At 41.9% G+C, this 127,405-nt stretch overlaps 3 protein-coding genes, 2 long non-coding RNA genes, 4 pseudogenes and 1 gene segment (V, D, J or C); 7 read left to right on the top strand and 3 right to left on the bottom strand.

Annotated features, from left to right (window-relative positions):
• Nucleotides 1–5,714: 5,714 nt before the first annotated feature.
• LOC112430287 (immunoglobulin kappa light chain-like) lies at nucleotides 5,715–16,736 on the bottom strand. Its single transcript, XM_076879608.1, has 4 exons — nucleotides 16,673–16,736; nucleotides 14,207–14,525; nucleotides 12,674–12,741; nucleotides 5,715–6,278 (listed from the first exon to the last, which is right to left on the bottom strand). The coding sequence occupies exons 1-4, from the start codon at nucleotides 16,734–16,736 to the stop codon at nucleotides 5,926–5,928; spliced, it is 804 nt and encodes a 267-aa protein (XP_076735723.1). The 3' UTR covers nucleotides 5,715–5,925.
• On the bottom strand, nucleotides 8,382–9,284 carry LOC112430288 (uncharacterized). The gene is made up of 3 exons (XR_003021993.2): nucleotides 9,188–9,284; nucleotides 9,053–9,109; nucleotides 8,382–8,618 (listed from the first exon to the last, which is right to left on the bottom strand). It is a non-coding gene; the product is annotated as an uncharacterized LOC112430288 (long non-coding RNA).
• On the top strand, nucleotides 11,331–12,242 carry LOC143414794 (uncharacterized). The gene is made up of 3 exons (XR_013095471.1): nucleotides 11,331–11,475; nucleotides 11,574–11,856; nucleotides 11,989–12,242. It is a non-coding gene; the product is annotated as an uncharacterized LOC143414794 (long non-coding RNA).
• Nucleotides 16,737–19,795: 3,059 nt separating the features above from the next.
• Nucleotides 19,796–31,992, top strand: LOC143414776 (immunoglobulin lambda-like polypeptide 5). The gene is made up of 4 exons (XM_076879607.1): nucleotides 19,796–19,887; nucleotides 20,364–20,574; nucleotides 30,699–30,780; nucleotides 31,511–31,992. Exons 1-4 carry the CDS (start codon nucleotides 19,796–19,798, stop codon nucleotides 31,837–31,839), a joined length of 714 nt encoding a protein of 237 aa, XP_076735722.1. The 3' UTR covers nucleotides 31,840–31,992.
• Nucleotides 31,993–46,358: 14,366 nt separating this feature from the next.
• Nucleotides 46,359–104,322, top strand: LOC106676901 (Ig kappa-b4 chain C region pseudogene; annotated as a pseudogene). The gene is made up of 2 exons (XR_013095470.1): nucleotides 46,359–46,435; nucleotides 103,731–104,322. The product of XR_013095470.1 is annotated as an Ig kappa-b4 chain C region pseudogene (transcript).
• On the top strand, nucleotides 47,037–47,586 carry LOC143414775 (Ig kappa-b4 chain C region pseudogene; annotated as a pseudogene).
• Nucleotides 48,959–54,717, bottom strand: LOC143414792 (uncharacterized). Its single transcript, XM_076879691.1, has 2 exons — nucleotides 49,170–54,717; nucleotides 48,959–49,069 (listed from the first exon to the last, which is right to left on the bottom strand). Exon 1 carries the CDS (start codon nucleotides 54,552–54,554, stop codon nucleotides 49,617–49,619), a length of 4,938 nt encoding a protein of 1,645 aa, XP_076735806.1. The 5' UTR covers nucleotides 54,555–54,717; the 3' UTR covers nucleotides 48,959–49,069; nucleotides 49,170–49,616.
• Nucleotides 80,885–84,759, top strand: LOC143414774 (Ig kappa-b4 chain C region pseudogene; annotated as a pseudogene).
• On the top strand, nucleotides 91,121–92,488 carry LOC143414793 (Ig kappa-b4 chain C region-like). The segment is given in 2 exon segments: nucleotides 91,121–91,291; nucleotides 92,007–92,488. Coding segments are annotated over 2 exon segments (465 nt in total).
• A 7,476-nt stretch (nucleotides 104,323–111,798) lies between the features above and the next one.
• Nucleotides 111,799–112,930, top strand: LOC112430286 (Ig kappa-b4 chain C region pseudogene; annotated as a pseudogene). Its single transcript, XR_013095468.1, has 2 exons — nucleotides 111,799–111,816; nucleotides 112,505–112,930. The product of XR_013095468.1 is annotated as an Ig kappa-b4 chain C region pseudogene (transcript).
• Nucleotides 112,931–127,405: the final 14,475 nt, after the last annotated feature.

Raw genomic sequence — 127,405 nt, 5'->3', positions numbered from 1 at the left:
GTGTTTGAGATTTAGATCCTACCACATTTCTTTGCCATGTTTATGTCTCTTCAGGTTGAATCCTTTCCCCCCTATTGCTATTTTCTATCAATGATTGCAACTTCTTCTGTTTAACAGTCATATATATAAATCATATCCTCCAATGAGTGCGGCCTGTGTGCCAAAATAAATACTATGCTTTTCAGTTCTTCAACGGGGCTTAACACTTTTACCACGTTTGGCTGGACTCCAAATGTGAATTTAAAGTAAAAGATGGGAGTGATCTGTTTACTGTTCATGTTCTGTCATATATGGCAACAAACATCCACGGATACATCAGTAAGATGGCCCCAACCGACCCCGTGCTCAGCAGTGAATACCTCAGGCAGCAGAAACCCAAGAAAGAAGACGAAGAGGAGGCACCATCATGGAAGGACATATATATATGCAGATCCCGGGAACAACATCGGAGATCTCTGTCCAGAAGAGCGCAGTCCTGGGAACAGCTAAGATACTGCGCAGGACCCTCAAGCTCCCAGGCCTCTGGTAGAGGACCCGAGCTTGAAGGATAAACCGGCCGCAGGGGCGTGCTGGGTGTTATATATATATATATATATATATATATATATATATATATATATATGTATGTATATGTATATATGTATGTATATGTATATATGTATGTATATGTATATATATATGTATATATATTAGGGGTGAAACGATACTCCTATCGATATTGAACCTGTCGATACAGTGCTTTCGGTTCGGTACGCATATGTATCGAACAATACAACATTTGTAATTTATTTTATCAACTTTCCTTCTGACGATGCTGTCTGTGTTGAGCGCTCAGTGAATCTGCGTTTGACTACTCCGCCTAGGCTGCACTGTCGAGAGCAGATCCACTGAGCGCTCAACACAGACAGCATCGTCAGAAGGAAGAGCGCAGGGCAAGCTAGCGAGACAGAAGTTAAGCTCTCCTTGCAACATGGACCTCCCCGACCCTCATTCAGATCTGGCGTTTGGAATTATTTTGGTTTTCATGTGACATATGACCCTGAAGGTAAGCGCGTCATGGACTAAAGTAAAACAGTATGTTGGATGTGCCATGCAATGCTCAATTACATGGGTGGGAACTAGTGTGTTAGCGCAGTTAGCTCGTTAACGTGTTGGCCGTCTAGCCCCATGCACGGGGCGATCGGCGGTAGCTCGTTAACGGAGATTTGCCGTGTTGTGGCGTTAAGGTTATTTCAACGAGATTAACCTGAAAGCACTAGTGGGAACACGACGAATATGACTGCACATTTACGCCGACATCATCCTAGTGCAAAGACAAGTGGAAGCAGAAAAAAAACAAGCAAGCATGCTACTAACTTTAGCCGAGTCATTTAGACAGCTGTTTAATATGCTGCTGAGAATATAGCCCAGAAGAAGCCTATAGTATACCTTTTATTTTGGAAAGAGCCATTTCTCTGTAATAAACTCTCTTTTCCAAAGATGAGTGATTCCTCAATCAGATACAGGGCTTGCAATATCGCTAGCCCGACGTCCCGGAGCTAGCGATTTTTTCAGTCGGGCTACCAAAATCTATCTCTGCCCTGCCCGTCGGGCTATTGTAGGAAGGAAAAATATATGTCAATGCTTTTGCATTCTTTCAGAAATGTAGCTGGGTAATTATGGCATGGGCATCGGTGAGCCACTGTCAATATGTGACATATTGAAGTCGCGTTTGAATTTGCGCTTGTTTTTTTGCTTTCACTTTGCAATCGCGCGAACTGTGTATAGAGAGCGACAGCACTGATCTGTGAGTGATGATAATTTGTGCACCAATTCCTCTGACATCGTCTTATTAATCGTTAGCTTACTATGCAAACATGACAAGTGAAATCTCCCGCAGCTTAAACATGTGAGAGGTTGATCGCGCAGAGAATCGCTGAGCTTATGTGAGTGCGTGTGTAAAAGCAGCAGGATTTATATTTGACTACGATGACCTTCACAGACAGATATATATTTTAGTTCTGCTGAGCCAAATAAGACAGGTCAGGGTGAAGAAGTGACAGCCAAAGAAAAGCTTACCACAAAACGGAGAAGTTATGACAAATCAGGCAAAAAGAAAGTGCAGCTTTATGGTTTCATGGACAAAAGAATTTCTGTGGCTGCAATATGACGAGCTAAATAACCAGGGCTGCACATAAGTGGTCCGCAGGTGAGCATTCGCTGTCAAAATAAAAAACACGCACAAGGGTTAGGGTTAAATTTAAAAACTGTACTTTTGAGTTAAAATATATATTTATAATTTTAATAAATGACAAATTAAAAAGGCATGAACATTTTTTTGTATCGAAAAAATATCGAACCGTGACACCAAAGTATCGAACCGAACCGAACCGTGAATTTTGTGTATCGTTGCACCCCTAATATATATGTATATATTGTACTATTCTTAGCTAGCGTATTGTCTGTCATGTTAATGTTGGTTTATAATGGAGCATTGTAAGCAAAAATAATTTCCCCAGGGATCAATAAAGTATTCTGATTCTCTCTCTCACCTGCTTGGGAATTAAAAAGTGTTGGCTACTGCTCATCGTGTCTGCAGACTTTGTTAATTAAATTTCCATGACATTATTCTGCAGTGACAAAGTGAGATATGTCAAAACAAAGGAGCAAAAACTGAAAAAGTGTCTTTTTACATTGTTGATTCAACATTGAATATAAAAGCTTCAGTGCTCTTCGGCACTGCTTCTCCAGTTTTTTAACTATTATGATATGATTAGGATTATGTCCCCTCATTCGGTATCAATGATGGTGATGGTACAGCAGGATAAAGGTGAGCTCTAACACATGTGTTCAAATTCACCCAACTTTCACATCCCCTCACTGAAGGGGTCAAGATTTTGTTAATTTGTTACCTGTCTATAAATTCTACAGGGTTCATGTGTGTCACATGCCAAATATGCTGTAAAAGCTCTTTTTAAACAACTCCTGTTGGAGTCAGATCATTTCCATAGAGAGGCACTTTGCATCAGCAGCACCATGCTCCAGTGCTCTGGGAGAGTTTATAGTCCTGAGAGTTGAACACTGGATGACTGACAGCTGTCCTTCATCACAACAGAAGCCACAGAAATCCTCCTCATCAAAAACATGACTTTGATCTGCGTCCTCATCTGGACTCTCCTCTGCTGCTGCTTCACAGGTAAAGTCCAGAGAATCAAACTCCTCTCCTCTATCAACATCTGTCCCTCTGAAATGAAGCCCACAAAACCATGAAGCTGCTTTATGTTTTTGTCTCTGTGTCCTCAGAGTCCAGAGGACAGATCACAGTGACTCAGCCTGGAGCAGTGAGCTCTGCTGTGGGAGGATCTGTGAGCATCAAGTGTAGGACCAGTCAGAATGTTTATGTTTGGAGCATCTATCATTATTTAGCCTGGTACCAACAGAAAGATGGAGACGTTCCCAAACTGCTCATTAAGCTTGCTCATGAGAGAATATCAGGGATTCCAGCTCGTTTTACAGGCAGTGGATCAAACTCTGACTTCACTCTGACCATCAGTGGAGTCCAGGCTGAAGATGCAGCAGTTTATTACTGTCAGAGTTATCACTATATCAACAGTCAGCGGGTGTTCACACAGTGAAAAACAGTCGTACAAAAACCTCCCTCAGTCAGACTGAACAGAAACTGAAGTGACTGCTGCAGCTGGAAGATACTGCAGAGACTGATACAGTTCACTGAGGACACACACACACACACACACACACACACACACACACACGCACACACACACACATTTGCTTCCAATCTAAAAATCGTTTCTTTTTCTCTTTTCCCTAAAAATTAAGTAAAAATCAGTCAACATGTTCAACAAGTCGAATAGTTATAGAGAAAACTCATCGTGACCTTTGACCTCCATTCCATACTAGAACCACCATAATATCATCTATGATTTGTTAAATTTTAACAGTTATCAGTAAAATAAGACCTTTATGTTAAAATATATGAAAATAAACTCAATAAATATCATACAGCTCGACATTAAAAATAAAGTTTAATTTAAATAATCTAAACATAAATTTGAGGCTCAAAAACAAACACTCTGTTTACACAGTGAAAAACTGTCGTACAAAAACCTCTCAGCTGAAGAGGAACTGATCTGAAGCAACAGCTGCAGAACAAACTAAAAGACTGGGAGGAACGATTACTTTAATATTTACTGTGGAATTTCATTTGTGTGCACTCACAGTTTAACATTCATAAAGTTATTGAATACGTTGTTAGTAACATGAAAAAAAAACTGAACACTGGCTCCAGATGTTCAACACATTAACATTATTTTTAGATGACTGATGTTCTCTGCAGCCCATCAGTCTGACTCATTCTTAGTTTCTACATTTATAACAATAAGTTCAGATGAAAAGACGTAGCTGGAAGGTCCACAAAGAAAAAAAATGTTGTTTTTGCTCATTAAAGATTTTTATATTAATCCAAGTTGTAAAATATAACAAGCTGTCATTAAAAATACAAATGCTGTTGTCAGTGTTTCTGCACTGATGAGCAGCTCTTTTCTATTTGTAAGCTGTTAAATATTAAACTGATCCTTCTGTGGAGCTCAGCTGCAGTCCTTCATCACACAAATCCAGAAAATCATTGTAGTCACATCACAACTAGTGTCTATAATATTCTAATATTCTGCTGATTAACAAATCAAGCAGGCTGTTATAACAGTGTTTGTAGGGGATGTGTTCAGTGAAGATTTAGCCTCATTTGGATATTTCCAGCACAAACGAATCACTGTTACTGTTGTAAAAACTTAAAGTTATTTAGTCAGTTTCCAAAGTATTAATGTAGACAGAACAAAGAACTAAAAAGTTTCTCTTTAAAATAATATCTTACTAATGCTTAAAAGTGTGACATTAATATAAAGTCCTACCTAAATCTGAAACCAATGAAAATAAGATGTGATCATCATCCTGACAGACCGTGGTCTTTGTCTTGTGTTAAGAGGTTTAGTGAAGTGAGTTTCTCTCATTTTGCTGTGAACACTAGAAGAGATTAACTTCTATATAAGCTGATTAAAGCAGACCTGTAGTCTCTCATCTGCCTGCATTCCTGTGTTTGTTCTGTTAGTCTGTTCTTAACATCATGTCCACTTCAAGCTCAATTCTGTCGTCATTATTTGAGTCCAGTTATTGTCTCGCCGCCTTCTGTGAGTTACTCAGCCTCTGTTTTGTGTGCTTTAACTCTCAGACTCCTGATCTCATCCTGACAATTAGAGATCCTCAGCTAAGTCTCCACCTGCTTCCTCTCTGCCACCACCAGCTTCTAGACTCTTCTCTGCTTTGTTGCCTCGTCAGAGTTTCACTGCCAAATAGTTCATTAATCAAACTTCAGTAAATCTTCACTTGAACTTGATTTAAATGATCTCTGTTTAATCATACAGATGACACCCTGCTCTTTAATTTTACTTATTAGGTTTTAGATCAGATTAAAATGTAGATCATGAAACAGCTTTGAGACTAGAAATTATGAAGAGCACACAGATAATCTATGGTTGACATGACCTCAACATCTTATAGAGAAATATTTAATATGTGGATTAAAAAATATATTTAACCATTTTCACTGCACATTACACTTGATGTGTCTGTTTACATTTTTATTTTGGTCTGGTTTAATAAATATTACAAAATCTTAATTTTTTAATGTGCATTTATTAAACTCACAGAGTCAAAGAACATGTTTTCTCGGTACGTTTTTATTCTTTTAAGAGTTTGAAATATCAGCTTTACAACAGACACAAAAGGATGAAACTAGAGGAGATTGTTGCTCTGATTGTTGTCATTATGAGATGAAAACATGACTGTTTGATGAGTTTATTTTTTAAATCTGCAAACGCAAAGAAACAAAGAGACAGAAGAAAATCAACATCAAAGACTCAGTGATTGACATCAGGACTGGGAACACTGGTCTCTCCTCAGTATCTCTGAGACCAGAGACTGGGAGCCCTGGGTGGCCTCACAGGTCACAGAGCCCACCTTCCCCCACTGGTCTGCAGTGAGCGTCAGGGTGCTGCTCCAGCTGTAGAGGCCGTCATTCTGCAGCACTCCAGGAGTCCTGCTCTCCTCCCCTCTGATGCTGCTGCTGCCACTGCTGTCGCTCGTCTTCCAGGACAGACTCCAGTCTGAGGGGAAGCCCTTGTTGGCCACACACATGAGCGTGGCCTTCCCCTGCTCCAGCTCCTTGTTGGAGGGACCCAGCACCTTCAGGGCGGGGCGGGTATCACCTAGGAAACACCAATCAGCTTAGAGGACAGGAACCACAATTTGAATTTCTCCGTTAAGAAGTTTCTGTCAGGTGTTTTTTCTGCTCCACCAGTCATTCACTCACACATTGTTTCACTTCCCTTTAAGAAACCTCTCATGCATATCAGCACAGAGAGAATCATCACACAGTTTGAGCTGAAATATGTTCAAACTACACTGGAAATAAAAGAAGCAGATGTGGAAACATTTACAGCAGAAGTTTGTCTTTAAAATGATTAGAAGTCTAAATCATGGATGACTGAAGAAATGAGTGGACACAAGCACAGAGCAGCTACTCATTCATATAGATTTGAAATGTTATTGAACAGCTCACATGATTTCAAACTAAATCTGAAACATCTGACACAATAAAAACATCAGAAAGCAAACTTTAACTCATCCAAACAGCAGCTGATGTGGTGGAAATTTACAAACTAATCATAAGAGGATGAAGTTTACTCTTGTCTACATATATTTTACTGTCCAAATCTGTCCAGGTTAAGTTAAGTTCAACCCCAAACCATTCTTCAAAAAATACTTATATTCAATAACATGTGAGCTGATAGATCCAAGTCCCTGTGTGAGTCAGTCAGATGATTTCCATAGAGAGGCACTTTGCATCAGCAGCACCATGCTCCAGTGCTCTGGGAGAGTTTATAGTCCTGAGAGTTGAACACTGGATGACTGACAGCTGTCCTTCATCACAACAGAAGCCACAGAAATCCTCCTCATCAAAAACATGACTTTGATCTGCGTCCTCATCTGGACTCTCCTCTGCTGCTGCTTCACAGGTAAAGTCCAGAGAATCAAACTCCTCTCCTCTATCAACATCTGTCCCTCTGAAATGAAGCCCACAAAACCATGAAGCTGCTTTATGTTTTTGTCTCTGTGTCCTCAGAGTCCAGAGGACAGATCACAGTGACTCAGCCTGGAGCAGTGAGCTCTGCTGTGGGAGGAACTGTGAGCATCAAGTGTCGGACCAGTCAGAATGTTCATTATTATTCCACCGTATCCAGCCGCCACCACTATTTAGCCTGGTACCAACAGAAAGATGGAGGAGTTCCTAAACGTCTCATTTACCTTGCTAGCAGTCGAGAATCAGGGGTTCCAGCTCGTTTTACAGGCAGTGGATCAAACTCTGACTTCACTCTGACCATCAGTGGAGTCCAGGCTGAAGATGCAGCAGTTTATTACTGTCAGAGTTTTCACTGGCTGAACAGTCAAGGTGTGTTGACACAGTGAAAAACAGTCGTACAAAAACCTCCCTCAGTCAGACTGAACAGAAAATGAACTGAGTGCTGCAGCTGGAAGATACTGCAGAGACTGATACAGTTCACTGAGGACACACACACACACACACACACACACAGGTCTATATGGTATGGAGGGACTATACTACGTCAATCCGCCCGGTGGTGGTTTAAGTGGACTACCCTTTTCAAAGGACTTAGAGCCAAGGGAGCGAGGTTAAAGTGTTCGAAAAAATCTGAAAAAAGTTTGGGTCACTTCAGACCTCATACACTCCCTATAGTAGTCTAGATACACTGATACACACCAACCAGACTCTATTGTGTTTTCTGGAGACATTGTCCACTTGACAACGATGTGTTTTATGAGGTCCAAAAAAAACAATATTGGGTCTTTAAAGGGACAATGATGTAATATTTAAATAGCTCATCATTACCATGAATACACATCTGACAGGACACAGGATTACTGGAACATCATTTTATTAGTGTTCTTGGATCTGAACATTAATTTTAACCATAAATAAAAAAGAAATCTATGGACAAAAATGCCCACGCTTCCCACAGAAATATAAAAATATAGAAAACAGAAAAATTAAAAACATTTAAAATGAACTTTAATAGTTTAAAGGTAAATATTAAGGGGAGAAAATATGCATTTATAATTTTTTATTCTAAATATAACCCGTCAAACAAAAACCTAAATAAATTAAATGTAAAAATTATGAAATACAAACTACTTCTGTATTTAACATGAACTTTTTTCTTTAAACAGAACATCAGTGTTAACAACAATTGGCAATCTGACCAAGATGTAAAACCACATCTGGCTAAACAGTTATTTTAGTTCATTTTTTTCCTGCCTTTTTGCAGTTAATCCTCTGTTTCTTACAAAATCTCTTATGTTTTGAACTGTTCTTCCTGCCAACACCGGATCTTCTACCAATTTGCAATGACTGCATTCATTTTTGGTGGCTAGTTTCCCTTCGTTTATGTGGTCTTTAAAATGCCTCATCACTGCAGCAACCTCAGCCTTGGACCACATGTTTTTGGGAGCTCTTCGGGAATTGTGGGATTGAGCAGCATTTTTCTCTGGAAGATATATAAAGTAGTAGTAGTTAAAACAAACAAAAAACCAAACAAAAAAAAAACAAAAAACATTTGCTTGCTAAAAGAATGGATGCTACCCTGTACTAACTTCTGAAATGTGTTGCTACCATCAATATCAAAACGAGCTAAAATTCTCTTTGAAAATTTATCAAATTTCTAAAATGAGACAACATTTAGTGTTCCGCTGTGAATAAAAGACTGAATAAAAAGTTGAATAAAAGTCTCTTGATGCATGCTCAATCATCCAGGTAAGTAAATCCCAAAACGTTGATTCTGTTAATCTGGACGTAGCGTTTTCAGTGGGAGAAACATTTTGTCACTCATCCAAGTGACTTTTTGCCACCACTCTGCAGTTTGCCATATGTTGCAAAGTGATGAAACAATAATAAGCTTAGAGAACCAACTGCACCCCTTACCTTCAGAGGGAGCAGCAGTCTCACTTGCTGCAGGCATTGTGAGTGGTCCTTCATCTGCTGATTACACAAATTGATTAAGTTTTAATATTTGTAACAAACATTTTATCCACAGAAACCAAGCTAGTGGTAACTTACCACAATCTACAGTGTCTTGGAGCTGCGCTGTGTTTGTGGAATCAGCTACTGCATGTACAGGCTCACTGGTGCCACACGCCGACATTGTGAGTGCTGTGTCATCATCATCTGATTCACTCTCACTGTCCTTTGTTTCAGCATCACTTAATGCAATTTCATCTGAGAAATTGTAGGGGAAAAAAACAAACACAAACACAACCCGCCCAAAAAACTCACATTAACAACGAGATATGACAAAAAACAGAGCAAATACTGGAAATTATAGTACATAGTTTTACTATTTAAGGCCTGCTGCTGGGTTGTTGCCCTCCTATGGCCTACTCCACATCCAGGTAGCACCTCCATGCTCTGGACACTACACTAACAGACACAGCAAACCTTCTTGCCACAGCTCACATTGATGTGCTACGCTAGATGAGCTGCACTACCTGAGCCACTTGTGTGGGTTGTAGACTGTCTCATGCTACCACTAAAATGAAATCACCGCCAGCATTCAAAAGTGACCATAACATCAGCCAGAATGAATAAGTGCTGAGAAGTGGTCTGTGGTCACCACCTGCAGAACCAGTCCTTTATTATGGTGAATTGACTATAATTTCCACTTGTTGTCTACTCTATTTGCAAAACAGCATGTGAAACTGGTTGTCAGTGTTACTTCCTAAGTGAACAGTTTGATATAACAGAAGTGTGACTGACTTGGAGTAACATCGCATTGTTTAAGTGTTCCCTTTATTATTTTGAGCAGTTTATGTTATGGAATGGGGAATTGAGGACAATCCCAAGTATACCATTTTTACAAGGTCCTGCACCAATGAGGTAATACTACATTTCTTTAATTAGACGTGACCACCCACTGATTAAAAAGGGAGCAGTGTTCATTTCAGCTAGTCTTAACTTGTTGAACTCCATTAATGCTTTTTACTATACACTGTACCTATTCACTAAATGTCTCACCTTTGCACTTATAGCCAAGCCACTTGAGGGAGGAAACCAGTCCCACACACTAAATGCACTTGTCCAAAGATGATATTGTTGTGCACACCAGACGATGATTGTGACACTGTTAGCAAAATATTGCAATATTTATTTGTTTTGGACAGTTGGAAAGGTGAGGTGTTTTCAATTCAGTTGCAGATATCAACTAATAAACTTCGTCCATGTAAATCACATCACACCCAGGTGACTGCCAAACACACACACACACACACACACACACACACACACACACACACACACACACACACACACACACACACACACACACACACACACACAGCATCCATAAAGAATGATGATAGATTAAATTATTAGTTCATTAAGTGGTACACTGGATTATATTTACCCTTTCAGGCTCTGGATGTTTCAGGTCCAGATCATTGTTTGGAAAGCTGTTTGGTTGCGGCTTTAGGCAGCTCACAGTCTTCTGAATCTGGCTGGTCTCAGTCTTCGTGTGTAACAGATAGAAAATGAAAATACAGTGCATTTTTGAAGCCGCTTTTGAAACATTACAGTTTTTTTCAGTCGCTAACAAGCGTTTGTCCAAACAGTTGTCACATTTGCAAAACTCTAAACACAATTAGCACAGCATCGGTCTGTTGTGGCCATACCATTCACACATTTCATGTCGTGTTCACCCAATATGCAGTCAGTGAACACATTTCCACAATGCTTACATTTTCTGAACAGACAAGCTATACCTCCCAACAAAACCATGGACTGTTTTTGTAGTATCTACGAATGTTAACACACAACATCCCACAATAGCAAAAACAATATTCCAAACCTTAGATACAGTATAAAAACCTCTGCTTCTGCAATGATATCAGTACAAAAACAATATCAATATCAAAAATATATCTCAGCTGATAATAAACAAACAATTGAATAATTGACACACAGCTGATTTATGTTGGGTAAATTGGGCCAACCACAGCTTCTTCCATTCTGGCTTAGACTCAGTGGGGTTTATAAGGCAAGACCTTGAGGAGTGATGTTTTTGGAAACAAACAAAAGACAAACACTGTAATGTCTGGTTGAGGAAGAGTAGGAGCAAGGGGCCCAGGGAGAAGAGAAGGCCCAAGGAGAGGGCAAGATAGAGGTGTAAGAATGCGTGGTGGTGGCATTCCAAAGGCTGCAAGAACAGTAGTCAGTGATGAAATTCGTGCCACTATCATTGACCATGTAATCAACCATGGTCTTTCACTAAGAGAGGCTGGTGAAAGAGTGCAGCCCAATTTGAGGCGGTCAACGGTTGCCTCCATTATACGCATCTTTCAACAAACCAACAGGTAAGTATTGCATTTTACACGGATTGTTTCTATTCTCACTTGACATGTCAATATGGTCATACAGTAATGCATATGTTGAATTTTTTGTCTTTCTAAAGAATGCAACGTCTTCCACCCTCTGGGGGAAGAGGAAAGCTCCTCAGTAATGATCAGGAGCTTGCCATTGTAGAAATGGTTACTGCAAATAATGCAATAAAACTGCGTGAAATTCAAACTAGAATTGTGGCGGACCATGAGATATTTGACAATATCGATAGAATCAGCCTCACAACCATTACGCGGACATTGTCCAAACACAGAGTGCGGATGAAGCAGCTCTACACTGTTCCCTTTGAGAGGAACAGTGAGAGGGTCAAGGAGCTACGACGACAATATGTCCAGGTATAGTGTATATTCAATCCAATGTCCAGTTCTATAAGCTTTGCACTTTGCAAGTAGGTAACCTACACAATACTAGGTTACAGTACAGTATGGTATACAGTACTAACACGACTTACATAAACTTTGTTTCAGAGAGTTATGGAATTGGAGGCCAACCAGGCCCCTCATGAATTCATATACATCGATGAGGCAGGATTCAATCTGGCCAAAAGGCGTCGACATGGACGAAATGTAATTGGAAAAAGGGCCACAGTTGATGTGCCAGGACAGAGAGGGGCAAACATTACCATGTGTGCAGCAATTGCAAATGCAGGATTACTCCTTCACAGATGTCAGGTTGGACCCTATAATACAGAGCGCTTGCTTGCCTTTCTCAATGATCTCCACCAGCGCCTGGTTCCATAGCAGGGTCAGGAGGGTGAAAACATGAGGACCTTTGTAATTACCTGGGACAATGTGGCTTTCCATCACTCGCAAGCAATACAGTTTTTTACAGTCGCTAACAAGCGTTTGTCCAAACAGTTGTCACATTTGCAAAACTCTAAACACAATTAGCACAGCATCGGTCTGTTGTGGCCATACCATTCACACATTTAGTGTCGTGTTCACCCAATATGCAGTCAGTGAACACATTTCCACAATGCTTACATTTTCTTAACAGACAAGCTATACCTCCCAGCAAAATCATGAACTGTTTTTGTAGTATCTACGAATGTTAACACACAACATCCCACAATAGCAAAAACAATATTCCAAACCTTAGATACAGTATAAAAACCTCTGCCCCTGCAATGATATGTCGGTGGATCCGACATACCAGGCGATTTCATCCCAGGTGCATCGACTTGGATAACATCAGATGTGATGTTGATGAAAACATGTGGCCTAACCCTGAAGATCGCAGAGATTAGATGCAAATTTTTTGCCTTTTTTTAGCCCACCTCCCCCTCCCCCCCCTTTTTATCTTGGCTTTTTGCTGTTGTTTTTTTGTTCAGAATGCTCTTGTGTGTTTCATGGATATTTTGTTCACTGTAAGCAATACTGTAAAACTTTCTCTGTCCTATCATACTGTGTTTCTACTGTACCTCCTGTGGTAAACAGTAAAGAAACAAAAACTTGTTTGCTTTTTACTGGAATGCTTTTGAATGTGAACATTACTGTACATGTGGACATACAGTTACCAACCAAGACATTTCTGGTGTCAAAATGGTGGATTGCATGTTTCGCATGCAAATACCTGTAAAACTGAAACATAAAAGTCCATGCAGTTTTTGTAATGTCAATAATAGCCAGTATTTTGAAACCTGGTGTACTTTGATTGACTGCATGTACCTTGTGAAGTGAAAACCAGTGTTATTCTTTGACAGACTTATTTCATTTTGAGTCAGATTTATAGTGTTTTTGTACAGTTAGTGTGTGCAGAGAAAGATGTGTTCTATTTTGAAATGAAGAGTTAGTATATATTTAACAAAATGTATTTTTGAGAAGGAAATTATCCATTTGGCCAATTGTGTTTTGTAGGTGTGAGTCTGTGTTAAGAGTTTAGAAAAAGTATCTGAAGTATGGGTAGGCGCTTGTTAGCGATTGAAAAAAACTGTAAATAGTTTCACAGTCTTTTGTAGATGCATAATTTTCCATCATGTTGGACTTTGTGCTGAAATTTAATGTTGGGTGTTGAAGAAGTAGAAAACATGGTGACAGATTATTGTAACCTGCATGTGACCCATGATGAGACCCGTCCTGGTTTTCTTCAAAGTCAGAATTGATAAAATAACCCAAAGAAAAACAAAACTTTCTTTATCAACATAGGAGACACTAAAAATGTCTCTTTCAGAACATCAGTGCAGTTTAAAAAGTGTAAATGTCAGAATAACTTATGTCACAACGATGAAGTTAAAGACTTGATGAACTAAACGTTAAATCTTCAGATCAAATCATGTGAAATATTTCTGTGACCAAGAATGTAGCTGAGCAATCTACATACATACATATATCAGTACTGCAGTTTACTAAAATATTCTCATTTAATAACTACTTCCCAGTTTGAATATTTACAGGAGAGTTTCTTCATCACAGATCTGACTCACAGTATCAACTGTTTTGTGTTTCACATGTTCTTCTGTGCGAGCTCGTCAGGATGGACACAAGTCTGATGTTTTGAGTCAAACCCACATTAACATTTAGGGTTAGACTGTGTGTGTGTGTGTGTGTGTGTGTGTGTGTGTGTGTGTGTGTGTGTGTGTGTGCGTGCGTGAACTGTATCAGTCTCTGCAGTATCTTCCAGCTGCAGCAGTCACTTCAGTTTCTGTTCAGTCTGACTGAGGGAGGTTTTTGTACGACTGTTTTTCACTGTGTGAACACAGCTTGACTGTTGATCTCATGATAACTCTGACAGTAATAAACTGCTGCATCTTCAGCCTGGACTCCACTGATGGTCAGAGTGAAGTCAGAGTTTGATCCACTGCCTGTAAAACGAGCTGGAATCCCTGATTGTCGATTGATAGCAGAGTAAATGAGCAGTTTAGGAACTCCTCCATCTTTCTGTTGGTACCAGGCTAAAGCGATGGAAAGAAAAACATCCTGACTGGTTGTACACTTGATGCTCACAGTTCCTCCCACAGCAGAGCTCACTGCTCCAGGCTGAGTCACTGTGATCTGTCCTCTGGACTCTGAGGACACAGAGACAAAAACATAAAGCAGCTTCATGGTTTTGTGGGCTTCATTTCAGAGGGACAGATGTTGATAGAGGAGAGGAGTTTGATTCTCTGGACTTTACCTGTGAAGCAGCAGCAGAGGAGAGTCCAGATGAGGACGCAGATCAAAGTCATGTTTTTGATGAGGAGGATTTCTGTGGCTTCTGTTGTGATGAAGGACAGCTGTCAGTCATCCAGTGTTCAACTCTCAGGACTATAAACTCTCCCAGAGCACTGGAGCATGGTGCTGCTGATGCAAAGTGCCTCTCTATGGAAATGACTGCAACAGGGAGTGGGATCGATCTGATGATGCTGTTGATGATGTTCACTGTAAATTATTTCAAAAAGAACATTTCTTCCTCCTTCTATGAAAAATTCAATTCTTTTTATCTTGATCTGGTGGTGAATCAACTGATTTTATTATTAGTTAGAAAGATATTTCAGATTTTGTATAATTATATTTTTGAGTGAATGTATGATTGTAACCTCGTGTCTTAGGTTACAATCATACATAGGTATGTTTTTAAATAGGACATTTTCTGCAATCCTCTTAAAAAAACATCTCAGCTGAAGGAGAAGACAAGAAAATATTTCAAGAGCAAACCTGAGCCCTACATTGTAATATAATACTAAGTGTTGACCAGTCTGGACTGTGCAGGGTGCCAGTTCAAGCTCAGTGGGTGCACAGACGACCACATGCCCCATGGGATTAGGGTATCGCTGTCATGGTACTGGGTCTGAGACCCAGTGTTTTGTGTATTTTAGTGCTATTTCGTTGTTTATTGTATTTTTTGGCCGTTTTCTCTGTTTTATTTTTGTTTTATTTTAATTTTGAGTCTTGTGTTCTTTGTTCGTTGTATTAGGTTCACTTCTCCTGTCCCGTCATTATGTTAATGTCAGTCAGCTGTTTCCCCATTTGTTCCCACTTCCCCATATCACCTCCTGTATACAATACAATGCAATACAATTTTATTTATATAGCACATTTAAAAAAACACAGGTATGCCAAAGTGCTTCACAGAACGAGTTAGAGCAATAATAAATACAAAACACAAAATACAAAATACAAATAAAATATACTAACAGGCGGGTGACATAACTAACCAATAATACACCAGGCGTAGTAGGCACAACCTGAAAGGCTGAAGGTTAAAACATTATAAATATTAATAAAGCGAAAAAGATAACTTACAGTACACCAAAAATGCAGGTTCTAGGAGGCGGGGAAAGCAAAGCTAAACAAATAAGTTTTTAATCGAGATTCAAAAGATTGAATTGAATCAGACGCCCGAATAGCTAGAGGGAGGTTATTCCAGAGGTAGGGTGCGTCAGCAGCGAATGCGCGGTCACCTCTGGTCTTGAGCCGAGATCTAGGTCGCACCAGGAGCATTTGGCCTGCTGATCTAAGCGCTCTCCCAGGGGTATAAAAGCTGAGAAGATTCCTAAGATAGCTGAGCGCAGTGTTACTTACGATTTTAAAAGTGAGCAATAAGATTTTAAAATCAATACAAAATTTAATAGGGAGCAAGTGCAGGTCGGAAAGAACTGGAGTAATAGAGTCAAACCTGCCAGTTCCAGTTAAAAGACGCGCAGCCGCATTTTGAACGAGCTGTAGTTTGTGAACAAGGGCAGAATGGAGACCAGTGTAAAGGGAATTACAGTAATCTAATCTTGATGTAACAAAGGCATGGATAAGTTTCTCCAGGTCTTTATGTGGTAAGTAGGGCTTGGCCTTAGAGATTAGACGTAGTTGATTGAAACTCGATTTAACTACAGAGGACACATGTTTGTCCAACTTGAAGGAACTGTCCAAGACAACACCCAGGTTCCTCACAGTGTCATAAAGGGAGTCAGCAAAGGGCCCAAAAATACCAATTAGTTCAGCCCGAGAGAAGGGAGCATCAAAGATTACAGTTTCTGTCTTCTTATCATTTAGAATGAGGGAATTGCTCAGTAGCCAGATTTTAACTTCATTCATACAATCGGAGAAATGTTGCAACGACAACATGACATCCTCAGCTAGTTCAAAATAGATTTGAATGTCATCCGCATAAAAGTGGAAATATTGTATTTATCAAAGATTCGGCCCAAGGGTAACAAGTATAAAGAGAACAGCATGGGACCCAGCACAGACCCCTGGGGGACACCAGAGGTAACAGGGGCAATGGAGGAGGCGTAGGTACTCATGGTGACAGAAAAGGACCTGTGTGTATTTGATTGATTAATGAAAACATTCTTGGCAAATGCTTTCGCTTTCGTCCGCCGTATGTATTTAAGTCGGTGTGTTTTCTGTATGTCTGTCATGGTCCTGAGTCTGACGACTCTGTGTTTTGTGTGTATTTATATGATTCTATGTTCTTTGTTTATTCTGTTATATCTTTTGTTAAGGTTTACCATTTGTTAGGGTTTTGTTCTGTGCCTGCCTGCTCCCACTTCTCCGTGTTGGTTAGCGCTTCAGGTTTGTTTTCTTAGTTTTTTCCAGTTTAGGTTTTCTTTAGTTTCCTCCACTCCTCTGCCGTTTCTGTTTGTACCTCCACCTTCTCTATAAAAACTCCCCTGCATCTCAGCTGCCTGCATCTTGGGTCCTCATTAAATTCCACACGGCTCATCCCACGAGCCCTGACAATGTCATTGTCTGTTATACCCACCACAATTGTCACCGTTGTCACAGTTCTCATAGTTTTTTCATAGTTTTCATTTTTGGTTCAGCCCTCAACCCAAATAAAGGCTCGTTTTTTTTGCTGAAACCTGCAACTCCTCTGTCATCATCTGCTTTTGGGTCCTGTATCAAAAAAGCACAGGCACACCCTGCCGTGACAGAACGATCTGACGCAAGATGGACCCAGTGGATGCTGTTCGTGAGGAGGGTGTCACCGTCTCTGGAACCTGTGAGCATACATTTCTGGCACCTCGGATGTGTGGACAAAGCTGGTGGGAGTAAACACCATGGAGGTGATTCTTCACGGCAATCCCGAACTGCTGGAGATCCCGTCGGCTTCGCCGCTGATCTGCTATCTGGTCCGAGCCAAGGAGACGATCCAAGCCCGGGAGTTGCTGGATTACTCTGCCCACTGCGGCTGCAGCTGCCAGTGGACTGCACGCCTGCCGTTTCTGCTTCGTCCCCACCAGCAGTCCCCGCGCTTGCTGGTTCGGCTTCGTCTCAGTTACGAATCCGTCACCAGCAGCTCCACTATTCGTGGCTCTCATGCTGCCGTGACATTCAGCGTGCCTGACGCCTGCCAAGCCAATGCTATGCAGCTGCGCAGAGTGTGTGTAGCCAAGCCACTGGGGGCTTTTCTGCCATGGCCTCACCAACGACGTCACCGCTTTGTATGCAGTTCGCCACCACAGGCCTCCCCACAACTATTTGATCATGGGCTATTGTGTTGCCGACCTCCGGGTCGTCCTCTGGAGCTTCATTGAAACTTCATTGATTATCATTCTTTTGATTTTTGGGCCATGTGCTTTTTGTATTGGATTGTCTTGGACTAAAGTGCTGTTAACATGTAAGCAGCACAGAATAAATAGTAAAGTCTGTTTTCCAAAAGACGCCTGCACATGTAAACAGGGCCTCAAAAGTGAAGGACATTTAAAAAATATTCAGAGGAAAGGTTCAATTTGTAAAACTTACTTTAGATTTTTAGAAAACTCACTCAGTTAAACACACTTTCAGTGATTCACAATGATGTACAATGCTGACCACAGGATGCAAAAGTTAAACCTGACCACAGCTCAGAATCATTCATCTCTGTTTTAACTTCACATTTGTATATGTTTTGTAGAATAACAGGACAACCTGTGACACTGGACAGACTTGAGTTTCATGCCCTGAACAGGTTTTGTGATGTAGTGTGTAATAACTGCTCCTTATCGTTTTTAACCTGTGTTTGGGAGTACACACAAAATAGTTTTTGATGCAGTTTGAAGTTTAGTGAATGTAGGTTAAAAGTACATTTTAATGTTTAGAGTAGTGCTGTTAGCGTTAATTTTGTTAAAATGACGTTGAAGCCACAACTGCATTAACACTACAAATCTCTCTTAGCGAGTTAACGCAGATCGCCCCGTGCGTTGGCTGCACGGCGTCAACGCATTAGCGCAGTTAGATCGTTAACGTGTTAGTGGCGTGCAGCCCCATGGACAGAGAAGGGCTGCAGCCACTGGGGAGCGCCATATTGCGACCTCCACAGTAACAGGAAGCACGTGACCTCCATGCTAACCGGAAACACGTGATCTCTACAGTAGGTGGAAATGCGTTCCTGCATGGATCATCGTCTGTGGAAACCTTGCAAGTGGATTGTAAAGGTTGGGACAGAGTCTGTCATGTATAAATTTGCCGTTAATAATTATATAATTCTAGGAATCATCTAGTTTGCTTACACTGATTATGTTGGCACTTTGTTAGCGTACAACAACGGTCAGACCCCCGAGGTATCTAAACTTGCAATGTGTGTACTTTTGACACCTCTGGTTAGCTTTTAGTGGTCAGTTTCAAACGTATTAGATTTTTGCTTGTTATTAAACAAATTCACTTCACTACTTTTCTCTATCTGACATCAGTGCACATTGTTCCCTTTACTGCATATTGCACTTTATTTATGTCTCTCATTCCACCTGCATCAACATTGTAACGTTTGTCACAAAGACAAACTTACATTCTGCTCTGTTTTTTATTGCCCAGATGTTAGTTAACCCTAACCCTAACCCTAACCCATAATGACAACAATCAGAGCAACAATCTCCTCTAGTTTCATCCTTTTGTGTCTGTTGTAAAGCTGATATTTCAAACTCTTAAAAGAATAAAAATGCAACGAGGAAACATGTTCTTTGACTCTGTGAGTTTGATCGATGCACATTTAAAAAAGAGAGATTTTGTAACATTTATTAAACCAGACCAAAATAAAAATGTCTACAGACACACCAAGTGTAATGTGTAGTCAACATGGTTAAATATATTCTTATACACACATTTAGTGTTTTCTATAAGATGTTGAGGTCCAACCATAGATTGTCTGTGTGCTCTTCATATTTTCTAGTCTCAAAGCTGTTTCTTGACCTGCATTTTATTCGGACAATATAGATAAAAAATATCCTAATAATTGAAATTAAAGAGCAGGCTGTCATCTGTATGTTTAAACAGAGTCTATTTAAATGAAGATTTACTGAAGTTTGATTAATGAACTATATGTCAGTGAAACTCTGATGAAGCAACAGAGCAGAGAAGAGTCTAGAAGCTGGTGGTGGCAGAGATGAAGCAGGTGGAGACTTACTTGAGGATAATTGTCCAGGATGAGGTGGAGATCAGGAGTCTGAGAGTTAAAGCACTCCTGTCCAGAAACAGGTGTGAACAAAGTACGTGTTCAGGATTATCAATTAATCTAGTGATGTTTTCTAAGTGCTATGTATTGTATTTGGTCGTCTCTTAATTTGTAGCAATATACTCAATGTATATGCTTGTGTGTGTGTCCTCAGTGAACTGTATCAGTCTCTGCAGTAGCTGCATTTGAGTCCTTTCCTGCCTGCTCAGCAGTTTCATGACACCATTTGTTCTTTGACATAAATCATATAAAGTGTCCTTCAAGTCCTTCAGACTTTAAGACAGTTGAACATCTGTGCGTGAATTTGGATCGATGTGTTAGAGTTGAAAGAGTCAAAATTTGGTAAATAAAGCTTGAGAGAAACAACGACACTGTCATATTAGACTCTGTCATTATTTATTCACCAAGGGCTAATGGACTTACAACTCTTCAGTTTAATTTGAAACACGGCATGGAATAATTTACTTGATAGAAATGTGAAATTTTTGACCCATAACAGAGACACCATTAGTGAGGAGCTGCAGCAGGGGAAGGCTACAGTCATGTGTGTGGCCAACAGGGGCTTCCCCTCAGACTGGAGGCTGTCCTGGAAGGTGGATGGAAGTGGCAGCATCAGCTGGGAGGAGAGCAGGAGCCCCGGGGCGCTGCAGAATGACGGCCACTACAGCTGGAGCAGCACCCTGAGGCTCCCTGCAGACCAGTGTTGGGGAGTAACAGAATACATGTACCGCCGTTACGTATCTAAAATACAAAATATGAGTAACTGTATTCCGTTACAGTTACCGTTTAAAAGGTGACATTCAGAATACAGTTACTTTGTTGGAATAAAGGGTTTACACGTCGGTCTTTTCCTGTTTCATATGTTAGGCTGTGCCCTCTCTATTTTTGGTGATTCCAGGCGGGTGGAAACACAAACAAAACACACATCAAGAGGCTGTAATTTCTGTGTCTCAATCTCACGGCCCATTTCACCTCTACTTGTGGCCCGCATAATGACGTGAAGAAATATTTATAAAAAAGACGATTACATGGTAATCATAAATATTTGTGTTTCTGTAGAACTTACAGCAGGATGAATAAGTCATTGGTCTTTTGGGTTTGAGAAAATTGATTCGAGCTTTCATAATCCAAAGATAAAATATTTAATTGATTGCTTTCAATCGTTGCTCGTATCGATATTCTCTGTTTTACAGATAATTAATTGTAGCAATAAAATTCTATTTATAGGATAAATAACTTCTTGCTTAAAAATAAAAATAATAAAAACATTCACAAAATGATGATATTAACATTTATAACATGTATTTATAAAAAAAATATGAAACTATTTTATACAGATAAAATAATGTATGTTTCTGAGCAGCTGTCAGTTCAGATGATCTTTTTTCTCAGTTCCTCTCCAGCTGTGTGAGGTTTTTGTACGGCGTTGTATCACTGTGTGAACGGCCTGAACAAGGAGCCCCAGGGTGGCCAGCAGTAGAGTCAGTGACATCATCATTGTGCTGCTGGTGTGTGAGTGGCTCTGAAAGGCCTGGACAGCCACTGATCAACACTGGCCTCTTAACAGCTGTGAGCAGAGAGGCAGGACACATATGCAAACACACAGAGTCAGTCAGCTGCAGCTGTCATCAACATAAAAGGCTGATTTACTCTTAGTGAGCAGTGAATAATTAAATAATTTATGATATCGAGTGGAGAGAAACAAGTCTGATTTTAAAAAGGGATGACGATTAAAACTGTGTAGTTATTATAAAGTATTGTGTGATTGTTATAGGATAGTACAGTAGCACTTAAGCTGGTACAGTAGGAACTGTTGTGAAACGATGACAAGCAAGAGCAGTGACTATTGTGCTACATTTTTACCTTTTATGAGTCCGTTTACATTTTTTTGCTAAGACCAAAGCTCGTTGATTTTACATTGAGACCTCAAAGGATGACGATGACTTTTAGTCAGATATTTAAAGTGACGTCTTTTTATTTGTGTGTTCTTCAAGTCAGTCTAAGTTGTATGTGTGCTCTATCATAGTTTATTAATGAAGAATGTAAATGATTCATGCAGGCGGTAGGTATTTTCTGTCCTGCAGTTTGCCTCTAGTGGTTGTTTTTGTGTATTTTTACTCTGTAAGATTTAATTAGCCAGAGGCAGTTTCACCTCTGTTAATCTGTTGACATCCATGCCATCACAAGTTGATAAACGGCATCATCTGTAAGTAATATTCTTTGTTATCACTGAGACGACTTGTGTGCATTATTATTTGTTGTGAAGGTGTGATATAGTTTGTAGTTTGAATTTAATTTGAATGCATGTATAACCTAAGCTAGTAAGGTTAAGCTAGCTCATATGCCATGTGGTTTCTTTAACATTTTGATCATGAGCGTGATTTCATTTGATGTTTTATTCGGGCACTCACTAAGCAGATAAATATTGTGCTCATATTTTTGAATATGTGACTTACTGGTGTGTTTGTTATATTGTATATTGATGCAACATCTTTATTGGTTTATTTCTGGTTTTGTCAACAGTTTCACACTTTTTCCTTATTAAATCATCCAACTCAACACATCGGCCTGTTCCTTGGATTTTGATTAAGAGAGTGTTTTTCTGTCTGTATAGCTGAGTCTACTTTCACGAGGTGTGTGTGTGTCTGTGTCTGTGTGTGTGTGTGTGTGTGTGTGTGTGTCCTCAGTGAACTGTATCAGTCTCTGCAGTATCTTCCAGCTGCAGCAGTCACTTCAGTTTCTGTTCAGTCTGACTGAGGGAGGTTTTTGTACGACTGTTTTTCACTGTGTGAACGAATACTGACTGTTAACATTGAATTCACCCAGACAGTAATAAACTGCTGCATCTTCAGCCTGGACTCCACTGATGGTCAGAGTGAAGTCAGAGTTTGATCCACTGCTTGTGAAACGGTCTGGAATCCCTGAGACTTTGTGATTTCCATAGCTAGTGAGCAGTTTAGGACGTTCTCCATCTCTGTGTTGGTACCAGAATTGATCTTCTCCATCATCTACCCTTTGACTCGTTTTGCAGTTGATGCTCACAGTTCCTCCCACAGCAGAGCTCACTGCTCCAGGCTGAGTCACTGTGATCTGTCCTCTGGACTCTGAGGACACAGAGACAAAAACATAAAGCAGCTTCATGGTTTTGTGGGCTTCATTTCAGAGGGACAGATGTTGATAGAGGAGAGGAGTTTGATTCTCTGGACTTTACCTGTGAAGCAGCAGCAGAGGAGAGTCCAGATGAGGACGCAGATCAAAGTCATGTTTTTGATGAGGAGGATTTCTGTGGCTTCTGTTGTGATGAAGGACAGCTGTCAGTCATCCAGTGTTCAACTCTCAGGACTATAAACTCTCCCAGAGCACTGGAGCATGGTGCTGCTGATGCAAAGTGCCTCTCTATGGAAATGAACTGACTTTAACAGGGACTTGCTTCAATCAGCTCGCATGTTTTTTTAATATATTTATCTTAAAGAATGGTTTTCACAATTAAATCCTCTGTCTGGACTCTTGGGGTAACTCTCGACTCTGCATACATTTAGGATTCTAATGCAAACCTCCAGTTTTCTATCTTGTTATTCATTTCTATTCATTTATTTCTTCATTGTAATTCATTGCACACTTTTGTAAGCATTATGAGCAAGCACCAGCTTGTCTTGAAAGGTGCTACATAAATAAAATTTCACTTACTTTTGTCATGTTGTTGAATGATGGATCAGCTAGTTTGTCACAATACTCCACGTGTAACATGTTATATAGATAGCTTTGAAATGAGTAAGCAATATAGAAAAATTACAATAAAGGTTGTGTCATTTTACTAAAGAATGCTTCATATCAGCTGCCAGAATTACACAGGGAACACATTGAATGTTGGAAGTAAGTTTTTACCCTTTAAAATGATAAAAATAATATGTTATATTTGCTTCAGTTGTTGGCTGTTGGGTGAGATTAAAAAGCATCCAAACTTTATTTTGTTGTTTTTCCTGATATCACAGGGAGGCTGACAGAAATTTATGTCTAAATTTGTTTTTGAACTTTTTACCTACTTGCTGTTGATAAACCAGTTCCTTCAATGATTTTTCTTTATATGATCTTCACAGTAAGTTGTGGAAAAACTAAATTTTACATGAATAAAAATTTTTCTGCATCATCTTCCTTGGTTTCAGATTAAGGTTAATTGTATAGTAAATATCTCTGTTTATGCAGAAAATTGTTTTAGTGAGTTGTGTTTGTAAACGAATTCTGGCCAACAAGGGCTTCCCCTCAGACTGGAGTCTGTCCTGGATCGTTGACGGCCGCAGATGCAGCAGCATTGATTGTGAAGTGAGCAGGAGCCCCGGGGTGCAGCAGACAGTCATGAGCTGATTCACTGGGGACATGACGTTGTGTTGTTGTTGTTGTTGTTGTTTAAACTTTGCTACAGCTCTCAGTCTGCAGACTTTTTCAATCTCAGTCTGTTTATTCTTCATCTGTTTGTTGCCTGTTTTATGAACTTGTCTCAAGATTTTACAACAGTAAAGATTTTTCAACAGAACATGTCCTGTTATTTCTACTGTTTGTTATATATGTTTATAAATACATTAACATGGATTTCAAAATAAAAAAAACATTTAACACATTTTATTAAACAACAGTTTTGATCTGGTTACAAACATACTGATTCATTGAAATAAATAAATCAGTTAAAAAAAAAGAAAAAAAGACGTATAATGGATAAATCAACAGGCTAATTAGATTTACTGTGTTAACACAGTAAATCGTGTTTGTTTGTAAATAACTTGTATTCCTATGTATTATCTTGATAACAATGATAATGTTTGTAAAGAAAAATATTATATTTATTAATCATTAATTTTCTCCCTTGATTTTTCACAGCTTATTAAAACTGATTATTTCAACATTTTAATGAATGAAGCAAATATTTTGTGTTGTCAAAAAGGTCGTACCAGTATTGAGATACAACTAATAAACAGCATCAAAGTAAACAATGAAGTAATGTTGCAATTTGTACATTTTCAGACTCAATACAAACTATTTTCTGCCTTTAATGAATATTTTTGATATCAGTATTAGCATTATTGCTATTTGATTGGGGATCAGCCATCTGAAAAGTGTTTGGAGACGCATTGTTTTTACAAGACTTTAAATATTTTTGACTTCATCAAAAATAAAAAAATAAAAACACTAATATTTATTTATTAGAAAACAAAAAGTCCTGGTTTAAATTGATATGATTATGAGATTTGGATATCATTGCATTTTGTGAAAGTTGCCTGAAAAGCTGTGTGTGTGTGTGTGTGTGTGTGTGTGTGTGTGTGTGTGTGTGTGTGTGTGTGTGTCTGTGTGTGTGTGTGTGTGTGTGTGTGTGTCCTCAGTGAACTGTATCAGTCTCTGCAGTATCTTCCAGCTGCAGCAGTCACTTCAGTTTCTGTTCAGTCTGACTGAGGGAGGTTTTTGTACGACTGTTTTTCACTGTGTGAACACCCACTGACTGTTAATGTAGTGAAAACTCTGACAGTAATAAACTGCTGCATCTTCAGCCTGGACTCCACTGATGGTCAGAGTGAAGTCAGAGTTTGATCCACTGCCTGTAAAACGAGCTGGAATCCCTGATTGTCGAGTGCTAGCATAGTAAATGAGCAGTTTAGGAACTCCTCCATCTTTCTGTTGGTACCAGGCTAAACGGTTGGAGCTATAAACATTCTGACTGGTCCTACACTTGATGCTCACAGTTGCTCCCACAGCAGAGCTCACTGCTCCAGGCTGAGTCACTGTGATCTGTCCTCTGGACTCTGAGGACACAGAGACAAAAACATAAAGCAGCTTCATGGTTTTGTGGGCTTCATTTCAGAGGGACAGATGTTGATAGAGGAGAGGAGTTTGATTCTCTGGACTTTACCTGTGAAGCAGCAGCAGAGGAGAGTCCAGATGAGGACGCAGATCAAAGTCATGTTTTTGATGAGGAGGATTTCTGTGGCTTCTGTTGTGATGAAGGACAGCTGTCAGTCATCCAGTGTTCAACTCTCAGGACTATAAACTCTCCCAGAGCACTGGAGCATGGTGCTGCTGATGCAAAGTGCCTCTCTATGGAAATCATCTGACTGACTCACACAGGGACTTGGATCAGTCTGATGATTTCTATCAGTGGATCAATCACTTCATGATAATATTGACCAACAGTGTCCAATTAGACGCATTTGTGTTGAAATTGTTCCTTTGTGAATGTCTGTTATTTAAACCCACTTAATTTTTCTACAACATTATGGTTTTCATACCACTTTAAAGCGCCTTAAAGAAGTTAAACATTTTCCACTTTATAGTTTTACAAAATGACAGAGAAAACTGAAGAAAACTATTTTCAGGAAAATGGATAAAATCAGTACTGTCACTATTATTAAATGAGATCATTTAATTTATGATCATTAGATCATTGAGGGTCACGCGATTATTTTTAAATTCATGATTCACTGTCTTCCTTAGATTTGATTGAACACAAGTTTGACATTTTATCGATTTCAGAGTCAGAGAGCTGATCAGTGAGTTTGTATCACTGTGGTGGACTTTTGGTGGAGCAACAGGCTGGAAGTGAACTGTTAGTAGATTTGAGTCACTCAAAGAACTAAATTCTGTACTTTTATTGATTCATTTTAAAACCCTGATGCTGCTGCTACATTTTGTTGAACTTTACTAATTATATATTCTGACTCTTGGATTTGTTACATTTTGTCTTCAGACAGAGTAATATCTTCTTCACTTCTTCTTTTGTCTCCCTGAAAATGTTTCAGTAGAACTTTTGTCTCTAAAGCAAATATTGTTTGAAGTTTTTAAATTTCAGAGATAATATATTTTACATTTTGTTCACCCTTTGTCAAAGGTTTACTTTTGCATAGCAGAAATAAAAGCACTTAATCAGCATGTTGTCCGAGTTTAACTAATTTAATGAGTTTTCTTTTTTTTTAAATTTAATATCTGTCATTGACGAGAGGCCCTCCAAGAACATAAATCTCCACCAAGGCAGCTCATTCTACTGGCAGTATTTACTTTGAAGGAAATAGTTTTGTATTTTTTTCTTTCTATATTTTGTTTTCTTGGTTTTTAAAATAAATACATTTTAAGAAGTTTGGAGTGCTGTAGAAGTCAGATAAGGGTAGAATGATGGATTTTTACACAAACATTGTATTATTCCTTTATATAGGAGCAGATTGTCAGGGGCATGGGAGAGTCTCGCCATGTTTGGTCATGACACTGCTCCCAGGCGGGGTCCTCTCCAGTTTTCCTTACAGCCGCACCTTTTCACAGTCAGAGGCATTTCATAGAGTGACAAGTTTTCTCGTCATATTTACATCAGGGACATGAGCTCCATGTCAGGAACCAGTCACACGCAGATGACAGGGACAGAGAAGAATTTGATGTTTCAGACATGATCACCTGCACAAAGCCTGCACAACCTGATCCTAAGGCTACGTCCACACTAGCCCGGATAGATTTGAAAACGGCCTTTTCTTCTGAAAATGCTCCGCGTCCACACTAGCGTTTTCAGTCGTTTTCACAGAGTTGTGCGTCCACATTGAAAACGTTCCAGTCCTGCGCAAAAGCGAGTGAGAATTAAAGAATTTGAAGAAAAGCTATCTGGAGCATGTACAAACTGATATTAATCTTTTTTTAGTGCTGTCAAAATTGAGAGCAATCAAAACAAGTGCTGTATAATGCCCTCTGCTATCTTTGTTTAATTGGTCACATGACTGCATCACATGACTAAAATGCGTCATCGTTTTAGAAAGTCGACGTTTTAGAGTGTCCACACTGCGACGGGACAGCTCCGTTTTGAAATGTATGCGTTTTCGAGAGCGTTCTCAAAACTCTCAAAGCCGACGTTTATAGTAGTGCAGAAGCGAGCTGAATGTGTGTTGTCGTTTCAACAATAACGGTTCACAACTTTTCCTTGGTTGCATAACAGTGTACAAGGGGGGCTTATTTTCCACTGTGCCAAAGTTTATTCAAATCAGTCAACAAGTGTGACCCAGCCTTTGTCCGTGTAGGCTTTAGAAATTTAGGGAAAAGGCTATCTTCAGGTTCTCAGGACATGCAAAAAGTCAGTTACATATCCATGCCATTAACATCTTTGTTCAAAAAGAGAATACTGTTGTCACAAACAAGGATGCAGTGGACTCGAGAGCAGACTCAATTGCTCGAACTATGTACAATTTATTTGAAGGAAAAAGGTACTTAATAAACAAGGCTGGGTCTAACAGAAACTATTCGCAGGAACTGAAGGAGACCAGAGGACGGGAAAACAGACGTGGAACACAAAGAGAACACGGGCGGGAACTTCTGCAAACACAGGAAAGAGGTTTTACTGATCTGGTAAACAATTAAAGGGCTGAGGTGAGTGGTACTAGTGGAGAGTCTTGTGCTTACTTGAAAACACCGACTATTAGGCAGAGGAGGGGTTGCCGTGGGAGCATCCCAGGGATGGCTGAGAATGTGGGGAAGCTGGTCCAGGTTCCAGGGTGTCCAGGGGAGAGGGATCCACCGTTGAAGTACGGGCTGGAGGGCAGGCTGAGGAGAAGGTGAGTGTGTAGTCCTAGGGTTCTAGGCAGACTGGAGAACGGAGTGGAAACAGAGCACGACGGGTGATGTATCTGGAGAACACAGGAGAACACATTTACCCACGGTCCAGACAAACAGAGTCCAAACACAGTGGAGGCTAGTTTACCACTAGTGGTAGCAGGACGAACTGGCGAGGAGTGGCAGGCAGCGCTGGCTTGAAAACCCTCCAGATGGAGGCCCAGGAATTGGAAGCAGGTGATGAGCTGGCCAACTCCACCCCAGGGGACGGGCAACAGGAACCTGGACCACACCCGACCAGACACTCCCACGGCATATGACAACTGTAGCTTCACAGCTTTCTTCAGCTGTTGCCAGATAAAAGGAGGAAGCAAGTTATGGATTATTGAAGACTGTAGGCTCCATCAAATACTTAGCTTGGCAAGGTTTAGCTCTACGACTCAAGACTCAAGAAGTTTATTGTCATTTCGTATGGTGTTACCCGGGCTGAAACAAAATACTGTTTCTCACCAGCCTCTACAGTGCAATAAACAATACAGTTTAAAAAGAATACGTTTAAAAAAGAGCAGCAATAAATAATAAAAAAGGCAGTAATAAACTGCAACAATATAGATAGGGATAAATAACATAAAATCTAAATTCTAAAACAAACTCATTCAGGTAGGTAGCAGCAGTCCTTTCACAGAAGGTCATGTAGGTGTAGTTGTTGGTATAGTTTATTGGTGTCAATACATTGATATAAATGATTGAATAGAAAAAACAAATACGCAGAGTTGCCATGTGGAATTTCTTCCATCTGGCAATAATTTCCTTTGGCATTAATAAAGTATTCTGATTCTGATTCTGAATACAGCAGTGGAGAGCCGACAGGCAAACATTCCGGTGGGCCTCTGGCATTTAAAACAAACCTATTTATTTATTTAGAGAAAAAGAAGAAGAAGGTTGAACTTTTTTGATGTCAATAAAAAAAGTTGATAAAGGCCGGCACATGGATGTGGAGAGAAATGCAGATTCAATCACAGGAAGTCAGGATAAAGTTCACTCAGAAGCTTTATTATGCAACACAATAATAAACAATGGCACTGGAGATGATTTCTTAGTGTGGGGATCACAAAAGTGAAGGTTTTGGCAGGTGGAGTGGGGGTCGCTCCAGTGGGAGTGATGTTGGCTGAGTGAGCTGGATGGATGAGTGTACTGAGCTCAACATGATTAATCCAGTGATGAAGAACAGTTGAAGGCAGGAGAGCAGACAGGTGATGAAACATGAGCCTGAGAACATGAAGCAGCGTGAGCATGACCTGCGTACAGGTCGGTATGCAAACTGCTGATAATGTGACTGGTGGATCTGAGAAGCTCCTGAGAGCACAAGGAGAACAAGGAAAGGTAAACACAGCACGAGACGTAAAGGCAGCCTGTTACTAACATGTTTTGAGCAGACGGACCAGCAAAGAAGAGATGCTGATGCTGGTCTTAAACACTGCCGCTTGTCCTGGATCACAATCAGGTGAGCATGGCAGGTGTGCTGACGAGGGCTCCGCCCAGAGGTGGAAGCACAGAGACATCATGGAAAAACACAGCCAGCTCCCCCTGACCATGACACTTTTAATGCCCATTTATAGAAAGTCATTTCTTGAACTGCTGGATCAGTGTTTTATTTATAAATACCTGCTCCAAAACCACGGAGGTCAGGCAGAGAGACACTCTGAAAATGAAGGACAAAAACATTATTATCCATCCTGAACGTGTTTTGTCATCTGAGTTCAGGAAGTTGTTCTCAGGTCACCGTTACCTTGAACCTCAGTGTAGAACAAACAGAAACTTCAAATCCTTCATTCCCTCAGCTGTTAGATTCCTGAACGCTGACAGGAGTCGTTTAGATGAATGTTTCTGTGATTCTTCATTTTCAGACATTTACCCTTCATATTCTGTTTATTTATTTTGAACATTTTTGTTCATTTTGATGTATTTATTTACTTTTTCCTTGACCTCATTGCTTGTTTATCTCTGCCTTGACGTGCAACAGTGCTTGTGATTATTGTTTAAAGAGTGTAGGCTGTGTGAGTTTGACCGTGTGAGCAGGTAGTGTGGGAAAGCTGCAAACAAACTTTGGAATTAATAAAATTATCTGAACTGTGAATCTAATTTTAAAAATGCAATTTATAAAAGCATGTTGCACTGTTTGTTTTTTATTTTTATAACATTATGCAAACAGTGAATGATTTTGTTGAGTTTGTTTGTCTCAGAGTCAGAGAGCCGTGTCTCTCTACAGTCAGAGGTTTTTGTACGGCGCCTCAATGAGTTTGTATCACTGTGGTACACGTTCGGTGGAGGAACCAGACTGGATGTTAACTGTAAGTACATTTCACTCATTTATGAAGCTCAAACTTGTATCATTAAGGTTCATTTCATTTCCTTCTACATAAATACTTCATGTTTCTCATAAATATAAAATCTAATATCAGTGTAAATTTTGAATTCAGACTAAAATCGTCTTGTGCATTTATTTTTACTGGAAATTAAACTTTCAAAAGTTTTTTTTTTCTTGAAGGAAAGTAGAAAACGTTTATATATTTTACATTTCCATAAAAGTTTTGTCTTCAACCTTTTGCTGCAAATAATGTGACATCCATCTAAAATTAATAGTTCTTAAATATTTAACATTATTAACGACACATTAACAGTTTGATGTCTGAGGTTTGCTGATTTTATGGATTTTAATGTGTGAGTAAGTACAGTTATCTTTATTGTTCCAAATAGAGCAAAAAAAGGTCTATGCTTTTTTCTGTTTTACATACAATTGTTTATGACAAGTTTATGAGAAAAATCTGACATGTTAATTTCTTTTTTTTTTTTCTAATTATAAAACTAATAAATAATACAAACATAACGCACATGAGTACATCAGAAGTCAAAGAAACGCTTTAATATTTTTATCTTTGGTACTGAAACTCGTCTGTTGCCATGGTTCAGCAGTGAAGCCTGTCTGTTACCATGGGTACCAATCTCAGATAGAGAAGTGAAACAGCTGAAGAGCAGTTTCAACTCCCAGTTTCTCTAACATCTCTCTCTCTCTCTCTGCAGTGGGTCGAGTCCCCCCCTCCCTGACCGTGCTGGCGCCCTCTAGTGAGGAGCTGCAGCAGGGGAAGGCTACAGTCATGTGTGTGGCCAACAAGGGCTTCCCCTCAGACTGGAGGCTGTCCTGGAAGGTGGATGGAAGAAGCAGCATCAGCTGGGAGGAGAGCAGGAGCCCCGGGGCGCTGCAGAATGACGGCCACTACAGCTGGAGCAGCACCCTGAGGCTCCCTGCAGACCAGTGGGAGAAGGTGGGCTCTGTGACCTGTGAGGCCACCCAGGGCTCCCACACTCCACTCTCAGAGACTCTGATGACAGACCAGTGTTCCCAGTCCTGAGCTGACTCACTGGGACTCTGATACTGGCTTTAGTCTGCAGCTTCTCTCAGTCTGCTCCCTCTGTGTCTGTATTGCTTTGATAGTTTTCATGTTTTCATGCTTGTGGCACTGTTGATGGTTTTAATACTTCAAATAAAAACTGAGGTCTTCAAATAGTGGTTTTCATGTGTTTCCATTCAGCTGCTCTTCTGTCTGATAATCATCCTTCAGGTTCAGCAGTGATGCTTCCATACACTGAAAATCTCTGCTTCAGTAACTTTGACTGAGAGAATCACATGTGCTGTATCACATCAGAGTGTAAATGTAAAAAAATGAAAACAACTAAAAAAAAGAAAACAAAAAGCAATAAGTTAAAAATAGAATCACAGCCAACAGCTGCTCCCTGTTATAAATAGTTTTAAAGTCTTTTGCAGCTGCATTATTTTCCATCATGTTGGATTTTGTGATGATCTTTGCTGTTGGGTGTAGAAGAAGTAGAAAACATGGTGACAGATTATTGTAACCTGCATGTGACCCATGATGAGACCCGTCCTGGTTTTCTTCAAAGTCAGAATTGATAAAATAACCCAAAGAAAAACTAAACTTTCTTTATCAACATAGGAGACACTAAAAATGTCTCTTTCAGAACATCAGTGCAGGTTAAAAAGTGTAAATGTCAGAATAATTTATGTCACAAAGATGAAGTTAAAGACTTGATGAACTAAACTTTAAATCTTCAGATCAAATCATGTGAAATATTTCTGTGACCAAGAATGTAGCTGAGCAATCTACATACATACATATATCAGTACTGCAGTTTACTAAAATATTCTCATTTAATAACTACTTCCTAGTTTGAATATTTACAGGAGAGTTTCTTCATCACAGATCTGACTCACAGTATCAACTGTTTTGTGTTTCACATGTTCTTCTGTGCGAGCTCGTCAGGATGGACACAAGTCTGATGTTTTGAGTCAAACCCACATAAACATTACTGTGTGTGTGTGTGTGTGTGTGTGTGTGTGTGTGTGTATGTGTGTGTGTGTGTGTGTGTGTGTGTGTGTGTGTGTGTGTGTGTCCTCAGTGCAGCAGTCACTTCAGTTTCTGTTCAGTCTGACTGAGGGAGGTTTTTGTACGACTGTTTTTCACTGTGTGAACACATACTGACTGTTAGGAAAGTGAAAACTCTGACAGTAATAAACTGCTGCATCTTCAGCCTGGACTCCACTGATGGTCAGAGTGAAGTCAGAGTTTGATCCACTGCCTGTAAAACGAGCTGGAATCCCTGATTGTCGATTGCTAGCAACATAAATGAGCAGTTTAGGAACTCCTCCATCTTTCTGTTGGTACCAGTGTAAATAGTATTTGCTATAAACATCCTGACTGGTCCGACACTTGATGCTCACAGTTCCTCCCACAGCAGAGCTCACTGCTCCAGGCTGAGTCACTGTGATCTGTCCTCTGGACTCTGAGGACACAGAGACAAAAACATAAAGCAGCTTCATGGTTTTGTGGGCTTCATTTCAGAGGGACAGATGTTGATAGAGGAGAGGAGTTTGATTCTCTGGACTTTACCTGTGAAGCAGCAGCAGAGGAGAGTCCAGATGAGGACGCAGATCAAAGTCATGTTTTTGATGAGGAGGATTTCTGTGGCTTCTGTTGTGATGAAGGACAGCTGTCAGTCATCCAGTGTTCAACTCTCAGGACTATAAACTCTCCCAGAGCACTGGAGCATGGTGCTGCTGATGCAAAGTGCCTCTCTATGGAAATGAACTGACTGACACACACATTGAATGACTTTGTCTGTTTTTTTGTTTTATAATGTTGTTTTTCTTTGCATTTCATGTTTATTATTGTGTGCATGAGAAACACAAATCAGCAGTTAATGTCAAATTACTGATCCCTGAGCTTTCTGAAGCTGATCAGTGTCTTCATCTGTATGCTAGTTTATATTATATTAGGTGGAGGTAATTATGGTGAACAAAGCTGAGGTACAGTGTTAATGTCCAATGATTTTCTCATTTTCTTTAACAACTCTCGATCTTGATATTTTTGGTCAGATAAAGATGTGGGGAACATAATAGCATATAGATCTGTCTCTCTTATTATTGTTTTCTTTTATTATTTTCATACGGTAAACCTTCGTTCTATGAATAGATTCTGATTCCATCGGTCAGCTCTCTGACAGCACTTCCATTCTCCAGATCCTTCCTCAGGTTCATTTGTACAGCAGGATGCTCTTCCTTACTGCAGCGAAATCATGAAGGACAGCTGTCTTCAACATAACATCGTATTTTCCTCTCACTGATTCCTGATTAAATAAATCATTCATGGCATCTTCATAAAGAACACAAGTTTTAAAAACATTTTAGACACATTTTTAACAAAGATGGTTTTAACTGTGTGTCTTTTAGACCTGAAGAAGCTTCTTGGATGAGAGGTGAAACATCTTCAAGAAACTTAAAGAAGTCCAGTTTGTTTCTTTCTAAGCTCCTTACACGACCATGATCTGGATGACTGAGGACCTGCACAGACTGTTTTTCTGAGTTTCTCCATCATAGCAGAACATCATTGTGGTGAACCTGGCTGCATGCTGAAGCAAAGTTTCCACAGAGAGTCTCACCCTGAACAAGGAGCCCCGGCGTGTCCAGCAGTAGAGTCAGTGACTCTTCACTTTTACTAAGTGACGATATTTTAAAACACAGCAGAAGATTTATTTTGAATTCATGTTGGTGAAACTCCATCTGCTGAAGAAAATCACAAGTTTTGACTGAAGTCTTCACACCTCCACAGTGTTTTGTCAACTTCTGTTTACAAGGTCAAACTGAAACAATTATTGTTGTTGCATTTGTTCAATGATTTTCTTTACTGTTCAGAGAGTGTGATCACTTATGATTTAGTAGTTTACAATAATAACAATATCCCTATAATAACATAATAATTATGTGAATATCTAAGGTTTAATATAGGCCCAAATGTGTGTTATCTTTTAATTACCATAGCATTGGGTTTTCTTCCATCATGACAGTTTTTACATTTGCAGTAATATTTTAGATTAGGTTTGTGTAAATGTTTATCATGCAGATATGTTGATTTTTATTATTTAGTCCAGCTGAGAGACTGTATAACAAATACAAAGATGTCTGTTATTGTCTGTTTCAGTGCAAAGATGAAGTCAGACACACAGAAACTGTGACACACTGGGTTGTTTGACTTGTTGACCAATCAGACAGGATGGTCAGTGTCAGGGTCGTTACTAAAAAGAGTACAACATAAGCCTGAGGCTACAGCCCCACGCACTGACGTGAATCCCTGTTCTGATAAAGACGTACATATGATCTTTCTTTTAATATTAAGATAACATGATTTGTTCTGAGTGATCACTAATGTCATTAAACAATTCAGTCTTGAGCTGAGTGATCTCTTCCAGGATGACAAGAAGCACTAGAGACCAATGAATATTTGAATGAGAATAAAAATGATGTGATTCTCGTGTTTTCTACAGTCCCCTGAGCTCGACACAGTTGAACATCTCTGGAAGATTTTGGAGCAATGTGTTCGATAGAGGTCTCTACATGTTTTTAGACAATGGCTATGGGCTGAAATTGTGGTCATAAATATTTTGTACTTGTAAATAAAGTGCGTAGTTGTGAACTGAGTTTTGTAACCTTGTAAACCAAAATATGTGAAACTTTTATGTTTGTGCATCTACAGATACACCCTGGTTGCCGCCTCTAAAACTGCCTTACAAACAAAAAAATTTAACTCATCCTCCCCCACATTCATATCAATCCTTTGCATTTCTTCATCACTAACTATTCTAAATGTATCCCAATCAGCATCACTAAAACACCACTTCTTCACCCCCCTTATTTCCTGTTTCTCTATACTCAACTCAATCGCTGTCATTATACAGGGGGTGCAGAATTATTGGGCAAATGAGTGTTTTGTCCACATCATCCTCTTCATGCATGTTGTCTTACTCCAAGCTGTATAGGCTCGAAAGCCTACTACCAATTAAGCATATTAGGTGATGTGCATCTCTGTAATGAGAAGGGGTGTGGTCTAATGACATCAACACCCTATATCAGGTGTGCATAATTATTAGGCAACTTCCTTTCCTTTGGCAAAATGGGTCAAAAGAAGGACTTGACAGGCTCAGAAAAGTCAAAAATAGTGAGATATCTTGCAGAGGGATGCAGCAGTCTCAAAATTGAAAAGCTTCTGAAGCGTGATCATCGAACAATCAAGCGTTTCATTCAAAATAGTCAACAGGGTCGCAAGAAGCGTGTGGAAAAACCAAGGCGCACAATAACTGCCCATGAACTGAGAAAAGTCAAGCGTGCAGCTGCCAAGATGCCACTTGCCACCAGTTTGGCCATATTTCAGAGCTGCAACATCACTGGAGTGCCCAAAAGCACAAGGTGTGCAATACTCAGAGACATGGCCAAGGTAAGAAAGGCTGAAAGACGACCACCACTGAACAAGACACACAAGCTGAAACGTCAAGACTGGGCCAAGAAATATCTCAAGACTGGTTTTTCTAAGGTTTTATGGACTGATGAAATGAGAGTGAGTCTTGATGGGCCAGATGGATGGGCCCGTGGCTGGATTGGTAAAGGGCAGAGAGCTCCAGTCCGGCTCAGACGCCAGCAAGGTGGAGGTGGAGTACTGGTTTGGGCTGGTATCATCAAAGATGAGCTTGTGGGGCCTTTTCGGGTTGAGGATGGAGTCAAGCTCAACTCCCAGTCCTACTGCCAGTTTCTGGAAGACACCTTCTTCAAGCAGTGGTACAGGAAGAAGTCTGCATCCTTCAAGAAAAACATGATTTTCATGCAGGACAATGCTCCATCACACGCGTCCAAGTACTCCACAGCGTGGCTGGCAAGAAAGGGTATAAAAGAAGAAAAACTAATGACATGGCCTCCTTGTTCACCTGATCTGAACCCCATTGAGAACCTGTGGTCCATCATCAAATGTGAGATTTACAAGGAGGGAAAACAGTACACCTCTCTGAACAGTGTCTGGGAGGCTGTGGTTGCTGCTGCACGCAATGTTGATGGTGAACAGATCAAAACACTGACAGAATCCATGGATGGCAGGCTTTTGAGTGTCCTTGCAGAGAAAGGTGGCTATATTGGTCGCTGATTTGTTTTTGTTTTCTTTTTGAATGTCAGAAATGTATATTTGTGAATGTGGAGATGTTATATTGGTGTCACTGGTAAAAATAAATAATTGAAATGGGTATATATTTGTTTTTCGTTAAGTTGCCTAATAATTATGCACAGTAATAGTCACCTGCACACACAGATATCCCCCTAAAATAGCTACAACTAAAAACAAACTAAAAACTACTTCCAAAAACATTCAGCTTTGATATTAATGAGTTTTTTGGGTTCATTGAGAACATGGTTGTTGTTCAATGATAAAATCATTCCTCAAAAATACAACTTGCCTAATAATTCTGCACTCCCTGTATAACTATTCGACTTGTTGAACATGTTGACTGATTTTTACTTAATCGTTAGGGAAAAGAGAAAAAGAAACTATTTTTAGATTGGAAGCAAACGTGTGTGTGTGTGTGTGTGTGTGTGTGTGTGTGTGTGTGTGTGTGTGTGTGTGTGTGTGTGTGTGTCCTCAGTGAACTGTATCAGTCTCTGCAGTATCTTCCAGCTGCAGCAGTCACTTCAGTTTCTGTTCAGTCTGACTGAGGGAGGTTTTTGTACGACTGTTTTTCACTGTGTGAACACATCTTTACTGTTGATAACATGATAACTCTGACAGTAATAAACTGCTGCATCTTCAGCCTGGACTCCACTGATGGTCAGAATGAAGTCAGAGTTTGATCCACTGCCTGTAAAACGAGCTGGACATTCTGATTTTTTATAAGAAGCACTACTAATAAGTAGTTTAGGAGGCCCAACGTTTCTCTGTTGATACCAGGCTAAACGGTGGTAGCTGCCATCTACATAAACATCCTGACTGGTCCTACATATGATGCTCACAGTTCCTCCCACAGCAGAGCTCACTGCTCCAGGCTGAGTCACTGTGATCTGTCCTCTGGACTCTGAGGACACAGAGACAAAAACATAAAGCAGCTTCATGGTTTTGTGGGCTTCATTTCAGAGGGACAGATGTTGATAGAGGAGAGGAGTTTGATTCTCTGGACTTTACCTGTGAAGCAGCAGCAGAGGAGAGTCCAGATGAGGACGCAGATCAAAGTCATGTTTTTGATGAGGAGGATTTCTGTGGCTTCTGTTGTGATGAAGGACAGCTGTCAGTCATCCAGTGTTCAACTCTCAGGACTATAAACTCTCCCAGAGCACTGGAGCATGGTGCTGCTGATGCAAAGTGCCTCTCTATGGAAATCATCTGACTCTATCAGAGAATTGGATCAGTCAGCTCACATGTTTTTGAATAAAATTATTTTAAAGAATGATCTGGGGTTCAAGTTAATGAAGATAAAACTGAATTCCTTGTCTGTTTCCTGGACAGATTTGTGTCTAGTGAAATGAAAGCTCTTTGTATCATTTAATCACAATTAAATCCTCTGTCTGGACTCTTGGGATAAGCCTTGACTCTGCATACATTTAGGATTCTCATGTCAAATCTCTAGTTCTCTCTCGTGTTATTCATATTTATTAATTTATTTGTTCATTGCAATTCATTTTACACTTTTGTACATATGATAGGCGAGCACCGTCATTGAACTTTTTCAGCCATACGTCTGCAGCAGGTCCCTGAGGTCTTGTGATCAGGGTCTGCTTACTGTACATCATACAAGGCTGAAAACTAAAGGAGACAGAGCTTTTACCACAGTGAACCCAGACTCTGGAACTCTCTCCCTTTGAGTTTTAGATGAGTGGATGCAGTGGTGTCTTTTAAGAAAAAACCAAATGTCATGTTTTTAGACTTGATTTTAGTGAACTCTTTTCCTTAATGCTCTGTTACTTTCATATGAAGCACTTTGTGATCCTTGTCTTGAAAAGTGCAACATAAATAAAACTTTACCTACTTACTTTTGTCATATGGTTGATTGATGGTTCAGCCAGAATGTCACAATATTCCACGTTAACATTTTATATAGATAGGATTGAAATCAGTAAACAATAGGGAAAAAATTAAATAAAGGTTGTGTAATTTTGCTTCACATGTCACGGTCGGACGGCTCTTTCCGGACGACCCTGCTTGTATTTATGTTTTGTTATGTTTGCTTCTCCCTCCCTGGTCCTCGGGGCTGTTTACGGAAGTGCGCGCTGTGGGAGAGGTGTGTCCTGGCAACTGTCATCATTGGGAGTCCCTCTTCGCTGTTGCCGGCCCACCTGCAGCTGATTACCTGACCAGCGGTTGGTAATCATTCCTCCAGGCTAGAAAGGGGTATTTAACCTGGACTCGCGGAGACAGTCGACGTGGGATTATTACTCCGAACTGGTATAGTCTGTGCGAGCAGTGTGAGCGTGTTATTCGGCTAGCGTGTGGCTAACGCTGGATTGTCCTTCTTCCTCCAGGAGGGGCGAGTGGAGAAGCGAGTTGGGGAGCACACACACTAAGGGAGTTACAACACGGAACGCACTGGGAGCAAGGGACGAGCACGATTGGAAAATTGCACTTTTGAGTGAATTGTTGGACTTGTCTGTTTCACTGTAAATAAACGCACTGTGTTTCTGTGAAGAAGAACCGCACCTGGGTCCCTCTTTTCCGTGACAGAATAATCCCACCACCATGGACCCAGCGGATTCTGCTTCACGCCAGCTGTCTATCCAAGCGGAGGTTTTGGAGCGACACGAGGAAATGCTGAAGCACGTTTCAAAGGAACAAACCGCACTTCTGCAAGCCATAACAGAGCTTAAAGGTATGTTGATTCCCTCACCTAATACGGCTCCAACGCAGCCCGCCCCTTCGCTGGAAGCCGCGGCAGCCTTTCCGCTTCCTCCTTCACCTCCACCGCGGCAGCGAGAGTACTCACTCCCCGCGCCTGAAAAATTTGACGGCGAGTTGGGGAAGAGCCGGGGTTTTTTGATGCAATGCTCTCTTGTGTTTAGACAGCAACCTTGTGCCTTTGCCTCTGATTCTGCTAAAATCGCTTATTTGGTGCAACTTATGACTGGGCGGGCACTTCAATGGGCTCAGGCAGTTTTAAATACCCAGCCCTCTGTGTCATATGACGTCTTTCTCAGCAAGTTTCGCTGTGTATTTGATAAAGGCGCTAGCTCGGATGCCGCAGGTCATCGCATGTTTTCTCTGAAGCAAGGTAGGAGGAGTGTTGCTGACTTTCCCGTGGAGTTCTGGATCTTGGCGGAGGAGTCGGGCTGGGAGGAGAAAGCACTGCATGGAGCCTTCCTCAACAGCCTTAACGAGAATATTAAGCGTGAGTTAGCAACCAAGGAACTGCCTAAAGCTTTGTCTGCTCTAATCAATGTGTGTATTAACTTAGACGACCACATGCGGGAGTTCGGCAAAAGAGCCGGGGATGGTCGGCGGCCTGCTGGGGGCACGGGTACATCTAGGGACCTTCCTACTCTGATGTGGAGAAGTGAGGAGGAGGAGCAACACGGGGATGAAGAGCAACCCATGCAGCTCGGCGGAGCCAAGCTTTCCTCCTCTAGACTGGGGCGCCAACAACGGACTGGTGAGTGCTTTCTTTGTGGAAAAAGAGGACATTTTGTTGACTCCTGCCCAGACCGAGTAAAAGAGTCGGCCCGTCAGTAATTGTGGGGATACTGGCGGGCGGCACAACAAAAGTGTTCCCTCACCTCAGCTGCCCTGCTAAATTAATGTCTCACTCCCTCACTCACTCCTGCTGCGCACTCATTCACTCTGGTTCTGAACAAAATGTCTCTACTTCCCCTTCCAGAGGTCCTGAAGGTCTCAGCCTTAAATGGCGGCCATCTAGCCTCCATCACACATCGCACTCAGGAGGTTACACTCGTTATTTCGGGAAATCACTCTGAGAAAATCAGTTTATTGGTATTCAAAGCCCCCCACACCCCACTGGTACTGGGATTTCCTTGGCTCCAACATCACAACCCCCAAATCGACTGGGCCAAAGTGTGTGTAACAGGCTGGAGCACGCGGTGTCATGAACAATGTTTACTTGCCGCTGTCCCAGACAATCCCGGGACCGCCTCTGCGAAAAGCTCCTCACCCCCCGACCTTTCCTTGGTGCTCGCCGAATACCACGACCTCGGCCAGGTATTCAGCAAAAGTAAGGCGTTGTCTTTGCCTCCACATCGGCCTTACGACTGTGGAATCGACTTACTCCCAGGCGCTCCCCTGTTGGCAGAGGTCGAGTCTACGGTAGTGCAAAGTCTACGCTGACTGTAGACGGTTACGTCGTTTTCATTGGCCCGGAGTCTACGGTGAGCGTAGACACTGTAGACTCGGGCCAATGGGAGCGCCGAATCCCACTGTAGACGACCAATTGTCTGCTCGGCGGAAGTTGCGTCACCAAAACAACAACATATGGCGGTACAGCGAAGAAGCCAGCAAGTCCGCTATTCTTTATGGAAACTAGCATTTCTTTTATGTTTACAGTAAGTTATCGACTCTAAGACGCTCCTGGATTTAGCTGAAAGTACACGACGCCACGCTGAATACATAATTTAACCTTTTTTAACTCCATTTTATAGTCTTGGTATGGCGACACCGACGATTCGGGTAGTTAATCCAGATGCCCCTGCACATCGTCAGCAGGCGCTACTTATGGCAACCAAAGAGGCACGTTACTATCGGGTGAGAAGTACGGTCTTCCCCAAACCTCCACAGGAGCTGCTCAGCCAAGTCACTGCCTTGACTCACGCAGAGAAGCTTCTTCAAGCCGAGGGTATCCACGCGCCTTTACATCAACAGTGCCTGGGAAAGCTGGTGGTGCCATTTGATCTTTACAATTGATCTTTTAAAAAACATTACAGTCAGAATCAAGTTCACTGATTGATTGTAGTGCTGTCTTTGTGTTTTACTGATTGCTTGCAGTGTTGTCCTTGTGTTTCACCATTTCATTTATTTTAATAAAGTGTTTTGTATTACAGTAACAGTGAGTTGTGGAATAACTTAATGAATGAATGACTTGGACTTACTGACCTTCTTTGAATCAGCATCACTATAGTCCAAAAGGCACTGACAAAACATACAAGCATAAATAAATAAAATCTATAGAAAGACAAACATGTTGTATATTTTTTTTATTAAGTTACACACAAATAGCATACTCTGCCAACAGGTTTAAAAGACACAAATATGTAGAAACATAACAGACCTGAACCAAAGAAGCAAAGTCAAGTTCATAAAGTATTTGTACAACACATGTCTCTGCAAGAGCTTCAGTGTTTACTGGAATTGATTCTGAAACACTAACAGAGCTATTATCTATCTGTTATGTCAGTCAAATTTCCCATGATGCTCTTGGTTGAGATCTGGTGACTGTGAAAGCCATGGTATATGATCACACCATTTTCATAATCAACTATTCACTGACACTTCTTCAAATACTTTGTCACAGGACAAACATAATCTGTCATAGCAAAAGTGCACCCTAACATGGCAGCAAAGTGCAATGTGTCTCCCCATCTGGGGGTCAAGAGTTCAGGGTATGCCTTTAATTTCTTGCCTGTCTGTAAATGACAGTACAATGGCATGAATAATTCTTCACATTTTACCAGTATAAAAGTAAAACAATTACATGGTCTCATGGGGGCAACATAAAAGACTCCTCTTATGGATAGTCATTGCACATCATAATAACACAGAAGAAAAGAAAGCTATTTGTTCTCAATTGCTGTTGATTTCAGGGGACTTTCCAACAAGTCGGCTCTACAGTCTGTCTAAACCGGAACGCGAGACCATGGAACGCTACATAACGGAGTCTCTGGCCGCAGGTATTATTTGCCCATCTACTTCACCTTTAGCAGCAGGATTCTTTTTTGTAAAAAAGAAAGATAAGAGCCTGCGTCCCTGCATTGACTTTCGAGGGCTGAACAAGATCACTGTTAGGAATAAATATCCACTCCCCCTGCTGGCCTCAGCATTCGAACTACTACAGGGGGCGGTCCTGTTCACCAAACTGGCTCTTCGGAATGCCTATCATCTGGTTCGCATCCGCAAGGGTGACGAGTGGAAGACGGCTTTCAACACCCACCTGGGGCACTTCGAATACTTAGTGATGCCTTTCGGTCTTACTAACGCCCCTGCAGTCTTCCAGGCCCTGATTAATGATGTGCTCAGGGACTTTATTAACCATTTTGTCTTCGTGTATCTGGATGACATTCTGATTTTTTCCAGGTCACAGACTGAGCACATCAATCATGTACGTCTGGTTCTACGCCGCCTATTGGAGAACCGCCTTTTTGTGAAAGTGGAGAAATGTGAGTTCCATGTGCAAACAGTTTCTTTTCTGGGTTTCATTGTGGAACAGGGGCGTTTGCGAGCTGACCCAGCCAAAGTCAAAGCCGTAGTGGAATGGCCTATTCCCAAGACCCGCAAGGAGGTGCAGAGGTTCCTGGGCTTCGCCAATTTCTACCGCCGCTTTATCAGGGATTTCAGCAAGGTAGCCCTTCCTCTAACCAATCTAACTTCTCCTAAGTTGTCTTTCCAGTGGTCCTCCGCAGCCCAGCAAGCATTTGATCGGCTCAAGCACCTGTTTTCCTCGGCTCCAGTCCTCGTCCAGGCGGACCTCGGCCGGCCTTTCATCGTGGAGGTGGACGCATCCGATTCGGGCGTGGGGGCGGTTCTCTCCCAACGGATTGACGGCAAGCTGCATCCCTGTGCGTTCTTCTCCCGCAGGTTGTCTCAGGCCGAGAGAAATTACGATATGGGTGACCGGGAGTTGCTCGCCATCAAGTGGGCCCTCGAGGAATGGCGACATTGGCTGGAGGGCACTGAGCAGCCTTTCGTGGTGTGGACGGACCACAAAAATCTGGCGTATCTCCAGGCAGCCAAGCGCCTCAACGCCCGACAAGCCAGGTGGGCCTTATTTTTTACTCGTTTTCACTTCTCCATTACTTACAGGCCCGGTTCTAGGAACACTAAGCCAGACGCGTTGTCGCACCAGTTCGTACCCGTGACCGATGAGGACGAGAAGTAAAAACCCATCCTGCCCCCCACCTGCATTGTGGGTGCACTGACATGGGAGATTGAAAAGGTGGTCAGGGACGCCCAGCGACAGGAGCCCGACCCTGGCACGGGCCCGAAAGGGAAACTGTATGTTCCGGCCACAGCGCGTAGTCAGGTCATTCACTGGGCACATACTGCCAAGTTTTCGTGCCACCCAGGTAAAAATCGCACTGTCTCCTTTCTACGACGTTTGTTTTGGTGGCCCTCTCTTGTTCTCGATGTCCAGAACTATGTTGCGGCAAGCCCGGTGTGCGCACGGAACAAAACCTCCAACTCACCTGCTTCTGGCCTCCTGCGACCATTACCCACTCCAAAACGCCCGTGGTCGCACATCGCCCTGGACTTCGTCACCGGCTTGCCTCCCTCTTCAGGTAACACCTCCATTCTAACCATTATTGACTGTTTTTCCAAGGCCGCCCACTTCATTGCTCTGCCCAAGCTCCCTTCTGCCTTGGAGACGGCCCAGTTACTGACGCAGCATGTGTTTCGGCTCCATGGCATACCCCAGGACATCGTATCCGACAGTGGCCCTCAGTTCACCTCGCGGGTTTGGAAGGAGTTCTGTGCAGAATTGGGAGCTCAGGTCAGTTTGTCCTCCGGGTTCCACCCCCAAACTAATGGTCAGACCGAAAGGGCTAATCAAGAGCTGGAGGCCATGTTGCGTTGCATTGCATCATCGAACCAAGCGACCTGGAGCGACCAGTTGGCCTGGGTGGAGTATGCCCACAACGCAAGCATGTCATCAGCAACTGGACTCTCGCCCTTCGAGGCATCGCTGGGGTATCAACCCCCTCTCCTCTCCATCTCTGAGGGAGAGCTGGCGGTTCCCTCGGTCCAGCACCACCTTAGGCGCTGTCGTCGGGTCTGGCGGGCCACGCGCGCAGCACTCCTGAGAACGGCCGAGCGGAACAAGGCATTGGCGGATCGCTGTCGCACTCCTGCTCCGGATTATCAGTTCGGCCAGCGGGTGTGGCTCTCCAGCAAGCACATCCCTCTTCGGACTGAGTCCAAGAAACTGGCCCCTCGGTCTCTTGGCCCCTTTGCCATCCAGGAGGTCCTGAACCCGGTGACGGTCCAGCTGGTCCTTCCGCCTGCTATGAAGGTACATAACGTCTTCCATGTTTCTCAGGTTAGGCCCGTCCGGACCAGCCCTTTGTGCCCGCCCTCCGGGCCCCCACCACCCGCCCGGGTTATCGACGGCGCCCCGGCGTATTCCATTACTCGCATTATGGATGCCCGTCGCCGCGGTAGGGGCTTTCAGTTTTTGGTGAATTGGGAGGGGTACGGTCCGGAAGAACGTTCTTGGGTGCCGCGGTCTGCCATTCTCGATCATCGCATGGTGGGAGAATTCCGCCGCCGGCATCCGGACAAGTTTGCCAGGTCGCCCGGAGGCTCCCGTTAGGGGGGGGTACTGTCACGGTCGGGCGGCTCTTTCCGGACGACCCTGCTTGTGTTTATGTTTTCTGTGTGTGTGTTTGCTTCTCCCTCCCTGTTCCTCGGGGCTATTTACGGAAGTGCGCGCCGTAGGAGAGCCGTGTCCTAGCAACTGTCATCATTGGGAGTCCCTCTTCGCTGTTGCCGGCCCACCTGCAGCTGATTACCTGACCAGCGGTTGGTAATCATTCCTCCAGGCTAGAAAGGGGTATTTAACCTGGACTCGCGGCGACAGTCGACGTGGGATTATTACTCCGAACTGGTATAGTCTGTGCGAGCAGTGTGAGCGTGTTATTCGGCTAGCGTGTGGCTAACGCTGGATTTTCCTTCTTCCTCCAGGAGGGGCGAGCGGAGAAGGGAGTTGGGGAGCACACACTAAGGGAGTTACAACACGGAACGCACTGGGAGCAAGGGACGAGCACGATTGGAAAATTGCACTTTTGAGTGAATTGTTGGACTTGTCTGTTTCACTGTAAATAAACGCACTGTGTTTCTGTGAAGAAGAACCGCGCCTGGGTCCCTCTTTTCCGTGACATCACATCAGCTGTCAGAATTACACAGGGAATAAATCGACAAAAAAAAACCCCAAAAGTGCAGCCATAGCTCAGTACTTAGCTGGTGATGGGAAATCCGGCTCTTTTTAGAGAACCAGCTCTTTCTCCATATGGAAAAGATAGATAGAGATATATTATTAGAAAAATCTCATAAATTTTGTATCTGTCTTGTATGAAAAGCATACAAGAGTGAAAACGGATATAAGATCCCTTGAAAAATTCTATAAATGAAACTTGTATGTTTTGGATAATTCCTAAAACAATATATGGAAGTGGCCACTTTCATGAGTAACTACGAGTGTAACTACCTCCCCTTCTCCCTCTGCCCAGCGCAAGCACAATGAGTTAAATGCACAGAGCTAATTTTCTAAAGGATTAATAAAGTGTGCAAAAAAATTGTTTGTTTGTTTCAGAGTCAGAGAGCCGTGTCTCTCTACAGTCAGAGGTTTTTGTACGGCGGCTCAATGAGTTTGTATCACTGTGGTACACGTTCGGTGGAGGAACCAGACTGGAATTTGGAAGTAAGTCAAAAACAAAGTTACTTCTATGTCCAGTTTTTTAGAAAATATATATAGATATAAGTCTGTTTTCTAAAAGTAAACATTTAAAATTATTTAAATTTGGAAAAAAAGGTTATTCAAGACAATTATTTGCTTTAAATGTTTGAGCTTGTAGGTTTAGTTCAGCCTGACAGTCAGAGAGTCGTGGTGGACTTTTGGTGGAGGAACCAGACTAGAATTTGGAAGTAAGTTTTTACTGTTTAAAGCTGTGAAAATAATATCTTATATTTGCTTCAATTGTTGGCTGAGAGAAAAACATCACAATTTATTTTTGATGTTTTTCCTGATATCACAAGGAGGCTGACAGAATTTTATGTGTAAATTTGTGTTTGAAATCTTTACCTACTTGCTGTTGATAAAACTGTTCCTTCAATGATTTTTTTCTCTATATTCTTTATAGTACGATGTGGATAAACTAAATTCTATTTGAATAAAAATTCTTCTGCATCATGTTCCCCCATTTCAGATTAAGGTTAATTGTACAGTAAATATCTCTGTTTATGAAGAAAATTGTTTGGGTAAATTGTGTTTTTAAAAGTACTTCCAGATAACACTTAAAATCATGAGTGAGTCATATTTTCCTGACTTTAACACTCTTTTGTAAAATGTTACACATATTTTCCTTCTGTATGTGGTTTGGACATATTTCACTGCTGTTATTTCTGTGCTGAGAGGTTTCTTAAAGGGAAGTGAAACAACGTGCGAGTGACTGTTGGAGCAGAAAAACATCTGACAGAAACTACCTGTTACCCGTTCTCTAAGCTGATTGGTGTCTCCTAGGTGATGTCCGTCCCACCCTGACGGTGCTCGCCCCTTCCAGTAAGGAGCTGGAGCAGGGGAATGCCACGCTCACATGTCTGGCCAACAAGGGCTTTCCCTCAGACTGGAGTCTGTCCTGGATCGTTGACGGCCGCAGATGCAGCGGCATTGGTTGGGAAGTGAGCAGGAGCCCCGGGGCGCTGCAGACAGACAGGCTCTACAGCTGGAGCAGCACCCTGATGCTGCCTGCAGACCAGTGGGAGAAGGTGGGCTCTGTGACCTGTGAGGCCACGAGGGGCTCCCAGACTCCATTCTCAGAGACTCTGAGGAGAGACCAGTGTTCCCAGTCCTGATGTCAATCACTGAGTCTTTCATGCTGTTTTTCCTCTTTCTCTCTGTTTCTTTTTGTTTGCAGATTTTTAAAAAAGCATCAAACAGTCATGTTTCCATCTCATAATGACAACAATCATAGCAACAATCTCCTCTAGTTTCATCCTTTTGTGTCTGTAAAGCTGATATTTCAAACTCTTAAAAGAATAAAAATGTACCGAGAAAACATGTTCTTTGACTCTGTGAGTTTAATAAATGCACATTAAAAAATAAAGATTTTGTAACATTTATTAAACCAGACCAAAAGAAAAAACGTCAACAGAACACAGCGAGTGTAATGTGCAGTGAAAATATTTAAAAATATTTTTAAACCCACATTTTTTTTATAAGATGTTGAGGTCATGTCAACCATAGATTATCTGTGTGCTCTTCATAATTTCTACTCTCAAAGCTGTTTTATGATCTACATTTTAATCTGAAAATGTTGAAAAATTATTATAATTGACATTAAAGAGCAGGGTCTGTATGTTTAAACAGAGTTTATCTAAATAAAGTTCAAATGAAGATTTACTGAAGTTTGATTAATGAACTATTTGACAGTGAAACTCTGATGAAGCACCAAAGCAGAGAAGAGTCTAGAAGCTGGTGGTGGCAGAGGTGAAGCAGGTGGAGACTTAGCTGAGGATCTCTAATTGTCAGGATGAGGTGGAGATCAGGAGTCTGAGAGTTAAAGCACACAAAACAGAGGCTGAGTAACTCACAGAAGGCAGCGAGACAATAACTGGACTCAAATAATGACGACAGAATTGAGCTTGACAGTGGACATGATGTTAAGAACAGACTAACAGAACAAACACAGGAATGCAGGCAGATGAGAGACTACATGTCTGCTTTAATCAACTTATATAGAAGTTAATCTCTTCTAGTGTTCACAGCAAAATGAGAGAAACTCACTTCACTAAACCTCTTAACACAAGAAAAAGACCACGGTCTGTCAGGAGGACGCTTGCTGGTTTTACATCTGACAGAGACAGTCTGTCCTGGAACAAAAGACTGAGTCGGCACTTTTTCTCCCAGTTAATAATAAAGAATATCAGAGTTATTGAAGTTACAGGTTTCATGTTTCATGCTTCATGCACGACATTCACAGTGTTGGTTTTTGCCCAGTTTAGGTATTTGTGTCTTAGTCCTGTTTTTCCTTTGCTTTGTATTTTTCATGCAGTCTCAATGAACGCCTCGCTTTCTGGTAAATTCCATCCTGTTTCCACGTGTCTGATTTTGGGTCCTCTCACTCTCCGCTCCACACAATCTGCTGCTGCAGATCGTGACATTATTTGAATTATTCATTCTTTTTGTTAAAGTCTTTATTAGTTTCACTATTTGACTTGTCCAGGGTGTAACTGCTCCTGAAGGTTTTTCATGTTCGAAGTAGAATAAAGGGCCATGCTCCAACTGATGTTCAGCCAGTATTTTAATCTTCTTTTCACCAGCAAACACCGTGAAAAACTATGGTGAAATGATCAATGAAAAACACGGATATTACATCAGCAGAACAAAAATTACAACTCAAATAAAACATACACACAAAGTAAATGCACCAACATACCGTGTGCGCCTTTCTACTGAACATTCATGAGCAATTGTAGTCCATATTTTCTATATTTCCACCCTTTACACAGGCCAGCATTCTCTTTGTGGCTCGAGCCTTCAGTCTCTGGTGACACGTGCTCTTAATTGAGCCTCACCCCAAAGCATGCGCACCACAAAGCGCCACACTCAGGCCCACCAGTAGGTGGCGACAACACAACATGAATCCAGATTAAACACCAAATTTTTCAACATTGCAATCACATAATAATTACATTTCAATGCGACAGCTACACTGCCACCAAAATTACAAAGGATTTCTATTTACAAGTGTTAAACAAAATTAAATCCTGTAATTTTTAATAAATTGACAATCAAACATCAACTTATGTTACAAAAAAAAAACACTTCTTAAATAAACTTATAGATCACATATTATGTTTGTGTTCTTAACCCTTGTACTACTTCACTGTAGTTTAGACCCTTTAACTAGTACCACTAGTTTCTGAACTGGTCTCTCAAGAAAAGAGACTTGTTTCAAACGTTCACCTTTCTTTCCCAGATCCTTTTGCCCTATTTGGATCTTAACCTTCCGCACTAAACCATCATCATCTTCATTGGCTTCAACCACCCTTGCCAATTTCCACTCATTTCTTGGAATATTGTCCTCCTTTAAAATCACTACATCTCCAACCTGTACATTTTGTTTAGGAGTATGCCATCGTTGTCTTAAACTAATGCTGGTTAGGTATTCCTTGCGCCACCTGCTCCAGAACAACTCTGTTAAATATTGCACCCTCCGCCACCTCTTCCTGGCGTACAAATCTTCTCTTACAAATCTACCAGGAGGCGGAAGTGGCACAGACTCTTTCATTGTGAGCAAATGATTAGGCGTCAAAGGCTCAGCACTGTTGGGGTCGTTGATTGTATCAGTAGTGAGTGGACGATGGTTCAAAATTGACATGGCCTCATAGAAGAAAGTTCTCAATGAGGTGTCATCCAACCTCCCTGTGGCTTGGGCTAGGACAGAACTCATGACATTCCTAACAGTGCGGATCTGTCGTTCCCAAATGCCTCCTCTGTGACTAGCTTCAGGAACATTCATTTGAAAGTCACACTGGTTTTTAGCTAGATAAGTAGAAATCATCTCCTTGTCTAATTCCAACAGACCCTTCTTGAACTCGTTCTTAGCTCCGACAAAATTTGTCCCTTGGTCAGAACGAATCTGTCTGACTGTGCCTCTGATTGCTATGAAGCATCTTAAAGCGTTTATAAATGCGTCAGTGGAGAGATCCTCCAACATCTCAATGTGCGCGGCTCTCGAGCTTAAACACGTAAACAATAGGCCATACCTCTTCCATTCCTTTCGACCTTGTTTCGTGTAGAAGGGACCGAAAACATCAACTCCAGTGTAGGTGAATGGGGGCGAAGGATCCACTCTGTCAAATGGCAAGTCAGCCATGCGTTGTTCTTCAGCTGGCCCACGCACTTTTCTACAATTGACACACCCTTTAATGTATTTGGCCACTACCTTACTGCCACCTATGATCCAATAGCCACTTTCCCTGAGTTTGTTCAGAGTTTGGCCTCGGCCTTGGTGTTGCGTTTTCTTGTGACAGTGGTCAAGAACAAGTTGTGTGACAATGCCTTCCTTTGGAAGGATTACTGGATGATTCAATGCAAATGATGCTGAGGACTTTCTCAACCTTCCTCCAACCCTAAGCAAGTTGTCTGCCAAAATAGGATCAAGTTGATACATTTTATGAGTTTTTGGTAGTCCAGCTGAGTTTTGACTGAACCATTTGAGCTCTTCTTTAAAGACTTCCCTCTGTGCTGCCTGGAGGAGTACAAAAGCGGCCATTTGTCTTTCTTTTACACTAATGGGTCCTGAGTTATCTCTCCTTGCAAGTCTTTTAATTCTTGCCACAACGTTAAGAGCTGTATCCCAATTGGAAAATCTTGAGAACCTCTCAAGAAAGCTGTTTTCTTCAAGGGCATTTGTCTTCAGGACCTTTACTTCTGGGTCCCCAACAAGAAGATTAGGGGAATGTTGGTTTGTGACAATTTCCCTTTCCCATAGGAATTTAGGTCCAGTGAGCCAATTCGAGCTTAGCAGATCTGCCACCTTGAGGCCCCTAGACACGTGATCAGCTGGATTTTGATCAGATTCAATGTAAAACCATTGCTTCGGATCAGTAGAGTCTCTTATTTTCTGAACTCGATTTGCCACAAAGACATGAAAGCGACGAGCATCATTTTTTATGTATCCAAGCGTCACTTTAGAATCTGTCCAGAAAAACTCCTCGTCAATTTTCCGCTCGAGCTCTGACCTGAGGAAGTTACTTACAGCTGCAGAAACTGCAGCTGCAGTGAGCTCAAGGCGTGGGATAGTGATTATTCTTGTGGGTGCCACTCTGGCTTTACCCATGACCAGTGCACAATGCACGTTCTTATCAGCAACAATCCTGATGTATGAACATTGTCCATAGCCACTGCTGCTGGCATCCGAAAAATGATGCAGCTCAATTTTTTTGACCTTGCCAAAGTTCTCAGGAACAAGGCATCTTGGTATTTCAATCCTTTTTAGATTCTCCAAGTCACCGAGCCATGCTTTCCATTTGGTCTCTAGTGCCGGAGGAATAGGATCATCCCATCCCACTCCGCGTTTGCACATTTCCTGGAGTACTTGTTTTCCTGTCAAAATGTAGGGTGAGAGAAAACCTAACGGGTCATACACACTAGCAACTGTTGCTAGAATTCCTCGGCGTGTGGCTGGCCTTTCTTTGAGGGCTACACTGAATGAGAACACGTCAGCCTCTATGTTCCACTTTACTCCCAGCACACTTTGCATTTGAATTACAGAGTAGTTCAGGTTTACATCTTTGGTCTTGCTGGCTCGTTCTGTTTCTGGGATAATGCTCATGACCTCCTTGTTGTTGCATGCAAATTTGTGCAAGCGCAGTTTCCCTTTTGCACAGACCTCTTGTGCTTCACAGACCAGCTGCTTGGCTTCCCTGACTGAATCAATGCTGATTAGCCCGTCATCCACATAAAAGTTTTTGTGAATGAATCTGGCTGCCAGCGGGTAGTCCTTTTTTTGTTCCCTGGCGAGATACTTCATGCCATAGTTAGCACATCCCGGTGATGATGCCGCTCCAAAAATGTGCACTCGCATGCGATACTCCTTAGGCTCAGTATCTGTATTCCCGTCCTTCCACCACAGAAACCTTAAGAAGTCTCGATCCTCTGGGTTGACATGGAAGCGATGAAACATTTTTTCCACATCACACATAATTGCTATTTGATGCTCTCGAAATCTGCACAAAACCCCTGCCAGAGCATTAATCAAGTCTGGGCCTGTGAGTAGGTGGTCATTTAAAGAGATGCCTTCGTGTTTAGCAGAGCAGTCGAAAACAACTCGAATTTTCTCTGGCTTCCTGGGATGATACACGCCATGGTGCGGAATGTACCATGTGTTACTACCTGATGTGCCATCTGCTTCCTCTGCATCACCATCTTTAAAGACACTATTCATGAACTTGATGTAGTCTTCCTTGTACTTTGGGTTCTTATCCATTTTTCCTTTTAAACGTTTCAAGCGAAACATTGCAAGCTGCTTGTTATTTGGAAGCTGTGGGCGTTCTCTAAAAGGCAGAGGCATTTCTAAATGGCCTTCCTCATTGTAGTGAATGTTCTCATTCAGCATCTCTAGAAACTGAATGTCCTCTTGAGATACACTCCCTTCTTTATGGTTTGTGTCCAGAAAGTCATTTTCAAGTGCTTTAATCACAGAAGCAGGCGTGACAGATGGCAGCTCCTTTACTGTGACACGATGACAGATCCCTGCTGCTCCCATTGAACTTTTCCATGGCTTAATGGCTCCCACGATACTCCACCCTAAGTCTGTTTTTATTGCATAGGGATCATAATCCTTTCCTGGTATGACTTCCCTTGGCTTTAGCGCTCTTGCACAGTCGTAACCGATGAGAAGAGCTATAGGACAGTCCAAGAGATCTGGCATTTCATTTGCAATGCTAAGTAGATGGGGCCACTTCTTTGCTGTCTCTCGAGTTGGAATAGTGTGTTTCTCCAATGGAATGTACTCTTGAGTGTAGGTTGGTGGCAAGTCAATGTACTTTTCTGAGTTGTACCCTCTTACCCTCAGTCCATCCACTCTTTGACTAGGTACAATCGAACACCTGTCAGTCATTGTTGTCAGCTTTAGCTTCACTGGTTCCCTGCTTGCCTGTATCTTTTCACAAATATCTTGGTCAATAAATGTGTTGCTGCTTTGGGTGTCTAGCAGAGCATAAACCAATGTCTCTTGATTCTTCGCTGATGAAGAAAGCCACACTGGAACAATCATTGAAGTGCAATCATTGTTGCCCACTCTCACACTGCACAATACGGTGGCTGCATTCTCCTCTTCTGATGGTGGTTCAGGTTCATCTCCCAGTGGAGGATCTTCATGGAGAGGAGAAGGGTGGCTTCGTCTGCAGACATTACATGTTGCTCTCTGTCGACAGTTTTTGGAAATGTGGCCGACTCGCAGACAAGCAAAGCACATATTGTTGTCCCTAATAAACTGTTTCTTTTCTTCAAGCGGCATTGCTGTAAACTTTGCACATTTATAGATAAAATGATTTTGCTTGCAGCAGATACATTCAAGTTTCCGTTTGTTCTGAGTTGAGGAAGGGTTGGGTTTTGATTTTCTTTGGCTCTGAACTGGAGTTGTGTTCTTCACATCTTTAGACCCATTTGCTGATGTCACCAGGACACTGGCCTTCAGACGTTTTTGTTCTTTCTCAGGTTTTTCAAATGTGTTTTTTAAGGCAAACAGAGAAGAAACAGGATTACATGCTATACGCGCCTCTTCAGCCACAAAGTCCGCAAATTCTGCAAACCCTGGATATGCCTGTTCTTCATCCAGTAATTTTGTGACATAACGATTCCAGCGGGTTGTGGCCCAGTCAGGAAGTTTCAGCAATATTTTTTGATTTTCTTCACAATCATCTAAAACCTTGAGGCCTTGGACGTGAGGCATAGCATTCTTACAAGAAATGAGGAAATCACTAAACTCTCTCAATTTAAGTGACTCCTTTGGACCAATCTTTGGCCAACTGCTTAGTTTTCCCCTAAAGGCTCTTTGAACTACAAATGGGTGTCCATAGCGTTTGTTCAGAGCATCCCAAGCTTGTTTGTAAGCTTCCTCGTCACTTCGATAAAATGTCCCTTCTAAAACACAGAGAGCTTCTCCACCAATGTACTTCTTCAAGTAGAACAGCTTATGGGCTGAATCTGTGCAGCTAGTCTCGATAAGCGCCTTAAAGCAAGTGCTCCACTCAACAAATTTAAGTGGGTCTCCTGTAAATGTAAACGGCTCTGGCACTGGGAGTCTAGACATTACTAAGGACTCTTTTAATGCCTGCACCAGAGAGAGCTCACTTTCTTTTGGCACCACTTGAGTATCATAGTGAGGGGCGTGAACACTTTGTGAGGTCAGGATGAATTTACCTTCAGAGTGAGGAGGTGCAGTGCTCTGAGGAACTTGGGTGCATGGGGGACTGCTAAGTGGTTTAGGAACCTGGCTGAAAGACAAAGTACTCCTTACTTCACAATTTCTTATTTCAGCATTCATTTTTGATTCCTCTTCAGCATATACATTGTATTCTGCCTGAATGACCTCAAGATCTCTTTGATTTTCCAACATTTTCAATTGCTCTTGTTGAGCTAATATCTCCTTTCTCCGGGCAGATATTTCCATTTCTCTGTTTATTTCAGCTTGCTTTGATGCCAGTCGTGCTGCTGCCTCTGCTTTCCTTGCAGATACATGACTTCCTTGCTGACTATGGCTGTGCTGGCTATTTCTTCCAGCTCTAGACACAGTTGAGCCATAAATTGATTCTGCACCTTCTCTTTGGAGTAACTGAAGGAGTGATTCTTTTACAGCTCCTGCATCAAACTCTTTGTCAACATCTGCGTAACGCCTTTTCAGAAGTATCATCATCTCAGCAGAAACTGAAGTACAGCTATCCATCTTTCTTCTCATATCTTGAGATGGTGTAGTCAGTGCACGTAAAGCCACATAATCTTGCTGTAGGTCTAACTCACATTTTTCTACTGACTTGATCATTTCAGCTAATTCTGCTTTAGAACATTCTTCTTTAAGTTTGGACCTAGTGAGCTGAATTTCTGCCTTAAAGTTTAAATATGTTGACATAAACTTTCTTTCTTTGCTTGTTATCTCTGTCTGTTTAAACTCACGCATTTTTTCTGTTAGTTGCCTTTGACGGTCTGTCCGTCTCACCTCTGCGTCAGGTTTAGATGATGGCTGAGGCAGCCCTATTTTGTGTATTTCAAGGTCTCCATAAATTTCTCCTATGCGTGCTTCAACTTCTTCTCTTTCTGCATCTTCAAGTTCAGTTTCTAATTTCTTTTCTAACTGTGCCTTTTCATCTTCTAAGGCTATAAGTATTTGCTCAAGGATATGAGTTTCTTGTGTACTCTGCTCCATTACAATGTTTTGAACCAACAACTTAGAACAATAAAAGGAAACTTACCCAGAGTACACTACCTTAAATATCAAACAGCACAGTAATAAACTTTCAATAAATGAACAAATGTACAATATCTACACCATACAATTTTCTTTTTGGCCTTTTCTTAGATCTCTTTATGCAGTTCAAACGTTTCGCTGATGTAAGAACTCACAGTCTACTCTTCCACGTGGGCTGCCGTCTTGGAAGAATGGCGTGCAGGGCTCTGGCTGCTTGCTCCATAACAGGCCACGTTTTTCACTGTAACTGCTCCTGAAGGTTTTTCATGTTCGAAGTAGAATAAAGGGCCATGCTCCAACTGATGTTCAGCCAGTATTTTAATCTTCTTTTCACCAGCAAACACCGTGAAAAACTATGGTGAAATGATCAATGAAAAACACGGATATTACATCAGCAGAACAAAAATTACAACTCAAATAAAACATACACACAAAGTAAATGCACCAACATACCGTGTGCGCCTTTCTACTGAACATTCATGAGCAATTGTAGTCCATATTTTCTATATTTCCACCCTTTACACAGGCCAGCATTCTCTTTGTGGCTCGAGCCTTCAGTCTCTGGTGACACGTGCTCTTAATTGAGCCTCACCCCAAAGCATGCGCACCACAAAGCGCCACACTCAGGCCCACCAGTAGGTGGCGACAACACAACATGAATCCAGATTAAACACCAAATTTTTCAACATTGCAATCACATAATAATTACATTTCAATGCGACAGCTACACAGGGTGTACCCTGCCTCTGACCTTAAGACAGCTGGAATAGGATGGGATGCATGTATAGTTTCATTATTATTGTCAGATCATCAGCATGTGATAATGTGGATATAACACCAAAATAGTAAAATGCCTTCTTATTTTGCATTTATTTATTACAGTTTTTTCATTTTTGATTTCAGACAACCAAACTGTACGATTAAGAAGAAAGCTGTGTTTCTTTACACTCAGAGGTTTTAGCTCAATCATGATGAGACAAACTCTTTTCTTTCAGGATCCAGACTGGATGTCTGGAAATAAATCAATTTTAAATGAGTATTTTAAACAATACTTTGTCCTTCTGTTTTTGTTTTAGCATGCTAAGTATGTAAAAAAAAGTCCTGTTTAGAAGCGGACATGTCACAGTGCTGGATCTGTGACCCAGTGTTTTGTCTGTGTTGTTAATTTATATTCTTTGATTACTTTTATTCATGGTTTTGGTTATCTTTTTTTCTTAAGTTCTTAGTGATCCTAGTTCTCCCTCCCTCAGTGTCCATCTCAAGCCTGTGTATAAGCTCTTGTCTCCATGTTTATTGTTCCCTCTGTTGCACAGGCAGTCATGTCTCCATGTCTCAGTGTCTAGTGTCTGTCTCTGTTTTTGTTCCCCCAGTCACAGTGTCTTTTCTGCATCTACATATTCGTCATGCTTCCTGTTTTCTTCTGATAGTCCTTGTCCTGTGTTCAGTTTTGCTTCCCCTTGGTCTCCTTATGTGTGATTATTTCCATCTGTGCTCTCCTCCTGTGTGTCATTCCCTTGTGTGTTTCCTCTGCCTGTTGTCGTGTTGTCCCATGTGCTGTAAGTTTCTCCATGTTTCTGTCCATCATTCCTAGTTCCATGCTCCTTATTTCCTAGTGTTTCTGTCTCTAGTCCCCCAGAGTCTAGTTCTTATTTTCCATGTTCAAGTTTTGGTTTGTTTTTCGTAAATGTTTATTTTGTGCATTATTTCCCAACAAATAAAGCTGCCTCTTTAAATTTGTTTCCGTGTAAGAATCCTGAATCCAGGAACCTTCATGCTGCCTGCCATACAGCAAACATGACAGGATATTGAATAACAAACATTAGTATACACAGATCCAGCCAGATGTAGAAGTGTGATGTGTCTCATGTGATGGTGTTTTAACCTGAGTGAGCACTTAATTTAATTATTCACGATATCCATATCCATTTCATCTTTCCAGGATATCAGTGTATTTAAACTTTTAGCGTCCGAGAGCCTGAAAGCTATAAATATTTTACTTTTTACCACTTTGCTTCAGTTTAGTTAATTTTATATCTAAATGTTTACAAATTGCATTTAATTCCTGTTTGAATCATGATATTAAAATGGGAAACAGAGACATTGTCCTGGTAATTTGATGTTTTTGTGTTTCTTTTTAAATTCTTAAATGGTTTTGTCCTGCCTTACCTCTGAGCTACTTTACTCAAATACTCCTGTACAGAAACATGTTATTAATATATGTTGTTTAATCCTGTCATGTCTGGCAGTTTATGCAATCTGAATTATGATCTGAATGCACTGTGGTGCCAAAAACATGTTGCAAGATCAGCTCTATAAGTTCTCTATGGTTCCTCTTGTTTCCTCTGCCTGTTGTCGTGTTGTCCAACAATGTGTCACCAACTGCTGCACCTGTAAGAAGAAACAAAGGGAACAAAAACATACAGCACCTGGAACACAAAGATATGAAAATGCACAGATACATAAATTAACAATCTTTTTGTGGTGTGTGTCATTGTCACAAAAGGTAGACAATAATGAGGGCAGGGAGGTGCAACAATGCCCTCCTGGGTGTCAGAGGAGACAGCGATAGATCCAGGAGATCCAGGAGGCCACAGCAGGAGAAGGAGGAAGGCACCAGATGGGGCACCCAGAGGGTGAGAGTCTCAGAGAACCAGAGGCAACAGGCATCAGTCAGATGTCCTAGCACGAGCCGAGAACAGTGCCCAAGGACCACCTGGCACGACTTTGAAAAGTGGAATGAGAGGCAGAGTCTTCAGCTCAGAGAAGATCAGCTTCCAAGTTGAAGTCATGAATCACAATCACACTCAAATCTGTGTTTAGTGATACCAAATACAGTTACAATGTATCCATTGTATACTCTGATTACATTGTATAAAGAGTGAAATGCATGTTTATTACTGCTTCTATTAATAGTGTTGTTATGAGTGGTTATGATGCTGTTTAAGGTAAATCTGGAGGAAATCCATCAGTCTCTGCAGCAGTCAGTTCAGCTCTTATTCAGTCTGAGGTAAAATAATATTAAAATGTGTAAACACATCTGTGCTGAGATAACTTTGAACTCTAAACTTATTTGTTCTCTATCATGTAGGAACGTCTGTGAGCAGTAATGTGGTTTTTCTGTAGCTCCTTATTTATTCATGTTGCTTTAAAATTTAAGACTTAAGATTCAAACTAATAAAATCATTTAAAGATTTCAAAGTTATGCTCTGATAAAGCAATTAACAAAGTGGAGTCTAAGCAATGATGGGAAAGAGGAAACGAATGCTGGATTCAAAAGTTTACTATTTAAATTTCTACAGCAGCTAATTAATAAATACTTAATTTATCTACTGATGTTTTCTGTGTGTTCAAAGTATTTGGTGGTCTTTTAATTTACAGCAATACACTCAATGTTAATGCTGTGTGTGTGTGTGTATGTGTGTGTGTGTGTGTGTGTGTGTGTGTGTGTGTGTGTCCTCAGTGAACTGTATCAGTCTCTGCAGTATCTTCCAGCTGCAGCAGTCACTTCAGTTTCTGTTCAGTCTGACTGAGGGAGGTTTTTGTACAACTGTTTTTCACTGTGTGAACACATACTGACTGTTGAGCCAGTGATAACTCTGACAGTAATAAACTGCTGCATCTTCAGCCTGGACTCCACTGATGGTCAGAGTGAAGTCAGAGTTTGATCCACTGCCTGTAAAACGAGCTGGAATCCCTGATTCTCGTCTGCTAGCATAGTAAATGAGCAGTTTAGGAACTCCTCCATCTTTCTGTTGGTACCAGGCTAAACGGTTCCCACTATCTACACGCTGACTGGTCCTACACTTGATGCTCACAGTTCCTCCCACAGCAGAGCTCACTGCTCCAGGCTGAGTCACTGTGATCTGTCCTCTGGACTCTGAGGACACAGAGACAAAAACATAAAGCAGCTTCATGGTTTTTTGGGCTTCATTTCAGAGGGACAGATGTTGATAGAGGAGAGGAGTTTGATTCTCTGGACTTTACCTGTGAAGCAGCAGCAGAGGAGAGTCCAGATGAGGACGCAGATCAAAGTCATGTTTTTGATGAGGAGGATTTCTGTGGCTTCTGTTGTGATGAAGGACAGCTGTCAGTCATCCAGTGTTCAACTCTCAGGACTATAAACTCTCCCAGAGCACTGGAGCATGGTGCTGCTGATGCAAAGTGCCTCTCTATGGAAATCATCTGACTGAAAACAAGAACTTGAAATGTTTATATGTAACATACAGTTAATGCTAAAACTCACCAAATGTAACATTTTCAGTTTTTTGTAGTTCACAGCTGTCATTTCAGAAAATAAAATTAGGTGATGATATCAAAGAAAGTACATTCGCCTTCAGTTCTAATTCTTTACATGGTAGGACACACACACAAAAAAGATTTTCACATTGTTAGAAAATTATTTAAATACAATCTCTGATGAACAACACCACAACATATTAAACTATATCACCTTTTATTAAAGAAGAATTGAGGTGTAATGGAGACACATTGTGTGAAAACTACACTCATAATCAACTAAACACCCAGAATAATTTGATATAATAGCTTTCTGTACGACTTTAGCATTTCTCATATCGTCAGTGGCACTGACATCTCTGATCTTTGTTTTTCTAATCACATGCCTGTCATGGCTGAACTTGCTTTTCTCAAAAATAATCAAGTCTTAACTGTAAAGCTGAGCTCAGACTAAATAATGCAGCTCCCCAACCAATCAGACAGATGTATAGGAGAGCTGAGTGAAGATGGATGAAAGAGAAACAGGCGTCATATGTTGTACTACGAGATTCTTAAACTCTCAGGAGGCTGTCATCATGAAGCATTTTCCTGATGTTGTGTAACAGACCCCATATCTTATTTAGCAGTTTTAACGCTGTTGCTAATCCTCCTTGTGCTGCTCCTCTTGTAGAGTCTTAAGGAATGTGGGAGAATTTATTGAATATTTTGTTGACAGGATTGTCTGCAGTCTGTCTTTTGACAGTTTCAAGCAGGTGTTGCCTTCATTGTTGGCCAAAGCAGTTACCCACTTGAAACCTCATCTAAACAACAATTGGGACTGGGCCATGTTCAGCACTGTGTAGTATAACCTGTTCCTTTAACAACAGTCTATTAAAGTCTAAGAACTGTTGAGAAAGAAAGGGCTGGACTGCAGGTAGGCCAGTGCACCATCTGTACACTTTTACTATGAAGTGTTAAAAATCTCCCAATTCTTTGAATCTTTGGGCTGAAGGAAGGACAATACTCGGTGTATAAATGCTCAATCAACAATCATTTATTTCCATACAATTCAACAATAAGAGCATTAAAGCGTCCGGACGGGAGAGATGCCTGCAGAGGGTCAGCAGCATGTCTCAAAATGGTGACGGGTTACTCAGCTTTTTATAGCCTCTAGTGGCCCCCACCCAGTCGTAAGAGCCTAAACATTCACATTCTTTCTCCCTTACGGCACCTAAGTTATGACCTCGGCTCCTTGCTCCTCTGCTTCTACAGAAGGTGGGGGTGTGGAATGTGGTCTATCTCTCCTATCCTAGACACAAAGTCTCCGCTTACAACCTTCTTTTTATGATTCAGCAGTAAAGCATGTCAAGAAAACAGTGTAAGACATTCACAGCCGATCAAGGATACAGAGTGATGCACACTTATCTAATGACCTATGAAAATGATTATGTTCTTTTAACCCAAAAGTATAATGAGGACTAAACTACATACACAGCACACCATCTAAACTAAAGGATAATATATGACCTACAGCAGTTAACATAATTCAACTATTCTAACTACAGGTGTAAGATAACATATGATAACAGAATAATCTGACAATTCCCCCTTTTGATCTCTTAAAAAGAGATCACTTATAACATACACTCTAGTGTTGCAAGGTCCAGTTCTTCTTGGTCCTGAGGCCCTCTGTCCCCCTTTAACGGGTGGACCATTTGTGGGATGACCTCTGTGTTCACGCAGTTCAGATGCAAGCAAAGTTAGATTTACAACCATAACAGCAGTTACAGATGACACTCCCATCACTCCCCAATTCTCCCACAGCTTTATTTTGGTGCTCCAGTTTTCCACCCCCATTTTGATGCCACCTTATACCTTTCAAATGTACTTAGACTAGAACCTCTGTCTAAGGAGCTTTTAACCTTTATTTTTATTGCTGCAGCTACCAGTGTCTTCCAGTTGGGTTATTCTCAGCTTCTTTCTTCGACCTCCGGGGTTAGACCACCCTTTAGTGGTTGCACAGTTCTGGGGATTATTCTGCCCCGATTTCAAACAAAGATCTGTGTGTTTTGGGGTCACCGCCGTGTCCCCCTTTTTTGCCAAGAGCCTCTCGAACCTCGTTGGTCTGGTGTTCCTGGTTTTTCGCCAGCCCCTTCATGGTTATTGCTGTGTTTATGGGATCCATCTTCTCAAGGAGCCCAAACGCCATGACACTTGACTTCAGTTGCTGTCTCGGCAGTCCCTACATCTGTCTCTGCTGTGAAGGGTCCTCATATCTCCGAGTCCCCGTCTGGTGTCTGTTCCTTTCTCTGCAAGAGACAGAAAACCGAAACACCTCTCTCCCTAGCCTTGATAATCTAATATTGTTATCCATTGTTCTTCTAATGATTCAAATTTGGTTTAAAATATTATGTTCAGGACCTATTCTAATCATAATCTATGTGTGTGTAAAAGAAATCAAAAATTAATGAACCATCTCTAAGTCTAACACTTTATAAGCTTAAGTTTTACCATAGCTAAATTATTAAACACAAAAATAAACTCATATCGACAGCACGATAGTCCAAACCCGGGCAGTTCAGGGGGGCGGCCCGGAGGCTGATGGTCCAAGAGCCCAGAAAACAGTTCAGGAGGCCAGCCGGGCGGGAGGCAGCGACGGCGACCGAGCAGGTCAGGAGGCCGGCCGGGCGGGAGGCACTGGTGGCGGAGTAGTTCAGGGGGCTGTCCATGACGGCGGAGTAGTTCAGGGGGCCGTCCATGACGGCGGCGTAGTTCAGAGGGCTGTCCATGACGGCAACGACGTCCAGTCATCGGCCGGACAGAACATGCAGGCCGGACAGGACGTGCAGGACGAGCAGGCCGGACAGGACGTGCAGGCCGTGCAGGATGAGCAGGCCGGACAGGACGTGCAGGACGAGCAGGACGAGCAGGACGTGCAGGCCGGGCAGGACGTGCAGGACGAGCAGGATGGGCAGGACGGGCAGGACGGGCAGGGCGGGCAGGGCGGGCAGGACGTGCAGGACGAGCAGGCCGGACGGGACGTGCAGGAACAGACAGATTGGAGACCTCAGGGGCAGACAAAGCTGAACACTCGGAGACTGGACCAGGCGGAGCTGCAGAGGCCGAAGCCGGACCAGGCGAAGCACAGGCTGAGGCCGAAGCTGGACCAGGCGGAGGCGAAGCAGGAACAGAGGCTGAGGCTGGACCAGGCGGAGCTGCAGACTCGGGGGCCGGACCAGGCGGAACTGCAGACTCGGAGGCCGGACCAGGCGGTGGAGCCGGTGGTGGCTGAACGGCCTCGCCAGAACCATCAGAAGACACCGGGACGTGCTGGCTGGGTCCTCCCGGACCCCCAGTTGACGAGGCATGAGGCTGAACGGGCCCCTCGGACCCTCCAGCGAAGACAGGTGGCTGAACGGGCCCCTCGGACCCTCCCGCGAAGACAGGTGGCTGAACGGGCCCCTCGGACCCTCCAGCGAAGACAGGTGGCTGAACGGGCCCCTCGGACCCTCCAGCGGAAACAGGTGGCTGAACGGGCCCCTCGGACCCTCCAGCGGAGACAGGTGGCTGAACGGGCCCCTCGGACCCTCCAGCGGAAACAGGAGGCTGAACTGGCCCCCCGGATCCTCCAGCAGGAAGAGACGGCTGAAGCGGTTCTTCGGACCCTCCAGCGGAGACAGGTGGCTGAAGCGGTTCCTCGGACCCTCCAGCGGAGACAGGTGGCTGAACGGGCCCCTCGGACCCTCCAGCGGAGACAGGAAGCTGAACGGGCCCCTCGGACCCTCCAGCTGACGAGGCGTGTGGCTGAACGGGCCCCTCGGGCCCTCCAGCTGACGAGGCGTGAGGCTGAACGGGCTCCTCGGGCCCTCCAGCGGAAACAGGAGGCTGAACTGGCCCCCCGGATCCTCCAGCAGGAAGAGACGGCTGAAGCGGTTCCTCGGACCCTCCAGCGGAGACAGGAGGCTGAACTGGCCCCCCGGATCCTCCAGCAGGAAGAGACGGCTGAAGCGGTTCCTCGGACCCTCCAGCGGAGACAGGTGGCTGAAGCGGTTCCTCGGACCCTCCAGCGGAGACAGGTGGCTGAACGGGCCCCTCGGACCCTCCAGCGGAGACAGGAAGCTGAACGGGCCCCTCGGACCCTCCAGCTGACGAGGCGTGTGGCTGAACGGGCCCCTCGGGCCCTCCAGCTGACGAGGCGTGAGGCTGAACGGGCTCCTCAGGCCCTCCAGCTGACGAGGCGTGAGGCTGAACGGGCTCCTCGGGCCCTCCAGCTGACGTGGCGTGAGGCTGAACGGGCTCCTCGGGCCCTCCAGGTGACGAGGCGTGAGGCTGAACGGGCTCCTCGGGCCCTCCAGCTGACGAGGCGTGAGGCTGAACGGGCTCCTCGGGCCCTCCAGCTGACGAGGCGTGAGGCTGAACGGGTTCCTCGGGCCTTCCAGCTGACGAGGCGTGAGGCTGAACGGATGACCGAGGAGAGGAGCGACGGTGGCGTCGCTTCCTTTTAGACGAGGAAACAGGAACCGGTAGAGAAACGGAGACCTCCTCCTCACCCTCCGACCACACAGCCGCCAGAAAAAAGGCAGGCGAACGGACAGGCGAACAAGGTCCCGGCTGGCGTGAGGAAGGCGAGGAAGCCTGCAGTGGCGATGAGGCAGAGTGTGCGTTGTCCTGCGGCAGCGGTGGGGAAGATGTAGTGAGGGAGAGAGCAAGCTCACCAGCCCTGACCTGCTCTCTCCAGGCAGTTATGGTGTTCCCCAACTCAGTGTCCTTAGCGAACTGGCTAAGCCGGGGATTATGCCGAATGATGGCCTCCACCGCGCTCAGCCCCACTGCCATGGTCCTTAAATCTGGGGACAGGGCGATGCGGTCGAGCAGGCTCACCATCCGCTCCATCTCGCCGTAGAACTCAGAGGAAAAAGAGTCTGCAGGGTCCATGTTCTAGTCGCGATCTTCTGTTAGGTGTGGCTGTGTGCAGACAGGAATAGGACCCAAGGTGCAGACTCCGGAGACAGACGTGAACTCAAAAAGGCTTTAATTAGGTACTCAAAATATAACATAACTGAAAAAACTCAAAACAAACTTAAACTGGCGGAATGACAGAACACACAGCTAAATAAACGGTAGATCGCGACATGGACACAGAGAAACACAGGGCTTAAATACACAGAGGGAGCAATCAGGGAATGGGTAACAGGAGGGAAACACAGCTGGGGCAAATCAGGCCTAACGAGACAAGGGAATGCAAAACCAGACACATTAACATCAGACATGGACTTTCAAAGTAAAACAGGAAACACATAACACAGACTGAACAAAGACACTGACTCGTACGCACTGCAACAGAGGGAACAGAGACGTGGGACCAGGGCATACACAGACACTGACTGGACACGGGGATATAGCAACTAAGGATACACAGAGACGCGAACTAGACAAGGGGATACAGCTGACATGGGAGACAGAGCAGCTAGAGAAGACAGAGACATAAACCATAAGACAGAACTCAAAGAAACCAAAGACTAGAAAGTATAAATAATATAATAAACTCAAAACCCCTGGGTCAACGACCCAGGCATCCTAACACTCTCTACTCCTCAATAATTCTCCACTACACACCTCTTACTATCCCTCTTTTTTATTTTTATTACACCACAGAGTAATACACCCAATTATGCCCGTCTATCGCTATGTGGCTCCAAATTCCCTCTTTTTTAATTTCACACTCGTCAGGGGACAGGTACACAACAATTTCAACCACTGAAACGAGGAATTCAACCTTTTTATATTTCTTTACTAATCTAGACTCAACCTTTGTTCGCAAAATGTGTCTTGTTCTAGTCCAGAATAAATGTGAACCCGTGATTACACTGCGGTTCCAGTGTTATTCTGTAGCTATGCGGGAGTCCTCAGTTCCCAAGTTGCCACCTTGGCATCCAGACGCCGCTGGGCCTGGCCACGCGTCCACGACCAGGAGGGTCGCCACACCTTGAACAAAATTAATTTCCACAGGTACACTAGGCATCAACCTTTGATCCTAAAATGTGTCTTTGCTCTAATGTCCTCCTATTCAAACACATCAACTGTCACTGTCACTGTGTTCACACTTCACACTCACTGAAAACACACTCAGAGCGCGCCTCACTCACACACAAAACAGCACCCAGAGCGCGCTTCGCAGCTTCGCACACACTCACCCACAGTGAGACACACAGAGAGCGCCCTTCATCAGCAGATATTTACACAGAAACCTCTGAGCTCAACTGTTAGAATTCCTCTGAAGCACAACAACCAAAGACCAAATACCTCTTTCTCTGCGTTTATGACCGCCACAACGGGGCAAAATCGCATCATAAAAGTGATGCCTGTGTCCCCTGAAGTTATACCCGACACCATAAACCAGGTTTTGCTCTATGTACTTCTTGGCAAGTAAAATTTTACTTTATTTTATGACCGCAGCCCTCGAGGCAAAAACCGACACCACAAACCACTTCAAACCTCTATTCAATGTGCTGAAACCAGCAACCCCTCAGTGCTGCACTCACGGCCGCACCACCGGAACACGGCCGTATCATAAACCAAACCAACGGACGTGTTGCGCCTTTAGCGTTGCCAGCGTTCAACCGCACCGTGAGCCAGCATCTGCTTTTCCTTAAATCAACTTCTATTTCATGGCCGCATCAACGATGACTCACCGACACCATAAACAAACTTCAAAACCTCGACTTCAATGTACTGAACTTATGGCCGCGTCTCCAGAAGAAATTCTAATGTATTATTGCTACAGAAGCCAGTCTTAGACAAAGTTAAATGTGGAAGGTAAAGTGGGCTGCAACTAGTCCAACGTAGTGTCTTATTAGTATCTCGGTAGAAGCAGTTTACTGCAACTAGTCCAACGTAGTGTCTTATTAGTATCTCGGTAGAAGCAGTTTACTTAACACACTGGAATTCAGCCTCAACTTATGTTGTTAGTATCTTGCGCCAAAAACCAGACACCGACAAATTTAATGTGAAAATACGTGTAACTCAGCGAACAGATTAATTTGGAAAGCCCAATATGCACATTTAGTATTTGTAATACAACAGGCTGTGCTTACCTTTTTATATTTGGACCGGTCCTCTGTTCACCTCGCCTCACGATCTCACCAAAGGCCAAATCTGCACCTCCTCAGCACACCAAAGATCCGGGTCACCAGGCACCAAGTTGTTAAAAATCTCCCAATTCTTTGAATCTTTGGGCTGAAGGAAGGACAATACTCGGTGTATAAATGTTCAATCAACAATCATTTATTTCCATACAATTCAACAATAAGAGCATTAAAGCGTCCGGACGGGAGAGATGCCTGCAGAGGGTCAGCAGCATGTCTCAAAATGGTGACGGGTTACTCAGCTTTTTATAGCCTCTAGTGGCCCCCACCCAGTCGTAAGAGCTTAAACATTCACATTCTTTCTCCCTTACGGCACCTAAGTTATGACCTCGGCTCCTTGCTCCTCTGCTTCTACAGAAGGTGGGGGTATGGAATGTGGTCTATCTCTCCTATCCTAGACACAAAGTCTCCGCTTACAACCTTCTTTTTATGATTCAGCAGTAAAGCATGTCAAGAAAACAGTGTAAGACATTCACAGCCGATCAAGGATACAGAGTGATGCACACTTATCTAATGACCTATGAAAATGATTATGTTCTTTTAACCCAAAAGTATAATGAGGACTAAACTACATACACAGCACACCATCTAAACTAAAGGATAATATATGACCTACAGCAGTTAACATAATTCAACTATTCTAACTACAGGTGTAAGATAACATATGATAACAGAATAATCTGACAGAAGCCATACTGTTTAATAGATGCCGTATGTGGTTTCGCTTGTGTTGTGATATTTTGATACCATGATAGCATTTACAGGATATTGTTTTATAGTTGATATCATACATGAAACTGTTACTCAATAAGGCCCATTTACTAGTTGTTTTTCTCTTTCTCTCTGACCCAAGAATTGATGTGTAAGAATCACAGGCTGGTACCCCAAGGTCGAAAATACCACAGAGACGAGACCACTTCCTTACTCCCATCCTCCCTTCTTTATCTCTTAGAAAAAGGCTCGTTAAAGGCCAGGTGGTTTGTTTCAGAATTCACTAATGAAAGAACATTTTTTTTCCTTCAATTTGGTGTCAGAAGTGGGATTGGCTGACAGAAGGTAAATATGCGTCTTTCATATTTATATAAAGACCGTATTATACCTCTCTCAGTGATCGATCCATAAAAAAAAACGGGATATGCTGACGAAGTTTCACTTAGTGATCCAGAGAGATACACTGACGACTTCCTCAGTCCCCGAATAAAGTAAATTAACCCTTGTGTGGTGTTGGTGGACCCGCTAGAGTTGTGGCTTTCCAAATTAACACTATCAAACAATTTTATGTTAAATTACTATGAATTAATGTGCTTCTCGTTTTTCTTTTATATAAAATGTTATAAATAAATCAGTTATAATCAAGTGGAGTGAGTGGAAAGACACAACACATTTATACGTAAAAAAAAATAATAATAATTAATTGTTTAATTTTTCTTTTGAAAAAAAAAAAAAAAAAAAAAAAAAAAAAAAAAAAAAAAACACGGGTCTCAAGGGTTAAAAGCAGTAAATTAAAAGCAGAAAGACACAGGAAGTTGCCTGTTGTTTTGCGAGAAGTTGCTCGTTAAGCGAGAAGTTGCTCGTTAAGTGAGAAGTTGCTCACCAAAAAGTGACACAGGAAGTTGCCTGTTGTTAAGCGAGAAGTTGCTCGTTAAGTGAGAGTTGCTCACCCAAACAAAAATTGCTAGCAATAAATTTAAAGTGACCTCAGCTGTGCCGCAGCGAAAATACTAACCTAAATCCTCCTAGCGTGTAAACCCCTCTGGAAATCACTGAACATGGGTCAGAATTATTCAAAGACCACAGACAGGTCCGATAAAAAATCTAAAGTACCTGTAAAACCAAAAATTAATAAAATACAAAATAAAGTCCCAAATAACGGCTCAGTACAACTCCCATTTCCGGTTACGTGTAACCTACGTCCGCGAATCGGTGAAGACGTCCATGATCACGTATCCAGAACATGCGGAAGTGCTTACGGGACTGACTTTGTCTACAACTTAAGAAGTTCAATGCATTCTAATTTATTTCCGGAGCCCTATCCCGAACGATTATCGCCAGAAAACAGGTCAGTAAAACTGAAGGCCAGTGCAGATACTACCACGAAAGCTAAAAGTGTTAAGATAAAGTTGAATTTTGATGTAGAAGGCTCAGAGGAAAGTGAGAAACTAATGTATGCAGGATTACCCGCTCCAGCACAGCAAGGAAGTTTCAGAGGACGGAAGGATAAAAGTAGAGATATGTGTTTTTATTGTGGCTCAGTTTTCCAGCAGCCGCAGACACCCAGAGCAAAAATGAATTTGTGTATTTCATTTAACATAAAGGGTGAAATGTTTGCTGACACTGATAACAGCTTATGTTTTCTCTGCCCTATGTACCGACATGATGGAGAAGGAACATCCTGTGTCAGCTGGACCCTCAGCAGAGAATGAACTCAACATCCTTTTTGTCCGGTACTCTATGTCACACACTGTGCCAAAAAAACGTGTACAGACGCCACTACCAGGTAATCCCATGACTGGGAGCCACACTTTTGTTTCTCTAAGGTCAAACAGTGATTTTGTCACATAACTCAGACATAGGTTATGACATAACTACACCATGTCGTCACATAGATCTAACCTACCCTATCCACTGTACTATTTCTGCACTTACGTTGCCAGCTGAATACCAGAATATGACATTGTGGTCTAAAAGTGAGAATGATATAGGATTTATTGACTGTACACTTTATCACGTACACCTATTAAAACACAACAAGCCAGTATATGTCAAGCAACATCCCATTTCTGCCGAAAAAGCCTCAGCCCTAGATGTCATCATAGGAGATTTATTGACTACAGGAGTGATAAAGCCTACAGTATCTCCATATAATACTCCTGTCAATCCTGTGCCAAAGCCTAACAAACCTGGCGTATGGCGTTTTACACAAGACTTAAGACAAATTAATGCAGTCATTATCCCTTTGCCACCTCTGGTTCCGGATGTCCCCAGCATATTGACATGTATTCCATCCACAGCCACACATTTTACCGTGGTGGATTTATGCTCCGCTCCTTTTTCTCAGTACCTGTGCATGAAGACACACAGCCGTTATTTGCATTCACACATAGAAATAAGCAGTACACTTGGACTCGTTTGCCCCAAGGCATGGTAGACAGCCCTGCTGCTTTCTCAATGGTGGTCCGTGCTACCCTGGACAGCTTCACTCCTCCAGGGCTGTACTGGATGACCTCCTCCTCTGTGCTGAAAGTGAAAAACTATGTCAAACTGCTACACACATGCTTCTCCAGCACCTCCAAAAGACTGGCCACAAAGCATCAGCAAAGAAAATGCAGTACTGTCAGACTTCTGTTCAATATTTGGGATTCACACTGTCTCACGGAAAACATTCCATGACTGCAGACAGGGTCAAAGCTGTGACCTCCGTCCCTCGGCCCACTACACAGAAGGAAATGTTGTCCTTCCTGGGCATGGTGAACTATTGCAGACAGTGGATACCAGACTGTTCTTTTCATGACCACATTCTGCGTGACTGTTGTAAAAAAGACAAGCCTCCTCGAATACTGTGGTCCACAGAAATGACTGCCTCTTTCAATGCATTAAAGGGAGTGCTGACCTCCGCCACTCAAAGGTGCTGCCTGAATTATTCAGGGAATGCCGGCCTGCCTGAGGGCAGTAGCAGCTTGCTCTATCATGATAAGGGACTGCGAGAAGCTCACACTCTCACATGACACTATTCTACACACCAATCACCAGGTCACGACCATTCTAGCAAACATAACTACACAACATATGCAAATCTCACCATAAAAGCGAGCAGCACACCCAATTCGCCAGCACATTTATTGATCCTATGCTGTGTTCTTCTGACCGACAGGATGGCTTTGACGATCATGACTGCATGACACGTATACAGGAATCCACAGCACCACGTCCAGATTTAGAGCAAACACCTATCCCAGACTCAGCCACGGTTTATGTGGACGGGTCCTGTTCAAGGCCGAATGACAACTCATTTCTTTGTGGCTATTCAGTGGTAACATTGCCTGACATCATACTAGAGGCTCACTCATTACCATTTCACTCAGCACAAAAAGCAGAGCTCATGGCTTTAATACGCGCCTGTGAGCTCCATGTGGATAGGCGTGTGACGATTTACACAGACAGCCGCTATGCATTTGGCGTCGTACATGACTTTGGCACATTGTGGAGACAAAGAGGATTTAGATCTGCTGATGGAAAACCGATTGCTAATTCTGATCTTGTGCAAAGACTTTTGCAGGCTATACAGCTGCCATCGGCCATTGCAGTTGTAAAAAACGAAAGGACACAGTACAGCTGACACAGACGAAGCAACAGGTAATGCTTTAGCAGACGTGACAGCCAAGGCTGCAGCTGCATCGCAGCTCCCACCTCCGCAGGACGTATTATCTGTGCCCCTACAGCTGCCACTTGTTACACTCCCAGACTATTTAGAAACAAATGTTGATTTAAAATTCATACAAGAGCAAGCCTCTGCATGTGATTACACCTATTGGGAGAATAATGACTGTACCTTAGATGACAAGGATGGCCTATACAAAATCTTAAGGGTTTGATTGCCCTCCCATCTTCCCTGCTGCCAGTCCTTGTCCGACATTTTCACGGTGTGAGTCATGTCGGACAAAGAGGGGTAATAGGGGCAATAAAATCAAGATTTGTAATTGAAAAAACATCACATGCAGTAAAAAGCATATTAGCAACCTGTCTAACATGTGCGCGAACTAATGTAGGAAAATCAAAAGCAAAACATCAGCATTTACCACAACCAGATTTTCCATTTCATACATTACAAATTGATTTTACACACATGCCAGTACAAGGAAGCATCAAGTACTTACTGGTAATAGTGGATCAATTTAGTAAATGAGTAGAAGCTTATCCAACCTCAAAAGAAACTGCAGAAGTAGTCTATCAAAAGTTGAGCAACACCATGGTCAGCCTCCAGAGGGGCACCGCTATTAGAAGGTGATGTAGATATTGCATTGTCCGACTATGTCTACAATTTGGTAGAAACACTGAATAATAATTATCAGAAAGTTTGTCTCTCCCAGCCTCTCCCCTCCACAGATCCAACCCACAAGTGGAGACCAGGGGATGCGTGTTGGTGAAGTCACTAAAACCAAGGACACTCTGGGAGGCCGCGCGTGTTCCAGCCCCAGACTGTACTGGCAGTGACGAAGAACCAGCATCCTCACAGACGGACAACCTCAGTGGATTCATGCCAGCAGGGTTAAGACCAGCCCAATCGGACCATCTCAGGCGTCGGATCAAGCAGACGACATCTCCGGCGGGCCAACGCCCGGAACCAGAGCAAATAAACACACGGGTAGACGACATCTCCGGCGAGCCAGCGCCAGGATCCAATGTACATACACACACACAATCACTGATTAACACACAACGCCTGAAAGAACAACAACAAGGTACTCAAACATCCAGCAGGAACAGAAAGCCGGAAGTACCACATGATGTCTAACCTGATAAAGCTAGACTCATTCCATCCTGATAATGGAGAAAATGAAATGCCCATTGTCATCATACGACATTTATTCTATGTCTCTCGAACCTGGGACCAGGCCAGGAGACAACTGAAGAACTGTTTTTCTTATATACTTTCTTATATATTTAGGTTATTTATCATATCTATCGCATTAACCTTAGGATTTCTCTTTGCTATTTTGTATTGTAGACTGCAACCATGTTCACATTTCTGCAGGTCATATTTTGCTGACGATACCTCATGCTCTATTTTGCAAGACACCTACTTAATGCACTCCTCACGCTCCCTAAAATCAGTAAATGACAACATAGATGCCACTAATAAACGATTTTATGCACCCCATAGAGCAGGAGCTAACTCCTGGTATGAAAATGCCAGAACAGCCGCTCGTGATTTAGGAAACAGTAACTGTTATGTCTGTTCAAAGGCTAATCCAGAACAGGTTATAGTAGGATACCCCACATCCGGTTTCCCCCTCACTGAGGGACTAGAGAAAATCGGCGGAGATAATGCTCTCCTTAAAGACACTTTACAGTTGACTCTGAGCCCTCTCGACTGCCTACTTAGACACACACACACACCAACTAACCCTGAGACTCCATTAGGCGAATTATTGAAGTTATCTACTGACACCGCAGGGACCTGCGCCCCAATGAAACGCCCTAAGAATAGGTTAAAACCCTCACTGCCCTTAGGACAGATCCCTCTCCATTTTAATACTAGTATGATATGTCTGCGCAGACTAAAGTTAACTGGCCCAGACACACACATAGATTATACAAAGGATAACTATACATTCTTCTCTGACTCCCCAGGTGCACGCTGTAATGAGACATGGCTAGCTGTCTCTGTGGCTGAAGTTGTATCATATCTGGAGGAACACACACACAGTTCAAGTTCGAGCGGAGAATCGATCATTGTTCCCCCAGAGGGTGTATTAAATGACACTGACTGGGGGGAGTTAGTTAAATCACACATGGTCACGCGCCTAACTAGACCAATCCCACATGCTTATTGGATGTGCAATAATACCCTTAGATTAGCTTTACCTGTTAATTGGACCGGTACCTGTGGTCTAGTGACCGTTGATGTATGCTGTACTTTCATTCCCAATAATACCGCCCCTAACGGTTCATTCACACAAGCTATGAATAGACTTGAAGCATTGAAGATAGAACTAATTGCCAATACAGGCCACGGTCAGTGGCTACATAAGTGGCTACAGGACACATTTGGAAAATGGAGGGAACTAATTGTAGCCTTTGTAACCGTTGCAGCATGTTTTCGATGATTATTGTCTGTTGTGTGATACCATGTATACGCTCTCGGAATTTTTGATATTAAGCTTGCTCGAAGGACCAGTTACATTTATGATTTGTTTCACATTTATGATTTGTCTTTATATTATGTTATTACATTCTGTCTTTATACTATGTTATCATTTCATGATAAAAGGAGGGAACTGTTGTGATATTTTGATACCATGATAGCATTTACAGGATATTGTTTTATAGTTGATATCATACATGAAACTGTTACTCAATAAGGCCCATTTACTAGTTGTTTTTCTCTTTCTCTCTGACCCAAGAATTGATGTGTAAGAATCACAGGCTGGTACCCCAAGGTCGAAAATACCACAGAGACGAGACCACTTCCTTACTCCCATCCTCCCTTCTTTATCTCTTAGAAAAAGGCTCGTTAAAGGCCAGGTGGTTTGTTTCAGAATTCACTAATGAAAGAACTCTGTATTCTATGTCTAGGAGTGTATTTTGCTGGGATGATCATAAATTGTAGCTGAACTGATAAACTACACACAGGATACTTCTTTGCTCACAAGGCAGGAAGACGTTTCCTTATTTGGTCTGTACCGGAACTTGCTGACACACGAACCTTTTTTTCCTCTATATAAGCTGTTATGTACTAAATAAACCTTTGAGTCGATTGGGAAGGCAACCTAAAGCAGTCTCTGTTTTCTTGTTCTCCCAAGCTGCTCCCGAGCTCGTACTAACACGCTGAATGGCATACCTGAGTGTTACTTTAAATAATTAGGAATCTTAGAAGGAAAGGACAGAACTCTGCTTATCGCTCGTGCCTTGGAGGGAAAACCGGGATGGACATTTTTTTTCCTTCAGCTTGTTTAAATAAAATGTTTGTTTTTTTTCCATTGGTGTTCATGAGTTCAATAACAAAATGTCAGATTCTGTAACATTTTGCAGTCTGATAACTCAGTCAGTGTAATGTGCAAGTGTCCATGTTTAACTCGTGTGTTTTAAAGGAGATCAGAGCTGCTATGAAATCACAACAGAAGGTCATTTTATGGAAGCAGAGCGTCTGTGCACCGTAACTTTGTTCTGTATACCTGTTAATGGATTAACTTGTTCATCACAGCACTGAGCAAATAATAATCCAGACAATACCATACTTGTATCTATACTGAATTGTGCTGTATTAAGTTGTTTTCTGGGAATGTTTAATAACTTACAAGATATTCAAAATGTTTATTTATCAAGAGTATTAGTGGCACTGCATACAAACATTTTGAAATCATAAAATATAAGCTTTTTAAATAAAAACTTTTCTTTTATAATGTAATGTTTTTATAATATAAGCTTTTTTCTGACATTATAAAACAAAGATTAATAAAAATAAAATGAAAGGAGTTGCTACATTTACTCTTAAAAGTTTCAACAATGATATTTACACTGTATTTTACTCTTTTAAGCCAAGTTGATGAAATATTTCAGTTCTCTATATTTCAGTATTTTCAAGCTGAGTTCAAAGGTCATAGCTAAGCTTTTTTCAATACATGGCCCAGCTTTCTTTATCATCATTTTCAAGCAAGAGGAGATTCTCTAGACTTTCTTCAACTTTTCCTTACTATGCGAAAAATGATGGTAGTTGTTTAAGAGATAACAGCGAGTATCTGTCAGTGTGTGTGTGTGTGTGTGTGTCCTCAGTGAATTGTATCAGTCTCTGCAGTATCTTCCAGCTGCAGCAGTCACTTCAGTTTCTGTTCAGTCTGACTGAGGGAGGTTTTTGTACGACTGTTTTTCACTGTGTGAACACATATGGGCTGTGGTAACTCTGACAGTAATAAACTGCTGCATCTTCAGCCTGGACTCCACTGATGGTCAGAGTGAAGTCAGAGTTTGATCCACTGCCTGTAAAACGAGCTGGAATCCCTGATTGTCGAGTGCTAACATAGGTAATGAGGAGTTTAGGAATTCCTCCATCTTTCTGTTGGTACCAGAACATATAGTTGTTGTTATTAACATCCTGACTGGTCGTACACTTGATGCTCACAGATCCTCCCACAGCAGAGCTCACTGCTCCAGGCTGAGTCACTGTGATCTGTCCTCTGGACTCTGAGGATACAGAGACAAAAACATAAAGCAGCTTCATGGTTTTGTGGGCTTCATTTCAGAGGGACAGATGTTGATAGAGGAGAGGAGTTTGATTCTCTGGACTTTACCGACCCCGTGCTCAGCAGTGAATACCTCAGGCAGCAGAAATCCAAGAAAGAAGAGGAAGAGGAGGCACCATCATGGAAGGACAGGCCCCTGCACAGCATGTACCACCGACAGAGAGAGGAAGTGGCTGATATCCAGAAATCCTACCAGCGGCTGGACAAAGCTGGACTGAAAGACAGCACAGAGGCTCTAATCATGGCAGCACAAGAACAAGCTCTGAGCATAAGATCCATGGACCCCAGGTAGAGGCTGTGTAAAAATGCCCCTGAAACAATCCAGCACATAACAGCAGGGTTCAAGATGCTAGCAGGCAGGGAATACATGGAACGCCATAACCAAGTGGCCGGCATAGTATACAGAAACACCTGTGCCGAGTATGGCCTGGAAGTCCTGAGGTCAAAATGGGAGACGCCCCCAAGGGTGGTGGAGAATGACCGAGCTAAGATCCTGTGGGACTTCCAGATACAGATGGACTTGCTGATGGTTAACCATAGTGGTGGTAGACAAACAGAAGAAGACGGCCGTAGTGATCGATGTAGCGGTTCCCAATGACAGCAACATCAAAAAGAAGAAACATGAGAAGCTCGAGACGTACCAAGGGCTCAGAGAAGAGTTTGGGAAGTTGAGGAGAGTGAAGGTAACAGTGGTCCCAGTGGTAATCGGAGCACTGGGTGCAGTGACTCCTAAACGAGGCGAGTGGCTCCAGCAGATCCCGGGAACAACATCGGAGATCTCTGTCCAGAAGAGCGCAGTCCTGGGAACAGCTAAGATACTGCGCAGGACCCTCAAGCTCCCAGGCCTCTGGTAGAGGACCCGAGCTTGAAGGATAAACCGCCCGCAGGGGCGAGCTGGGTGTTTAGTTTTTTTTTTATATATATATGTATGTATGTATATATCATCCATAACTCAGACTTGTAGTCATTTTAAAGCTACTGTAAATGTTTCCACATCTGCTTCTTTTATTTCCAGTGTAGTTTGAACATATTTCAGCTCAAACTGTGTGATGATTCTCTCTGTGCTGATATGCATGAGAGGTTTCTTAAAGGGAAGTGAAACAATGTGTGAGTGAATGACTGGTGGAGCAGAAAAAAACACCTGACAGAAACTTCTTAATGGAGAAAATCAAATTGTGGTTCCTGTCCTCTAAGCTGATTGGTGTTTACTAGGTGATACCCGTCCTGCCCTGAAGGTGCTGGGTCCTTCTAGTGAGGAGCTGATGCAGGGAATGGCCACACTCATGTGTCTGGCCAACAAGGGCTTCCCCTCAGACTGGAGTCTGTCCTGGAAGGTGGATGGCAGTGGCAGCATCAGCTGGGAGGAGAGCAGGAGCCCCGTAGTGCAGGAGAACGACGGCCTCTACAGCTGGAGCAGCACCCTGAGGCTCCCTGCAGACCAGTGGGGGAAAGTGGGCTCTGTGACCTGTGACCCACCCAGGGCTCCCACACTCTGGTCTCAGAGATACTGAGGAGAGACCAGTGTTCCCAGTCCTGATGTCATTTACTGAGTCATTGTTGCTGTTTTTCTTGTGGTACAGCTCGTTGCTTATGTGCTGTAACATCCTTTGTTTTCTTGTTGCTTCTACTTCTCATATTAAAAAAAACAAAACAATAAAAATTGTTCCATTTCATGAATACCAAAATCATAACAAATGCCTCTACATTCATCCCTTTGTGTGTATGATCTGTTCTAAAAAGAATAAAATTAGTAAACATGGTCTTTGAGTGCTCGAGTTTAACAAATACACCTTAAAATAGAAACATTTAATAAGCCCAACCAAAATAAAAAAAACAAGAGTTATATAATTTGAAAAGATTGACTATGTTGTTATTTCCACATTTAATATATTTTTAAAGAAATAGGAGCCAAGTTGATGGTATATATTTCCTCTTCATAATTTCTAGTCTTCATACAGTTATTTCACCTGTTTTTTATTACACACACACTCACACAGATGACATGACATCTTATATGTCATCTCCACTTAAGTATGTCATGAGCTGTGTGCAGGCGGGATTGGTGGAGCCAATGTGCAGATACACAGAGGCAAAAACATGAACTCAAAACAGCTTTAATGCTGAACTTGAATGTAGGCAGGCAGAGAGAACACAACTCAGACCAAAGTAAACACAGGGCTTAAGTACACAGAGGGAGCAATCAGGAGGGAAACACAGCTGGGACAAATCAGGGCTAGTGAGACAGGAAAACCAGACACATTAACATGAGACACAGACTTTCAAAGTAAAACAGGAAACATAACACAGAGACACAGACTTGACAAGGCGATTGTTCTGTCCTCACTAGATGTGGGCGTGATTTAGCTTATCCAGTTTGACAGACAGTGAACAGAATGAGAAGAAGAGAATGCTTTGAACTGAGATTCTTCTTTACTTCGATCTGCATCTCCAGTTTACAGGCCATGTTACTGAGGCTTCTTATACACTCAACAAAAATATAAACGCAACACCTTTGTTACTGCTCCCATTCCCCATGGGATGGACGTAGAGACCTAAAATTCATTCCAGATACACAATATAACCATCCCTCCCAAACAGTGGTCACAAATCAGTCCAAATGTGTGGTAGTGGGCACATCTGCCATATTGAGATAATCCATCCCACCTCACAGGTGTGCCACATCAGGATGCTGATCTGACATCATGAGTAGTGCACAGGTGTACCTCAGACTGCCCACAACAAAAGGCCACCCTGGAATGTGCAGTTTTGTCTCACAGCAAAATGCCACAGATGCCACAAGCAATGAGGGAGCGTGCAATTGGCATGCTGACAGCAGGAATGTCAACCAGATCTGTCGCCCGTGCATTGAATGTTCATTTCTCAACCATAAGCCGTCTCCACAGGCGTTTCAGAGAATATGGCAGCACATCCAACCGGCCTCACAACCGCAGACCTCGTGTAACCACACCAGCCCAGGACCTCCACATCCAGCAGGTTCACCTCCAAGATCGTCTGAGACCAGCCACCCAGACAGCTGCTGGAACAATTGGTTTGCACAACCAAACAATTTCTGCACAAACTGTCTCAGGGACGCTCAACTGCATGCCCGTCGTCCTCATCGGGGTCTTGACCTGACTCCAGCTCGTCGCCGTAACAGACTTGTGTGGGCAAATGCTCACATTCGATGGCGTCTGGCACGTTGGAGAGGTGTGCGCTTCACGGATGAATCATGGTTCACATTGTTCAGGGCAGATGGCAGCTGAGAATGTCCCAGTTCTTGCATGGCCAGCATACTCACCGGACATGTCGCCCATTGAGCATGTTCGGGATGTGCTTGACCGGCGTATACGACAGCGTGTACCAGTTCCCACGAATATCCAACAACCTCGCACAGCCATTGAAGTGGAGTGGACCAACATTCCACAGGCCACAATTGACAATCTGATAGACTCCATGCGACGATGTGTTGCACTGCATGAGGCAAATGGTGGTCACACCAGATACTGACCGGTTCTGGGTCCCCAGACCCCCAATAGCGCAAAAAACTGCACATTCCAGGGTGGCCTTTTGTTGTGGGCAGTCTGAGGTACACCTGTGCACTACTCATGATGTCAGATCAGCATCCTGATGTGGCACACCTGTGAGGTGGGATGGATTATCTCAATATGGCAGATGTGCCCACTACCACACATTTGGACTGATTTGTGACCACTGTTTGGGAGGGATGGTTATATTGTGTATCTGGAATGAATTTTAGGTCTCTACGTCCATCCCATGGGGAATGGGAGCAGTAACAAAGGTGTTGCGTTTATATTTTTGTTGAGTGTACATGGTATCCTTTATCCATTTTCATTACTCTCCTTTCTCTTTTCTTTTTGTAAAACTAAATAAACACAAAACAGATAATTACCTTCTCATTCACTGAACATACATAATGTACTAATTGAAACTTAGTTTTCATGACAACCAGCAAAAAACATAAATCTTAAGGTTGCCTAAATAAAACATAAACATCACCTTCAGTTAACTAGCACTATTGATCATAGCAAGTTAGCAAACACATGCTAATATACAGTCGCTAGCACACAAGTAGCTTTACAAATGACCACACAGCTGAAATAGTAACTCAGTATATGCACGCTACACATGCATCACAAATCAGATAGTTATGGTTATAGTATGTAATGAAAACTTACAGGCATGCGTGGGCAAAGGTTTCACCTCCACTGAGTACTTGTAGCAAACTAGCTGGGCATAACAACTTCCCAAGTACCAACTGTGGCCACAAGAGGGTGCCAAATCATACAAACAAAAGCATATTACCACATTAAAGTTATACCAACACAGGGATACAGCTGACAGATGAGGCACAGTAACTAGGGAAGACAGAGACAGAAACCAGAAGACTAGAAATGATAAATAATGGCAAAATCAAAGTTCATCAATAATGTAAAACTCAAAACTCTCGCAAAACAGTCTGCACCTGTCTCATTTTATCAGAAGCTTAATATTTGGTGTTATTTTCTATAAACCAGAGATATAGTAGTCATACATTTTTTTAATGGTTTATACCATAATTCACTGTTTTTCGGGCAATTCACTGAACATTATTGTAGTGTCTTTACCTAAAATATAAAAATCTTAAAGTAACTGTTGTTCTGATTTGATGTGATAAAATTGAACATAAAAATATTTAAAATCAAATAACTGCAAATTGTTTAATTGAAGCTATTATTAAATGATGAAATAGTTTACGTCTCTGAGAAGCTGCTTATTCAGATTTTCTTCTTCTCGGTTCCTCTCCAGCTGAGGGAGGTTTTTGTACAGTGTTGTTTCACTGTGTGAGTGGGTAGTTGTGATGCTGCTGACAGTGATAAACTCCTGTATCTTCAACCTGAACTCCACTGATGGTCAGAGTGAAGTCAGCTCCAGACTGATGGGAGGTAACATCATGAATCAGCAGTTTAGGAGCTTCCCCAGATTTCTTTTATATACTGCGTGTTCATGTTGGTACAGTAGGGTTACTAGTAGTAGGTCACTCATGTTTTGTCTTGCTGTCTTTGGAATTTCCATTAGAAAGACTGTCTTTAATTTTGTCGAGATTCACTCATTCATGGAAATTGTAAAAGGGTTTAAAATATTGAAATCATATGGTGGTTGCTTTAAAGAACATGGAGGATATGGTAAAGTGTGTGTGTGTGTGTGTGTGTGTGTGTGTGTGTGTGTGTGTGTGTGTGTCCTCAGTGAACTGTATCAGTCTCTGCAGTATCTTCCAGCTGCAGCAGTCACTTCAGTTTCTGTTCAGTCTGACTGAGGGAGGTTTTTGTACGACTGTTTTTCACTGTGTGAACACATACTGACTGTTAACATAGAATTCACCCTGACAGTAATAAACTGCTGAATCTTCAGCCTGGACTCCACTGATGGTCAGAGTGAAGTCAGAGTTTGATCCACTGCCTGTAAAACGAGCTGGAATCCCTGAATATCGACTGCTAGTGTAGTAAATGAGCAGTTTAGGAACTCCTCCATCTTTCTGTTGGTACCAGGCTAAATTATTGCTATTAATATTCTGACTGGTCCTACACTTGATACTCACAGATCCTCCCACAGCAGAGCTCACTGCTCCAGGCTGAGTCACTGTGATCTGTCCTCTGGACTCTGAGGACACAGAGACAAAAACATAAAGCAGCTTCATGGTTTTGTGGGCTTCATTTCAGAGGGACAGATGTTGATAGAGGAGAGGAGTTTGATTCTCTGGACTTTACCTGTGAAGCAGCAGCAGAGGAGAGTCCAGATGAGGACGCAGATCAAAGTCATGTTTTTGATGAGGAGGATTTCTGTGGCTTCTGTTGTGATGAAGGACAGCTGTCAGTCATCCAGTGTTCAACTCTCAGGACTATAAACTCTCCCAGAGCACTGGAGCATGGTGCTGCTGATGCAAAGTGCCTCTCTATGGAAATCATCTGACTGACTCCAGCAGAGACTTGGATCAATGTGATGTGTCTAAAAAGAGTTGTCATGGCATATTTGGCATGTGACTCACATGAACCCTTCATGATTTATAGACAGATGAGAAATTTTGTCAAAATTTACTCCTGCAGTGAGGAGATGTGAAGGCTTTTCTCCTGCAGGGGCATTTTGCTGAAATGATTCAAGACCACTTGTCATTGTCCTGGCTCATTCGACCAAGCGGTTTGCGTTTCCTGTGTTTTTGTCATTTTTTTGTATTATGTTAAGTCTACTTGTTTATGTTAAGGATCATTCTTTAATGCCTGCATTGTTCTGTTTAGATTTGGTTATTAGACTTCCCCTTGTGTCGTTGCCCTTTGTGTCTCCCTCTGTGTGTCTGTGTTTATATTGTGGTGTGAGTTCTTGTGCCTTGTTTCTCCTCCGTGTGTTTCATTCCGTCATGTTTATCTATGTTTCCCAGCCCGTCGTGTCTGCTCTCTCCCTCGTGTTCCCTCACTCCCTTTCGTCTGCCTCTTCTCCGCTCCCGCATCATGTTTCCTGTTTTATTGTGAAGGTCTTGTGTTTCCATGGTCGTTTTGTCTCGTTGTGGTTATTCGTGTTAGCTGGGTTCCTCGTGTGTTCTCGTTATCCCTCTGTGTATTTAGGTCAGCGTCTCCCTCAGTCCTGTGTTGCGTCCTCCCTCATGGCTGTGTTTCCCTGTGTGCCTCTTTGTGTTTGTAGTTTATACTTCCCCCAGTCTAGTTTTGTTTTGTATTTCCATTCAGCAAATAAAGCTGGTTTTTGATTTTACGTCCGGTTTCTGGGAGTCTGCATTTGAGTCTTTTCCTGCCTGCCTGCTCAGCCGTTTCATGACACCACTTGTTCTTTGACATAAATCATATAAAGTGTCCTTCAAGTCCTTCAGACTTTAAGACAGTTGAACATCTGTGGGTGAATTTGGATCGATGTGTTAGAGTTAAAAGAGTCCAAATTTGGTAAATATAGCTTGAGAGAAACAACGACACTGTCATATTAGACTCTGTCATTATTTATTCACCAAAGACTAATGAACTCACGACTCTTCAGTTTAATTTGAAACACAGCATGGAATCATTTACTTGATAGAAATGTGAAACATTCGACCCATAACAGAGACATTTTATTTTTCCGCGGGCACTCCACTGTGTGCGACTCAGGCAGCTTACCAGTTGTTGTTGTTCTTTGCCAGTTTTTCTTGTGGATGAGTGTTGTGTTATGTCAGGCGGTTTACTGATAATCAGCTTATTTGTGGTCTTTTATCTCCTTTTGCTTTGAACACACTCAAGTCACGACTGACATGTAACATGTTCAAGTGGCTTTATTGTCATTTCAGCCATATACAGTGGTGCAGTACACAGTGAAATGAGACAGCGTTCCTCCAAGACCCTGGTGCTACATATAACAGTAAATCAACATAGGACTATAATAAAGTGCAAGTATAGAAGAACTACAAAAACAGAACAGAGTGATACAGACACAAGACAGTGCAACAGAAAAGTGCACAGTTTTCTACAAATTATGCAATTATGATGCCGTTATTATTTCACACTAAAATCTTTTTGAGCATTTTCTTTCAATGAAACTTAAATTTTTAAAACTTTTTTTTAGAATTTTTTCTTCAAAAACAGTTCATAGATGGCACATTTTTGTTTCTATGTTTTAACCTTTTGCCAAAGTATCTGCAAATAATTTGTCATCCATTTCATTTCGCCTTTGATGAAGATTTAAAATTACTATACTGCCATATGGTTACCATTTAACCATACTCTAAAACAGGGGTGGGCAATTCCAGGCCTTGGGTGCCGGTGTCCTGCGGGTTTAAGATCTCACCTTGGGTCAACACACCTGAATCACATAATTAGTTCGTTACCAGGCCTCTGGAGAACTTCAGGACATGTTGAGGAGCTAATTTAGCCATTTAAATCAGCTGTGTTGGTTCAAGGACACGTCTAAAACCTGCAGGGACACCGGCCCTCGAGGCCTGGAGTTGCCCACCCCTGCTCTAAAAGCATGCTGACCACGTTGGGCTCAGTTAATGAGATTTAATTTGTAATTAAGTTATTTTTATTTTTCCCAAATATACCAAAAATAACTTTGTTTGTTTTTTTTTCATTTTTACATACAAAATTGTTTAATTTTTGAGTTATGATAAAATTCTGACAAATTTATTTTTCTGATTATTTTAATTGTAATTGTAGAACTAAGAAATAGTTCACAGATTACAGACGAGGACATCAGAAGTCAAAGAAACACTTTAATATTTTCATCTTTGGTACTGAAACTCGTCTGTTGCCATGGTTCAGCAGTGAAGCCTGTCTGTTACTATGGTTACCAAGCTCAGAGAGGGAAGTGAAACAACTGGAGATCAGTTTCACCCAAACTCCCAGTTTCTCTAACATCTCTCTCTCTCTCTCTGCAGTGGGCCGAGTCCCCCCCTCCCTGACCGTGCTGGCGCCCTCTAGTGAGGAGCTGCAGCAGGGGAAGGCTACAGTCATGTGTGTGGCCAACAAGGGCTTCCCCTCAGACTGGAGGCTGTCCTGGAAGGTGGATGGAAGAAGCAGCAGTGGAGAGGAGAGCAGGAGCCCCGGGGCGCTGCAGAATGACGGCCACTACAGCTGGAGCAGCACCCTGAGGCTCCCTGCAGACCAGTGGGAGAAGGTGGGCTCTGTGACCTGTGAGGCCACCCAGGGCTCCCACACTCCACTCTCAGAGACTCTGATGACAGACCAGTGTTCCCAGTCCTGAGCTGACTCACTGGGACTCTGATACTGGCTTTAGTCTGCAGCTTCTCTCAGTCTGCTCCCTCTGTGTCTGTATTGCTTTGATAGTTTTCATGTTTTCATGCTTGTGGCACTGTTGATGGTTTTAATACTTCAAATAAAAACTGAGGTCTTCAAATAGTGGTTTTCATGTGTTTCCATTCAGCTGCTCTTCTGTCTGATAATCATCCTTCAGGTTCAGCAGTGATGCTTCCATACACTGAAAATCTCTGCTTCAGTAACTTTGACTGAGAGAATCACATGTGCTGTATCATATCAGAGTGTAAATGTAAAAAAATGAAAACAACTAAAAAAAGGAAAAGAAAAAGCAATAAGTTAAAAATAGAATCACAGCCAACAGCTCTGTCTGTGTGTGTGTGTGTGTGTGTGTGTGTCCTCAGTGAACTGTATCAGTCTCTGCAGTATCTTCCAGCTGCAGCAGTTACTTCAGTTTCTGTTCAGTCTGACTGAGGGAGGTTTTTGTACGACTGTTTTTCACTGTGTGAACACAGCTTGACTGTTCAGCCAGTGATAACTCTGACAGTAATAAACTGCTGCATCTTCAGCCTGGACTCCACTGATGGTCAGAGTGAAGTCAGAGTTTGATCCACTGCCTGTAAAACGATCTGGAATCCCTGATTGTCGAGTGCTAGCATACTTAATGAGCAGTTTAGGAGCTCCTCCATCTTTCTGTTGGTACCAGGATAAATAGCTGTTGCCATAAACATTCTGACTGGTCGTACACTTGATGCTCACAGATGCTCCCACAGCAGAGCTCACTGCTCCAGGCTGAGTCACTGTGATCTGTCCTCTGGACTCTGAGGACACAGAGACAAAAACATAAAGCAGCTTCATGGTTTTGTGGGCTTCATTTCAGAGGGACAGATGTTGATAGAGGAGAGGAGTTTGATTCTCTGGACTTTACCTGTGAAGCAGCAGCAGAGGAGAGTCCAGATGAGGACGCAGATCAAAGTCATGTTTTTGATGAGGAGGATTTCTGTGGCTTCTGTTGTGATGAAGGACAGCTGTCAGTCATCCAGTGTTCAACTCTCAGGACTATAAACTCTCCCAGAGCACTGGAGCATGGTGCTGCTGATGCAAAGTGACTCTCTATGGAAATCATCTGACTGACTCCAGCAGAGACTTGGATCAGTCTGATGATTTCTATCAGTGGATCAATCACTTCATGATAATATTGACCAACAGTGTCCAATTAGACGCATTTGTGTTGAAATTGTTCCTTTGTGAATGTCTGTTATTTAAACCCACTTAATTTTTCTACAACATTATGGTTTTCATACCACTTTAAAGCGCCTTAAAGTTAAACATTTTCCACTTTATAGTTTTACAAAATGACAGAGAAAACTGAAGAAAACTATTTTCTGTCACGGGGTGCCGAGGCAGGCCGTGTGGATTAATAACGGACCCAAGATGCAGACTGCTTAAGTGGAGGGTGAGCTTTATTTACAACCGGAGAAGTACAACAATAAAGGGTGGCGAGAAACAGAACGGTAAAAAACTCTAAACTGGGAAAACTAAACTAAACACAAAACCAGAAGACGAGCGAGGGTACCTTGCAGGGAGAATGACCAGGAAGCCGGAGGAATAAACACAGAATGGCGGAGGGGAAATAACGCAGACGAACCAGCAACTACCATGACAGAAGACACAACTTAAATACACTCAGAGAACACAGGGAGATTACACACAGGTGGGGAACACAGCTGGGAGTGATTATCGTGACGAGACTAGGGAGGCAAACTGAAAACACTCACATAAGACGCAGACCTTCACAATAAAACAGGAAACACATACACGCAATGACATAACACACCAACTTAACACAGACTGGGGGACACAGAACATAGGAACATGAACCATGAAACAGAAGAGTACAAACACCCAAGGTAACCAAAACCACAGAATACTAATAGGCTAAACATAAACACGGAGTCGCAGACTCCGGACCATGACATTTTCAGCAAATTGGATAAAATCAGTACTGTCACTATTATTAAATGAGATCATTTAATTTATGATCATTAGATCATTGAGGGTCACGCGATTATTTTTAAATTCATGATTCACTGTCTTCCTTAGATTTGATTGAACACAAGTTTGACATTTTATCGATTTCAGAGTCAGAGAGCTGATCAGTGAGTTTGTATCACTGTGGTGGACTTTTGGTGGAGCAACAGGCTGGAAGTGAACTGTTAGTAGATTTGAGTCACTCAAAGAACTAAATTCTGTACTTTTATTGATTCATTTTAAAACCCTGATGCTGCTGCTACATTTTGTTGAACTTTACTAATTATATATTCTGACTCTTGGATGTGTTACATTTTGTCTTCAGACAGAGTAATATCTTCTTCACTTCTTCTTTTGTCTCCCTGAAAATGTTTCAGTAGAACTTTTGTCTCTAAAGCAAATATTGTTTGAAGTTTTTCAATTTCAGAGATAATATATTTTACATTTTGTTCACCCTTTGTCAAAGGTTTACTTTTGCATAGCAGAAATAAAAGCACTTAATCAGCATGTTGTCCGAGTTTAACTAATTTAATGAGTTTTCTTTTTTTTAAAATTTAATTTCTGTCATTGACGAGAGGCCCTCCAAGAACATAAATCTCCACCAAGGCAGCTCATTCTACTGGAAGTATTTACTTTGAAGGAAATAGTTTTGTATTTTTTTCTTTCTATATTTTGTTTTCTTGGTTTTTAAAATAAATACATTTTAAGAAGTTTGGAGTGCTGTAGAAGTCAGATAAGGGTAGAATGATGGATTTTTACACAAACATTGTATTATTCCTTTATATAGGAGCAGATTGTCAGGGGCCTGGGAGAGTCTCGCCATGTTTGGTCATGACACTGCTCCCAGGCGGGGTCCTCTCCAGTTTTCCTTACAGCCGCACCTTTTCACAGTCAGAGGCATTTCATAGAGTGACAAGTTTTCTCCTCATTTTTACGTCAGGGACATGAGCTCCATGTCAGGAACCAGTCACACGCAGATGACAGGGACAGAGAAGAATTTGATGTTTCAGACATGATCACCTGCACAAAGCCTGCACAACCTGATCCTAAGGCTACGTCCACACTAGCCCGGATAGATTTGAAAACGGCCTTTTCTTCTGAAAATGCTCCGCGTCCACACTAGCGTTTTCAGTCGTTTTCACAGAGTTGTGCGTCCACATTGAAAACGTTCCAGTCCTGCGCAAAAGCGAGTGAGAATTAAAGAATTTGAAGAAAAGCTATCTGGAGCATGTACAAACTGATATTAATCTTTTTTTAGTGAGTTAAAATTGAGAGCAATCAAAACAAGTGCTGTATAATGCCCTCTGCTATCTTTGTTTAATCGGTCACATGACTGCATCGCATGACTAAAATGCGTCATCGTTTTAGAAAGTCGACGTTTTAGAGTGTCCACACTGCGACGGGACAGCTCCGTTTTGAAATGTATGCGTTTTCGAGAGCGTTCTCAAAACTCTCAAAGCCAAAGTTTATAGTAGTGCAGAAGCGAATGTGTGTTGTCGTTTCAACAATAACGATTCACAACTTTTCCTTGGTTGCATAACAGTGTACAAGGGGGGCTTATTTTCCACTGTGCCAAAGTTTATTCAAATCAGTCAACAAGTGTGACCCAGCCTTTGTCCGTGTAGGCTTTAGAAATTTAGGGAAAAGGCTATCTTCAGGTTCTCAGGACATGCAAAAAGTCAGTTACATATCCATGCCATTAACATCTTTGCTCAAAAAGAGAATACTGTTGTCACAAACAAGGATGCAGTGGACTCGAGAGCAGACTCAATTGCTCGAACTATGTACAATTTATTTGAAGGAAAAAGGTACTTAAACAAGGCTGGGTCTAACAGAAACTATTCGCAGGAACTGAAGGAGACCAGAGGACGGGAAAACAGACGTGGAACACAAAGAGAACACGGGCGGGAACTTCTGCAAACACAGGAAAGAGGTTTTACTGATCTGGTAAACAATTAAAGGGCTGAGGTGAGTGGTACTAGTGGAGAGTCTTGTGCTTACTTGAAAACACCGACTATTAGGCAGAGGAGGGGTTGCCGTGGGAGCATCCCAGGGATGGCTGAGAATGTGGGGAAGCTGGTCCAGGTTCCAGGGTGTCCAGGGGAGAGGGATCCACCGTTGAAGTACGGGCTGGAGGGCAGGCTGAGGAGAAGGTGAGTGTGTAGTCCTAGGGTTCTAGGCAGACTGGAGAACGGAGTGGAAACAGAGCACGACGGGTGATGTATCTGGAGAACACAGGAGAACACATTTACCCACGGTCCAGACAAACAGAGTCCAAACACAGTGGAGGCTAGTTTACCACTAGTGGTAGCAGGACGAACTGGCGAGGAGTGGCAGGCAGCGCTGGCTTGAAAACCCTCCAGATGGAGGCCCAGGAATTGGAAGCAGGTGATGAGCTGGCCAACTCCACCCCAGGGGACGGGCAACAGGAACCTGGACCACACCCGACCAGACACTCCCACGGCATATGACAACTGTAGCTTCACAGCTTTCTTCAGCTGTTGCCAGATAAAAGGAGGAAGCAAGTTATGGATTATTGAAGACTGTAGGCTCCATCAAATACTTAGCTTGGCAAGGTTTAGCTCTACGACTCAAGACTCAAGAAGTTTATTGTCATTTCGTATGGTGTTACCCGGGCTGAAACAAAATACTGTTTCTCACCAGCCTCTACAGTGCAATAAACAATACAGTTTAAAAAGAATACGTTTAAAAAAGAGCAGCAATAAATAATAAAAAAGGCAGTAATAAACTGCAACAATATAGATAGGGATAAATAACATAAAATCTAAATTCTAAAACAAACTCATTCAGGTAGGTAGCAGCAGTCCTTTCACAGAAGGTCATGTAGGTGTAGTTGTTGGTATAGTTTATTGGTGTCAATACATTGATATAAATGATTGAATAGAAAAACAAATAAGCAGAGTTGCCATGTGGAATTTCTTCCATCTGGCAATAATTTCCTTTGGCATTAATAAAGTATTCTGATTCTGATTCTGAATACAGCAGTGGAGAGCCGACAGGCAAACATTCCGGTGGGCCTCTGGCATTTAAAACAAACCTATTTATTTATTTAGAGAAAAAGAAGAAGAAGGTTGAACTTTTTTGATGTCAATAAAAAAAGTTAATAAAGGCCGGCACATGGATGTGGAGAGAAATGCAGATTCAATCACAGGAAGTTCACTCAGAAGCTTTATTATGCAACACAATAATGAACAATGGCACTGGAGAAGATTTCTTAGTGTGGGGATCACAAAAGTGAAGGTTTTGGCAGGTGGAGTGGGGGTCGCTCCAGTGGGCGTGATGTTGGCTGGGTGAGCTGGATGGATGAGTGTACTGAGCTCAACATGATTAATCCAGTGATGAAGAACAGTTGAAGGCAGGAGAGCAGACAGGTGATGAAACGTGAGTCTGTGAACATGAAGCAGCGTGAGCATGACCTGCGTACAGGTCGGTATGCAAACTGCTGATAATGTGACTGGTGGATCTGAGAAGCTCCTGAGAGCACAAGGAGAACAAGGAAAGGTAAACACAGCACGAGACGTAAAGGCAGCCTGTTACTAACATGTTTTGAGCAGACGGACCAGCAAAGAAGAGATGCTGATGCTGGTCTTAAACACTGCCGCTTGTCCTGGATCACAATCAGGTGAGCATGGCAGGTGTGCTGACGAGGGCTCCGCCCAGAGGTGGAAGCACAGAGACATCATGGAAAAACACAGCCAGCTCCCCCTGACCATGACACTTTTAATGCCCATTTATAGAAAGTCATTTCTTGAACTGCTGGTTCAGTGTTTTATTTATAAATACCTGCTCCAAAACCACGGAGGTCAGGCAGAGAGACACTCTGAAAATGAAGGACAAAAACATTATTATCCATCCTGAACTTGTTTTGTCATCTGAGTTCAGGAAGTTGTTCTCAGGTCACCGTTACCTTGAACCTCAGTGTAGAACAAACAGAAACTTCAAATCCTTCATTCCCTCAGCTGTTAGATTCCTGAACGCTGACAGGAGTCGTTTAGATGAATGTTTCTGTGATTGTTCATTTTCAGACATTTACCCTTCATATTCTGTTTATTTATTTTGAAAATTTTTGTTCATTTTGATGCATTTATTTACTTTTTCCTTGACCTCATTGCTTGTTTATCTCTGCCTTGACGTGCAACAGTGCTCGTGATTATTGTTTAAAGACTGTAGGCTGTGTGAGTTTGACCATGTGAGCAGGTAGTGTGGGAAAGCTGCAAACAAACTTTGGAATTAATAAAATTATCTGAACTGTGAATCTAATTTTAAAAATGCAATTTATAAAAGCATGTTGCACTGTTTCTTTTTTATTTTTATAACATTATGCAAACAGTGAATGATTTTGTTGAGTTTGTTTGTCTCAGAGTCAGAGAGCCGTGTCTCTCTACAGTCAGAGGTTTTTGTACGGCGCCTCAATGAGTTTGTATCACTGTGGTACACGTTCGGTGGAGGAACCAGACTGGATGTTAACTGTAAGTACATTTCACTCATTTATGAAGCTCAAACTTGTATCATTAAGGTTTATTTCATTTCCTTCTACATAAATACTTCATGTTTCTCATAAATATAAAATCTAATATCAGTGTAAATTTTGAATTCAGACTAAAATTGTCTTGTGCATTTATTTTTACTGGAAATTAAACTTTCAAAAGTTTTTTTTTTTCTTGAAGAAAAGTAGAAAACGTTTATATATTTTACATTCTCATAAAAGTTTTGTCTTCAACCTTTTGCTGCAAACTAAAATTAATAGTTCTTAAAGATTTAACATTATTAACGACACATTAACAGTTTGATGTCTGAGGGTTGCTGATTTTATGGATTTTAATGTGTGAGTAAGTACAGTTATCTTTATTGTTCCCTAATAGACCAAAAAAAGGTCTATGCTTTTTTCTGTTTTACATACAATTGTTTATGACAAGTTTATGAGAAAAATCTGACATGTTAATTTCTGTTTGTTTTCTAATTATAAAACTAATAAATAATACAAACATAACGCACATGAGTACATCAGAAGTCAAAGAAACGCTTTAATATTTTTATCTTTGGTACTGAAACTCGTCTGTTGCCATGGTTCAGCAGTGAAGCCTGTCTGTTTCTATGGTTACCAATCTCAGATAGAGAAGTGAAACATCTGGAGAGCAGTTTCAACTCCCAGTTTCTCTAACATATCTCTCTCTCTCTCTGCAGTGGGCCGAGTCCCCCCCTCCCTGACCGTGCTGGCGCCCTCTAGTGAGGAGCTGCAGCAGGGGAAGGCTACAGTCATGTGTGTGGCCAACAAGGGCTTCCCCTCAGACTGGAGGCTGTCCTGGAAGGTGGATGGCAGTGGCAGCATCAGCTGGGAGGAGAGCAGGAGCCCCGGGGCGCTGCAGAATGACGGCCACTACAGCTGGAGCAGCACCCTGAGGCTCCCTGCAGACCAGTGGGAAAAGGTGGGCTCTGTGACCTGTGAGGCCACCCAGGGCTCCCACACTCCACTCTCAGAGACTCTGATGACAGACCAGTGTTCCCAGTCCTGAGCTGACTCACTGGGACTCTGATACTGGCTTTAGTCTGCAGCTTCTCTCAGTCTGCTCCCTCTGTGTCTGTATTGCTTTGATAGTTTTCATGTTTTCATGCTTGTGGCACTGTTGATGGTTTTAATACTTCAAATAAAAACTGAGGTCTTCAAATAGTGGTTTTCATGTGTTTCCATTCAGCTGCTCTTCTGTCTGATAATCATCCTTCAGGTTCAGCAGTGATGCTTCCATACACTGAAAATCTCTGCTTCAGTAACTTTGACTGAGAGAATCACATGTGCTGTATCACATCAGACTGTAAATGTAAAAAAATGAAAACAACTAAAAAAAAGAAAAGAAAAAGCAATAAGTTAAAAATAGAATCACAGCCAACATCTGCTCCCTGTTATAAATAGTTTTAAAGTCTTTTGCAGCTGCATTATTTTCCATCATGTGGGATTTTGTGATGATCTTTGCTGTTGGGTGTAGAAGAAGTAGAAAGCATGGTGACATATTATTGTAACCTGCATGTGACCCGTGATGAGACCCGTCCTGGTTTTCTTCAAAGTCAGAATTGATAAAATAACCCAAAGAAAAACGAAACTTTCTTTATCAACATAGGAGACACTAAAAATGTCTCTTTCAGAACATCAGTGCAGGTTAAAAAGTGTAAATGTCAGAATAATTTATGTCACAAAGATGAAGTTAAAGACTTGATGAACTAAACTTTAAATCTTCAGATCAAATCATGTGAAATATTTCTGTGACCAAGAATGTAGCTGAGCAATCTACATACATACATATATCAGTACTGCAGTTTACTAAAATATTCTCATTTAATAACTACTTCCCAGTTTGAATATTTACAGGAGAGTTTCTTCATCACAGATCTGACTCACAGTATCAACTGTTTTGTGTTTCACATGTTCTTCTGTGCGAGCTCGTCAGGATGGACACAAGTCTGATGTTTTGAGTCAAACCCACATAAACATTACTGTGTGTGTGTGTGTGTGTGTGTGTGTGTGTGTGTGTGTGTCCTCAGTGAACTGTATCAGTCTCTGCAGTATCTTCCAGCTGCAGCAGTCACTTCAGTTTCTGTTCAGTCTGACTGAGGGAGGTTTTTGTACGACTGTTTTTCACTGTGTGAACACATTCTGACTGTTGATAACATGAAAACTCTGACAGTAATAAACTGCTGCATCTTCAGCCTGGACTCCACTGATGGTCAGAGTGAAGTCAGAGTTTGATCCACTGCCTGTAAAACGATCTGGAATCCCTGATTCTCGTCTGCTAGCATAGTAAATGAGCAGTTTAGGAACTCCTCCATCTTTCTGTTGATACCAGGATAAATAGCTGGATCCATAAACATCCTGACTGGTCGTACACTTGATGCTCACAGTTCCTCCCACAGCAGAGCTCACTGCTCCAGGCTGAGTCACTGTGATCTGTCCTCTGGACTCTGAGGACACAGAGACAAAAACATAAAGCAGCTTCATGGTTTTGTGGGCTTCATTTCAGAGGGACAGATGTTGATAGAGGAGAGGAGTTTGATTCTCTGGACTTTACCTGTGAAGCAGCAGCAGAGGAGAGTCCAGATGAGGACGCAGATCAAAGTCATGTTTTTGATGAGGAGGATTTCTGTGGCTTCTGTTGTGATGAAGGACAGCTGTCAGTCATCCAGTGTTCAACTCTCAGGACTATAAACTCTCCCAGAGCACTGGAGCATGGTGCTGCTGATGCAAAGTGCCTCTCTATGGAAATCATCTGACTTTTATGTTGTGAGTCAGTTTGCTGCATTGACTTGGAACAAGTTGTCCTCTTAGAGTGAAGGGTCACTGAAAATGTATTAAAGTTGCTCTAAGAAGTCATCACTATCCCCTAATTACATATTTATTTCCTGATGGTTTAGTCTCTTCTTTTTTATGCAAATGTATAGACAGGGCTCTCTGTCACATCCAATGAGGGAATATGTTTGGGAAAAATAATTTCCATCCCTTCATTCCTCGTATACCACGGAGACTCTCTCACATCAGCTGTTTTCTCTACATTTATGTCAAACGGATTTTTTTCTGTAAACAAGATTACAAAACTACATCCTCATATGATTCATTTTGAAATTTGTACCACATTAGTTGTTCTTTGGGTTCATTAAATTGGCTTTGTTTAAGTAAAACTGTGTATTTGTAAATATTATTTAGTCAGTTATTGCTTCAGATTTATTCTGGTCATGATTGAAAAGAACATGAAATATATTTTATAGCAGTGAGTAGCTGTAGTACTTGTTTCCTCTAATTCCTTCAGTCTCATGTATGATCCAGACTTTAAATGATCTCAGAGAAAAATGTTTCAGTAAGTGTTCCCATGTCTGTCATGCTGTATAGTCCTGCCTACATGTAGGGGGAAGAATGAAGAAGTCATCACATAAAACCACATAAAGTCCTACCAGGACAAAGACAAGGCAACTGTCTGCTGCTTTTTCTCACATGTTTCTTTGTCTGAAGTTTATATATTAACATGTGTGTACAGCAATGTGAGTGTTGTGAAGCTCTTCATGTTTCTTTAAGAATATTTCAATCATTCTGGACTCTTGAGGAAACAGAACAAGTTCATGCTTGATGATAAAACAGAGATAATGTCATGGACCTGGGTCTGATGACCCAGAGTCCAGAGCAGTTTAGGACTTATCTTACTTGTTATATGTATGTTTGATGTATTCTGTGGCTCTCCCTGCTTAAAGGGAACCCAGTGTGTATGGGTGTGGGTGTGTCTGGTAGGCCGGCTTGCAGGATCCGTCAGGCCTGGTGGGTGTGGCCTGCCAGGTGGCTGGCCACACCCACCCCTAAGGATGAGGTTCACACACCTGTAGCTGATCAAGCCTCGTCGGGGAAGCTACTTAGGAGTGTGGTGGAGCTCTCTTTATCTCCTAATATTTTAAATTCCAAAAAAGAGGAACCTTGGTCCAGTCATGAAGAATTTTAATAATTCTGTTTCTTTAAAGACATTTTTAACATATTTAAACAATGCCTTCTCTGTGCGGTTAATGAATGGGGAAACAAAAATTTTATGTCGTTTTTTACAAGTCAACAAGTGCCAAAAAATAACTTGAAAACCTCTTGAATTAAATAATTGTACAGAAGTAATGCCTCATCGATATAAGAAAAATGACCAGTGAGGTATGGTGTAATGGTATCTGCATTCTCATTTGGGGTGTTTCTCACCTCAATTAATTTTGTTTGCACGCCACCGATCTTCCAGTCAAAGTACTGAATTATGATCGGGAATATTTTCTCGGCTCCATGGTTACTTCCGTCTGTAGAAACACCACATTACTGGATTTCATTAAAAACTTTATGAATGACTCCCAGTGAATGTAGCGCTATCACACCATCGACAATCAGTCTTCAGTCGTGATGCGGGCACTGCTGAACCTTTTAGCTGTGTTAAAGTCTGCAAATGCGTTTTTTAGCAACACACTAGTGCAATCCATGGATCTGTAGCTATTGTAATGCTTCACAGTATGAAATGCCAGTGCACCTTCTGCTGCAGATACCGCAGCATCGTCGTTTTTCCCAGGTGTAACAAACAACTCAGTAAACTGAGCCTTTTTATGTTTTTCTGTATCCTTGTGAGCAACAAGACTTCCAGCACCTTTGTTAGACACATAAGGTTTAAAGGCACAATGTGAAAAAGTAAAGGTCTGGACTTCACTACATGTTTTTACAACATTCTGTACGCCACGTAGATCCTGATGGGTTTGAAGAACTACTAACTGATTATATTTAAAATAAGTTCATTTAACAGTTGCTCTTTGCCAAGATGTGGAGATGTTAGGAATTCAAGTTTTTCCTGAATTCCTTCGTTCATGTTTGTAGCATTAAATATTTCATGGAAAGCATTTAGTCAGTGACTTTATGATGGTGTACGTGAACGAATCGTTCAATACTCAAGAATCACTTTACTGACTCGTGAATCATGATTCACAAGCCCAACTGACTCACTGACTCATCCCTGTTGCTGTTAGCAAACTAATTCCATTAGTAGAAATATATCTAGATTATAATTAAAAGTGTGGGGGGGAAAACAACAGCCAGTTTCGTAACAAAAGCATTTCTGCTCTGAACTGGAAGAAAAACCCCTGAGTAGAAGCTCACATCAAGAAAATAGCTCCTCGGTTCACAGTAGCATTGCGCTGCTAACATGCTAACAGCACATTTGAGCTACTCACCCCCTCCCTTCCTGTGCTGAATCGTAAGCATAAGCGAATCACTCAGGACTCGCTCACCCCCTCCCTCCTGTGCTGAATCAAAGAGTGAACGAATCACTCAGGACTCACTAACCCCCTCCCTCCTGTGCTGAATCAAAGAGCGAGCGAACGAATCACTCAGGACTCACTAACCCCCTCCCTTCTGTGCTGAATCAAAGAGTGAATGAATCACTCAGGACTCACTAACCCCCTCCCTCCTGTGCTGAATCAAAGAGCGAGCGAACAAATCACTCAGGACTCGCTCACCCCCTCCCTCCTGTGCTGAATCAAAGAGCGAACGAATCACTCAGGACTCACTAACCCCCTCCCTCCTGTGCTGAATCAAAGAGTGAACGAATCACTCAGGACTCACTAACCCCCTCCCTCCTGTGCTGAATCAAAGAGTGAACGAATCACTCAGGACTCACTAACCCCCTCCCTCCTGTGCTGAATCAAAGAGCGAGCGAACGAATCACTCAGGACTCACTAACCCCCTCCCTCCTGTGCTGAATCAAAGAGTGAACGAATCACTCAGGACTCACTAACCCCCTCCCTCCTGTGCTGAATCAAAGAGCGAGCGAACGAATCACTCAGGACTCGCTCACCCCCTCCCTCCTGTGCTGAATCAAAGAGTGAACGAATCACTCAGGACTCACTAACCCCCTCCCTCCTGTGCTGAATCAAAGAGTGAACGAATCACTCAGGACTCACTAACCCCCTCCCTCCTGTGCTGAATCAAAGAGCGAGCGAACGAATCACTCAGGACTCGCTCACCCCCTCCCTCCTGTGCTGAATCAAAGAGTGAACGAATCACTCAGGACTCACTAACCCCCTCCCTCCTGTGCTGAATCAAAGAGCGAGCGAACGAATCACTCAGGACTCACTAACCCCCTCCCTCCTGTGCTGAATCATAGAGCGAGCGAACGAATCACTCACTCACCCCCTCCCTCCTGGCTCACAGCTTCTTCTTCTTCTTGGTTGGCAACCAATGTTAAGGCACATTACCGCCCCCTGGCTCACAGCGCAGTGGACATTTAGATGAGAAAATATATATTTGACACACTTAAGGAAAATACTAATAAAATACAAATAAACAAAATAAATGTTTATTAAGCAATTTTGATATGAAATTGCTTAATTTTAGAAATGTTTTTGCTCTTTGTTCTCTATAAAATAGTTGGGGTTTTTTTTGTTTTTTTTTAATCGAATGATTAATCTTAGCAGTGGGATTTTCATGAAAAGGGAAACAAATTAAGTTTGAGTGAAAATGTAAAATTTTTGTACTCTCTGGTCAACTGACTCAGTGAATCAAATGACTCAAAACACCCGATTCACTATGGTGAGTGACTCATTAACACTCGATTCAGTAAAAAGAATCAAATTTACCATCACTAGTGGGAATACAATAGACTTTGTGGAGAAAGTGTTTTCTAAACCACTTGTGCCACTGTGCTGGTATTTGGAAAGAATGTAATACCACATATTATTTGTATGAATGCAGTTATACTCACTGTATGTAAAGTACTATTGAGTGAGACATGCTGTCTGACTTATTGGAAACACATTTTTTAACCCTTTAGAACCGGTAGGAGCGGACACGCTCCATTTTGCGTAACTATTTTTAAATCCCGGTGAGCTAGCGCAATAATTTTTTTTGCATATGAAACCGGAGGAGTTGTACTTACATCTCATGCCATCAGCTTGTCCTCGGTCACAGTTTCCTTCCACATATAGCTTTGCAAAAACTGCATAAAAAGCGCTTGTAGCAACAAAAACATAATATTCCAGAAACACGCTTTGCCGATCCGATCAGCTGTTCATAACACTTCCTACCTCCATCAGCGCGAACTATCACATGACCGCATGACCTGCCCGAAACCGGAAGTGACGTCATTTTGCGGAAATGTACCGTAATTGTCGGGCTATAAGCCGCTACTTTTTGCACAAGCTTTGAACCCTGCGGCTTTTAGTCAGGTGCGGCTTTTCTATGGATTGTCCATGATTTTTGTCATATCATAAGACGATTTGTTTTGTTTGTTCCGCTGTTGTACGGTACTACGTTGCCTGGTGGAAGGGCATGTGATCAGACACACAGTATCGGGGTTCAAGAGTGGTATGTTGGTCACATGTCCATCCGCCAGGCAACATAGTGCCGTACAAGTAGCGCGAAAAACAAACTTCAAAGTAGCGCTACACGTTCAGCCGGAGGCGTGGATGACGAGCGGCAATAAATTTGCGAAAAGCAAGTTATGCTCAACTCCACCGGTGGAATCTGACAGCGTGGAAAAGTGTGAAAACATCCATGATCACCAACGGATTTCGAAGGGCTGGACTGCTGCATGATGGAGAGGAGGACACCGCCACGGCCCTTCTGAGGGTGTTCGACTCTGACACTGACAACGAGGATTTCTTTGGTTTTGAAAGTGACAACGAAGGAAAGAAGCTGAGAGTGGATGACGAAGCCACCCTGAGCCTGTTCGTTTCCGACACTGGAGAAGAGGACTTTGGTGGTTTTAGTGCGCAGGAAGATGGTGAATGACTGACTTTTCTTCTTGTTAAAGCCGTGTCACTGCACCTGAGCCTAAAAGGTAGTCCGAATCTATTTTTCTGGTGTGCTGTAGGTTATTGTTATGTACTACATTTGTTACTCATTTATGAAGCACAGTACATGTTTCGTACTTGTAATTACCGCTACTTGTACATATACCTAAAAAGTTGTGCAAATTTGTACCCATAACTTGTTTTTCAAAATATTAATAAAAGGGGTGTGTCTCCAAACAGCCATCTTACATATGATAAGTCAACATTGAAACACCTGCGGCTTTTAGTCAGGTGCGGCTAATGTATGTACAAAACAGGATTTTCCCCTGATTTTAGCTTGTGCGGCTAATATTCAGGTGCGCTTTGTAGTCCGGGAAATACGGTAGTTTTTTACCATCGTGGCCTCATGAGCTTATACTTGTGTTTTTAAAAGTTATGTTTGACTTCATGACTTTCTGTGTCGTTTCTGGGATGCTTAGGACTCATATTGCACTGCTGGAAATAGTTTATTTTGATGCATATGCTGTTATTTTGCAAATTTGCACTATAATATATTTTTTCGTTTTTCCTGTAGTATATAAAAATTGGTGTATCTCAAAAATAAAACTATGAAAACACTCAAAATAAATTTCCTTTGGTGGGAAACTAGTTTGTGCAACTTTTTTGTATTTGCAGTTTTGAGGGATAAGCCTCTTAAATTTCTCTAACTAGAAATATATGTTGAAAAAACAAAAACGATTTTAAATTTTTTTGTAGTTTATTGCACTTGCACAATTACTATGCACTTAATGCAGACATATTATTAAAATTTGGGCTATAATGGTTGTATTGATGTATAGCAACTTGAAATGCTCCAAAAAATGGCTCCACAGCATGTGAAAATATAATATAAGCTCTGGCGGACTTGGTTCTATGGTAGGTCTTAAAGGGTTAATTAAGCATAACATTTCATTGGTTTTGTTTGCGATGTTGTTGATTATTAAAGTTTCTGATGACAATGTAAATTTTAAAATGTTGCTATAGGAGCCCATTCAGATGGCTGTGATCCAAAATTAAATATGGTTCAAACATCATGATACAACATGATTTCCTCCAGTACCATCCACCTCCAACATATGTTACAGTTTCTGTCAGTTTGCTGCAGTTCTCAAATCAGTGATGCTTTTCCCCAATCAAATTAGCCTTTCTCATTGTTTTTATACACACATACACACTGCTGTTGTTTCTACACTAATAAAGGGATTTGTTACTTTGTTGATCCACTTGAATCTCACAACTCTTTGAAACAGTTTTGTCAGACAGAACTCCAGATCTGTCACTTTGCTGAATACTGTCCAACACTGCATTAGTGTTTCCACTCAAATTACTTCAAAGCAGTGAAATTGCTCTTCAATTATAATCACATATGGACACATGTTCTCAGGAGACGTTTAAGTTGAAACATTTGGAAATGCATAATCTCAGTCTTGTGTCACACGTCCATGCCATGGCACTGCTACTGTAATTACACAGAAACATATACTATATGCACTCATTAACCACTTTATTAGGTACACCTCGCTAGTACCGGGCTGGACCCCCTTTTGCCTTCTGAGCTGCCTGAATGCTTTGTAGCATAGATTCAACAAGTCAGAGATTTTGCCCCTCATTGACATAATACCATCATATCATTGCTGCAGATTTGCCAGCTGGACACCCCTTTCAAGCACATCCCAAAAATGCTGTCTTTAACTGAGATCTGGTGACTGTGGAGGCCATTGGAGCACCGTGTTTTTGTTTTTGTTCTTTCAAGTTTGGTCTCTCCATGTGAATTATAACCTCAGTTTCCTGTTCTTACGTGACAGGCCCTGCAGTGCAGTCTTCTACTGCTGTAGCCCATCTGCTTCAAGGTCGCATGTTGTGCTTGCAGACATGCTCTTCTGCGTCTTGTTTGTATCGAGTGGTTGATTGAGTTACTGTTGCCGTCCTATAAACTCAAAACTTTCAGGCCGTTCTCCTCTGGCCTTCGACATCAACATTTTTCAGACCGTTCCCATCAACCCTACAAATGGCTGTGTAAAGAAATCCCAGCAGATCAGCCTGTCTGGCATCAACAACCATGACACTGTTAATTATCTTTCTTAATGATGTTTGAATTAATCCTCAGCAGGCTGTGTCCAACATGTCTACATGTGTAAATGCTATGAGGTGCTGACATGTGATTGGCTGATATTTGGATTAACAAGCAGTTTAACAGGTGTACTTAATAACCTAATAAACATGTGCAGTATGACTTTACTGGACTATACAGTAGTTGGTGCTGTGGTCTCAGATTGTATACATTTTCTTTTCCTGACACATGACACAATAATAATGAGTATTATTTTGCTTTTCTCCATTTCATCAGTTTTGTAAGGTTAAAAAAAATTACAAAAAACCATCAGATTTGATTTTTGTTTCTGAAAACAGTTTTAAACTTCTCATTAGCTGTCACAGTCCGGGTGAGCTGCTGGTAAATTTCCACCATGTTCTCCTGTGTCTGCCCCTGGGCAGAGCCGTCATCTCCTCACATGGAGCCAATCTGCTCAAGATATTCAAGACCAGCGTTGCCGTCTCTTCACTGCTAGTTTGCCAACTTACCCACGGTGCTAACAGGCTACCATGCTTCGTGCTCCTTTGCCAAAGTCTATGTACTTACCTCGTTCTTCATGTGCTACAGCTCTCCTCTTTAAAATTCAACCACACCTGGAGAAGTCTGAGAACCCACTAACCCCCTTTTCCTCTCTCCCTCTTGATCACCAAGCCACCTTAGGCCACCACGCTACGTTTTCTTGTCAGGAATCCCACGTCAAGTATAACTCTGTGTTTTTGTGCCAAATAAAGATTTGTGTAAAGCAAACTCAACCGTCTCCACATGTGGTCCAGCACTTGAGTCCAGTTTCGTACAGGCCTTTGGCCCCTTGTGACATTAGGCCTACATTTTTTGCAGTACTCTTTCCAAAGTAGGTGAGGTTTTGAGAAAAATGACAAAACAAAAAAACCTGTTTTGATGTCTTAAAACGACGGTGAAAGTGTTTTATGAAGTGTCTTTTGCATAGATGAGTCTGTGTGGTGAAAAAGGCCTTACATATTTGGAGAGCTGCATTAAGAGTGGTGAGAATGACGTTCCTGATGTAAGACTTTCACCAAAGCAACTGAGAAAAGCAGTGATGGGGAAACATTTACTGAAGTTCATTTAAGTGTTCACGAATAAATGTCAGTGAAGTCGTTTGAAAACGTGTGTGTGTGTGTGAAACATGTCAAAAGTAAACCAAAGCAACACATGGTGATAAAACCCGAATTGAATGGTAATGTTTACCAGTTAGAAGCCTTCACAGTGAGAACAGCACAGAGCACCGTCTTCTCTACCTGGAAGGAATTTTCAAAACTTCCTAAGACACCATTATTTGTAGACAGAATTCCAAAATAGAAATAAAAACTCATTAAAAAAAACCCTGTATGTGTAGGCAGCGTCTTAACAATGGACATGTTCATTCAGAAATTAAAAAAGTATATGGAAAAAATGCTGGTACACTTTCCAGAACTTAATATTTTTGTGAAATTCAAAACATAACTACATGAATCTGAAGTGTTTTTGAAGCATTTTAGGCTGAGAATTAGTTTCAGTGTTTAGAGCTGTGAAAAAATAAGTGTCAGGTTTCAAGAGATGTTTTCACATGTGAAAGCTGTAAAATCTACATTTTGAAATCAGATTCTTTAAATATTGTTGTAATGGGCTTTATTTGCTTTAATTACACTATTATAATATTAATAAATGATACAAACAGTGAATGATTTTGTTGAGATTGTTTGTTTCAGAGTCAGAGAGCCGTGTCTCTCTACAGTCAGAGGTTTTTGTACGGCGCCTCAATGAGTTTGTATCACTGTGGTACACGTTCGGTGGAGGAACCAGACTGGATGTTGGAAGTAAGTTAATTAAACTGTGTTTATTATTAAATATTGTATCATTTTATGTTATAACTACTTGTTAGGCTGCTTAGATGAGAGAAAAGTATTTTTTTTATTAAAATAATTGAGTTTTTGATGTTTGTCCTTTTTACTGGACTAATTCAGATGAGCTCTGCGAGTTTCTCTTGTTTAATCTACATTTCTGTCACAGTAAAATGTAGACAAGAGTAAACTTCATCATCTTATGATTAGTTTGTAAATTTCATCCACATCAGCTGCTGTTTGGATGAGTCAAAGTTTGCTTTCTGATGTTTTTATCGTGTCAGATGTTTCAGATTTAGTTTGAAATCATGTGAGCTGTTCAATAACATTTCAAATCTATATGAATGAGTAGCTGCTCTGTGCTTGTGTCCACTAATGTCTTCAGTCGTCCATGATTTAGACTTCTAATCATTTTAAAGCCAAACTTCTGCTGTAAATGTTTCCACATCTGCTTCTTTTATTTCCAGTGTAGTTTGAACATATTTCAGCTCAAACTGTGTGATGATTCTCTCTGTGCTGATATGCATGAGAGGTTTCTTAAAGGGAAGTGAAACAATGTGTGAGTGAATGACTGGTGGAGCAGAAAAAACACCTGACAGAAACTTCTTAACGGAGAAATTCAAATTGTGGTTCGTGCCCTCTAAGCTGATTGGTGTTTCCTAGGTGATACCCGCCCCGCCCTGAAGGTGCTGGGTCCCTCCAACAAGGAGCTGGAGCAGGGGAAGGCCACGCTCATGTGTGTGGCCAACAAGGGCTTCCCTTCAGACTGGAGTCTGTCCTGGAAGACGAGCGACAGCAGTGGCAGCAGCAGCATCAGAGGGGAGGAGAGCAGGACTCCTGGAGTGCTGCAGAATGACGGCCTCTACAGCTGGAGCAGCACCCTGACGCTCACTGCAGACCAGTGGGGGAAGGTGGGCTCTGTGACCTGTGAGGCCACCCAGGGCTCCCAGTCTCTGGTCTCAGAGATACTGAGGAGAGACCAGTGTTCCCAGTCCTGATGTCAATCACTGAGTCTTTGATGTTGATTTTCTTCTGTCTCTTTGTTTCTTTGTGTTTGCAGATTTAAAAAATAAACTCATTAAATATTCATATTTCCATCTCATAATGACAACAATCAGAGCAACAATCTCCTCTAGTTTCATCCTTTGGTGTCTGTTGTAATGCTGATATTTCAAACTCTTAAAAGAATAAAAATGCAACGAGAAAACATGTTCTTTGACTCTGTGAGTTTAATAAATGCACATTAAAAAATTAAGATTTTGTAATATTTGTAAAACAGACCAAAATAAAAATGTAAACAGACACATCAAGTGTAATGTGCAGTGAAAATGGTTAAATATATTTTTTAATCCACATATTAAATATTTTTCTATAAGATGTTGAGGTCATGTCAACCATAGATTATCTGTGTGCTCTTCATAATTTCTAGTCTCAAAGCTGTTTTATGATCTACATTTTAATCTGATCTAAAACCTAATAAGTAAAATTAAAGAGCAGGGTGTCATCTGTATGATTAAACAGAGATCATTTAAATCAAGTTCAAGTGAAGATTTACTGAAGTTTGATTAATGAACTATTTGGCAGTGAAACTGTGACGAGGCAACAAAGCAGAGAAGAGTCTAGAAGCTGGTGGTGGCAGAGGTGAAGCAGGTGGAGACTTAGCTGAGGATCTCTAATTGTCAGGATGAGGTGGAGATCAGGAGTCTGAGAGTTAAAGCACACAAAACAGAGGCTGAGTAACTCACAGAAGGCAGCGAGACAATAACTGGACTCAAATAATGACGACAGAATTGAGCTTGAAGTGGACATGATGTTAAGAACAGACTAACAGAACAAACACAGGAATGCAGGCAGATGAGAGACTACAGGTCTGCTTTAATCAACTTACATAGAAGTTAATCTCTTCTGGTGTTCACAGCAAAATGAGAGAAACTCACTTCACTAAACCTCTTAACACAAGACAAAGACCACGGTCTGTCAGGAGGACGCTTGCTGGTTTTACATCTGACAGAGACAGTCTGTCCTGGAACAAAAGACTGAGTCGGCACTTTTTCTCCCAGTTAATAATAAAGAATATCAGAGTTATTGAAGTTACAGGTTTCATGTTTCATGCTTCATGCACGACATTCACAGTGTTGGTTTTTGCCCAGTTTAGGTATTTGTGTCTTAGTCCTGTTTTTCCTTTGCTTTGTATTTTTCATGCAGTCTCAATGAACGCCTCGCTTTCTGCTAAATTCCATCCTGTTTCCACGTGTCTGATTTTGGGTCCTTTCACTCTCCGCTCCACACAATCTGCTGCTGCAGATCGTGACATTATTTGAATTATTCATTCTTTTTGTTAAAGTCTTTATTAGTTTCACTATTTGACTTGTCCAGGGTGTACCCTGCCTCTGACCTTAAGACAGCTGGAATAGGATGGGATGCATGTATAGTTTCATTATTATTGTCAGATCATCAGCATGTGATAATGTGGATATAATACCAAAATAGTAAAATGCCTTCTTATTTTGCATTTATTTATTACAGTTTTTTCATTTTTGATTTCAGACAACCAAACTGTACGATTAAGAAGAAAGCTGTGTTTCTTTACAGTCAGAGGTTTTAGCTCAATCATGATGATACAAACTCTTTTCTTTCAGGATCCAGACTGGATGTCTGGAAATAAATCAATTTTAAATGAGTATTTTAAACAATACTTTGTCCTTCTGCTTTTGTTTTAGCATGCTAAGTATGTAAAAAAAAGTCCTGTTTAGAAGCGGACATGTCACAGTGCTGGATCTGTGACCCAGTGTTTTGTCTGTGTTGTTAATTTATATTCTTTGATTACTTTTATTCATGGTTTTGGTTATCTTTTTTTCTTAAGTTCTTAGTGATCCTAGTTCTCCCTCCCTCAGTGTCCATCTCAAGCCTGTGTATAAGCTCTTGTCTCCATGTTTATTGTTCCCTCTGTTGCACAGGCAGTCATGTCTCCATGTCTCAGTGTCTAGTGTCTGTCTCTGTTTTTGTTCCCCCAGTCACAGTGTCTTTTCTGCATCTACATATTCGTCATGCTTCCTGTTTTCTTCTGATAGTCCTTGTCCTGTGTTCAGTTTTCAGTTTTGCTTCCCCTTGGTCTCCTTATGTGTGATTATTTCCATCTGTGCTCTCCTCCTGTGTGTCATTCCCTTGTGTGTTTCCTCTGCCTGTTGTCGTGTTGTCCCATGTGCTGTAAGTTTCTCCATGTTTCTGTCCATCATTCCTAGTTCCATGCTCCTTATTTCCTAGTGTTTCTGTCTCTAGTCCCCCAGAGTCTAGTTCTTATTTTCCATGTTCAAGTTTTGGTTTGTTTTTCGTAAATGTTTATTTTGTGCATTATTTCCCAACAAATAAAGCTGCCTCTTTAAATTTGTTTCCGTGTAAGAATCCTGAATCCAGGAACCTTCATGCTGCCTGCCATACAGCAAACATGACAGGACATTGAATAACAAACATTAGTATACACAGAGCCAGCCAGATGTAGAAGTGTGATGTGTCTCATGTGATGGTGTTTTAACCTGAGTGAGCACTTCATTTAATTATTCACGATATCCATATCCATTTCATCTTTCCAGGATATCAGTGTATTTAAACTTTTAGCGTCCGAGAGCCTGAAAGCTATAAATATTTTACTTTTTACCACTTTGCTTCAGTTTAGTTAATTTTATATCTAAATGTTTACAAATTGCATTTAATTCCTGTTTGAATCATGATATTAAAATGGGAAACAGAGACATTGTCCTGGTAATTTGATGTTTTTGTGTTTCTTTTTAAATTCTTAAATGGTTTTGTCCTGCCTTACCTCTGAGCTACTTTACTCAAATACTCCTGTACAGAAACATGTTATTAATATATGTTGTTTAATCCTGTCATGTCTGGCAGTTTATGCAATCTGAATTATGATCTGAATGCACTGTGGTGCCAAAAACATGTTGCAAAATCAGCTCTATAAGTTCTCTATGGTTCCTCTTGTTTCCTCTGCCTGTTGTCGTGTTGTCCAACAATGTGTCACCAACTGCTGCACCTGTAAGAAAAAACAAAGGGAACAAAAACATACAGCACCTGGAACACAAAGATATGAAAATGCACAGATACATGAATTAACAATCTTTTTGTGGTGTGTGTCATTGTCACAAAAGGTAGACAATAATGAGGGCAGGGAGGTGCAACAATGCCCTCCTGGGTGTCAGAGGCAGACAGCGATAGATCCAGGAGATCCAGGAGATCCAGGAGGCCACAGCAGGAGAAGGAGGAAGGCGCCAGATGGGGCACCCAGAGGGTGAGAGTCTCAGAGAACCAGAGGCAACAGGCATCAGTCAGATGTCCTAGCACGAGCCGAGAACAGTGCCCAAGGACCACCTGGCACGACTTTGAAAAGTGGAATGAGAGGCAGAGTCTTCAGCTCAGAGAAGATCAGCTTCCAAGTTGAAGTCATGAATCACAATCACACTCAAATCTGTGTTTAGTGATACCAAATACAGTTACAATGCATTCATTGTATACTCTGATTACATTGTATAAAGAGTGAAATGCATGTTTATTACTGCTTCTATTAATAGTGTTGTTATGAGTGGTTATGATGCTGTTTAAGGTAAATCTGGAGGAAATCCATCAGTCTCTGCAGCAGTCAGCTCAGCTCTTATTCAGTCTGAGGTAAAATAATATTAAAATGTGTAAACACATCTGTGCTGAGATAACTCTGAACTCTAAACTTATTTGTTCTCTATCATGTAGGAACGTCTGTGAGCAGTAATGTGGTTTTTCTGTAGCTCCTTATTTATTCATGTTGCTTTAAAATTTAAGACTTAAGATTCAAACTAATAAAATCATTTAAAGATTTCAAAGTTATGCTCTGATAAAGCAATTAACAAAGTGGAGTCTAAGCAATGATGGGAAAGAGGAAACGAATGCTGGATTCAAAAGTTTACTATTTAAATTTCTACAGCAGCTAATTAATAAATACTTAATTTATCTACTGATGTTTTCTGTGTGTTCAAAGTATTTGGTGGTCTTTTAATTTACAGCAATACACTCAATGTTAATGCTGTGTGTGTGTGTGTGTGTGTGTGTGTGTGTGTGTGTGTGTGTGTGTGTGTGTGTGTGTCCTCAGTGAACTGTATCAGTCTCTGCAGTATCTTCCAGCTGCAGCAGTCACTTCAGTTTCTGTTCAGTCTGACTGAGGGAGGTTTTTGTACGACTGTTTTTCACTGTGTGAACACACGCTGACTGTTGATGTAGTGATAACTCTGACAGTAATAAACTGCTGCATCTTCAGCCTGGACTCCACTGATGGTCAGAGTGAAGTCAGAGTTTGATCCACTGCCTGTAAAACGAGCTGGAATCCCTGATTCTCGTCTGCTAGCATAGTAAATGAGCAGTTTAGGAACTCCTCCATCTTTCTGTTGGTACCAGGCTAAACGGTTCCCACTATCTACACGCTGACTGGTCGTACACTTGATGCTCACAGTTCCTCCCACAGCAGAGCTCACTGCTCCAGGCTGAGTCACTGTGATCTGTCCTCTGGACTCTGAGGACACAGAGACAAAAACATAAAGCAGCTTCATGGTTTTGTGGGCTTCATTTCAGAGGGACAGATGTTGATAGAGGAGAGGAGTTTGATTCTCTGGACTTTACCTGTGAAGCAGCAGCAGAGGAGAGTCCAGATGAGGACGCAGATCAAAGTCATGTTTTTGATGAGGAGGATTTCTGTGGCTTCTGTTGTGATGAAGGACAGCTGTCAGTCATCCAGTGTTCAACTCTCAGGACTATAAACTCTCCCAGAGCACTGGAGCATGGTGCTGCTGATGCAAAGTGCCTCTCTATGGAAATCATCTGACCAAGTTTAGACACACAATGTGAAAAAGTAAAGGTCTGGACTTCACTACATGTTTTTACAACATTCTGTACGCCACGCAGATCCTGATGCATTTGAAGAACTACTAACTGATTATTTTTAAAATAACTTCAATGTCAATTTTAAAATATTGCTGTAGGACACCGTTCAGATGGCTGTGATCCAAAATTAAATATGGTTCAGACATCATGATACAACATGATTTCCTCCAGTACCATCCACCTCCAACATATATTACAGTTTCTCTCAGTCGCTTTGCTGCAGTTCTCAAATCAGTGATGCTTTTCCCCAATCAAATTAGCCTTTCTCATTGTTTTATACACACATACACACTGCTGTTGTTTCTACACTAATAAAGGGATTTGTTACTTCATTGATCCACAACTCACAGCTCACAACTGTCGTGATCGGGCTGTGTCCAGGCAGGAATTGGACCCAAACTCAAACTCACTGGAAACAGGACTGAACTCAAAGTGGCAGCTTTTATTGCTGAACAGAAAACTCCACAAAACCTAAACTGGGAAGAATCTAACAAAACACACACAGCACGAGGAAGATCACGGCACTGTAGTAATCAATCAATCTTTACATGAGCCAGGTGAGGAAACACTATCACAGGGAGCCGTCTGCACCGGGAGACTCCAGGCTGGGCAAAGAAGCCCCCCAGCCAGGCTGAGAATGTGTCGATGATGTGAGCAGAACACACATATAGTTTAATGAGTATTATTTTGCTTTTCTCCATTTCATCAGTTTTGTAAGGTTAAAAAAATACAAAAACCATCAGACTTGATTTTTGTTTCTGAAAACAGTTTTAAACTTCTCATTAGCTGTCACAGTCCGGGTGAGCTGCTGGTAAATTTCCACCATGTTCTCCTGTGTCTGCCCCTGGGCAGAGCCGTCATCTCCTCACATGGAGCCAATCTGGAGCAACCTACTCAGGATATTCAAGACCAGCGTTGCCGTCTCTTCACTGCTAGTTTGCCAACTTACCCTCGGTGCTAACAGGCTACCATGCTTCATGCTCCTTGCACAAGTCTATGCACTCGGCCATACTCACTGCAGTTTCATGCTCCGTCTCCTGGGAAGGATTTCAATATCACACCTGCTGCCCTCTTCCCACTGCTTCTCACAGGATCCCTTGGAGCTCAGGTCAGCCCATCTTAAATCTATTCAGCTCAGCTGGACCTTCACCTACTCCCCTCAAAGTACCACCAACTCCACCTGCAACATAAGCCATACTCCTCTTTAAAATTCAACCACACCTGGAGAAGTCTGTGAACCCACTAACCCCCTTTTCCTCTCTCCTTCTTGATCACCACGCCACCTTAGGCCACCACGCTACGTTTTCTTGTCAGGAATCCCACGTCAAGTATAACTCTGTGTTTTTGTGCCAAATAAAGATTTGTGTGAAGCAAACTCAACCGTCTCCACATGTGGTCCAGCACTTGAGTCCAGTTTCGTACAGGCCTTTGGCCCCTTGTGACATTAGGCCTACATTTTTTGCAGTACTCTTTCCAAAGTAGGTGAGGTTTTGAGAAAAATGACAAAACAAAAAAACCTGTTTTGATGTCTTAAAACGACGGTGAAAGTGTTTTATGAAGTGTCTTTTGCATAGATGAGTCTGTGTGGTGAAAAAGGCCTTACATATTTGGAGAGCTGCATTAAGAGTGGTGAGAATGACGTTCCTGATGTAAGACTTTCACCAAAGCAACTGAGAAAAGCAGTGATGGGGAAACATTTACTGAAGTTCATTTAAGTGTTCACGAATAAATGTCAGTGAAGTCGTTTGAAAACGTGTGTGTGTGTGTGAAACATGTCAAAAGTAAACCAAAGCAACACATGGTGATAAAACCCGAATTGAATGGTAATGTTTACCAGTTAGAAGCCTTCACAGTGAGAACAGCACAGAGCACCGTCTTCTCTACCTGGAAGGAATTTTCAAAACTTCCTAAAACACCATTATTTGTAGACAGAATTCCAAAATAGAAATAAAAACTCATTAAAAAAAACCCTGTATGTGTAGGCAGCGTCGTAACAATGGACATGTTCATTCAGAAATTAAAAAAAAATTATAGAAAAAAATGCTGGTACACTTTCCAGAACTTAATATTTTTGTGAAATTCAAAACATAACTACATGAATCTGAAGTGTTTTTGAAGCGTTTTAGGCTGAGAATTAGTTTCAGTGTTTAGAGCTGTGAAAAAATAAGTGTCAGGTTTCAAGAGATGTTTTCACATGTGAAAGCTGTAAAATCTACATTTTGAAATCAGATTCTTTAAATATTGTTGTAATGGGCTTTATTTGTTTTAATTACACTATTATAATATTAATAAATGATACAAACAGTGAATGATTTTGTTGAGTTTGTTTGTCTCAGAGTCAGAGAGCCGTGTCTCTCTACAGTCAGAGGTTTTTGTACGGCGCCTCAATGAGTTTGTATCACTGTGGTACACGTTCGGTGGAGGAACCAGACTGGATGTTGGAAGTAAGACAAAAACAAAGTTACTTCTATGTCCTTTTTCTCTTTAATTTAATTTTCTTTTCTTTAATTTCATTTAATATGAAAGGCTAGGAAACTTTTTCTGTAACTGATTAATTATTTTCTTCATAAATTTTGTCCTAAGAAACAAAGTCAGCTTTGGAAATGAATATTCAGACACTCAGGAGAATTTCCAATGAAAATCTGGGATACTTCATAGTATTAATTATTATTTCTAGTTCTGATGATAAAGTTGTATTTTGAGGGCTTGTAGGTTTAGTTCAGTCTGACAGAGTCAGAGAGCCGTGTCTCTCTACAGTCAGAGGTTTTTGTACGGCGCCTCAATGAGTTTGTATCACTGTGGTGGACTTTTGGTGGAGGAACCAGACTGGATGTTGGAAGTAAGTTAATTAAACTGTGTTTATTATTAAATATTGTATCATTTTATTTAATAATTATTTGTTAGGCTGCTTAGATGAGACAAAAGTATTTTTTTTATTGAAAATAATTTAGTTTTTGATGTTTGTCCTTTTTACTGGACTAATTCAGATGAGCTCTGCGAGTTTCTCTTGTTTAATCTACATTTCTGTCACAGTAAAATGTAGACAAGAGTAAACTTCATCATCTTATGATTAGTTTGTAAATTTCCACCACATCAGCTGCTGTTTGGATGAGTTAAAGTTTGCTTTCTGATGTTTTTATTGTGTCAGATGTTTCAGATTTAGTTTGAAATCATGTGAGCTGTTCAATAACATTTCAAATCTACATGAATGAGTAGCTGCTCTGTGCTTGTGTCCACTAATGTCTTCAGTCGTCCATGATTTAGACTTCTAATCATTTTAAAGCCAAACTTCTGCTGTAAATGTTTCCACATCTGCTTCTTTTATTTCCAGTGTAGTTTGAACATATTTCAGCTCAAACTGTGTGATGATTCTCTCTGTGCTGATATGCATGAGAGGTTTCTGAAAGGGAAGTGAAACAATGTGTGAGTGAATGACTGGTGGAGCAGAAAAAACACCTGACAGAAACTTCTTAACGGAGAAATTCAAATTGTGGTTCGTGTCCTCTAAGCTGATTGGTGTTTCCTAGGTGATACCCGCCCCGCCCTGAAGGTGCTGGGTCCCTCCAACAAGGAGCTGGAGCAGGGGAAGGCCACGCTCATGTGTGTGGCCAACAAGGGCTTCCCCTCAGACTGGAGTCTGTCCTGGAAGACGAGCGACAGCAGTGGCAGCAGCAGCATCAGAGGGGAGGAGAGCAGGACTCCTGGAGTGCTGCAGAATGACGGCCTCTACAGCTGGAGCAGCACCCTGACGCTCACTGCAGACCAGTGGGGGAAGGTGGGCTCTGTGACCTGTGAGGCCACCCAGGGCTCCCAGTCTCTGGTCTCAGAGATACTGAGGAGAGACCAGTGTTCCCAGTCCTGATGTCAATCACTGAGTCTTTGATGTTGATTTTCTTCTGTCTCTTTGTTTCTTTGTGTTTGCAGATTTAAAAAATAAACTCATCAAACAGTCATATTTCCATCTCATAATGACAACAATCAGAGCAACAATCTCCTCTAGTTTCATCCTTTGGTGTCTGTTGTAAAGCTGATATTTCAAACTCTTAAAAGAATAAAAACGTACAGAGAAAACATGTTCTTTGACTCTGTGAGTTTAATAAATGCACATTAAAAAATAAAGATTTTGTAACATTTATTAAACCAGACCAAAAGAAAAAACGTCAACAGAACACATCAAGTGTAATGTGCAGTGAAAATGGTTAAATATATTTTTTAATCCACATATTAAATATTTTTCTATAAGCTGTTGAGGTCATGTCAACCATAGATTATCTGTGTGCTCTTCATAATTTCTAGTCTCAAAGTTGTTTTATGATCTACATTTTAATCTGAAAATGTTGAAAAATTATTATAATTGACATTAAAGAGCAGGGTGTCATCTGTATGATTAAACAGAGATCATTTAAATCAAGTTTAAGAGAAGATTTACTGAAGTTTGATTAATGAACTATTTGACAGTGAAACTCTGATGAAGCACCAAAGCAGAGAAGAGTCTAGAAGCTGGTGGTGGCAGAGGTGAAGCAGGTGGAGACTTAGCTGAGGATCTCTAATTGTCAGGATGAGGTGGAGATCAGGAGTCTGAGAGTTAAAGCACACAAAACAGAGGCTGAGTAACTCACAGAAGGCGGCGAGACAATAACTGGACTCAAATAATGACGACAGAATTGAGCTCGACAGTGGACATGATGTTAAGAACAGACTAACAGAACAAACACAGGAATGCAGGCAGATGAGAGACTACAGGTCTGCTTTAATCAACTTATATAGAAGTTAATCTCTTCTGGTGTTCACAGCAAAATGAGAGAAACTCACTTCACTAAACCTCTTAACACAAGAAAAAGACCACGGTCTGTCAGGAGGACGCTTGCTGGTTTTACATCTGACAGAGACAGTCTGTCCTGGAACAAAAGACTGAGTCGGCACTTTTTCTCCCAGTTAATAATAAAGAATATCAGAGTTATTGAAGTTACAGGTTTCATGTTTCATGCTTCATGCACGACATTCACAGTGTTGGTTTTTGCCCAGTTTAGGTATTTGTGTCTTAGTCCTGTTTTTCCTTTGCTTTGTATTTTTCATGCAGTCTCAATGAACGCCTCGCTTTCTGCTAAATTCCATCCTGTTTCCACGTGTCTGATTTTGGGTCCTCTCACTCTCCGCTCCACACAATCTGCTGCTGCAGATCGTGACATTATTTGAATTATTCATTCTTTTTGTTAAAGTCTTTATTAGTTTCACTATTTGACTTGTCCAGGGTGTACCCTGCCTCTGACCTTAAGACAGCTGGAATAGGATGGGATGCATGTATAGTTTCATTATTATTGTCAGATCATCAGCATGTGATAATGTGGATATAATACCAAAATAGTAAAATGCCTTCTTATTTTGCATTTATTTATTACAGTTTTTTCATTTTTGATTTCAGACAACCAAACTGTACGATTAAGAAGAAAGCTGTGTTTCTTTACACTCAGAGGTTTTAGCTCAATCATGATGATACAAACTCTTTTCTTTCAGGATCCAGACTGGATGTCTGGAAATAAATCAATTTTAAATGAGTATTTTAAACAATACTTTGTCCTTCTGTTTTTGTTTTAGCATGCTAAGTATGTAAAAAAAAGTCCTGTTTAGAAGCGGACATGTCACAGTGCTGGATCTGTGACCCAGTGTTTTGTCTGTGTTGTTAATTTATATTCTTTGATTACTTTTATTCATGGTTTTGGTTATCTTTTTTTCTTAAGTTCTTAGTGATCCTAGTTCTCCCTCCCTCAGTGTCCATCTCAAGCCTGTGTATAAGCTCTTGTCTCCATGTTTATTGTTCCCTCTGTTGCACAGGCAGTCATGTCTCCATGTCTCAGTGTCTAGTGTCTGTCTCTGTTTTTGTTCCCCCAGTCACAGTGTCTTTTCTGCATCTACATATTCGTCATGCTTCCTGTTTTCTTCTGATAGTCCTTGTCCTGTGTTCAGTTTTGCTTCCCCTTGGTCTCCTTATGTGTGATTATTTCCATCTGTGCTCTCCTCCTGTGTGTCATTCCCTTGTGTGTTTCCTCTGCCTGTTGTCGTGTTGTCCCATGTGCTGTAAGTTTCTCCATGTTTCTGTCCATCATTCCTAGTTCCATGCTCCTTATTTCCTAGTGTTTCTGTCTCTAGTCCCCCAGAGTCTAGTTCTTATTTTCCATGTTCAAGTTTTGGTTTGTTTTTCGTAAATGTTTATTTTGTGCATTATTTCCCAACAAATAAAGCTGCCTCTTTAAATTTGTTTCCGTGTAAGAATCCTGAATCCAGGAACCTTCATGCTGCCTGCCATACAGCAAACATGACAGGACATTGAATAACAAACATTAGTATACACAGAGCCAGCCAGATGTAGAAGTGTGATGTGTCTCATGTGATGGTGTTTTAACCTGAGTGAGCACTTCATTAAATTATTCACGATATCCATATCCATTTCATCTTTCCAGGATATCAGTGTATTTAAACTTTTAGCGTCCGAGAGCCTGAAAGCTATAAATATTTTACTTTTTACCACTTTGCTTCAGTTTAGTTAATTTTATATCTAAATGTTTACAAATTGCATTTAATTCCTGTTTGAATCATGATATTAAAATGGGAAACAGAGACATTGTCCTGGTAATTTGATGTTTTTGTGTTTCTTTTTAAATTCTTAAATGGTTTTGTCCTGCCTTACCTCTGAGCTACTTTACTCAAATACTCCTGTACAGAAACATGTTATTAATATATGTTGTTTAATCCTGTCATGTCTGGCAGTTTATGCAATCTGAATTATGATCTGAATGCACTGTGGTGCCAAAAACATGTTGCTTTTCCAAGATCAGCTCTATAAGTTCTCTATGGTTCCTCTTGTTTCCTCTGCCTGTTGTCGTGTTGTCCAACAATGTGTCACCAACTGCTGCACCTGTAAGAAAAAACAAAGGGAACAAAAACATACAGCACCTGGAACACAAAGATATAAAAATGCACAGATACATAAATTAACAATCTTTTTGTGGTGTGTGTCATTGTCACAAAAGGTAGACAATAATGAGGGCAGGGAGGTGCAATAATGCCCTCCTGGGTGTCAGAGGCAGTCAGAGATAGATCCAGGAGATCCAGGAGGCCACAGCAGGAGAAGGAGGAAGGCCCCAGATGGGGCACCCAGAGGGTGAGAGTCTCAGAGAACCAGAGGCAACAGGCATCAGTCGGATGTCCTAGCACGAGCCGAGAACAGTGCCCAAGGACCACCTGGCACGACTTTGAAAAGTGGAATGAGAGGCAGAGTCTTCAGCTCAGAGAAGATCAGCTTCCAAGTTGAAGTCATGAATCACAATCACACACAAATCTGTGTTTATTGATACCAAATACAGTTACAATGCATTCATTGTATACTCTGATTACATTGTATAAAGAGTGAAATGCATGTTTATTACTGCTTCTATTAATAGTGTTGCTATGAGTGGTTATGATGCTGTTTAAGGTAAATCTGGAGGAAATCCATCAGTCTCTGCAGCAGTCAGTTCAGCTCTTATTCAGTCTGAGGTAAAATAATATTAAAATGTGTAAACACATCTGTGCTGAGATAACTCTGAACTCTAAACTTATTTGTTCTCTATCATGTAGGAACGTCTGTGAGCAGTAATGTGGTTTTTCTGTAGCTCCTTATTTATTCATGTTGCTTTAAAATTTAAGACTTAAGATTCAAACTAATAAAATCATTTAAAGATTTCAAAGTTATGCTCTGATAAAGCAATTAACAAAGTGGAGTCTAAGCAATGATGGGAAAGAGGAAACGAATGCTGGATTCAAAAGTTTACTATTTAAATTTCTACAGCAGCTAATTAATAAATACTTAATTTATCTACTGATGTTTTCTGTGTGTTCAAAGTATTTGGTGGTCTTTTAATTTACAGCAATACACTCAATGTTAATGCTGTGTGTGTGTGTGTGTGTGTGTGTGTGTGTGTGTGTGTGTGTGTGTGTGTGTGTGTGTGTGTGTGTGTGTGTGTGTGTGTGTGTCCTCAGTGAACTGTATCAGTCTCTGCAGTATCTTCCAGCTGCAGCAGTCACTTCAGTTTCTGTTCAGTCTGACTGAGGGAGGTTTTTGTACGACTGTTTTTCACTGTGTGAACACATACTGACTAGTAGAGTGAAAACTCTGACAGTAATAAACTGCTGCATCTTCAGCCTGGACTCCACTGATGGTCAGAGTGAAGTCAGAGTTTGATCCACTGCCTGTAAAACGAGCTGGAATCCCTGATTGTCGAGTGCTAGCATAGGTAATGAGCAGTTTAGGAACTCCTCCATCTTTCTGTTGGTACCAGAACATATAGTTGTTGTAATAAACATCCTGACTGGTCCTACACTTGATGCTCACAGTTCCTCCCACAGCAGAGCTCACTGCTCCAGGCTGAGTCACTGTGATCTGTCCTCTGGACTCTGAGGACACAGAGACAAAAACATAAAGCAGCTTCATGGTTTTGTGGGCTTCATTTCAGAGGGACAGATGTTGATAGAGGAGAGGAGTTTGATTCTCTGGACTTTACCTGTGAAGCAGCAGCAGAGGAGAGTCCAGATGAGGACGCAGATCAAAGTCATGTTTTTGATGAGGAGGATTTCTGTGGCTTCTGTTGTGATGAAGGACAGCTGTCAGTCATCCAGTGTTCAACTCTCAGGACTATAAACTCTCCCAGAGCACTGGAGCATGGTGCTGCTGATGCAAAGTGCCTCTCTATGGAAATCATCTGACTCTAACAGGGACTTAGATCAATCAGCTCACATGTTATTGAACATAAGTATTTTAAAGAATGATTAGCGGTTCAACTTAACGAAGATAAAATGGAAGCTCTTGTCTGTTTCCAGGACAGATTTTTGCCAGTGAAATAAAAGGTCTTTGTGTCATTTAATCACATTTAAGTCGTGTGTACGGACTCTTGGGGTACCTCTCGACTCTGCATACATTTAGGATTTTCATGTCAAATCTTTGGTTCTCTCTTTTGTTATTCATTGTTATTCATTTAGTGCCCTGCGATAGACTGGCGACCTGTCCAGGGTGTACCCTGCCTCTCGCCCTTAGACATCTGCGATATGCTCCAGCGCTCCCCGTGACCCTGAAAAAGACAAGCGGAAGTGAATGGATGGATGTTATTCATTTATTTCTTCATTGTAATTCATTATTCACTCATGTATCATCATGGGCGAGCACCAGCTTACGTCATTGAACTTTTTCAGCCATACGTCCACAGCGGGTTAGGCCTGTGATCAGGGTCTGTTTACTCTACGTCATACGAGGCTGAAAACTAAAGGAGACAGAGCTTTTACCAGAGTGACCCCAGACTCTGGAACTCTCTCCCTCTGAGGCTGAGATCAGTGGACGCAGTGGTCTCTCTTAAGAAACAACCAAATGTCATGTTATTAGACTTGAATTTAGTAAACGCTTTTCTTCAATGCTCTGTTATTTACTTTTGTCTGAAGTTGAATGAGTTATTAGCCAGTTTGTCACAATATTGCAGGTGTCCATATTTTATATGGATAGAACTGAAATGAGTAAACAATATGGAAAAATAAAAATCGGGTGTTTTTTTTGAAGATTTTACAAAAGAATGCTTCATATCAGCTATCAGAATTACACAAGGAGTAAATCTACCGAAAAAAAAGGAAAGAGAAAAAAAGGGCGGGGATAGCTCAGTACGTAGTGTGCTTGGCCCATGATCGGAAGGTCAGGCGTTTAAATCCACCAAACAGCCACCTGAGGTACCCCTGAGGTACCCTCTACTAACTGCTCGCCAGGTGCTGGATTGGCGGCTTCCCACTGCTTCACTAATTTAATGGCTTGCAATGGTTCCGGGTCGCTGCTCATGTGGTCGACCGGCCAGTCAGCTGAGCAGTTTTGCATTCTTTTTCTAACTTGAATGCTCTTTTCGTTGTTGTTCTACTCGGTATATTTGTATTCTTTTCCTTCTTCCTTTTCCTCATTTTTGTGATTTTTGGACTTGTTTTCGACACTCGGCATGACCCCAAGGCTCACCTACACCAGGGACTCCCTCATCCAGCTGCAGCTGCAGCCCGGCCTCCGGCTTTCCTCTCCGCTCCTACGGACTACTTTCCCGAGGAAATACTCTGTGGACACTGAAATCAAAAAACTCACAATAACAAGGTAACCAGGAGTAGATCAACGAAGAGTGGGGTGAGAGCCAGACTCAAGAGGGAGACACACAAACAACGAGCGCTCCCGTCCATTATCCTCGCTAATGTGCGGTCTGTCCGCTCCAAGCTGGACGAGCTGCAAGCTGGACGAGCTGCAAGCCTGCGTCAACCACCTGCATGAGTACAGAACTGCCTCCATTCTGGCATTCATAGAATCGTGGTTAAACAACAGCGACGACAACAGCATGCTTCACATTGATGGCTTTTCACCACCCCTTCATCTGGACAGAGACCGCGAACGCATCGGGAAGCAACATGGCGGCGGCGTGTGTCTGTATGTAAACAACAGCTGGTGCTTGTTAGAGTTTGTATTGTTGATTGTCATTTATGCTTAGAAATATTTAACCATATATGCTTAGAAGTATATAATCACTTGTGTAGTGATAGGATGTGTGATCTTTAGCAGGCCCCAAAGGCTTGGAATGCACACCTCCATCTTGGGGGCATGGGAAGAGTTCGCATCTTGTCTTATTGTTTTATGACGGGATTAGCGTAGCTACGTCTGTTCTAGTCTAAGTGCTTTTCTGTTTAGATGAACTGTTGGACTCCCTTACCGGGGGGGTCTAGTCTACCCTCTTCCTGACTAAGGATGTTTGATGCTTTCATGTTATATGACCCTTTTGACCTCACACACACACACACACAGACACAGGCAAGGTACTCTTTGTTTGTATGTAGACGTCATATGTTAATGAACCTATGCATATTCATGTAACCTCAATAAAAGGACAGTGGTATGGAAGGGACGGACGAGAGCAACTGGGGCCAAGCGAAGGAACGGCGTTTGTCCGGTTCTCTCCCGTGCACGAGTACCATGAAGAAGCTTGCCTACTGGTGTTTTGCTTGTGTGTAATTGTGTTGTCTTCAACGTTCCAGCGAGTAGGTTTATACTCTAAAACCTATCAGTGCTCTACAGTCACTGTGAGGGAGAAGCTGTGCACTACAGACATCGAGCTTCTGGCTGTTTCCCTGTACTCCTACTACCTCCCCACAGGATTCCCACAGGTTTCCATCAACCTGGTTTACATCCACCCCAGAGCTGATGCAGCTAAAACCACAAAGTACTTCATCAACACTCTGTACAAACTAGAGTAATTAACTCCGGACTCTCCCAAGTTCATCATGGGTGATTTCAGTCACTGTTCCCCTGACAATTCGCTTAAAGGATACCAACGGTATGTCAGGGGAAGACTCTGGATAAATGCTATGGCTCTGTACCAGATGCACTTAAAGCCCTCCCCGTCCCCCTTCTCGGCTCAGCAGACCACCACACCATCCTGCTGGCCCCCCTAAAAAGGTCACCAAAAACATCAAGCAGTGGGCAGCAGAAAGTATCCTCACCCTACAAGGATGTTTCGAAGCCACTGACTGGGACAGCATTCTTTCTCCCTCGACAGGGAGGTGAAGAGGGCCATAGAAACTGCTAAACTGCAGTATAAAAACACTGTTGAAGAAAAAATTCACCACAGGGGATCTCCGCTCAGTCTGGCAGGGCCTCAAAACCATGGCCTCTGTAAATACTGTGGTCACCACCCCCAGAACCATCCAGGTGGAGGGCAGCAACCCCTCCTCCCTACCTGATGACCTTAACGCTTTCTACAGCAGATTCGAGACGGACCCAGCTTGAGGAGTCCAGATCCTCACTCACACCTGGCAGCTCTGCATTCACCTTCAGGACTGAGGACGTGGTGAGAGCCCTCAGGAGGACCAGGGAGAGGAGCTCACCCGGCCCTGACAACATCAGCAGTTCTGAGGCACTGTGCAGGGCAACTAGGAAGCGTGTTCCGGACTCTATTTCAACACTCAATTGGCAGTCAAACCGTCCCCCAGCTGTGGAAACACTCCACAGTCATCCCCATCTTCAAAAGAAACAACCCAAAGTCTCTGAATGATCTTCGTCCTGTGGCCCTCACCTCCCTTGTGATGAAGGCCATGGAGAAGATCATAAAACAGCACATCGTAAGAGCAACTGACCCCCTGATGGACCCACTCCAGTTTGCTCACCGTGCACGCAGAGGTGTTGATGATGCAAAAATCTTCATCTTGGACTCCATCCACAAACATCTGGAGCTCCCTGACTCCTCCGTCAGACTTCTGTTTGCTGATTTCTCACCAGCGTTCAACACTCTGCAGCCTCATATCCTGGCCACTAAACATTCCTCCCGATTTCACCTGGACGATCAGCTGATCCTGTGGATATTGGACCGTTTGACCAACAGGACTCAGAAAGTTCGGCTCAACAAGTCTCTTTCCGGTCTCTGTTCCACCTGCACTGGGTCCCCCCAGGGCTGTGTGCACTCCCCCAGGGCTGTGTGCTCTCCCCCCTGCTCTTCATCCTCTACACTGATGACTGCAGATCCACACAGCCCAACTGTCACCTGGTTAAATATGCTGACGACAGTTCTCCTGTCACTGCTGTCAGGCCCTCTCAACACCACGGGCTCGCTCTGCAGGAGTTTGTAGAGTGGTGTGACAGCTCCAAACTTGAACTGAACGTGAGCAAAACCAAATAGATGGTGGTGACTTTCTCCAGTAGGCAGAGGGATCTGGCTGCTTCAGTCACCACCACCATCCACGGGAAGCCAGTGGAGGTAGTTGAGGAGTACAAATACCTGGGAACCATCTTTGACAATCTCCTGAAATTCTCTGCCAACACAGAGGAGATTCTCAGGAGGTGCCACCAACGGCTATACCTTCTTAGGAAACTCAACTCCTTTGGAGTCAGCACAGCCATCATGATGACTTTTTATGATGCCTTCCTGGAAAGCATCACGACCTTCTCCATCACCTGCTGGTTCCACTCCCTCAGCCTTCAGAACAGGAACAGACTGCAGCACACGGCAACAGTGTGCTCTAAAATCATTGGCCTGCCTGTCAGAACTCTGGCACAAGTTTTCAGCCAACAGGCCCTTAGACAGGCAGCCAAAATCATCAACGACCCCTCTCACATTCTTCACCCCGGAATTCAATGGCTCCCCTCTGGGCGACGCCTCCACTGCATTTCCTACAGGACTGAGAGGAGGAGGAGAGCCACCTTTGTCCCCAAAGCCACTCTGCTTTTTAACTCCAGCCAATAAGAACATTTCCCACACCCATAAACATAAACTACTCTACACTCTTTTTATACTGCCGACACTTTACTCACTTTTAGTCACTTATAGTTATATATTTACTTATTCAGTCACTTTAATTTAAAACTGTGTACATAATGTATATTCTGTGTATTTATTATCTCACTCTATTGCCTGTTTATGCCCTGTCCTTATCTTCAACGTCATGCTGCTCTGTTGTTTTTTAAATGTATATATATTTCAGTTTATCACTGCAATAATTTCATTTTTTTAGATCAGTTGGTAAAACTGAAAAGGAAGGAGTGAATTATTTTGTCGAGTTTGTTTGTTTCAGAGTCAGAGAGCCGTGTCTCTCTACAGTCAGAGGTTTTTGTACGGCGCCTCAATGAGTTTGTATCACTGTGGTACACGTTCGGTGGAGGAACCAGACTGGAATTTGGAAGTAAGTTTAAAAATAAAGTTATTTCTATGTCCTTTTTTTTTTTTTTTTTTTTTTTTTTTTAGAAAAAATATAGATCTTGAGTAATGTCCAAGTTATGTTTAGCATTTTTATTTTTTATTTTTTGGGGGTTTGGTTTTGGCAGGCTGAGAAACAAACTGACTTTTAGAAAAGTAAACATAAAAAATTATTTAAATTTGGAAAACAGAAGGTTATGCACTACAATTATTTGCTTTAACTGGTTGAGCCTGTAGGTTTAGTTCAGTCTAACAGAGTCAGTTTTTGTACGGCGCCTCAATGAGTTTGTATCACTGTTTTGGACTTTTGGTGGAGGAACCAGACTGGATGTTGGAAGTAAGTTTATACTGTTGAAAAATAAGATCTTTTATTTGCTTCAATTGTTGACTGTTGGCTGAGAGAAAAACATTTAAAAACTTTTTTTCCCCTGATATATCAAGGAGGCTGACAGAAATTTATGTCTAAATTTGTGTTTGAAACGTTAACCTACTTGCTGTTGATAAAACTGTTCCTTCAGTGATTTTTCTGTATATGATCTTCACGGTAAGTTGTGGATAAACAACATTTACTTGAATAAAAATCCTCAAATGAAATTAAACAGACTAAACTTAGATAGTTTCAGATAAAGGTTAACTGTATAGAAAAAATCTCTGTTTATGAAGTAAATAGTTTGAGTTGTTTTCTAAACGTATTTCCCAGTAATCCTTAAAATCATGAGTGAGTCAGATTTTTGTGAGTTTAACACTCTTTTGTAAAATGTTGCACTTTTTTCCTTCTGTATGTGGTTTGGACATATTTCACTGCTGTTATTTCTGTGCTGAGAGGTTTCTTAAAGGGAAGTGAAACAACGTGTGAGTGACTGTTGGAGCAGAAAAACATCTGACAGAAACTACCTGTTACCCTTTCTCTAAGCTGATTGGTGTCTCCTAGGTGATGTCCGTCCCACCCTGACAGTGCTCGCCCCTTCCAGTAAGGAGCTGGAGCAGGGGAATGCCACGCTCACATGTCTGGCCAACAAGGGCTTTCCCTCAGACTGGAGTCTGTCCTGGATCGTTGACGGCCGCAGATGCAGCGGCATTGGTTGGGAAGTGAGCAGGAGCCCCGGGGCGCTGCAGACAGACAGGCTCTACAGCTGGAGCAGCACCCTGATGCTGCCTGCAGACCAGTGGGAGAAGGTGGGCTCTGTGACCTGTGAGGCCACGAGGGGCTCCGATACTCCACTCTCAGAGACTCTGAGGAGAGACCAGTGTTCCCAGTCCTGAGCTGATTCACTGGGGGCATGATGCTGTTTTTTTTTGTTTTGTTTTGTTTTGTTTTGTTTTGTTTTGTTTCTTTCTTTGTGGGGGGGGGGGGGTGTTGTTGCTTTTTTTTTTTTTACTTTGCTACAGCTCTCAGTCTGCAGTCTTTTTCAATCTCAGTCTCTTTATTCTTAAGTTCTTAGTTGCCTGTTTTAACAACTTGTCTCAAGATTTTACAGCAATAAAGATTTTTCAACCAAACATTCCTCGTTATTTCTTCTGTTTGTTATATATGTATAAATATATTAACATGGATTTCAACATTTTTAATGTCAACACATTTTATTAGATAACATTTTCAATCTGGTTACAAACAATTAAGTTGACTAATTAAAATATATAAACCAGTTAAAGAAAAACAGGAAAATGTCAATGAAAAAATATATACTGCATAAATCAACAGGCTGACACAGTAAATCATGTTTGTTTGTAAATAATCTGCATTCATATGTATCGTGTTGATAACAACAATGATGATATTTGTAAATAAAAATATTATATTTATTAATGATGTAATCTTCCTGCACCTGTAATTAGTGGTGCAACGGATCACGGTTGATCTGTAATCCGAGCCGATCCTACTCCACGGTTTGGTACGCACGTGATCCGAAGATTCGAAAAAGAAGAAAGAGTGTGTGTATGGTGTGCGTGGTCAGTCTGTCAAGCGATAGCTACCCATATGGAAAAGATATATATAAATCTTATAAAGTTGGTATCTGTCTTGTGTGAAACTGGGATGAAAGCATACAAGAGTGAAAACAGATATAAGATCCCTATAAATGAACCTTGTATGTTTTGGATACTTCCTAAAACAATATATGAAAGTGGCCACTTTCATGAGTAAATCATATAAGCCTTATGTGATTCACTATATGAAGTAGGCCACATCTGATGCAAGTTTTTTTCTATTTCTTTTCCATATGGGTATGGTCAGCGCTAGCGGTCCAAGTGGAGGAGCAGAGGAGTTTGTGGTATTTAAGCAGCCCTTTGCTGCCCAATCCGACCGGGCTAAAGCTATTTCAGAAGCTATCGGGGTGTTTAGCTGCAGACGGGAGGCCGTATTCCGTTGTGCAAAACAACTAGTCAACGCGTTAGTTGACGCATTGATGCCGTGCAGCCCCACGCACGGTGTGATCTGTGGTAACTAGTTAACGGAGATTTGCCGCGTTAATGCAGTTATGGCATTAACATCATTTTAAGCAGATTTACGCGGACAGCACTTGTTTAAACTATGATGAACGTGCTTGAGCCACGCTATGATATCCCGTTGCGTGTCCACTTCAGTGACAAGATTGTACCCAGGCATGTATGAGCAGGAAAAGTTTAAAGCTATGGCTGAACTGTCCTCTTCTGTTGCCCAACTACAAATGGGTGGACCTCCATGGCAACGGAAAGCTACGTGACCGTGACCGCTCGTTATATCACAGCAGAGTGTTAGATACAAAGCCCTGTACTGCCCTATACTGTACCTTAATTTGTTTTTATATAATTGCGTGGAATGAGTCTTGAGTTGAATTTTTTAATAGGCAAAAAATACTTAAATAAGTTAATAAGTAAATGTTAAATTTTTGTCTTTTTTTCTTTTTTGCTGATCTGAAAATTGATCCGATCCATCACTTAAAACGTGATCAGATCCCAACCGTGAGATTTTTGACCACTACCTGTAATAGACGTGCACATGATGTCTGAAAAATGACCCAGTCCAAAGTTTAAATGTTGAAGGTCACATTGACGTCCAGGTTGTCATAGTTGGACAACCAAATGCCCAGAATTGATCATGGACCGGCGGACTCAACATAGACATGATCATCACGTCTGTCTGACGTTCACTGCTCCCTTTATGGGTCACCAGAGTAGATCATCTTTTTCTGTCCCACCAACTCTCTGCATGTCCTCCTTCATCCATGAACAAACTCTGAGATCGTCCTCTTTTCCTCCTGCCTGGAAGCTTCATATCACCTCAGCTCTCTTAGGTGTAATCATTCTAATCTTTGATGTGCTTAGTTATAATCTTATCCATCCTGGACACTCCTAATGGAAATCTCTGCCACCTCCACCACGGCCTCCCATCTTTGACATTTGGATTCAAACTTTTATCATTTTAGACATTTCTGCTTCTTTGTTCTGATTTGGCAATGATGCCTATCTGTTGCCATGGTTACTGAGCTTAGCAGGGGAAGTGAAACACTGAACAGTTTCTCTCTCTCTTTCTCTACAATGGGTGCTGACCCCCTACAGTGAGGATACAAGGCTACAGTCTTGTGTCCTGTTCCATCCAAAGCAACGGAGAGTGCACACGGCAGGTGAAGAAGAGAGTGCAGTCAGGGTGAAGTGGGTGGAGACGAGTGTCAGGGGTGATTTGTGACAGAAGGAAGACCTGCTGTGATATATGGTTTGGGAACGAGGGCACTGACAAAAAGACAGGAGGCCGAGTTCAAGGTGGCACAGGTGCAGATGTTGAGCTTGTCACTGGGAGTGATCAGGACGAACAAGATGAAAAATGAATACATCAGAGGGACGACACAGCTTCAGAGTCTTGGAGAATCAGTTTCTACTGCTAAATTCTGTTATTTTCTTCTTAACATAACTGCACATTCTCTATATGCTCTTGTAAAGCTGAGGAGCCAAAGAATTTCATTATGGATTAATGTGGCTACACTGTTTATCTGTACATGACAATAAAACCTGAAACTTGAAACTTGACCTTGAACAGCAGTGGGCTGAGGAAACAAACAACCCTGAGGAGCTCCAGGGCTCAGGGTGGTGGTGTTCAGTCTGTTCATGAAATTGTGTTTGTGCTCATTGAACTGTGTCAGTCTCTGCTGCAGCTGGAAGTTACTGCAGTTTCTGTTCAGTCTGACTGAGGGAGGTTTTTGTACGACTGTTTTTCACTGTGTGAACACAGCTTGACTGTTGATCTCATGATAACTCAGACAGTAATAAACTGCTGCATCTTCAGCCTGGACTCCACTGATGGTCAGAGTGAAGTCAGAGTTTGATCCACTGCCTGTAAAACGAGCTGGAATCCCTGATTCTCGAGTGCTAGCAAAGTAAATGAGCAGTTTAGGAACTCCTCCATCTTTCTGTTGGTACCAGGCTAAACACTGGTATTCCATGTCGTCAACATAGTCACTGTAGCCACTATAAACATAAACACTCTGACTGGTCGTACACTTGATGCTCACAGATCCTCCCACAGCAGAGCTCACTGCTCCAGGCTGAGTCACTGTGATCTGTCCTCTGGACTCTGAGGACACAGAGACAAAAACATAAAGCAGCTTCATGGTTTTGTGGGCTTCATTTCAGAGGGACAGATGTTGATAGAGGAGAGGAGTTTGATTCTCTGGACTTTACCTGTGAAGCAGCAGCAGAGGAGAGTCCAGATGAGGACGCAGATCAAAGTCA

The sequence above is a fragment of the Maylandia zebra genome, linkage group LG22 (genome assembly GCF_041146795.1).
Source record: "Maylandia zebra isolate NMK-2024a linkage group LG22, Mzebra_GT3a, whole genome shotgun sequence".
Lineage (NCBI taxonomy): Eukaryota > Metazoa > Chordata > Actinopteri > Cichliformes > Cichlidae > Maylandia > Maylandia zebra.
Note: the sequence above shows the minus strand (reverse complement) of the source record. Positions and strands in the feature narration are given on the sequence as shown.

What these genes read in the sequence shown, in the direction of transcription:
- LOC143414792 (XM_076879691.1), bottom strand. Translation starts at nt 54,554, where the DNA reads ATGTCTAGACTCCCAGTGCCAGAGCCGTTTACATTTACAGGAGACCCA.
- LOC112430287 (XM_076879608.1), bottom strand. Translation starts at nt 16,736, where the DNA reads ATGAGTACCTACGCCTCCTCCATTGCCCCTGTTACCTCTGGTGTCCCC. An exon ending in AGTCAAGCTGTGTTCACACA is followed by an intron (nt 12,742 to 14,206) that starts GTGAAAAACAGT and finishes CTTCAGGGTTAG; the next exon opens with GCCACATGTTTTCATCAACA. An exon ending in ACCTGGGATGAAATCGCCTG is followed by an intron (nt 6,279 to 12,673) that starts GTATGTCGGATC and finishes CTGTCCTCTAAG; the next exon opens with CTGATTGGTGTTTCCTAGGT.
- LOC143414776 (XM_076879607.1), top strand. Translation starts at nt 19,796, where the DNA reads ATGAAGCAGGTGGAGACTTACTTGAGGATAATTGTCCAGGATGAGGTG. An exon ending in GCACTCCTGTCCAGAAACAG is followed by an intron (nt 19,888 to 20,363) that starts GTGTGAACAAAG and finishes GACCCATAACAG; the next exon opens with AGACACCATTAGTGAGGAGC. An exon ending in CTGCAGACCAGTGTTGGGGA is followed by an intron (nt 20,575 to 30,698) that starts GTAACAGAATAC and finishes GTCTCTCTACAG; the next exon opens with TCAGAGGTTTTTGTACGGCG.